Source organism: Oryzias latipes, chromosome 4 (assembly GCF_002234675.1).
Source record: "Oryzias latipes chromosome 4, ASM223467v1".
NCBI classification, from domain to species: domain Eukaryota; kingdom Metazoa; phylum Chordata; class Actinopteri; order Beloniformes; family Adrianichthyidae; genus Oryzias; species Oryzias latipes.
This window is the reverse complement of record NC_019862.2, coordinates 1,743,436-1,887,614: the sequence shown is the minus strand read 5'-3', so window position 1 is coordinate 1,887,614 and position 144,179 is coordinate 1,743,436. Positions and strand designations below refer to the sequence as shown.

Below are 144,179 nucleotides of genomic sequence, written 5' to 3'. Positions count from 1 at the left end.
AACAAAATTGCGTTCCTCCCAGGACCGTGAAGATATCACACAGAAAGCACTGCCTTTTATACCATCACAGGTGAGAAAAACAACTACAGCTTTATACACTTCTTTGTCCCACTCTGTTCCTTACTCTTACTGTTAAAGTACAACTATTTATGTTCTTCATTTGTGTCATTCTTAGGAAAATGATGATGATGCCAGCCAGCCAGAATTTGGAATTGAACCTGTCGTACTGGCACAGGTGACACAAAAACCGCAATAGTTTAGTGTCTTCTCTTTCTCTTATTCTGTATTTAAATGTTTATTTGTATCCTTCTCAGGAAAACACTAATGTTACCAGCCAAGGACAAGAGGAAAGAGCAGAATCTTTCACAATGGTACAACTGAGGCTAACTATGCCATTCACATATGAGGCTGTTTATTGTATTTGTTCATTTTGTTATTTAAAAAACCCTAACAGAACACCCCCATACATTTTTATAGTGTACTGAAATGTACATGCTTTTGTTGCTTCTTTATATGTTATGATAAGTAGAGTTAACAAGAATAAGATTAAAACTTGATGCATTTGGAACATGATATGTTAATGTCTTTTTTATGATCATTTTAGAGTCATGCCTCTCAAGAAGTAGATGCCCACTCCCGCGGACTAACAGCAGAGCAAAGCATCATCTCGATTCTGTCCTTCGCAATGAGACACAATACTACAGGTGTATTGATGGAAGATCTGCTGAAACTGCTCAAGTTACATTCTGCTGGGACTAGTGCAGTTCCAACAAGCAAGTATTTATTGGAGAAACCGTTAGTTTGTCTTGCTGATCAGTTTCAACGTCATCATTACTGCAGAGTTTGTACTAAATACATTGGTCCTTCACAATCTCAAGAGAAAATTCTCAAATGTGTCTCATGTTCCTCATCCACAACAGTTGTGTCAAGTTTGCAGGAAGGACATTTTTTCATTACTATTCCACTAAAGGATCAGCTGAAAGATATTCTTGAGAACCAAGGGATGCATGATCTCTGTTTTTGTGCTGAGGAAAGTGATGGGGATTTGATAAAGGACATAGCTGATGGAACTTTATATCAGACCTTAAAATCAAAAAGTGAAGAGAATTTTCTGTCCCTTACATTTAACTGTGATGGTGTACCAGTCTTTCAGTCTTCTAAATTCAATATTTGGCCAATACTGTGTTGTGTTAATGAGATACCCCCTGAGAGTAGAGATAAACATGTACTTTTATGTGCTTTATGGTTTGGAAACAAAAAGCCAGACATGTTGTGCTTTTTCAATCCTTTTGTTGAGGAGTGTGTCAGTCTTTCTGAAGATGGTTTCGAGTGGCAGCATCCTAGTGATCATTTACTGAGACGCATTAAAGTGCACGCATTGTGCTGTGTGTGTGATGCAGTGGCAAGGCCACTGCTACAGAATTTTAAACAGTTTAATGGTGAATATGGGTGTGGAATCTGTCTTCACCCAGGGGTGCAAACACGGAAAGGAAAAGGAAACACAAGGGTTTACACATGTCCTGCTGAAAAGCCAAGTGACAGAAATCATAAAACCACAGTAAAAATAGGACAAATTGCTGAAAGAGAAGGGAAGTCCATACTGGGAATAAAGGGCCCATCTGCCCTTACCCACTTACCAATGTTTGATTTGATCAATGGGATGGTCCCTGACTACATGCACTGTGTGTTGCTTGGTGTGTGCAGATATATGGCAAGTTTATGGATGGATTCCAAGAGTATTTCTGAACCATGGTGTATTGGTGCACAAACGGCATTGATGGACAGACACCTCTTATCAATAAAGCCTCCGGGCGTTGTTGCTCGAGTTCCAAGATCTCTAACAGAACGCAAATTCTGGAAAGCCCACGAGTGGCAGCACTGGCTTTTGTACTATAGTTTGCCAGTTTTGAAAGGCATACTTCCCCAGAAATATCTTAGTCATTGGGCATTGTTGATAGAGGGTATAAGCATTCTGTTGGGGTCAGGACTAAATGCTGAACAGATAAGTCACGCACATGAAGCATTAGTGTACTTTGTTGGAGGTGTGCAGTCACTGTATGGAGTAGAACACATGACGTTCAATGTTCATTCACTTCTGCATTTGAGCAAAAGTGTATTGCACTGGGGTCCTTTGTGGGCTCACTCAGCTTTTATGTTTGAAAATTTCAATGGGTATCTCCTGAAACAAGTAAAAAGTAGTCAAGCTGTACCACAACAAATATGTAAACAAGTGGTGTTAACCCGTGCATTTCCCCGTTTAGCACAGCAGTTTCTAACTAATGCACCTGCAGAAGTTAAAGATTTCTGCAATGAAATGAGACATGGAAAGCAGCGTGTCAAGATTAAAAAGGTCACTGGGGTGACTGCCCTTGGTCCACCAAATGTAAGCTTGGTAACTCTTGATGATCAAGCTGCTCTCCACTCAGTGAGAGAGGTTCCCACAAATGCTGTGGTGAGTTACTACAAGAGAATAGCTGTAAATGGATTAGTTATTCATGGCCGTTCCTACAGCAAAACAAAACAAAGAAACAATTCTGTTGTACTTTTAGAGGATGGGAGTATTTTTAGAGTCTCACACTTTATCGACGTGGGTGACCAGTCTTTATATGCCATAGGAAACTATGGTAAATGCACAGTGCAGAAATTTGCCAGAGGTTCTCATGTCAGAACTGAACTGAGCTACATGTCAACTGTTCAGTTTCCCACTGGCTTTAACAAAGCCATAAGTGCTACTCAGGTAATTAGACCATGTGTGTATATTCAGTGTTCACAGTCCAGCTCAGTTGTATGTAAGCTACTGAACACATATTACTGTAGATAAATTACTATTAACTAAATGAGAATATTTTCATTTATTCATTTTGAGGGTCCAAAAGGAAAATTTCTGCCTCAACTATTGACAATATAACTAAAATGAAATATCACCTATTAGGGAAAAGATAAAATGCACATGTATTCCTATGTAAAACATTTTGTACTTCATGTTATGTGTTGTTATTATTCTATTATTTAGTCTACAAAAATAAAGAAGTCTTTCTCTAGCATCACATGAAAGAATGCATCCGTCTTTTTCTGTCTTTGCGACATATTAATTACATCCCACATGTATTTTCAATATTTGCTGTGTGGATACAATATCATGTTGCTAATGTCATTAGGAATAGTTGGTCCTTAAATCCATCCATACATCTTCCAACCCGCTCTATCCCTCGCGGGGGTCTTGCTGGAGCCCATCCCAGCTAGTCACAGGCTAGGCTATATTACACATGCCTACTAAAAATATTGTATGTGGAACTACTATCATACACTTTTCTTATATGTTACCAAAACATACAAGTTTCATATTGTCCTATTTTACTAAGGATCTTATAAGGGGTTTGACTGTCTTATGCTTAAATTATAAGTTTCAGATAAAAGAGACAAAAAACGTATAAGATTCATATATATCATTTCCGTATGGGTCCAGGTGGCTCACAACCCCCGCGGTAAGGAAGCGAAGGCGGAGGGACAGGAAGCAAAAGAGAGGTTGCAGGGCTGGAGCACTTGCCAGGCTGAGGAGACAGCCACAGAGACCACCGCTTCCCAGCCTTTTTTTGACGAACGCCAGATCACTCGTCAACAAGATGGATGAACTAAGGCTACGGATTGTGAACAACAAGATCTTGAAGGACATGTGCATCTTGTTGATCACAGAGACCTGGCTCCATCCTCTCATCCCGGACTCTGCTATCCAGCTAGCAGGCTACACCGCTAAGCGCCATGACCGGACGAAGGACTCCGGTAAGAGCAGAGGAGGGGGGTTGTGTGTCTATGTCAACAACAACTGGTGTACAAACACCAAGACTGTAGACAGTCACTGCTCTTCGGACCTGGAGTATGTGACTGTCAGATGCAGGCCCATCTATCTCCCGAGGGAGTTTACTGTGGTCATGGTTACTGCTGTTTACATTCCACCGGACGCTAATGCTAACACAGCTATCGGACATTTACATGACAGCATTGGCAGGCAGCAGAGCAGGTATCCTGACGCTGTGCACATAGCAGGGGATTTCAACCACGTGGACTTAAAGCCAGTGCTTCCTAACCTTCACCAGCATGTTAAGTGCAGCACCAGAGAAGCTAAGACTCTGGATAAGGTTTACACAAACATTAAGCTGGGCTTCAGGGCTAGACCCCTACCTCACCTGGGCCAGTCTGACCACTTGTCACTGCTCCTAATTCCTGCATATACCCCCCTCAGGAAAACTGCTCCCACCATTAAGAAAACAGTAAAAATATGGCCTGATGGGGCCTCTCAGCAGCTGCAGGACTGTTTTGAGAGGACCAACTGGGGGGGGCCGGCAAGATGGCGGCGTGACCGGTTTGTTTTTATCGAGCTCCGAGCACCTAACTTTTTTATTGAGCATTTTTGAAGCAGCAACATTTTGCTTTTTCTTGAAAACGATCGGTGAACGTTGTGGATTGTACTTTTTGGATACTTTTTACAAAATCCCACCATTCAAAATGCCCAAACCTCCTAAAAGAAGCGAATCTTCAAAAGACAAACACAGCTCCGCTAGCTTGTTGTTAGCCGACGAGCACGACTACTCCGGCAGCAGCATGGACATTCCCGTGACTTCGGAGGAGGAATTTCCTTCACTCCCAGTGACCCCAAGTAAGCCTCCTCTTGCTAAAAAGCCTACTATGCCCTGGTCCATGAAGTCAGATGAAGCAGTCAATATGCTCGCCGAACTAATCAACTCAAGAAGCGATGCTCTTGAAAAAATGGTTGAAACTGTCCGTTCCGAAATTAAACTCATAAATGACAAAGTTGAGGTCATGGAAAAACGTGTGGAAAAAAATGAGGAATTTACATCGAGATGCTTGGCCCGGGTTGCAGAAATGGAAGCTTATGGTCGTCGATGGAATCTGAGGCTCTACGGTCTTACTGAGGCTGAGAAGGAAAACGTGCGCGAGGAGGTGATCAACATTTGCCAGCATGTTTTGCCCTCAGAAAAAGAAAAGTTTCCCGATGCTGTTGATGTCGCTCATCGGATGGGAAGAAAACGCCAGGAGGACCCGAGGCCTCGAGGGGTTCTAATCAGATTCATCTCCCGGCGTCTGAAGGAGGAGGTTTGGAGAGCGGCCAAGAAGAACGGGTTTCTCCAAGCCAAAGGCCTGCGCTTCAACGAGGACCTAACAAAGGAGGACAGGGAGAATCGGCAGAAGCTGTGGCCGAAAATCAAGAAAGCACGCGAGGAGGGAAAGGCGGCTTACTTCGTGGGAGGCCGTGGATTTATTAATGGGTCAGAAGTTCACCCATGAAAATAGAAAAGGAAGAAAAAGGAAAAATAAATAAATACGAGACTTTTTTTTTGATTTTTTTTCTTTCTTTTTTTTTCTTTGTTTTCCCAACCATGTGAGGAGTCCAGTGTGTTCTCCTCTGCATTCTCAGGAACTTTCCCCCCTCTCGAATCCCTTTTCAATTCTATATCTGAGTTGGGTTTTTTTGGGGGGGTGCAAAGGGAGGGGGAAAGGGGGCAGAAAGGGAAGGAAAGTAGAGGTTAAAAAAGAAAAAAAAAGAAAAAAGTTCTCTTTTCCGTACTAAAGCTGCTAAGAATTTATTTTGGTGCTGTTCTCGATATTGCACTTTTTGTTAAATAACTTCATAGTTTTTATAAAACAAAATCTTTTTTCTGTGTGTTGTTTATTGTTCTAGTTAATCTGTTTACTCTATCTTTTGTTTCTTTTAATGCCAGGGGGCTACGCAACAATGTTAAACGCAAAGCTTTATTTCTATTTGCTAAGCAGTTTCATTCAGATCTCTGTTTTTTACAGGAGTCTCATTCAATATCTGATGATGCCAAATTCTGGAAGTGTCAGTGGGGTCATTCTTTATGGTTTTCACATGGTACAGAGCGATCGGCCGGGGTAACAACTCTAAAAAATAGGTTTAGTGGGGATATTTTACTTACTGAAAGTGATCCATCAGGTCATTATATTTGCCAAATACTACAATGTGATGATAATATTGTTATTTCAGCCAATATTTATGGATACAACACTGTCAAAGAAAATGAACAACTTCTTTTCTCTATAGAAAACATTGTTGAAATGGTTAGAAAAATTTCCAAATGCTATCATACTGTTGGGGGGTGACTTCAATAATGTCCCAGATAATAATGCAGATAGGTGGCCTCGTGCGCCGGATGGAAGCAACACCAAGCTAAAGAATTTTATGGAGAAATTTGACCTCCATGATATATGGAGAAGGAAAAACCCTGATGTCAAATGCTTTACATGGAGGAACAAAACGGGTACAAGTCAGTCCAGAATTGACTTTTGGTTGATCTCAAAAAGTGTTGCCATAGATCAGATTGATGTAAACATTTGCCCCACCCCTCTTACAGACCACAAAGCCATAGTTATTAAGATAAAGTTTACCACCTCTAAGTCTTATGCTACTCATTCAGCTTATTGGAAACTTAATAGCTCTATTTTACTGGATGACTCTGTTAAAAAACAAATCAAAAGAGAAATAGCACATTTTTGGTCTAAAGCTAATATAGAAAAGAAATATGGTTTACACTGGGAGCTTTTTAAATTTGAAATAAGTAAATATCTCAGAAAAGTAAGTAGTGATAAAGCTAAAAGTAGAAGAGCACATTTAGCAAATGTCATTTCAAAAATAACTCACTTGTGTCAAAATGCAGCTGACACACTATCAGATGAAGATAAACTCCAACTCTCTAACCTTCAAACTGAACTGGATCATTTATATCTTCAAAAAGCCAAGGGAGCTTTTGTGAGATCTCGATCAAGATGGCTTGAAAATGGTGAACAAAATTCACATTACTTTTTTAATCTGGAGAGACACCATTCTAAAGGTAGTAGCATTCACAAAATTAATATAGATGGAACTATTTCAGAAGACCATAAAGTCATTTCTAACTATTGTTGTGATTTTTACCAGAAACTTTATAGCTCTAAATTTTGTCAAGTTTCAACAGATGCCTTCATAGATTCGTTAACAGTCAAAACAATCACTGAAAGTGAAAAGGAGCAATGTGAAAGCATGATAACACTTGAGGAAGTGCAAAAGGCCATAGAACAACTTAAATCCAATAAATCACCAGGGACAGATGGGCTGACTTCAGAGTTTTATAAATGTTTTGCTGAGAATCTGTCTCCCTTTTTACATCAAATGTTTTTAGAAAGTATAGATAAAGAACTTCTTCCTACGACATTGACTCAAGGCTTGATGACATTAATTCCGAAATCTGGAAAAGACCCATTGTTCTTAGATAACTGGCGTCCAATATCGCTACTAAACAATGATTATAAGATCTTCGCAACAATCTTGGCTAAGAGACTAAAATTGACACTGGACTCAATAATTGATGAGACCCAGTCTGGCTTTATGTCAGGAAGACATATAATGAATAATATCAGGCTAGTTTTGGACATTCTTGATCATCCAGACATTATAAATGGTAACGGTTTTATTTTATTTTTGGATTTTTACAAAGCATTTGATACCGTAGAACATAAATTCATTTTGCATTGTCTTCAAAAATTTGGTTTTGGAGAATACTTTTATTCAGCTATTGTTACATTATACAAAAACTGTAACAGCTCTATTAAATTAGCAGGTGGCACCTCTCCCAGATTTAATCTAGAGAGAGGAATTAGGCAAGGTTGTCCAGTTTCTCCGTATCTTTTCCTTTTAGTTTCTCAACTGTTAACAGATCACATTAAATCCAGTGCAGTTGAAGGCATCAATCTCATTGACAAAGAACTAATTATTACTCAACTTGCAGATGACACTACACTTTTTCTAAAAAATGAAAAGCAAATTCCTGTTGCTTTTGACGTTATTGGGACATTTTCAAAGGCGTCCGGTCTTTGTTTGAATGTGAATAAATGCGAATTAATGGCAATTAAAGAAGGTGCTGCTAGTACTTTGTATAATCTTCCAGTTAAATCTGAAGTGAAATATTTAGGTATTTTAATAACAAAAGACCAACATGCAAGAAGCTCCCTAAATTTTAACCCAATAATAGAAAAAACTCAAAGGAAATTGAATCAGTGGCTCTCCAGAGATTTATCTTTGAGAGGAAGGATCTTACTCAGCAAAGCAGAAGGTATTTCCCGCTTAACATACGCAGATTTGGCTTTACATGTTGATGATAAAATTATCAAAGAAATTGACAAAATGCTTTTTAATTTCATCTGGAAAAATAGAACCCATTACTTAAAAAAAAATGTTCTCATGAACTCCTATGACAAAGGTGGCCTCAATTTTCTCGATTTTTATACCTTGAATAACACATTTAAAATTAATTGGCTGAAACAACTTTTTAGAAATCCCAGCTCAATTTGGAACAATATACCTCTTCATATTTTATCTAAAGTTGGTGGTGTTGATTTCTTTCTCATGTGTAATTATGATGTATGTAAAATCCCACTAAAATTATCTGCATTTTACCGCCAAGCCTTCATTTAATGGTCCCTTGTATACAAACACAACTTTTCACCTCACAAATATTCTATCTGGAATAACAGGGACATTTTATATAAACGTAAATCACTCTTCATAGAATACTGGTTTCGAAATAAGATTATTTTTGTGTATCAATTATTTAACAACCAGGGCTTACTTTGAACTTATGAGGAATTTCTATCTAAATGTAACTTCCCTGTTCCCCCTTTAGAATATGCTAGAGTGTTTGGAGCTATCCCTTCTGGTGTCTGCATGCTGTTTAAATTCCAACACAGAGTTAATGTTGAGGAGCCTTTTCTACTCTCTCCCATTAATACTCCTGTGGGGAAAATATGTCTGACCGGTTATCCTAGGAAAAACAACAAAGCAATACGAACATTATTTCAAACGAACATTGTTTCACTACCTCGTAGCATGTCTTATTGGAACATGTTTGTTGAAGACATTGCATGGAAGGAGGTTTGGCAAACACCCAATAAATTTTTAATCACTAATAAGGTTAAAGAAGTTTCTTTTAAGCTTATCCATAGAATTTACCCAGCTAAAATGTTTATTCAAAACAGATTTAAATTAAACATTGAGACACTCTGTAGTTTTGGTTGTAATTCCCCTGAAACAGTTATCCATCTTTTTTGGCATTGTCCCAAAGTGAAGGTATTTTGGCAGAAGATATGTGATTTTATTAATGATAAAATTCATTCTTGTTTTGTCTTATCTTGGAAAGATGTTTTGTTGGGTCTAATATCAAACAATATGCAAAAGGACTCTGCTTTTCTTTTAAATCTTTTACTAATTTTGGCTAAATTCCATGTTCATAAATGTAAATTTTCTGGTAGAAAACCTTGTTTCACTGTATTCCTTTCTGAATTAAATCAGTATATCAACAGTATTCGAAATTCAGAGAAGCAAAAAGCAATCAGAACATTGTCTGTATGTGATAGTTTCAGTATTTTCTCGTAGAGTTTAACCCCCTGGCTTATTTCTCTCTATTCTTGTTCTTCTGTTTGTTACAGTTGTGTATTTGATATTTGCAGTTGTGTTTTTATTGCATACCTAAAAGTACATCTTTGTAAAATGACATAATGTGCAATAAAGTTGATTTAAAAAAAAAAAAAGAGAGGACCAACTGGGACGTCTTTGAACATCCAGACCTGGAGGTGTTCACAGACAGTGTGCTGTGTTACATTAAGAACTGCATAGACACTGTTACGGTGGACAAGCACATTAGGGTGTACCCCAACAGAAAGCCCTGGATGAACCGGGAGGTCCAGCAGCTGCTGAGGGAGAGGAACACTGCCTTCAGATCTGGCGATAGGGTTCTTTACAGCTCAACCCGAGCCAACCTGAAGAGAGGCATCAGGAAGGCCAAAATGGATTACAACAGGAGGATTGAAGGCTGGTTGGACAGCAACAACAGCAGGGAGGTGTGGAAAGGGGTCCAGCATCTTACCAACTACAGGACCACCCTTCGTGCTGCCGAAGCTGACTCCTCGCTGGCAGAGGAGCTGAATCTCTTCTTCACTCGCTTCGAGGTAGAAAACTCTGACACACCCACACACCCTCACCCAGTGGCACACAGCAGCCTCAGCTTCACCATGAAGGAGCAAGAGGTGAGAAGCATACTGAGGACCGTCAACCCCAGGAAAGCTGCTGGACCCGATGGTGTCTCTGGACGCGTTCTGAAGGACTGCGCGGACCAGCTGGCTGGAGTCCTTACCAGGATTTTCAACCAGTCTCTTGCCCAGTCTACTGTCCCACCATGCCTGAAGTCCTCCATTATAGTCCCCCTGCCCAAGAAAACACACATCACCAGTCTCAATGACTACCGGCCAGTTGCACTCACCCCAGTGGTGATGAAGTGCTTCGAAAAACTGGTACGGAGTCACATGACATCACTACTTCCAACATCCCTGGACCCACACCAGTTTGCGTACAGGGCAAAGAGATCCACAGAGGACGCCATAGTCACAGCCCTCCACACTGCATTGTCCCACCTGGAGAAACAGGGAAGCTATGTGCGGATGCTCTTTGTGGATTACAGCTCGGCGTTTAATACCATTCTCCCTCACAAACTGGTAAATAAACTGATGGAACTAGGACTTCCACACTCCACCTGCTCTTGGATCAAGAGCTTTCTTACTGATCGCAGTCAGAGAGTGAGAGTGGGTCCACACACATCCAAGGCCCTCACACTCAGCACTGGCTCCCCACAGGGCTGCGTGCTAAGCCCCCTGCTCTACACCCTGTACACCCATGACTGCATTCCTGCTCACCACAGCAACACCACTGTCAAATTCGCAGACGATACGACAGTGGTGGGACTCATTTCGGGGGGAGATGAGTCTGCTTATAGAGACGAGGTGGATCAGCTGACGATGTGGAGTAGGGAGAACAATCTGCTCCTCAATACCACAAAGACCAAGGAGGTCATTATTGACTTCAGGAGGAAGAAAACTGCTGTTTCTCCACTGTTCATCAGCGGGGTCTGTGTGGAGAGAGTGCCAGACTTCCGCTTCTTGGGGGTCCACATAGAGGAGGATCTAACCTGGGGAGTAAACACCTCTGAGCTGCTAAAAAAGGCCCAGCAGAGACTGCACTTCCTAAGGGTGCTCAGGAAGAACAACATCTCCCAGAGACTGCTGGTGTCCTTTTATCGATGCTCTATTGAGAGCATCCTCACGTACTGTGTCTGTGTGTGGTTCAGCAGATGCACAGTGGCTCAGAGGAAAGCTCTTCAGAGGGTCATTAACACGGCACAGAAGATCACTGGCTGCCCTCTCCCCCCTCTGGAAGAACTCCACAACTCGCGCTGCCTCAAAAAAGCCCAGGACATTCTTAGGGACATTTCACACCCTGGACACTCCCTCTTTGAACTGTTGCCATCAGGGAGAAGGTTCAGGTCAATCAAAACAAGGACTGACAGATTCAAGGAAAGTTTTTATCCCGTAGCAATAACTACATTAAACGCTGTAAAGAACAAGCCATAAATGGAAACATGACAGAATGTTCACGCGTGTGTGGGTTATGTCTGCTGTATTTTATATTGTTTTTATACTATTTATTGTGATTTTATTTTTTACTATTAGACTATTTTTGCACCTTAATCTCGTTGTACAATGTTGCAATGACAATAAAGACTGACTATCTATCTATCTATCTATTGATCTATCTATCTATCAATCTATCGATCTTGTGTTTTAGATTCAGAAAGTGCTTCTTGTTGGGTTGGTGGTGTGTGACATATACCACAAATGTATAGGCACTTTAACATTGGGAGTTGGGTCATCTAGACCAACTAGACAGTGCGTTGAACCTTTTTTCTTCAATGATTTGTGTAAAACAAGTAAAAGACAAATGTTTGGATAAAGATAAACTTTACTTGAGGCATAAAAGGCATCTCTAAATCCAAGTTCAAGTGCATTTAATGAATGAAAAACATTAATAAGACAAACAGAAACAATTAAAAATAAACAAGTGTAATGAACATAAATAGCGGTTAAAGGAGAATTATTGTACAATTACACAGATGTGAGGGCACCTGAAAGGATGATAACAAAACCCTGAAGTCCATTCTTACCAACAAAGTCTCTCAAACTTCTAAAAACAGCTTTATGAAAGCTGTGAACACCAAAGGTTTACATTTGGAAGGGACCCATTTAACTGGAAGTACTTATTTAGTCTAAGCTACTACATATAAAAAGTCATCTAATATATATAGGCCTTTTATGAAAAGAGGGTTAATTAAAAGAGCAACAGAAGACAATTGACTAAATTAAGACAAAATCTACAAGGACTTCAATGTATCAAGATCTTTACCACAAAAACCTCAACTCCACCAAAAATAATTGTGTTGGAGAACAGTGGACTCAGAGCAGACTTCCATCAACTGATCTGACTATCTGCATAAAATGTCAAACTATACCCTTCTTTGTTTCCCCCGCACCTTACCCTCAGCAGTGTCAGAGGCACCTCAGTCTGGCGGTCCCGAACAGAGCACAGTACCATGTTGGTTAGTGCTTGGTGATCTTAAAAGGCCTCCGTCACTGCAGAACTAAAACTACCTCAGGTGCTGCAAGATGACCAACAATTGGTTTACTGTTTTCATCCTATTCTCACTGAACTTCAGGAAAAACAAATGTTTCTGATAATGACAAATATCAGCATCTGCTAGATCTTTGAGTTAATGCGATAAGCATGTTCCTCTGGACAGGTATGTTTATCTGAAGCACCAGCATGGACCAATGAAGGTTGTCCATTTTCTAATGAATGACCTTTTATGACTCACAGTCCTGACAGGTCACACCTCCAGTAACAAAAGGTCAAACTGCTTCAGAACAGGTGGGTGGTCGAACGGCTGAATGTGTGGTACTTCCTCTCAAACATGGAAGGCAGATGGACCATAGATGGCGAGTGATGTGCCTGTCGGAAAAGGGGAAAAAGACAGATCAATGTTTAAGAAAGATTAACTGGAGAAAACAAATCTCATATTTCCTAATATAGAATTAATGTGCAAGATTTTCTAAGATTCAGGAAAGTTGTAAAAACCAATTGTGAAGAAGAAACCCGTCAGTGACTGACAGAAACACGTTAGAACAATATGGACTGTGATGTTGTCTCTGGGCTCTTTGGGTCACTCACATCAATCTCAGACACCTGTAATAATCAGTTTGCAGGTGAGTTCAATCAAAGAAAAAAACACTAAAGAAGGACGTTCCACATTTTAAAGCAGACCGAGATTTTCAAGCAACATGGGAAAGAAAAAGGATCTCTCTCCTGAAAATTCTGAAATAGTTAAACGCCTTGGACAAGGTATGAAAACCTTGGATTTTTCATGAAAACTTTAGGCCAGACAAATACAACAGATTAAGAGAGCAGCAGCTAAAATACCATTACAAGGCAGCAAGCACAGATTCAAAAGCCTCTCATGAGTTCAACGGATGTAAGAATTGCCTTATAAAGCTACTTGTTGCAAGCCCAGCTGTGTGAGGAAATGCCAAGCAAGCATGCTCCAGAAATGTGAGAGGATCTCCAGGACTTGATAAACGCAGACACCATGATGCTGACCACTGGTTTACGCACTTTTTCCACCATGCACTGCAGAAAGTTATTGTAGGCTGTTTTCTATTGTTGTGACTAACCGTATTTTCACGACTATAAGGCGCACTTAAGTCATGAATTTTCTTCCGCCAGCAAGGGTCGTCCTATGAGCCAGTGCGTTTAATGTGTAGCTGTGGGTCGTAGAAGAAGATGGAGTGAGGAAGGGAGAGAGAGATAAAGGCCGAGTGGAACCTGACTGCAGTGTCACTGTCTGCACTTTTCGACTGTACATGCTTCTTCTGCCTCATAACCCTCAACCAATCCAGTAAGAGAGGAGTAAGCGGTGAGGCAGGTTGCTCACAGACGTTGACTAATATTCAGCATAACATGAGTGTCACTTCTCTTCACAGCCACCTAACTCAAGGTGTGGGAATAAACACTTCCTTCAAAAAAAAAGGTTTCCTCTAAAGAACAGAGACTGGATGTTTTATTAACCCACTCTAGAAGCACTGAGGGTCTGAACGGGGCATTAACGTGCCCGCGCCTCAACACCCGGTGTGCCTTTCGTATGTGTCAATGACGGAAAAATCCCCCGTGACTGAGACCGCGCCCTACCATCCGGTGCGCCCTATGGTCGTGAAAATACGGTAGATAAAAATCAGAATTGTACAATATGTCCCATAGTTTCACATCGAGGCCACATGAGAGCAAATAAAACACTCGCCGCTAATTCATAAATGAAAACTCCCGTTTTTACTGTCAGCATGTGAAATAAATTATGTTTGAAAACGATAAGTAAAAACTATTTGAATGTTCTTTATTCCTGTTAATAAAAAGCGAACCAAACCCAAAGCACAGAACCTAAGCTGATTTTGTGTTTGAGAAACCATTCACCAAGGATAACAAAGATTTAAAAACTCACGAAAGTTCTGTCTTAGGTATTATTAAGGAGGGAAGAATAAAGACCTAATTCTAGGTTTTAAACTCTTCCATTTCACTCAATCTTTGTGTATAAACCACCAATAATGGATCCACCCTGTGAAAGGCCCCAGCTTCCACCACCGTAATTTGTCCACAAAACCCACAGGTTAACTATTCCACATCCACTCTTCAAATTTTCTGCCCAACTAATAAAAATATTTCCACATCTTTGGACACAAATCACTAAGTTTAGTTTGATCTTTTGCGGCAGGGTGTTCACTTTAAAGAGCAGATTTTGGATGGAAGCTACACCGGTGCTTTGTGGATGTTGAATGGCAGAACTAAAGAAGTGAGGTTTAGATTGATGTTACAGAGGGTGCAGGAACACCACAATGTCAGAAAAGACGTGTTTCCTCACATGAAACCTCAGGACTGCACTGAGTGTCGGTCTAAAGCAGAGTCTCACTGCGAGGGCCGATGGCCTTGTGTGGGTCCACGTGCTCAGGACGTCTTCGCTCACAAATGGTCACGGTTTGGACATTGCCTTGATGAGAGGCTGCAGCTCTTGCCTGGAGTCGTATTGAGGATGGAGATCTAAACACATGCTGGCCAGACTTTGGCTGGGAATGCACGAATTTAGAGTCATTCTCAACTGTAGAGGTGCAATGCGCTACATATGTGGAAGTGTGGGGAATGGAGAGGGTGGACTGAGGCTGTGCTGCCAGGGTCAGCGATGGAGTAGAACTGGGGGACTGGGATTCTTGGTTGCCAGAGGCAGCAGGATAAGAAGGGCTGCTGCTGCTTGGGCTTGGGGCTGGGGTACAAATACAGACAGGCACCCTGGTTCTGAGGGGTGGGTGGTCAAGAGAGTTAGAGCGCTGAACCACGGCACTGGATTTTGCTGAATCACTCAAAGAAAACGTAGATGTAGAGCGAGACATCTGGAGGAGAGAGACAGATGAACCAAGAATTCAAAAATGAAGACAGAAAAAGGAGGGACATCATCACAAAGTCAAAATCAAACCATATCCCACAGAGCTCTGTCTGCACCTTTCTGAGAGCTGATGGCCGATGCTAAACAGGGGTTTACTTGTAAAATTGCCAACAGCTTGTATTCATTTTCAATTACTGACCACTAGAGGAGGATGGGAGGGGGGGTGCAGTCCACATTTCCTTATATACACTATTTACCAATAGTATTGCCTCACCTCCCTTGACTCACATGAACTGAAGGGTCATCCCATTCCTAACCCGAAGAACAGTTAAAAGCAGCGCAGTAAGAGACGCCGTCACATTAGCCCAATGCATCATGGGAGTTGTAGTGGAGAGCAGTGGTGCTGATGCCGGACAGACTCATGTTTCTGTCCTTTATTAGTTTATTCACCGTTTACACTCTGACACCGGATCCCAGGGGAAGCTACTAGGGATCCGCACGGATCTCTAGTCCCGGTTCTGCACAGAACCTCCCTCACTCAGTGATTTATTTAAATTAATTGTCTTTTTTTTTTATCTGCATCAAAGTGGCTGTTGGACATTTGTCCAAAAGTGTCTTTACAAACCCCACCCTCCTGATGTGCGTGGGCAGAGTTTTTCTCGCCCTCCTTATGAAAGACAGAAAATGCTGAGAGATCCGCTGCATTTATATTGGAGAGGTCCACATAGTCTGCAAACTACTCAGTGTGAAACCTGAGCCAATTGGAATGAACACAGAGCTGATATTCTGCTGATGGTAAATGTTTTTAGATCAGTGAAATATAGCACACTGGTTGAAAAACACTGAGTTGTTTTGTTCTTGCATTTATTTATTAATAGTTTGAGATTGAAAAAATATATTTTAGTTGTGTAAAAGTGAAAGTTGGAAGTCTGTTATAATAAGAAAACTTCATAAAGCCGCTTTTTTAAATTGTATTTTGATTTTTTACTGTGTGTCATGAATTTAAATAAAATTACCTTAAAATGAGGCTTTCCACTGCTATTATTAAATTAGATTACAATAGATTAATTAATTACAGGTCATGATTAATTAATAGCACAAAAAATTAATCACATGACAGCACTAGTTCTACTAATGTTCCGTTTGCATTATTTGGATGTGGGCTAAACTTTATGACACTGATATGTGGATGGATTTGACATTCATTCTTGATTAATTGTACACACTTAATTGACACTTTTAATTATCTTGCAAGAAATACACATTTGATTCTTACATTTGTAATGGCTTTCCATTCCGCTGGTGTCATTTTTTTCCTTTCTTTGTTAAATAGTGTCCGGAACATCTTATCTCAGAGGTCTGTGTTTTTGTCACTTTAACTGCACTTTGTTCACAGTTCTGTGAAAGGCAACAGGCTCAAAAAGGCTTAGGTGGTACCGACAAGGCAGACCACACCCCTGGAATTTTAGTGTCACTTAATTGTCTGCCTGTTGAAACTAGAAACAGAATTTAAATCTCTCTCTCAAATATACAGCTCTGACCGTTTCTCATCAACCCAGCAGTGAACTCGACTTTCAGACTGAAGCAGATTGTGACACACTCATAACATCTGCACTATGGTGCGTTCACATGAAACACGATTCGTGGGTCAAATTCACGGCGGCCGGCTCCATTTGGATGCGTGGCAAATTCCCTGCTCGACCTGTGGGAGGAGCTACTGCCTAATGTTTTAGCCTGATCGCTACATGGAGCAGTGTCTGCGTTTATCTCCTTACAATGCATGCAAGACTCTGACCATGTTAAGAGAAATTAGAGGAACTTATTACTATCTCGACGGGCATAAAAAATATATCATGAAATTCAGGAGAACGATCAGCTTATCCTCATGTTGGTTATGGACTCCCCCTGCTGATCATGTCATTGAACTGTCACATGCATTTCCTTTGGCAAAGTTCAGATTTTTAACCCTGAACATACTGCCCTGCAATGCTCAAATCATGGCAGCACCGGACAGGCGCACCGTGCCAAATGCTCAAATCATGCCGCAAGACCTCAGATAACATCTGTACATTTACTTAACACTCAAACTGGACGCCTCTGCTGCGTGAATCACGTTCGGTGTGAACGCAGCTTTAGACAGCTGGTGAAAAAGCGTAGGTAATGTGCATGGGTCAATGGTTTGTGGGTCCGCTTGCACACTAATGCGGTTGTTGGGTTGGGTGTGTCCTGTGACTACGTCTCCTTCTCTGGACCCACAAAAGCATAATCAAGTCATTCTTCAGGACAGAAAAAAAAACCTTTTCAGAGTCACAAAAAAGTCATTTTGATCCTAGAAGTAAAGTAAATTGATTAAACTTCAACTTCAGCTATAAACTCAAACTGAAATGTTGTTTGCTTTGTCTTAATGTTGAGCAAGCGCTGATTAAAAAAATTATAAATGAATTAGATCCCGTCTTTCCATTGGTTTGTTGGTAAATGTCAAATCAAAAGTGTGTGGTTGAATAAATCCCAACTAGAAGAGACTGTAACAAAGTTTGCAACAAATTCTTGAAAACTAGATAAGTTCCTCTTATCAGAATGAGAAGCAGATGACTCACAGCCAGTGTGGCGCTGCTGCAGACTCTGTTCTCACAACTCAGCCTCTGGGTTTTCTTGTCAGGAGTGGTGTTGGCCATGAAGGCTCTCTGGATGGCACGCTTTGGAGTCTTTGTGAAAGAAAAGGCTCGAGTCACCTGAAGACACAAAGATATTTCACGTTATCCATGGACACCAGTGAAGATCACAAATCATTGAAGAAAAAAGGTTCAGTGCATTGTCTTGTGGGTCTAGATGACCCAACTCCCAATGGTAAAGTAAGTGCCTAGGATAGCACAAGGGTTAAACCTAAGAGCATTCCTTCATTTAATGTGTTTAACATGTTTTGCGGGGAATGAAGTGATAAGAGAATGTGAGACTAGTTCAAAATGTTTCAAACGACTGCACTGCTAAACAACCAAATTAAAGATTGGCATACGTTAAATGTGAACATGTCATGTCTGCCGTCTCCAAGTTAAAGAGCGGGTATATAGTGTTCCCTTAGTGGCATCATGGTTTCCCCCAAATGCTGCCAAGTGAAGCCACCAAAAAACTAAAAGCAGGTAAGGCCAGGACTCTCCGATATACACACGGACAAAATGATTGGTACCCTTCAGTAAATGAAAGAACAGCTCACACTTAGGGCTGTGATGATAACCGCATCACCGCACTTTTTTTTTTTTAAGTTCTGCATATGATGTGTGATTGGAACTATAATAAACACATTAAAAACGTTCATCTTTCCTGATAATTGACTTTTTCTGCTAGTCCTGTGTTCAGACTTTCCTTCTTTCCTTCTCTCCCACCGCGCCTCTCACTCTCTCTCGCCGCGCGCTCTCACTGCCTCTGCGCTGCACGTGACACACTGCTCCCTTTACACACACGGGCGCGCGCTTTCAGAAGCACATCCTCATTCTACAACGGAAGTTTCCGTCTGGCGAGGAAATACGATAAATTCACTGTGTTCTAATTATTCATTTCCATTTGTATTCATCTCCATTGCAAGCTGCGTGCGTTCTTGAGTACACGACACGGCCGCCTGCCGGAGGATTTTGTGTTGGGCGGGGGGTGTTATTACTGTTCTCCTTCACTCTGTAACACCAAAGATGAATTTTGTGCAGCGCAACGTTGCGTGTCTGTATAAACAAAGGCGGAGCCTCCTGCCCCGCGTTCTTCATTGGTTTCCGGCTTCATGGCTACCAGAAAGGTGACAAAGTGTCTGCAGTCTGCTTATTACTGGGCAATACATAATATTTTGAGAAGATGTCTGTACCAGAGAGCACAGCTGAAATTCCCGTGCAGCTAGAGAGCGGTCCACTGCAGAAGAATCAACACGCACCCCCAACACACGTGTGCGCGCTCCCTCCTCCCAGTCCTACACACGATGCAGCGTGCTCACACAGTCAGTCAATCTACAACACCTATATAGGCTATATAGTTAGTTCATTAGTTATATAGGTAGTACTTAGTTGTTACTGTTATTTGTTAATAAAGAACAATAATTTATTTCCGATGCGGCCGCCGGGGGATTTTGTGTTTTGTTTTTTGGGGGCACCAGGGGGCTGGTGGTTCATCACCGCGGTGATCAAAAATCCGACACCGTCACAGCTCTACTCACAATAGTCAGAAATAACTTGAATCTGACAAAAGTAATAATAAACTAAAAAAAAATTATTAAATTAAAGCAATAAAAGAGATATTGCTTTTGAACCACACTTCAACTGAATTATCTACAAAATCATCAAAAATGATGCTAGCCCTAACTAAATATTTTGTTGCAGAAGCTTTAGAGGCCATCACTGCAATGAAGCAGTTCCTGTAACTGTCAATGAGACTCCTCCACCCGTCAGCAATCCTCATCAGCAAACTGCTCCAGCTGTCTCAGGTTTGAAGAGTGCCTTTTTCAGACGGCACGTTTCAGCTCCTTCCAAAGATGCTCAATGGGATTTAGGTTAGGGCTCATATAGGATCACTTTAGAATAGTCCAAAAGAAAATTTTCCGTTTATTTCCCCAGAGGAAAGAGAAGGGGAAAAGTGCGAAAAGAAAAAAGAAGAGAGGAAAAAAAGGGGGACAAAAAGAGAGAGAGGGGGGAAGTGAGTGCCAAGCTGCAGTAATTTCAGAAGGTAATGATTCTAAGCTTCACAACATTTAGATCAGATGGAAAGAAAAATGTTACATCCAGGAATGAACTTCTCACACTAAGATGAGCCTATGGCCATACCAGAAAATCTGATCTGATGCGTCCATCACTACACTGTGGGTTAGGAGCGAGGGATACCGCAGACAGGAAGTGGTGTGAAGTGTGCACGTGGGGTGGAGATTCAAGCACACGGCCGAAGTGTACCATGCACTCATTCAGGGGACCAGATTCTCCAGGATCTGATGCTGCAATGAGGGCAACCATTGCTGAGGAGCATTTGTGGCTGGACTCAGCTGCAAACAGCCGCCGCTCTGGACAGCCTGAGGTGGAGCTCAGCCGGTCCAACCTGGGAGCAGCAAGCTGACACTGAACTCTCACACTAACACTTTTATAAACCCTCTGCAGGTGAGCAGCTGGTGAGCACAGTTGGAATCAGAAAAGTGTATAAAGTGTGTAGGGAAGAGTTTTCCCACCTTAAAGCATCTATAATCTTACTTTGTGGATTTCACCTATTGCAGGTTGGGTTTGGAACCTAACCCCACGATAAACAAGGGAAGACTGCATTCTTGCAGCATTGTCTCGTTTTTAGTTCATTTCTGCAATCATATAGAGCGACTTCCTGCACATTTTGTTCTTTTTGGATAGAGGTACTGAATAATACTTTTGAGTTAACTTCATTACAAGGAGGCAGAGCTTTTCTAACCCCCTCTTAGTGAGTTGACATGGTACCTTTTTCGAGGTCTTCTTAATGGCTCTGGATGCTTTGCTCAGTGTGCTGTCCATGTCCTTTGTGCTGACCTGAAGTGAGTCTGGGTCTGTGATCTGGATAAGATCCTCCTGAAAACAACAACAAAACCCATTGCAGATTAATCACATGGCTAGAAGATGGGAAGTGCGGCAGAATTTATGTTAGGCCTGGAGCTCAAACCTTCTAACCCAGCAGACATCTTTAGCAGTCTGTGTGTATTTCATTAAAATGCATGGAAGACACTGAGGATGTTTAGAGATCGGGTTTACTTATTTTAAAAAGCTCCACAAAAACATCTGTAATCACATCTCCATGTCTGCTAGAAAAAAAGAGCAGAGATGACTTCAGGTAGGAATATTAAACTATTAAAGTCACAAAAACCTAGATGCTCATTCTGGTTTAAACTTCTGCTGACCATTTGTTCACTGGGGCCTTCTGGGAAAATAAGTGCAGGCATACATGACAAGTCAGTCACAATCGAGAAGAACGAGGAGAGAGCTTCAGATGATGATGATAAAGAGAGACGATCAGCAGATGATGAAGAGGGAGAAGAAGAGAGGTGCAGAGGAGAGGGTTGGGGCATTCCTTCCTCAGAAGATCCTTCACCTCACAAAACTGGGGACTTGTTGAGGCAATAATGGTTGAAATGGCTCCAAAATGTTCTATTGTCATATCCAAGATCAGTTAATAATTAGATTTATACATTTAAACAATTAAAGTGTTGTGTGGATGTTTAGATGGGATGGGGCATTTTATTATGTTCAATAGGGGGCATGAGGAGTCACTAAACGGGCATCTACTTTTTACCACTTTTATGCTTTTACTTACTTTTATTTTATTTTTATTGCTCTTATACTTTTATTCTTTTTACTCTGTTTTTAGTGAGTGTGATTATTTTAAGATTTTATGACTATTTATTACTCAACTACTTTTTAAATTTCTATTGAATGTTTGTGTATTTGAGGAACAATGGATGGATATGCAAGTCCCTCGGGATTATTAAAGTACTCTATCTATTTATGTCTGTGTGTGTGTGTGTGGTGGTGGTGGGGGTTATAATGTGACCGCATACCCCTATGACATTGGGTAGTTGCCATTGCCCTCAGAGCCTCTGGAGCGGGTCAATAATAGAACCAATCTCTGTTTTTTGGGAGGAAAACCTTTTTATTTCATTACTGTTCTCCCTAACTGAGAAACACAAACTGAATGCGCACTCACACTCACTTAGATGAGTGTCTGCCCCCTCCTTTTGGAGCACGGCACGCAGGAACTCGGCACACACACATTTCAGCACACACACATAGACACTCATTGTGGAAAAAAGCAGCAGGAGAAACACTGAGTTGGTTCTACTGATGTCTTCTATTACTTCTAGCCGAAGTCCCACAACTACACATTAGCCGCTTAACCTCATAGGGCGCCCCCTACAGGTTGGAGAAAATTTAAGACTTTTAAGTGCGCCTTATAGTCGAGAAATTACGGTAAATACTTTGTTATTCACCCGTTGTTGGAAATGACAGCAGTCAAACCTTTTCTACAAGTCTCCACTAGGTTTTCACAAACTGTTGCTGGTATTTTGCCCCATTCCTCCATGCAGATCTGCTCTAGAGCAGTGATGTTTTGAGGCTGTTGCTGGGCAACACGGACTTTCAACTCCTGCCACTCCAGGACTTTGAAATGCTTCTTACAAACTAAAATAATTTCTTTAAAAATCAGACAATGAGATTTTCTGTTTTTTTTCTAATTTTGTCCCTCAGATTTGAGGCATATCTATGATGAAAATTACAGGCCTCTTTCATCTTTTTAAGTGGGAGAACTTGCACAACTGGTGGCTGACTTAATACTTTTTTGCCCATCTGTACACCATATGACATTACAGTAACAGGTGGGGAGTCCCGACTCCACTTATATGCTTCCATCATTGGAGTCATTACTCAGGTCTTTACCTCGACCAGAACAGCTCACTCGGTCACTATGCTCTTACTAGCTAGCCCTACCAATCTATCCTCAGTAAACCAATGTCAACTTAACTATTCTTGATGGTGCAAGTCACTGTTGCTTTTATGGCTACTGTGTCTGTTTGCAGAGTGCTGACTTTGAGAGGAGTACACTTCACAGACCGAAGCTGTGAGAAAATAGAGGCCTTACCCTCAAATATGGGACTGCTTTGCTTGCAAAGAGGTCAATTGCTGATCTTCTAAAGAAAATACCATCTGCCCACTGTTCTTGTTCTTGATATATCTGAATATATCTGAATATACCTTTGGGATAGAATGGTCTGGTACACCCAGTGGCATCTCCTTCTGTATGCATTTCCCCTAGTGAAAATGATTTAGCAAAAGACATATTGGCTACGCAAACAGAGCCGGTCTCTTCTTTTGTTAGCCCCCAAATGGCTGACAAAGTCTTGGTTTGCTAAAAGAAATCTAGCCTGTGGAGGCTCGGTTTTAGCTCTCAATCCACAGAGATTCTGTCAAGCAGGCAGGGAAATATTTTAAGACGCAATAAATAAATACTTTAAATAAAAATGTGACTAAAACTGGTATTTTATAAATATAAGAAATGTGAATCCATAATTCTAAACAACTTTATTAGCAGGATCTTTGTACATTAGACAACCAGTTGCTGAATATTCTGCATTATTATTATGGTCTGTGTGAAAAACTGTCACAATAAATCCATATTTGGAGTAAGGGCTCCAATTTTTGTCTATGAGATGCAGCTTTCCTCACTGGATCTTCTCAGCAAAAAGAAACTTTCCTAAATGGTTTGTTTTGTGTTAACTTTGGCGGCTTGGGGGTATCAATTTAGCGGTCAGCGCAGCCACTTTAAGAAAAGTAGAGAATGGATTTTAATTTGTCCAGAATGAGTCGGATGTTTTCCAAAATAATTTTCCTTTTAAGATCAGGTTATAAATAAAAATGAAAAAAATGCAGGTCATGTTTTTCCTCTGTGGCCTGATACAAACTGTCCCACGGATTGGTACCGGTCCACGAGACGGCTGGGGACCACTGCCATACTCTATGTGTTGTATCGAGTGAATCAACAGAAAGGGAACAACATGTTATGTCATTTAGTGTGTTCCCACTAAATGAAGAGCAGCTAGCAATCTAAGGGAAAACAGCAATGATAAGATTATAAGTGGGGGCGCGAGCGCCCACCTGTCATCTGCCACTGGGTTTGAATAGATGTGTTTTCAGCCAGACATGCAAGGGTATGATATCACTTATTACTACTACATTTGATGTACTGAGTTCCTGTACTTCAGAAAACTAAAGTCATAGACAGACCATTTAAGTTTTGAGTAAGGCAACATTGCTCTCTGCTGCTAAGATTAATACTGCATGTGACATTAACAGATTTGAACATGTTAGTTTGAAATCATTAGCATCCAGCTACGGTTTCTTATAACTCAAAAATTAAATATTTGGTACAACTGAACAAGAAATATATCAAAGAAAAAAAAAATTATTTGTGTCTATAAACATCCATCATATTTTAAACATCCAAATCTAAAAGTTAACACTTGTTGCTTTGTCATTATTTTGACATGTCAGATTAGCTAAATAAAGTTTATGGACCCGCAACCTGTAGCCATTCTGCTACGGTCTGGAGTCACGTTTGAGTTTTAAACCTTTATCCAGGTCTTAATCATAGACTGTATATGTGAACTGGACTAAGCAACCCCTCCCCTGTCGCGTTTCCAAATATGAAGTCCCTGCTGGTTCCAGAAAGTCAAAATCCATCAGACTCCTACTGAAAAATAAATGGCTATTAGTCAGTTATCATATTTGCTAGAATGGCCATTTTGTTTATTTTTAAAAGGAGGGAAGAAGAGAGAGGGATGTTAGAGAGGGGGGGATAGAAGGGTGATTATAGAAAGGGGGGGGGGGGGGGGGGTAAAACCATGAAGCAGCATAAAGCAACAAGTTGCTGGATGGTTATAATCATTGCAGTGAGGTTCAGATGTAATACACGTCTGCCAGGGGCGGGGCCTGTCCACACACACACTCAGATGTTATAAACACCTGTTTGATCCAAAAACGTTCACATGATAACATGTACACAATACAATTAGTGTTCACACACGCATACTTATGCCTAAAAATGGATGGTGGAATGTGAAAAGAAGAAGGGAGAGTGTCCAGCCATCCCCACACCAAGACCCCCACTGCAGCAGCAGCGGCAGTTATTAAAACAGTTATTGATCTGGATTTGTGTGTCTCGTTTTGTCATTGTGTGAATGTGGGTCTTCTTACCGCATCAGCCCTGCAGATGGTGTTGGCAACATGACGGCAAAGTGTGCGCAGCCAGGCACTTTTAACAGTCTCCTCCCCAACCAGCTGAAAGCTGAACAACAAGTTTTCCTGTTCAGTGGGAGGTCGGACCACCAGCGCAAACGCATTCACACACTCTGAGGAGAAAATAAACAAGGCCATAATGAACATTTAGGAAATTTTATGGTAAAGTACATTGTAAAATGTCTTAATATATTCTCCTAGAGATGTCATTACAAAATCTAAAAGTGTTTTTTATATATTTACCGCACTTAAAGATCAGTCGTGGCAGGCCTTTTTCATTACCTAACTTTTTTTTTAAATTAATAACTGAATGCCTTTTTGTTTTGATATGATAAAGCAATGACATGTCATGGCTTCTAATGGCAAGTCATATATTGAGCTAAAAAACGTAATCTTGTAATTGTGTTGTATTAAAGTGGGTAATTGGGACGGTTGTAAGGTCATTTAAAGGTAAAAAAAAGATATTCCAGGAACCAGGGGCTTAAAAAAATCGTTTGACATTAAACTGATCCACTACAGCGATGTCTCCACAGAGACATCGCTGTAGTGGATCATTCCACAGAGTTTGAGGAGACAGGTGTGTTAAACCCACGTTCAGTGCTGATCTATGAGATATTTTCTGGGTGTCCACAAAAATGATCCCATTTTTAACGTTGAAGTCCCACTATCTGTCACACACCTAGGTGTGCATTTGACCCCTCCCCTGGGGGAGCGATGAGCTGCAGACACAGCCGCGCTCAGGAACCATTTGGTGGCTTAACCCCCCAATCCAACCCCTTAATGCTGAGTGTCAAGCAGGGAGGCATTGGGTCCCATTCATAAAGTCTTTGGTATGACTCGGCCTGGCTTTGAACCCACGACCGTCCAGTTACAGGGCGGCCCTAACCACAAGGCCACTGAGCTGGTAGTGGTGGATGCATCAATCCAAATATTAATAGTGTTGATTCCAAGTCTGTATGGTTATTGGATCGATAGTAGCTTGGTGAGATAAACTGGGGTGCACACGGGGGTTGAACTTTTTACAAAGGTAAGACTTGGGGCAAAAAACACATAAAACCCCCTAAAGACAATAACATTTGTGGCGTGTGAGTTTTATTACCTTCTGTGTCTTGTAGGTCTAGAACTCGTCGAATCTGAGACAGAGGCATCAGTGATATATGTTTCAGTGGAGGTGGGGGTCTCGTCTGTCCCAATGGACTCTTAAAGGTATTGATTACTTTGTGCCTCTTTCTTGCAATCTGCAGAGAATCAAAAACAGAGGTTTAAGACTTGAACCAAGCTTTACAGGCTTTCCCTGTGTGATTGACAATATACCAACAAACTCACAAAGATAAAGAATGCAAATCAATAATTACTCATTCATTAGAAGAGTAGCCTATGCAGGGCTCCAGACTGCGAGCAATTGGTCGCATTTTGCGACCAAAATTTGAGAGTGTGCGACTGAATTTTACATCCAGTCGCACATGCGCGACCAGTAAATTTGCCTCCCCCACCCTTCGTATTTTTTATACATTAAACGTGGAAGGGGCACGTCAATGATCAATGAAATAATCAATGAGACGCGAGCCCACACGCACGCAGGCAGACACACACACTCGCGCACATACTCATGAAACGCGAGCACGCACACTCTCGCGTGATGCCTGTCTGTGAGGCGGCCACTGCGTATGAGAAGAATAGGGAAAGCCTCTGTGAGTGGCTAAAATGCGTGGAGGGGGCGGGGCCTAGAGATAATCGCGTGCGCGTAAACATCTGTGGGAAGGAAACGGAGACAAATGTCACAACCTGATATGTGCGTCTGAACTATGAGTAAGCGAACTATTGATTCGTTCTTCCGACCTGCGGCTAGTGTACCAGTGCCAGAGTGTACAGCAGGGGTCTCAAACTCGCGGCCCGCGGGCTATTTGCGGCCCCCAAGATGATATTTTGCGGTCCCTGCCTTAATATGAAGGTTTAATGTTACTGCAGCCCGCCAGTTTGTATGAATGACACTTTTTCATTGTCGTGCGCGGAGATGACCAACCAATCACAGTGGGGTATATGACTCTTGGGGGCGTGACAATGACAGGGTTTGAAAGCAGGAAACCTGTCAGCCCCCTCCCCGGACCACATTAAGGAGTTCCTTACTTTCCTTTAGAACGTATTCATTCGCTCGTAATTTTCTAAATACATGCAGTCCGTGCTGAACTTTTCTCTGGACCGCACAGAACCGGAGGAAGGTTTAGGTTTAGGTTACGGCGGCGCATCAAACGGGTTACGGCAGCACACCGCTCCCGTCCCGCGGGAGTCGGGTCAGCTGAGGAGAATAAATGTCCCACACCTACATGCGTGACAGCTAACGGGGCTTGAACTTTAAACACGCTCGAGCAAAAACAACATTAGTTTTAGACACACTGAAAATACGTGGGGAAAATGCAACGATAGACGTGTTTGAGATGAACCGGCACCTCGCCTGGATCATTGGGGAAACCAGGCAGGGGGGGCTGTGAGATGAAAGCGAATCTGCAGCGAGACTGAAGGACAACAGGAAATTGGAGTTGTCCTTAACATTCAATTTAGTTTTAATATTCTTCTCCCCCTTAGTATGATCTGTGTTATTATATATTTTATGATTATTTTAATGTTTTGTGATGTATGTAGCCTTTTTTAATGAATTGGTATTTTAAATTATTTTAATTAATCACTCCACTACAAAAACCATCAGGACACATGTCCCATAATGCATTGTTTTGTAGTCTGTAGGGCAGCTTTCAGTCAGTTCAGTTTCCAGCTGTGTCCGGGTAGGTTTGCCCCTTGCTCCCACCCCTTTCTCCTGAAATTTTTGTGATGATTGACAGTTGATGTTTGAGCAAAAACAAAAATACATGTCAGACACCAGGTGATCTGCGCAGCGTTGAGTTCACCTGGGTGATCTCAAACACGCTTATTGTGCATCTTGGCTGCACCTATTTGGTGTCACAAAGATACATTTCCATCCGTTTTCTTTACTTATTTGTACTGTCATGACAGCGATGGTGCTGTCAGTTTACCTTCTTGTTGCATCTTCAAAAGTGCAGAATAAAATGTGACACTGAATTAGAAACAGCACATTGTAATTTCTGCATCTATTATTAAAGTATTTAATAGTAATACAGTGGAAATTAGTAGATTTGGTTAGAATGTTGATTTACGGTATGCGCCCCTAAATTTTCTGGTTGCGCCCCTAAAATTTTCAGTTAGGGGCCACAGTGCTCCTAGTGAAAAAAGTTAGTCTGGAGCCCTGAGCCTATGTGTGTTATTGACTTTGTTTGAACTATTACTGTGATTTGGTATTGTTGCACCCCTTTCATCTCCATTATTTATTTTTTTAAATACATTTCTTGACAGAAAGTTTGGTTAACTTAAGTTCTGAGTAAAGGAGAGTCCCCCACTTGTTAATGCCTCTATTATGCAGGGTCAAGTGTTTACCTCAAGACAGTCATTGAAGAGGAAGAGGGTCACTTGTTCTCCACGGTCACACGGCTGGTCTCCCAAAGCAACCGTTTCCACCTTTTGTACAAGACTGCGGTGCGAAGAAAGCAAGTTTGCCTAAAAAGAAGAAACAGAAATGTTCACAAAAAGAAGAAAGAAATGGCTTCTATGCATGGATCTCAAAGACATATTTCCTGTTAAAATTAAGACCATTGAGCTACTTCCACTTCCAACTAACTACAGACGTTGATTTCCCCTACAACAGAGAACGATTCCGAGCATTGATAGAGTTTAGTTTGTTTTTTGGACTGTATGTTTGTTGTGCGTCTGTACGATGACATTGAAGACACATTTTGACTTCCAAAACTGATGGAACAGCACATAAAGCTGTCATGGATGTGTCCCTGAAAGTCTACCATGCGTTAAATGCAACTTTTTCAGTCACACTTTCCTAAAAATGGCGAGTAACGGAAGAAGTGGGCCATTAATATTCAGCGAAATCGTTTTCATTTTATTCCTGATGACCTTATCAAACCGTCAAATCCTGATGGAACAACTGCTCACTTCCTGCTGTAGGTCCTGATGTCCAAACCCAGCCTGTGATGACTGACCAGAGCAGACAGTCTGTTCTGACCATGACTACTGCTCTACTACTGAGCTGGCTGCCCTAAACGTAGCCTGAGTGAAAATGAAGATCCCTGCTCTGAACTAGCAAGGCTCAGGCGTCAGATGGAGGAGATGGCTATCGGCAAAAAAGTTTACCTCCGGTGATGACATCAGACTTTATTTCAAGACAGTAAGCAATTAAAGTCAATACAATAAAGGCATATCTTATCTTAACAAATGGTAAGCTATCCATTATACAAAAACACAAATGGTTAGTGATTAGCATGAGCACAGTGTGTGCTAAATGCTAAGAGCATCTAATGGCAAAAAAACAACAAAAAACAGTCCTGGAAGTGAGAGAACTACAGTATAACTATGTAGTGTTTTTTTTTTTTTTTAGAGAGATGTTGAGGCCTTCTAGCTTCAAGTTATGAAAAGATATAGGTCTACACGTTCCATGCTAAGTTGCAGTCGGTTGTTGGAGTCTAGACATGCTCGTTTACATGAACCCTGCAACCACACACAGTTTGAAGGTTGTGCCCACCTGGTGTCCTTCTGGAGGCAGATTTCATTTATTGTGAATTTAAGGAGCTCCAGGAGAGATCTAGTAAACTGTAAAGACTCAGCTATTTCCATGTAAACATTGTTCCGCTATGGACTCTCCAAACTGGAAATGACTGAACGGTCTGACATCGAATGTGGAAGGAACGTGTATACTTATACAGTCCCTGTAAAACCCACTTCAGTCCAGACATTTGGATTAACTTTTGTTAGGAAGTTTTCATCACAAACATCTTTTATCACACAAATTGGTAGAGATTGTATTTAACATGAATAACTTTTGCAGAAACCTTCTTCATCTGCTTCTGCCTTCTTCATGAAACTGCTGCAGAGTTAAAACACTGCAGAGTTACTTCTGGCTACTGCTTTCTGACATTTCTTTTGAATATTTTAATTTTCCTCGTTGATTTCTTATTATGGCTCAATTCTCTTGAAGACCCCTTGCAATATTTTTGGAAGTATTTTTGTCTGAAATTTTACAAGTCCTTACACTTTTAAGTAGAAAAAAAAAACATGTTAAAACATACCAACAAAAACTCCCACAAAGATATTCAAACTCAAACTTACTGGACAGCCATCGACTTCATAAACAACATCAAAGATTTGTTTCTGGCCTTCGGTCTTCCTTTTGTCCTCGTTGATGTGACTGTTGGTAGAGTTTATGTCAAGAATAAACAGTCAGAAGCGCAGAAACAACTGGAAACCACCTCCATCCGTCAAACATTGTCATTCTGACAGAACATTTGACCATTTTGTTTCAATGTGCAGCATTAAACAGCAAAAATAGCATAAATAAACGAGTAAATAGATAAATAAGCAACTAAGAGATGAATAAAAAAAATAGATAAATAAAGAGTAGCTATCTCCAAATTAAACCACTATGAGGGAAAGTGACTCAAAATGTAATTTTAAATACAAAAACATAAATGATGGGTAATTTAAGCTTAACATGCACACTACTATTGATTCTACTGATTCTATCATACCTATATATGCATCATTTTCAAACAGTGATAATGATTTTGTTTGCCCCCAGTAGAGTACTCTATGTTTGCCTGGCAACAATAAACACATACATACCAGTGCAAATACTGTAAATAAAGTATTAGTATTCCTCTGTTTCTGTAAAACCTCAGAATAGTCACAGAAATACCTTAACCTGACTAAATAAATATTGAGTCATTCATTTATTCCTCTTCTAAACCTGCTTGGTCCCAGAGTCACGGGCTGCTGGAGCCTATCCCGGCCCCTCATGGGCAAAGGCAGGGGACATCCTGGACAGGTTGCCAGTCTGTCGCAGGGCCCCAAATCACCCATGCACACTCACAATCACACCTAGGGACAATTTAGAGTAACCAATGAACCTATGAAGCATGTTTTTGGGAGGAAGCTGGAGAGAACCCACGCATGCAGGGGAGAACATGCAAATTCCACACAGAAAGGCCCCCCATTGATATTCTGGTTCAGGTCCCCCAGCCGGGACTTGAACTTTTATCAAATTTGACTCAATACTTTGAAAATAGTTTCAGTAATCTCTGTAAGCCCTGTGGGATTTCCTAAATAACAGGGTACCAGCAGTTTCACACCACAAGTATCAACACAGCAGCATCTGTTTTAGCTAAGAAGGTCTGTGGTCTGAACAATCCCAGAGTTTGACATGAGTTAGCCACAATCTGTGGTGTTTTAGAAAATACTCGATCCAAAGGTAACAAGGCAGGCAGCAGTAGAAGCAGTATCTGACCTGATTACAAAGTTTGGAACTACTTTGGCTTTTTCAACATTGGTGTGCATCCCAGCAACATCTGGGTCTGGTTTGTGTTCGAGCCACACTCTCCCAGGGGAAAGTTAAGCCAACTCACGTCATGACTTCTTTAAGCGACTCGATCGCTTTCTCCAACGTGATCTTGTCCGGGTTGTCATCAGACGTATGTTTCCTTATATCTGCAGTAGAGGAAAAAGTACAAGTCTGATAAAACAGAGATGGACAAGAAGAAACAACTACAATGACATTAGAATGGAGAGAGAAAGAGAGGTGCTGAAAAAACAAGTCTGGTGTAAATCATGTCAAGAATAAACGTATAAAGCAAAAGAAAACAAACAATAGCCTCAGTCTAAACATCAGGCTGTGCAATATTCCATTTGTTACCATTAAGCAGAAGCGCTACACTGGGAAGTCTCTGCACTGGTCTGATGAGCAGCTCCACCAGAGTCTGTCTGCCACACTCCGGCTTGGCCTGGTTAATCTGCACAACAATCCCTTTGTGACTGCATGTCGTGTTAACACAAAGACAAAACAACAACCTTTGTACACTCAGCATGCAATGCTACATAATGCCTGTAAGTAGCATACTGGATATTACAAAGTTAGCATGTGGGGCAGCTGTGGTGGAGAGCAGGCGACCTCTGATCGGGACGTTGCAGATTTGGAGCAGTCATCAATGTGTGCAATCAGTGAATGGGACTGACGTGTTTTGGGCATCAAGGTAAAAAAATTTAAAAAAGCACAAACAGCTGTGGACATATAGCCAAATATGACAATGGATAAATGTGCTAACAAATGAATGGAAGATAAAAGCTCAGTTTAGATCTGACTCCCTTTTGTTCTTTTGTGCCTATTGTTCAATACATGTATGAACACATGCCATGTTTGTAATAGTCTTGTTTGTTAAGTGGTTTACAGGTTTTGTTTTGTCAAATTCTTGGTGGCGTTTGTATCATAAAACTTAAAAAAAAACTTTTTTTTTTAAACAAGCACTATTTAAAGAATTACTGCACTAAAATAGGTGTTTTAGTGTTTTTAACATCATCTTGTAGCATTTTTTATTCAAAAAATGGGCTTTGCTAACAAGTTACTTTTGAAGCCGGATGCAGTGCCTTCCAAGGACAGTCTTAGCAGTTAGTTAATCAGCAGCTCGGCTCTCGTTTCCCCACTACGAGTGATAAAGCGGCTGGGTCGTTACAATGCTTATGCGGGAAAAAAAGAAAAAAAAAGGTACCGAAACGGTACAGAAGTGAACCGAACCATTTACCTTGTGTATCATTACACCCCTAGACACCACTAATGTTACTGGGACTGTAAGCTAGCAGTACAGCCTGAAAACAGATGAGAAGGGGAGGGGGCAGGCACAGAGTTAGCCTGCCCACATTTGTAATAAACTCCTGCAGCTCTGCAGAAACTATGCCCTAGAAAACAACACAGGTTTTTGGATTGTGCCTAAAAACTCTATAATGATGATTTAAAGACCCCTGGGAACCCTTTGACAACTGATTAAAGGATGATCAGAGTGAGATTTAACCATACACCACTTGCCCTATAAATGCTTAGAAACAAAAAACATTTAATGATTTTGTTAATCAAAATCTCTTTGATTTAAGTTTCATTATCATCATTTTCATTATAATCTTTAGTCCAATTAAAAATTTTGATAGTCAATATTTAGGAAATAACCTCATGCACAACACTCAAATGACACGCATCTGTGCATTCACATAAAATTGAAATTCAACGCCCCTGCCAGGCAAACCATGTTAGGTGTGAACACCGCTCAATACTGGTGCCAACCTCTAACCACCAGGAGCAAAGTGTGTTGCCCAAGGACACTTCAACACATGGGCGGGCAGGACAAAAACCAAAACTGTGATTTTCCAATCAGAGGTCCACCGCTGTACCTTTGCACCATGGCCGCCCGATGAACTTTCACACAAATACGGCAAACCCAAATGAACAGGAGTGCACTTCTATATGACAGTTAGAAAAAAGATCATACCTTCAGAAATGCATGGAAACGTGGCTTTTGTTTCTCACATCGCACAATCGTCTCCTTGCTCATTTCAAAAAAGTTGACAAAAGGAGGATAGGCTTTCACCAGTTCTTTAGACTAAAAGGAAAGAAAAATCATTTTCCATTCAGATCTATAATACACAGTTTTACACGAAAATACAAGCATTAAACTCACGTATTTGAGAAAGATGTTTCCCACGCTCCTGTTTTCTGACCAGTCAGACAGAAGCTCCTCTAAGTCGTTCTAAAGAACAAAGCAACATTAAAGCCCTTCTCTGGAAGTGGCATCTCACTGCTCCAGAGTGTTCTACCTTTATTTGAGTGTGGACCTCAAAGATGTCGGGGATGTTTCCAAAAATGGTCTTAACTTCTTCTTGGGCAAGGATGGCACCCCCGACCTGCCCCTCTTTTTCCAATGGATGTTTAAAAAGCTAAAAAGGGAAAAGAGGTAGAATAAGAATCACAACAATAAAAGATGATTATATTTATTATTTTATCAGGACGCGTCTTTGTTTGAGACTGGGAGATAAACCCACTCTAAGACGCTGCAAGCTTCAACTTTCAATTGTTTATATGTGCAGTGCCCATCAAGAGTTACAAAACAGGCTGACAACAGTGGATTAAACAGATTGACCTGTTTGCTTCTTGATGTTTGAGTCAAGTCAAGAAAAGAATAGAAGCTCAAAATTATTTTTAGAAGCAAGACAAAGAGGCCCTTTTTTTTTTAACCTGCTGGGATTAACTAAGATTTTTAAGAAAGTGCCCAACCAGACACTGGTGTGAGGAGACGGTCTACCTGACTAATGAGGGAACATCAGGACAACGCAGTGCGAGCGCTGATACCTACCTGTAGGATAGTGCTCAAGATGTCCACATAGTTACTTTCTGTCTGATATAGTTCCCTGGAGACCTGCCACCTTGCCGACTGCTTTGAAAGAACCGGAGTTGAACTCTCTGCACGCAGACACAGAAAGTTAGCACCAAACTAAGCAACCAAGAGCAGCACATGGTATCCACATGATTTTCCTTTGATAAAGTAAACATATAAACATTGTAAGAGTTCACAGTTCTATACAGAATGTTGTACTTAAGACAATAGATGTGTTTGACATTTTTGACATGTTTCAAATTTTGTATTAGCTGATCAAAACACTACATCTGCTGTGGCAGACAGCAGAGGATACAAAGGCACAATCTCTGAGAAGCGTGATGCTCTCTGAACCAAAGTGAACTATTTTTCCTGAACAGTCAGTCCGTCTCAAAAGAAACTGAGTGGAACCAGATGCAGCTGTTAAAACATCAGTATGACAAATTCTAAGTTGGCGTCTATTAGGCCTGCACAATATACCACAAATTTATCATTATCGCGAAATCAAGCTGTACAATATGCATACCACAAAAGACGGCAAAAATCGCAATAAATGATTACCTTAAATGTGCTAAAACAATCTCATGGCAGCTTGAAATATTGAATAAATGAAATAAATCCCTTTATGCATTTAACCAATCAGAAGGACCCGTTTACGTTGTTGATCAATCAGATGAGCCCTTTTATGTTTGATGTTTGCCTCCTACGTCGACAAGGGTCATTTGGAGTATAATTTTTAAACTGTTCCAGTGAAATGGAAATGATGTTTTTGTTTTTTTTGCTATTTGTTTATATACCGCAATTTATATCGTTATCGCAATATTAATTACCAATATCGCGAGTTTTCCTCATATCGTGCAGCCCTAGCGTCTATTAAAAAAAGAGTTTTTTTCCTTTCAGGTGCTCCCTTTCGCACTTGCCAGGGCAAATGATCCACCTCCATCTAACCCTCTTCTCTGCATACTATCCTCCATCCATGAAGCTCCTCTTTGGTCTTCCTCTCTTCCCTGTAGCTCCACCCTCAGCATCCTTTCACCATCATCCTCCCTGTTCCTCCTCTCAAACATCTCCATCTGCTTCTCTGCATTTATCTCCAGAACATCTATCATGATCTGTTCCTCTGATGGATTCATTCCTGATCCATCCTGGACCTAAAGAGAACCTCAACATCTCTGCTACCTCCAGCTCTGCCTATGACACCCAACCGTGTTTGCAATTGGTACATAAAAAAAAATGAGATTTTGACAGACCGTGCACTTCTCAAAATCGCTACCACATCAGTAAGCATGACTGAAATTAATCATATATAAGGCGCTCCATCTTATAGCGCATACTGTCATTTTTTTTGTGGGGGGAAAATGAAGGCTTTTAATGTGTGGAAAATAGAGTCAGTATTGTTTCTATTGTATCCATTACTCTAAAAGTGGGAAGAGGCCATAAAAACGACACTTCCCTCCACAATGTTTTGAATGAGGAGGTTCTGCTTACAAAGTTTGTGTCAAGTCACAAAAAAAAAATCTATTTAATAAAGGAATATCCTCAAAACTGCCTGCTCTAGCACCTACCGCTTCCTCCGACACAGCAGTTACAGGCGGATGTACCAAAACCAAGAAACCCTCCTCAAAAGTTCACTAGAGACTGTCTGCAAAAGCTGTTCAATTAAACTCAACTTTACAAACATAAAACCTGGGTACAAAATAAATCATGATAGGATTGGGTTTAAAAAAGAAGAATACTGAATGCTAGACCATTGACAGGTTATAAAAATGATCAATTAAAAGTATTTTTTATTTCTTAGGCTGCAATTCGATTTAGAAAGAATGGCCACGCCCATGTAGAGGAGATTTTGGAAACAGCGGCTTCAGATAAACATGAAATATGGCTTTAAGACATTTAGGTTGTGGGATTCTGATTAAAAACTTCGTAATCATAATTAAAACACCACTTGGAACGTTAAAAAATGTTATCAGGACTGGGAAATGTAACCTTTTCAACAGGATCATTTGGAAAGTTTGTGTTGTCACTACGATTTTAAAAGAGTTTGTTCACAACAAATGACTCGACCCAACCACTAACCATGAATGAGGTAAAATGTAATACCTCAGAAACTCTGAAAAATGGCAGAGAAATCCTAAAATCTTCCCCCATGAATTTAGACTTATGGACACAACTGTTCCTACAGACTGATCTAATCCAAGCGTCACATGCTCACAATCTCCTCACTGTTTGGAACCAGATCTCCAGTTTAAATTAAATCTGGAGCTCTAATTGGAATACAAATATAAAAAGGAGTTTCAGTTCAACTTTTCTCCTCTAAGCTACTAAGTACAGTTTTATATGTCTGGGGATATGAGGCCTCCCTTTATTTCCAACACATCCACTTAGATTTTAGAACCTAACCTTCACCGGCTCCTTGCTGCTCCTCCTCTGGATGTTGGCAGATATTTGCACTAAGGCGAGACACTTTCCTTTTGTCTTCCGTGTCTGTCCTGATTCTCTTTTCTCTGGTTTTCCTTCTTCTCATTCTATTCCTCTTAACAGAACTTTCTCCTACTCTGCCTTCTGGGTTGACGACAGGTATTATCGATTCTTATGAAGAAAACAGATATGGCTGAAGTATACAGTAAATGACAGAGTGGAAAAGGCTCAAGCAGGTCCAGTTGTACTGTAATCTCTCCTTTGCTCTCACCTGTCAAGCCCTTGCATGTCTCCGGAGTGTTGGAGATGTCAAGCAGGGAGCCAATGGACAGGGAGTTCTCTGCTGAGGCTCTTTTGCGTGGGGGGGGAAAGGGCGACATCTCTGTCTCCTTGCTGAGCTGAGCCAGAGTGTCTTTTAGACGGCGGCGCTTGCGGTTACTGTTAGGCGTGGTGAGTGACAGGAGCGACACGGCTTTCTTCATGGCCGGGCTGTCATTCTACAAAGAGCAGAAAAAGAGCAAGAAAGAAGCGATGAAAAGATGGGCTCCAGGAGAAAAAAAAGACAATTTAGCCAATTTGTGATTAAATGCCAATTGCTAAAATATTTGTCCTAGAAAATGAAGAGGTCTACACATTAGACTTTCAGAAGGCTTGACTTCTTGTTCTCATTTTTAGGAGAAATTACCATTTTCACAAATGCTGGTTTTATTTAGACTTTACTCGTAATTTTCTCTTCTTTTTCCTTTAAACTGGTCAGGATTTTGTTTTTTCATCATTTGTTTTTTTCCTTTTAATCTTGGCTTTTATATGCATGGCCTGAAGAAATGCATCTAGTAATCAAACAATGACAGGAAGCATGTTACCTTTTCATAGAGATACATGGATTCACCTGCACGAGCATCCATCTGAATGCTTCCCCAGAACCACTGCATCATGAAGGAGGAGGAAATGAAGACCAAAAAAGATCAGGAAACATGCTAAAGTATTTGTTAAATCACAACTATAGACATTCCAGCTCAATGGAAACTGCCAGATTCTGATTTTTTTTTTTTTTAATTTGTTGGATCAAATAAAAGCAAGTGTTTGTCAACACGACCCCTGTGTTAGTAAGACTAGCTTACCTCCTGTTTGACCACATACAGCTTCTTGGAAGAAGTTAGCAATTCTCTGACAGAGTTTTCCTCCACAACCAGGTGAGTGCATCTCTCATCCCCAACCTCCAGATATCTGCCACCTTTCAGTTCCAACAACATACAAAAGTAAAAAAAGACCAATAATTTTTATTTACAGAGATTTTGAACGACATAGTTAGAAAACTAAAAAGGTCTAAAGAAATGCCAGCTTTTTCCCTAGAATGCAAATGGGTCATTTTTCAGAAACACTTTAAAACCACAGTGTGAAAGCTGAGTGGTCCAATGCAGAAATACACAAGTAAAAGGCATGAAATGGCATTTATTTTGAGGACCATAGCTTGAACATGTTACAAATGTTCTGTTTTCAAACAGGATTGATCCGAAAAATAATTAGTCAAATCTAAACTTGGCTTTAGGCCTGCACAATATACCACAAATTTATCGTTGTCACGACATCAATCTGTGCAATATGCATACCGCAAAAGACTGCGAAAATCGTAATAAATGATTACCTTAAATGTGCTAAAACAATCTCATGGCAGCTTGAAATATTGAACAAATGAAATAAATCCCTTTATGCATTTGTTCAATATTGATGTTTGCCTCCTACGTCGACAAAGGTCATTTGGAGTGTAATTTTTAAACTGTTGCAGTGAAATGGAAATGATGTTTTTGTTTTTTTTGCTATTTGTTTATATACCGCAATTTATATCGTTATCGCAATATTAATTACCAATATCGCATATCGCGAGTTTTCCTCATATCGTGCAGCCCTACTTGGCTTGCATTTGAATTTCAATATTTTATTTTTAAGTTTGTAAAGAAATAATCTCTACATCCTTTTCTGTATTTTGGTACTGTGATTTCAAGATTTATTACACTGGTTAAAAGGAGTTAAAACAGTTTTAAAAAAAAGGAGCATTCATTAACTCAGTTCCACTAGATTACAGATTATATTGGATGCAAAACAATCATATATATTTTAAAAGAAACACACTTCATATTTGTGTAATGACACGAATCTTGATGTGAACTTTAACATGAAAACTGAGACCAAAATAAAGCCAGTTAGTCTTTTCAATCCCACTTAATCACAAAAACCAAAATCCATTCTAAATGAGAGGCACAAACCATGCTTCAGAGTCCTCTCTTCCATGTTGGCCTTCTCTTCCTCAGAGAAACCCAGAAAACTCAGAACACAGTCTTGGAACGGAGGAACTTTGAATTCCGATCGAAACTCCTCCTGGCCTGCGTGAAAATCTCTTTAGACATGAAGGAAGAACAGAAAAATGTCATGAAATATTACACCAACAGTTAACCCTTCAGGTTATTGAAAAAGGTCTTCATGTATTATGAATCATAAGAGACCAAAAGAAAAGGTCTCAATTTCTGCATTAATCACATTTGAACAGATCAGGGAAACTGTGGCACCTGGAAGGCCGTGATTGGAAGAAACTGTCTGAATCAGAGAGGTGTTCTATGTTAAAACACAAGGGTGTCCCACCAATACACGTGGCAGCAGGACACCCTAGAAAGCAGGACGACGATCGACTTTGAGGTTGTGTTAGGCGACGTTCGGCCTTGTGTCTTGTACACTGGGATAAAGAGAGGCAGAGCTGTCCACCGATCACTACCTGGTGGCAAGTTGGACTCAATACGCTCAATACTCCAGGAGGATCGCTAATCACTTCAGCGACAGCAGAGACACTCAGAGCCTGTGGCGTGGACTTCAGACATCACAGACTACAAACCTCCACCACAGACATGTGACAGCTCCATCTCTCTGCTGAATGACCTGAACTCCTTTGAGGCAGTGAACAGCACAACGGCCCAGAAAACTCCACCCTCTCCTGGAGACCAGGGGCCTCATTTATAAAACTTTGCGTAGGATTTGCGTCAGAAGTGGCGTACGGATGAAACATAGGACGTGCGTACGCACAGAAATATTCAGATTTATAAAACCGTACGCACGCACATCCTACGCATCTTTCCCTTAATAAATCACAACCAATTCTAAATGCAGCGCAGCTTTTGCGGCTACATGAGACGCCCATAGTTGCCCATAAATAGTCCGTGAAACGCCCACAAATGAATATTCATGGCTTGCGAAATCATGGCACACACCGAGGGGAAATGAAAAAAACGTAACTTCACTCAATGTGAAGTAGAATTTATCGTTGGTGAGGTGGAAAAGAGGAGAAAAATGTTGTTTGGAGGGCACAGTGTGGGCATTACTAATGCCAAAAAGGCACGTGAGCGGCAGACGGTGGCAGACGCCGGAAATGCTGTAGCCTCACAACCTCGGACCGTGGTTAAATTAAAAAAGAAATGGTCGGACATCAAAGTCGAGGCGAAAAAACTTCTAGCGCTCCATCGGGGGGGGGGGGGGGGGCACCGGTGCGCCAGATGGCCAGATGCACCGGGTGACCAGCGTAGTTCCTCCGAGTGCTCCTCTGTAACGTCGAGCCCAAAAGCCCGCAGAGGTCCAACAGGATGGCTTGAGGAAGTCGGAACCGGCTCATAAGCCACTCGTCCTCGTTTGCCAGCAAGTTTTCTTGCTGTCTAAAGATGCGTTCACTCCGAATTCTTCCATTTGCTACATCTTCTAAGAGCGCAAGATCAGCCATTGTGCGTCATTACGCATTGTGATGGGGCATTTTATTTCCCTCCATTTAGTTACATCTGACAAGCTACAGATGTCGGTAATAATCCACGTGGAAATGGGAAACTGATCAGCAAATGTAATTTCTTGTTGCTTTCTGAATGGTGAGACATACACAATACATTGTTTTATCAAAAATAAAACAAACTAAAGGCATATGCATGAATACCATAATTCTGTAGCTTATGAAGAAATGTTTTAATATGAAAACAACTTTCCCCAGTGGACAATTAATATGTCTGTCCGTCCGTCCGCACGCCCGCACATATATCTGCTCCGCCAGACGGACACATTAACGAGAATATCAGTTTTGTACATTATTTCGTTCTGTTAACTATATTATTTATGAGGATGAATAGCACACCACGGCAATATTGCAGAATATATTTCATTTTTCTTTTTGCAAATATGTGTTCATTTGAATTTCTGTTGTAATTTTCGTTTGATTGTTTTTGTTTGTTTCACTGCTGATCGATCAAACGGGTGTTGGTGTAGCTGTTAATTGTAAGACTTGCTTTGTGAAGTCTTCATGTTATTTCTGAGAGGCAGTATTGTCATTTTCACGTGTTTCTTGCATCTGCCGACGGCGTCGCCGTTTCTCATTTCACCCGTTTTTGTGCGTACGCCTGGGTCAGAGCTTGCGTGAAGGACCGCACATTTTCCCCTCAAGTTTGCTTTTTATAAATCTCAAGTATTGCGTGGAGAGTGGCGTACGCCTTCTTTTGTGCGTACGCAACGTTTATAAATGAGGCCCCAGGTGTTGTCGCTGTCTTCAGACAGCGTGATCAGATCCCTCAATAGGATCAATGCCCGAAAAGCCCCAGAACCAGACAACATCCCTGGTCGGGTGCTGAGAGACTGTGCGGGGGAGCTGGCCGACGTCTTCGCAGGCATTTTCAACATCTCTCTGAGTCAGGCTGTCAGCCCCACATGTTTCAAAGCGACCACCATCATACCCGTCCCTAAAAAGCCCTCTCCCTCCTGCTTTAATGACTCCTGTCCGGTTGCTCTGACTCCCATCATCATGAAGTGCTTCGAACCGCTAGTCATGCGGCACATAAAGTATGTCCTGCCCCCCTCCCTGGACCCATTTCAGTTTGCCTATCGGTCCAACTGTTCAACAGAGGACGCAATCTCAACTGCTCTCCCCTCTGCACTCACTCACCTGGAGAATAAGGACTCATATGTCAGGATGCTGTTCATTGACTTCAGTTCAGCATTCAACACCCCCCCCCCCCCAATGCTCCTCTGTGTAACTGGCTGCTGGACTTCCTGACGGGGAGACCACAAGCTGTGCGAGTCGGCAGCAACACATCCAGCACCATCATGAAAAACACGGGGGCTCCCCAGGGATTTGTGCTGAGCCCCCTCCTATTTACCCTTCTGACCCACGACTGTGCACCGACACACAGCTCCAACGTCTACGTCAAGTTTGCTGACGGTTGGTGCAGAGACCATAATCTCCTCCTGAACGTGGAGAAGACAAAGGAGATGGTTGTGGATTTCAGGAGAGGCCACACTCAGCCTGCTCCTCTGACCATCAACAACACAAAGAGTGAGCAGCACCAAGTTCCTGTGTGTGCACATCACAGACAACCTCTCCTGGTCTGAGAACATCACATCGCTGGATGGATAATCACAGCAGCGTCTCCCCTTCCTCCGAAAACTAAAGAAAGCAAAAGCCCCTCCCCCCATCATGCACACCTTCTACAGAGGCGCCGTGGAGAGCATCCTCACCAGCTGCATCACGGTGTGGTATGGCGCCTGCAACGCGTCCCGCCGGAATTCCCTCTAACGCATCGTGAGGGCAGCAGAGAGGATCATCGGTGACCCCCTCCCCTCCCTCCAGGACATCTACAACACCCGCCTCACCCGGAAAGCCCTCTGCATTGCAGATGACCCCACCCATCCATCCCACAGCTCCTTCAGTCTGCTGCCATCTGGGAGGAGACTACGCAGTCTTAAGGCCAGGACCAGCAGACTGAGAGACAGTTTTCTCCTCCAGGCTCTCAGGAAGCTGAACTCTCTCCCAGCCCTGCCCCCACTCCCCTCTTTTTGCCCCGTTGCCCTCCTGCTCTGCTGATCCCTGAAATACACACGTCACCTACCTCATCAGCACTAACTGCACCTTCCGCCAGTCCTCCAGTGCCGTAAAATATTTAAGTTAAACAAGGAACTATATTCACTTTATTTTCTCCTCTCACTTTTACATTGTTATTTTTTCTACTATTTATTGCCTCAACTATTTATTGTTTGTTTTATAGTACACTTTGAAGTTGTCTCCCCGTTTAAAACTGAAGCTGAAGAGAAACGGAATTTCAATTTCTATTTATGTGTCAACATTGCAGATTTTGACGATAAAGTTACTTTGACTTTGACTGGCTGGCGGCGAAGCACACCAGAAAGACTTGGCAGACCTAAACTTAACCAGTCCATATGTGGTTTGTGGGTTGTGAAAAGAAGCTTGACCATGGCCCGGTTCCAAGTGACCCATGAATCAGTGCTGGACCATGGCCCAGGGGTTGGGGACCACTGTGCTTGAGCATCCCATCCGTGTATTGCAGAAATACATACAATTTATATCAAAACTTTTAAAAGTAACATGGGTGTAAAAACACAGATTTCAAACTTACACATCATCTCTTCTTTCCCATGATTTTTGAATCCACAGTGGAGTGAGGATGGGAGTACCCATGCACACCGCCAGCTGAGATGAGAGAAAACCTCATTAAAACTAGGCGTGAGTATTGGCAAGAATCTAGCGATACAATACATATCGAGATACATCTAAAGACTTTACCAGAACAAATTTTCTCTTTTTTTTGTTAAATTGTCTGATATTAGACAACTACCTGAATATTAACATGCCTTTATCGTCATACAATGTTTTTATTTATAGTGCAAATTTATGGTGCTTTTTTTAATGATATATTGAGATATATTCGTTTTTAAAAAGGAACAGTCAGCATAGTCAAATTTACACAAAATAACTTTCAGTATAAGAAATAAAAAACAGAATGAATCCAGAATTGATTCAATTTCAATTCACTTGTTTGTGATTTAATTAAATACTGCTCTTAGATAATATTGATATAAACTGAAAAAAAACCTAATATTAAGGGCTTGGATATTGTCTTGAAGTTAAGTCATAGCAACTGGACCTTCACCAGAATTGACATTGCATGTTCTTAGAAGAGACAAGAATGAATTGTGATGTACAAACCCTGTACTTCTCTCCATGGGTGGAGTATGCAACAAGATGAGTAACCTTGGTGCTGAAGTCTTTCCGGATTGTTCCACCCATGTGATGGACCAGATTCACCAAGTTCTTCTACATCCAGAATAGACAGCAAAAACTCAGCATCACACTCAACATCAACGACCATGTCTTAGATTAATGACTTCTACATTCTTGGTTTGGATCCATATGATGGATGTGTGGCTGATGTTACATCTAAACCTGAATATTTGTATAAAAATGAGAATGCTGAATGAACCCACCATCTCCTCTTTGTTCCTGAAGCCTGTTAAACACAGCGACAGGTTGAGCATAGCAGTGCAGTAAAGAGGACGGCATGAGAAGAGCATTGGCTGCCGGGAGACAGAAAAGAGCAATGAGAAGCTGAACTTCACTGCAGAAATACGCTTTTTAATCACCATGTTTTTGTCCTAAGGCAGGGGTCTGAAACCTTCAACACCAAGAGAGCCATTTGGAGCAATTTCTTACTGACAAAAACCCAGTAGGAGTTTTAAAGCCATTAAAAAAAATAATCAACTACATAGCTTTGCATTTATGTGGTTACTTTATGCCACCAGTATGTATACTGGTGTTTTTTTGTCATTAATAAAAACATAAATGCATAAAGAACATTTATATATTTTTTCCAGGGGTGTAGTCAAACAGGAAAATTCACAGTCTGGTTAATTTAGTCCGAACCAAGTCCTGAACCTTACATTTGATCTGTATTCAGAATGCCATTCAGTTACAGTGTTGGTTAATGTAATCAATTTTCTGATACATTATAGGGTAAGATAAAGTATTTTCATTTGACCGTAGCAGTATTTGATTTACATGGCAATACTTTGTGTAACCAGATGCTTCAATATTTAGTAAAATGTTTGTTTTTAAAATTTAAAGAGTTTTTTTTAAATGTCCATCATAAGAGGCAGTTGATATTATATGTATAGAAGAAATATAGATGTAAGTACTGACATCTGAGTAGGTTTCGTTGCTGTTGAATATTGGTATCGAAGGACAACCAAGAATTGGGGAGGACAACCAAATATTACTTGCCAGATTTTCCCCCCCTTATTTCTAACGCTGAAGAACCAATTGTTGACACACCCCTTTCCCTCAGCGTACCCCAGGCTGCCGACCCCTGGTAAAGGCCCCTTCACAAAACGTGTACAAATACGCATGTTCAGACTTCCAGCTAAACATTATTTAGAAGTATAACTCGGCTTACAGAAGTAAAATCATGTTACAAACGTTTTGTTCAATCTGTGCATTCAATGATTGTTTGCACAAAGGCTTTTGATTGAGTGGAAATCTTAGCAGTGGTGTACAAAACTTCCACAGTTTATCTTTCTGTTATAGAAGGACCTTAGCCATAATTTCATATAAATGACTACTTCAAATTCAATCATGCAGAATAAGTAGCCCTTTTTTTCTTAGAATTATCACCATCTTATTCTTTCTTTAGCCAGAGAGCCAAAACAAAGTGTTAAGAGACACATGTGGCTCTGGATCCTCAGGTTGCAGACCCCTGCCCTAAGGCAATAAACAGCCAAGATAAGATTAGTTAAAGTGAAAGTATTAAAGGCTTACTTCTTCTTTCGCAGCACAGTGAAAGACAACAGGAGGCCCTACAATTCGGTTGTCCCGCCTGTGAAGAAAGCTGTAGTCTGAGGTGTCAAAGTCTGTAAGGACAAACACCGTCTCAAACTCTGCACCGTCGCCTTCTGCAAACTCCTGAACATTATCCGTCACCAAGAACGGAGTGTTTATGTCCTGAAAAAGAAGAATCACAACGAAAGCAAACCAATGAGTGGTTGAAGATGAGTCTTACTGTATTATGACAATCATCTTGTCTTGTTAAAAGCCTTCCCTGGTACTGAAGAGAGAATTGAACGTCCAGACAGCAACAAGACAGACCAGCATAACAACAGAGGATATCTCTGTACCTGCCAGGTTCCGTCTGCAGTTTTGTTAGGTTAAAGGGTGTAAAAGCAGAATTTGATGTAAACAATTTTAAACATGTAGCTTCCTTGAATTTTCTACTAAAATGACTGCAGCACTGACAGGTTCAGAAAAATCCAACCCCACCGCAGACTCATGAATAAAGAAAGATCTCAAAACATTAAATACATTTCACAAAAGTCAAATCAGTTTAGATAATGCAGTGAAAAGCCAGAATGGTATTCTTTCACTCAAATAAATAGATAACAAGCTCAAACTTGCTATTTCCAAAAGTCAACTCAACAAGAGAAGCTTGTGAAGGACTTTGTTCATGTTTGGCCTACAAGCATGCACCAACATTCCAGAAACAAATATCACCCAGAAACCCGTTCAGCTGTGAGTCAAGTCTTAGAGGGTGATTGATGAAGAAGTCAGTGAGAATCAGGGCCAGAAGTGGTGCTTTCCCAAAGATCCCATCCATGTAAAACAGTCAAACAGAGAAACAGACTCTGTACTGACCATGCTGACTATAGATTTTATCATCATTTTCTCCTTGGCACTCGCATCACCTTCTCTTATCTTTACCACAGGTACCTCCATCATTCTGATGGCCTAAAAAACCAAAGACAAGCATTTAATGAACACATGATATAAAAACAGATTTAAAAAGGGCTAGAGGAGGCGAGGGGGGGGTAAACCACAACGCACACATGCGCATCCACACCAGGAGTGTGCCTGTAGCTGGTGGGAAGAAGATTGCGCCTGCTCTGTGGCCTTGCAAAATCCAAAGCCAGTGACTTCAAACAGAAGCAACACTCTAGATGGTCTTAGCTGCAGAACCAAAGAACTTGGTGTTTTGATATAAATGTTTTAGATTTAAGGTCTATAGTGGGGATCTGGAAAGAGGATTACCAAAGATTACCAAAGAAAAGATGGGCTTCTGCTACCTGTTGATGAGGTTTGGGGCTTTTGGTTAAGCAGGGTGTACTTGAAGAGGTTGCAGGCTGACCCGTCCCTCTGTGCCTCAGGTGACCAACAATGGTTTCTTTAAGTTTAGAAATTAACCTACAGCCCTTACTGTTCAACTGAAAACTCAGAGACATAAAGGACAAATCATGTCATATTTTGGTCCTTGTGTGGCCAAAGTTGTCAAAATTCATCCGACTTCAACAGGATGACATGGAAAAGTTCACACATGTGGTCACAACGTAGCAAGATGAAAGCAAATGAGTCAGCAGCAGCATTTATCAACTTCATCTAATTGAAGACCCACTCCAATGAAAATCGTATGTGGGGGGGGGGGGGGGGGGGGGGTCTGACGAAGGACATGTATATATAATGAAAACGCTTCTGAATATTTCTGCTCTGCTCCATTCTGATGGATCCAGCGTGAGACCAGCAGATCCATGAACGTCTTTGTTTTCCTGGTCTGAGCCGGAATCTGGATCAGAACTGGTCAGACGGCTGCATAGCTCCAATTTAGCTCATCATTTTGCACCACTAATGTTTGGTTGGGGGAGTGAAGGGCTGTAAATTAGTTGAAAAGAGTGTAAACAGAGAGCTCTCAGCAGCGGAGAGGAGAAGGGTGCTGGGGCTGCTTTATGCCAACAGTCTGTCCCATAATTTGGAGGTTGATTTCTACTGGGGTAAGACAACTGTCAATAAGAAACGTAAGCACAGAAACAAAACTGCGCACAAATTAATACTTTGTACACAATTTTTGAAATAATGAATACATTTAGTTTTGCGTTCGACATGTCTTCGTTCTGAATACGACTCTTGCTTGTCTTGAACTTGAAATTTCCCTTGCCAGCGTCAGAAATAGGTCACGGGGGCATTTACATCGAGTAAGTGCATCGATTCAACTGAGTCAGCATGCGGGTTGAGTCTTGTTTCTTAAACTCAAACTGTTTGGAATGTTATTGATGCCCTGGAAGGGAAATACTTTGATTCCATAGCTCTGTTGAATAAAAAAAACAGCTGATGACAGCAGCTGATTAAGTAAACCAGTTGTTGGTTTTTAAAGCTTTTTTGAGCAAAGGTCATTTTTTTCCTAGACAGAAATCCTGTGGCACACCAGCAACCACAAAAAAAGAGAAACTCTATAGTCTGTATTGATCTATTGATCTACAGTCTCTCCACAATCTCACCTGCATGATTTGGAATAATTGAGGCAGAAATATTTGAAGTTGCGGCTGTTTTTCCTAAAAGTTGTGACAATATGTTGTTTTCCCTCCAGTTGATTAAAGTAAAATTTTATGTAAACTTCACAAAAACCAAATAAAAGGAGATTCATTCTAAATGGTTATTTACTTTTATGTTTCTGCCAGAGAAACTGTAAATTTTTACAAATATATAAATTTGATAAATTGATTAATTTCAGACAAAAAAGACCAACATTTTATCCATGTTTATAAGTTTCACTGTAACGTCACAAACAGTGAACAGGCTGAACTTTTATTCCTTTCTCTCTTGTTTAAATCAGGGGTTCTCAAATTGCGGCCCGGGGGCCAATGGCGGCATGCGGGAAGATTTCTTTGTGGCCCTCAATAAAAGAGCCAGAGCAGGTTCCTTTGTGGAAAAACGTGTTTGCGTGAAGAAAAGACACTTTCAAGCCAAGTGGACTAACTTTGTCATACCACATGGGCTGAATAAAGTCATGTGCCTTATTTGCAAGCAGGTAAATGCAACACTCAAAGTATTCAATATAAATCCTCACTTTGTTACAAATCATAAAAACTATGATAAATTTACTCCTCTGATTAGGTGTAAAAAAAAAGTCAAAAAAATAAAAGAGAGATAGTAATAAGAGAATGATGAAGCAAAATAAGAAAACCCCCAGCAGGTGGCGGAGGGATCCCCGCTTTCCTGCTGCCACCCCTGTCCCGTCTGCCCGCCAGCCGACGGCGGCGTGCAGCGACAAGGAACCGGTGGCGGAGATCCCCGCTTCAGCGGCCAGTTCATTATTGGGACAGGCGGGGTGGGCGCGCTCACACGAAGTATTGTGAATTGGTTTCTTACTGACAGACTCCTTACCGCATACTCCTGCTGCACTGCAGAAACTAGGTTATTGTTTGTAATCATAATTGAAAGACCTCTGGGAACACTTTAACGACGAATCAAAAGATGATCGCAGTGGGACGTTGAACACACCATTTGACCAACTATGATTGGTGTATCTTTAGGGGTTATATTCATGAGGTACCTGCAGTGTTTTAACAAGAACTTGATTTCTCCCAGCTTCTCCCACCAGGACAACCCGCGTCTCCACCTTTGGCAGCATTTCTAAGTAAAATGAAAAAGCAGAGTGTTAACATGGCAGTGGCCATAGGAGCTGTCCAAATGAACCCACTAAAAGAAACAGATTGATGCGGCAGGTTCTAGCAGACTATGGCTGCATGTCAAATGAGGATATGCAGTCTCAACACACATTCAGGGTTCTCACTTAAAAAAGGCCCCACAAAAATGTTAAATAACAAATAGATTTTCTCAGTGATTGACTCTGTAACACGACTTAGCAGCAAAATGTCCTACGATGCTGAAACCACAAACTGAAGGAAGAAAAGTTCCATATAAAGAATAACTGGCATTTTTTCATCCAATGATAAATTGGAAATTAAATATAGACCAAAGCAAACAATTAATGTTGCAAAAGTGTTTTGTCCTAAAGCTACAATGTAGTTACTTTTATTGACAATATATGGAACATTTACGTCAGGATTTAGGCTTTTCATATACCAACTCTACTTTCTAATAATCTGACAGAAAAATACATTGATTTGGCCCTGAAACTCTGACATGTGAGGGCAGGTGGGACGAAATAATCCTAACCCCTTCTTCCCACCACATCACTAATGACTGCAGGAAAATAACATCATTATTTAGTAGCCTATGCTGGAGTTTTCCCCCAAAAAACCAGAGAGAGAGAGAGCTGATGATGTTCCATGAATGTAGCTTCATCAGTGGCTCTGTATTCGTCCAGCAGACAGTCTGATCTGCAGTGGGGAAGATCACTGAGACATCCCACCTGAGGGCCAGCAAAGAAGGCAGAGGGGGTTTCCCACTGATGATGCAGATCTTCCAGACTAAACCGCACACATCCTGACAGTGTCTAACGCAAAAACTAGTCATGGCTAAAGTCGACATACTTGTTTACTCTGTTACTTATGTTTGCCCCACTGTTCATGCTGTAATGTCTGTGAATATTTACATTCTGTCCGCTCTTTCTTCATCTTTTCTCTTGATGAACTTCGGTTGATGTTCGTTTCAAGAAGTTGGAAGACAAACTCCAAAAAGGAGGAGAAACTACAACTTCTCACCTTCTTCATCTTCACATGCTGCTGCCAGAAAAGTGTGGTCACTGGTGACTTCAGCAATCCTGGAGTCACACACCGAGGAGTCCACCAACAGACTCCGAGCTGCCCCCAGAGACAGCATGCTGCTGTCCGCCATGGCGCGAGCACAACACCAGCAAACTCTTCAAGCTAGCAGGAGAAACATGGATGGAGTCACGATGACAACTGTTGGTTAGACACGAACTCCGTCTCTGTTTACAGGCTGTCAATGGACTCAACTTTAACCTAAAAATGGAAACGCAGACAAACGCACACAAACAGTTGCTGTAGATGACAGGCTAATCGTTAGCGACAGCCACTGGCCCTTTCAGGGGGCGCTTGCCTTGACATGATCATGATGATGCGGGGATAAAAAGTGGAACTTAACTTACGATGTTTTGTTGTCCGAATTTCTGATACTAACGGGTGTCAACCAAAGGAAAGGGCTTGATAGATGCAACTGGCTGCTAAAGTAAATTAACTTCGATTAGCTAATTAGCTAACTTTGGCGACAAAGCTAATGAGTCAGCTGTTAATTCGTAAACGTCTATCTGTGGTCTGCGCGAAAAGAGTCACAATAAACCAGTAAATAAAAACAAATGGCACAAAGTTCAAATACCGTATCAAAGCATTACGTCCTCCATAAGTGAAGGTAGTCCAAACAAGCGTCTCGGTTTGTTGACAGCTTCGTGGATCCGGGGCTTCTGTGAAGCTCAATTCAAAAAGCAAAGCACACAACGGCGAGCTCTCCAATTGGACAAGAGCGCCGTGACAAAAACAGCGTCATTCAGGCGAGCAAGCTAATTGGTCCGTTCATTCAAATCGGGACGCACTCATCACTTTCGACACGCCCATGTTGCATTTAGGAAGTGTCGGAAAAAAGCTGACACACACCATGTGTTTGTTAATAAAGTCATTGTTTCATATCCATTTATTAATACTTTTATAATTATTTACCCAATGGAGTTTCGGTCCACTTTCCAGACTTTTCGGCGCGTAGATGTTCCTCCCTGCAGAGTTTGCAGCTGGCATCACCACGACCACTTTTGAAAAACGTCATGAAACTGATTTTTCAGCTAAGCTTTTAACACAGCACAAGACTCGGCTCTGCTAATGTATTTTTCTAATGCTTTTTATCTGTAAACTTTTAATTACCATGTTAAATATTTTTTTATATTTTACTTTCTTCATAATTTTAATCTTTTATTGCCGATTTGATGTTTAGAGTTTTCAGGCTCCTTGTTTGACAGTCATGTTAAGGTGCCAAATGAATAAAAAATAGTTGATTCGACTTCATACTCTCATCAATTTGGACATCAAAATGTTCTACTCGCTGTCGAGATTGCTGCTTGTGCTTTTTATAGAATTTTTTTTTTGTTTTTCAATTATTATGCAAAATGTTCAGTCCCATAGGAAGGAATGGTTGTGTTCAAATCTCTAACTCTTTTAAAAACTTTTTTCCTTTTAATAGTTTTAAACTTCTGCTTAATTTCAGCTAAAGAAGCCATTTGAGATCTGTTGTATAGGACTAGGTCAGGGGTGCTCATTACGTCGATCGCGATCGACCGGTCGATCTTTAAGGACATGAGGGTAGATCGCAGGCCAGCAAAGATAAATAACAAAAAAAATGTACTTCTAGAAAGTCCGTCAGCAAATCGAAATCCTCACCAAGAAGTAACGGGACTTGATTGACATGCAGAATGGCCAATCAAACATCCTCTGATACATAGTTCACAGCACATGTGTGTTTAAATTCATTGAGCCCAAATTCTGTCTGTCATCAGAAAGTCGCTTTCTGCCCCGCGGCACGTCAAGTCCCCGGCAGAAGACCACTCCGGCCCACTGGAGTGTTTATAGAGGCCCGGACCGCCCGCATGTCTGCTCCTGCTGCTGGTTCTGTAGTTCCCGCCCGATGGATCCGAGCTCACCAAGGCAGCAGTGTATTCCGTGGCGCGTGCTTCTCACAGAGCCAGCTGGCTTTAGAAATGCCACGCTCCCCCCACAGCACGGTTTACAGCAGAGCATGACATACGATAGTCACTGCTTTCTGATTTTGTAATAAAACGCCTTAAATGTTAATACAGAAGTATCTTTGTGTAATCCTACTGTGTAGTTTTTCATTATCAGTACATAGAAAATGTTATGTGCTAATTTTATATATATAAATATGTATATGTATATATAGACACACATACACACTCACACAGGTAGATCTTCAAGACATTGTCGTCTCAAAAGTAGCTCACATGCCAAAAAAGTCTGAGCACCCCTGGACTAGGTGTTATTATCCCTCAGTAGATACTATGGCAAAGGTCAGACATGGTGGCAGGCAAATGAATGGTGTTGGGTGCCGATGAGATGATGAACGAGGAAGGGCGTTCATGCTTTTTCTCTGTCTTTCTAGCACTGTTGCAAGACACCTCAGCACCAGGTTGTGTCGACAGGTGTAATGGCCTTGACTCAGGCTGGTCTTGCATCCCACTAAGATGTGCTTCAATGTTGCTGGGCTTTGACATAGAGAGCATGTGGGGTTTTCGCCACACCATTGGCTAAGGTTTGCATGAGAAGGTAAGACGTCATAGGTAGCCTTAATTGTAAAGCTTGCCCTGAATGCCTCCATCTCATCTTTCTACTCCACACCATCCACTGCCCTTGCTTTGCCAATGGACATAAATTACTGGACAAAGCATCTCTGACGTCACCCATTGATTTCTACAATCTTCTACTTGAAGCCTACATTTTCAATAAGCCCCTGGCTGCAGTGTGCAGAGCCAGGCGTGCCTCAACAAGGGTGGAGTTAAACACGTTTAGGCACCCACTGTATGTGATATTCACAGTGGTGGGCCGTCAGGTCCTTCAAGGCCTTCTCTGAAGGCCTAAAAAAGATCTGAATCCTGTGTTAATCATATTTTGTCCATGCACACTCATGAAATCATTCCAAATGGTCTGTCCATTCCATTTGGTTGTGTTTATGATGGTTATGCTGCAGACATGTGTTTTCTCATTGGAGCATTTAACGAATAGCATTTCAGTTGTGCTCTGTTGCCAGGCAGGATCAGAGCTAAAGAGACCTTCACTATCTGTTCTGAATGCCCCCTAATGCAACAACAATGTTGGTCATTTATTTCCTTCAACTAATCAGATTTTGAGTTGATGTCAGCAGGGCCTTCTACCAGGCTTAGACAACGTCACAGCATTCAGAACTTCTGATTGGACAGAAGTTTCAGGAAGTCACATGCAGCCTCGTCCAGTTTAACACTTCCGTCATCAGAAAAATCTGAGCGAATCATGAAGCAGCCGTAAGGATTTGTGTGTTTGGCACTGACCGTCCCCGTGTCCACTGTGTCTGTTCAGCGGACATTTTCGGCTCTAAAGCGAATTCATACCTACAGAAACACAACTGGATAGACTGAGCTCTCAGCACTGGCCTTGATGGAGTAGAAAAGGACTTCTTGATGGAACTGAAGACCATAATCTACACGACAGGGGGATGAACTGTTTTTGAAGAAAGAGAGGAGGACGGATTTAGTCTTCAAATAATCAGATTTTTTGATGAGTAAAATGATAAATATAGAGTAAATCCTTGTTTTTTGCGGGGTTACGTTCCAAAAACAACCCGTGTTCTACTTCACGGATTTTGCCGTGAAGTAGAACCCTTTTTTTTTAACAATTATTATACAATTAAATACTGTATTATATATTGAAAAGAAAGAACAGACCGTTTTACAGGTTCAAGCATTTATTTCACAAATCAAAGTACTTTAGAAACATTTTTTTTCAACAAATAACTTCTGTACTGTCAAATAATAATTTGAATCATCAATGTGAACAGAAGGTTTCAAATCGCGGAGATTAGCCCCGCCCACCATGACCCGAGTAATTGGATTAAACGGGAGAAAATTTTAAATGATTATGAAAAAAATACAAAGTACAGTGGGACAAATAGTGACTCAGGTGTATTTCACTGCTCTTCAGACTGAGCTGCTGCGTCCTGACTCCGCTCTGCAGTGTTTTCTTCTTGAAGCCCGCAGTGCAGCTGTGTTTGTTCAGGAGAAGAACATAGTGGTAGGCAGTTGTTGTCGCTCTTTTTTCTTCTTCGCAAAAAGATCCTTCTACACCAAAAGGCCACCATCGATTATATTGGAGTTGTTGAATTTGCACGCACTTAATGTAAATTTGGCAAGTTGTTTTACGTGCGTGTACATATAAAACTGCAACGCTATTGACGCACAAGTAGAGAAGAAGCGGAGTGACTTTTTAGCCAATCAGAATGCAGAACACAATGCACGATGCAAATCCGTGAAGTAGCGAAACCGTGAAAAATAAACCGCGTTATAGCGAGGGATCACTGTAATAATAAATAATGTTCCAAATTTATGTGGTTATTTTCAATGTTTTTTCCTGGCTGTGGTTCCATTAGGAGATTTGTTTACTGTTTATTTAGAGGCATTTATTGTGGCTACAGGAATTTTCAATATGAAATGCAAAGCTGGTTTCTGCATCATAAAATGGTTATTGAGGGGTCAAGTGATTCAGAAGTAGCACGTCACAGTAAAGGTGGACATCCAAAAATACTAGTGTCTTAGCTTTTTAAAGCGGATCTGGTTTCTTCAGTCAGTAATGATCTGCTCTGTTTAGCAGATTCTCAGCTGCAGCTTTGTTGTGGAGCCACTTCTAGATATATTTGTCTTCTTGCAGACTCTTAATTCTCTTCTCACATTATTAATTAAAGTGAAGTTGTTCCAGATTTTGCTTATTTCTTATTGTCACTCATTTCTGTACGTTTTTGTGTTAATGTTGTCTCTTTTAGTGTTTGTTGCATCTGGCGCTCTCTGGCATTCACGCGCTGCTGCACGCGTGACGAGCTTTGGCTACCCCTCCCCTGCTCAGCACAAACATGTATTGAATAATAATGAGCGGCTCGAAAAGAAAAAGAAGTAAGACAGAGTGAAGGACAGTAAAAAAAAAGACTCTCCGGAAGAAGCTGGGTCTTGTCGCTTTCAAGAGCCAAGCAATCGATCATCATCGCATCAGTTTATCCACAATCTAGCCTAAGTCATACTTATGTTGTTTGGATTTGCCTGCAATTGATTTGCGATGAACTTCTGAGCGGCGTCAATTATTTTCAAACAACGCAATCGTCTCCGAGTTTTATTAAAAACATGAATGACATCCTGTTCATTCACTTGCTGCAAATGCACGAAGGAAGAGGAGGGTGGTGTGTTTGTCCACTGAGCAGAAGCAGGGAATACAGAGACGTAAAAAAGGAACGAATTGCATCCGCTAGTCTAGTGCAAAATATGAGACATATTTATGTGAGATAGGAGCCACTTTGTTCATGACTGACATGACACATCACATTTTGTTCAGTCTGCCTTTCCTGTTCCTGTAGCCATAAATAAAAAGGGCTGTTCTGTAAAAAAAATAAAAGCAGGAGTGTAGGCTACATATTCTAAAAGTCTGTTGGGCATCAGAAAGTGAACCAGCACTGTGACTTTGGTTCATCAGAGATCCACATCTTCTGGTTTGTCTGAGGCGCAGTGGCGGTTTTTGATATGGGCGACACGGACAATCACCCAGGGCGACATTTTTCAGGGGCGACACAGACAGCGGGGAAAAAATCATTAAGTATTTTCTCTCTGTAACGTGAATAGCGGCGCATCTCCATTCTTTATATCTGAAGATTTCATTTTAAATGTTAAATGGCGCCCTCAGCTTTGTTCCGTTTCAGAAATATACTTACCCAGATGGGAGCCAAAAAGGGAAAGGCAGGCTATGATGCAATACTTCTTCCAACAATAATAATGCCATTTACAGTAAAGAACAAAAGTTTTGACACACCTTCTCATTCAAAGAATTTTCTTTATTTTCATGACTATGAAAATTGTAGATTCACACTGAAGGCATCAAAACTATGAATTAACACATGTGGAATTAAATACATAACAAAAAAGTGTGAAAAAACTGAAAATATGTCATATTGTAGGTTCTTCAAAGTAGTCACCTTTTGCTTTGATTACTGCTTTGCACACTCTTGGCATTCTCTTGATGAGCTTCTAGAGGTAGTCACCTGAAATGGTCTTCCAACAGTCTTGAAGGAGTTCCCAGAGATGCTTAGCACTTGTTGGCCCTTTTGCCTTCACTCTGCGGTCCAGCTCACCCCAAACCATCTGGATTGGGTTCAGGTCCGGTGACTGTGGAGGCCAGGTCATCTGGTGCAGCCCCCCATCACGCTCCTTCTTGGTCAAATAGCCCTTAAACAGCCTGGAGGTGTGTTTGGGGTCATTGTCCTGTTGAAAAATAAATGATGGTCCAACTAAACGCAAACCGGATGGAATAGCGTGCTGCTGCAAGATGCTGTGGTAGCCATGCTGGTGCAGTATGCCTTCAGTTTGGAATAAATCCCCAACAGTGTCACCAGCAAAGCACCCCCACACCATCACACCTCCTCCCCCATGCTTCACAGTGAGAACCAGGCATGTAGAGTCCATCCATTCACCTTTTCTGCGTCGCACAAAGACACGGTGGTTGGAACCAAATATCTCCAATTTGGACTCATCAGACCAAAGCACAGATTTCCATGGTCTAATGTCCATTCCTTGTGTTCTTTAGCTCAAACAAGTCTCTTCTGCTTGTTGCCTTTCTTTAGCAGTGGTTTCCTTGCAGATATTCTACCATGAAGGCCTGATTCACACAGTCTCCTTAGAACAGTTGTTGTAGAGATGTGTCTGCTGCTAGAACTCTGTGTGCCATTGACCTGCTCTCTAATCTGAGCTGCTGTTAACCTGCCATTTCTGAGGCTGCTGACTCGGATGAACTTATCCTCTGCAGCAGAGGTGACTCTGCAAAAGGTGGCTACTTTGAAGAACCTACAATATGACATATTTTCAGTTGTTTCACACTTTTTTGTTATGTCTATAATTCCACATGTGTTAATTCATAGTTTTGATGCCTTCAGTGTGAATCTACAATTTTCATAGTCATGAAAATAAAGAAAATTATTTGAATGACAAGGTGTGTCCAAACTTTTGGTCTGTACTGTATGTCACATAAAACCTACAGTGTACTGTTTGCACAAACATCATGCATGACCAGGGCAATCATTTTGCAATCATTTCTAAACAAAATATCCCTTCTCAATCCCTTCCCTCCTCCCTCCTCAATCCCTTCTGACTCCCAGGTGTGTGATGTCATTGTGTAAACCAGCTCTATCGTTGCTTTGTTCCTGTAATGTGAAATAGCATGGAGCTCAGAGGGTCGAACAGCGCTCTGAAAACCTCTACACTTCGTTTCCAGCTGTTCCAGCTGCCTGCATGCCTCTTCCAATACAGATGGCTCGAGCCACAATCAAGCTGGCATGGCTTCACGGCCTGCCACATTTACCAGATTTGCAGGGTTGAAGGCTGGAGCTCTGGACTGCTGATGTGTGCACAAACACCTACCACACCCACCAAAATGACATTCAATTAACATAAGGGAAACGTGGGAAACAAAGCCTTCGTTAACCGGTCTTGTAATAATGCAAACTAAATATGAAAAACATTAGCAATGCTAGCAGACATAATGCCTGAAATGGGATATGAAACCCTAACGATGCTGAGGCAATGCTGTAGACATTTTTCACTTGAGTTGCAAAAATATTATTGTCACATATTACAACTTTTATTTATATACAAGCAGAATGATAGAATTGTCAAACAAAAAAGCGAAATTGAATTGTTTGTATTATAAAAACCATATAACATATTATAAATATTTACACAACAGTGACAAATACAATAAACAGACATAATATTCCATAATTTGGAGAAACGGCCATCAAGACAGCATCACGGTGCAGTACAACTGCAATATAGATTCATTAAAAAAGTTACACCATTTTTCATTAAAGATAAATCCAATATGGTCAGGAGGAGTGGACTGTCAAACCTGAAATGTGGAGGTTATTTATGTTTTATTGTTTTTCCGTGGTCACAGTCAAGATTGTTTAGGAGTCATTGGACTTTTTAAAACATTTTGTTCCAATTTTGTGATAATTTAACACAGAAAAGACCCCCCTCCCCCCTCCATGTCGACATGCAGAACACAGTCAAAGCCTGAAGAAGAGAAAAGGAGTAAAAACAATACAGCAGTTTGGCAGAAATATCTTAGATCAGCAATGTTATTTCTTTTTAAACAAAGTGCTTGTCAATGGAGGGATTTTTGTGCCAGTATCTCAAACACAACACTCACAGTTTTGATCTTAAAGCATTAAAAAACTATTTTGCACTTGAAACGTAGAAATATGTGCAAAACAGTTTCTTGAAACAGAGCAGGGCACCATGTTTCAAATGTGCCACAAAAGCCAGCCAATCACAGACATCAATCTTTATGTCCATGTCTGTGATTGGCTGGATTTTGTGGCACATTTGTAATGTAGAGCCCTGCTCTGCTTGGAGCACAGAAGAGAGAATTTCTCTATAGAGCAAAAATTGTTTGATTTTACGCTTCTTTTTCTTTTATTTTATTATTTTTTAAGTTAAAAGTAATGTTTGAGCACACAAAATGTTTTAGGTTCTACACTCAAAACAATGAATGTTGCACTTGGAAAAATGGCACAAAATTCACTTCATACCCATCAGCCCCCCCACCCCATCATGCATCATGCTAAGATCTGTCAGGATCTGATAATACGAAAACCTGCAACCAATGCAACGAAGGAAATGAAACATGTTTGTAACAAAAGGTCCGTTTCTTGTTTGGTCCCAGGGAATATTTGTTACAAACTGTTTGACTGAAAGTGACAGCATTAAAAATTCAGCAGTTTAAAAAAAGAACATAACCATTTTTGACAGCTCCTAACTTCCTGGGATTTTTAATGTTCTAATACAGCCAGCCTCATTTCAGAATGAGCGAACCACAATGCTTTGTCATGAAGGTAAAGGATCGGGATCATTGGACACTGATTGGTTTACCCCTTTGGCGGTTAAGTTCTGTTCTTTTTTCCTGAGAACGCTGAGGCCGTCCTGCATCGTGCTACATGGTTGCATGAAAAGCTGGAGTGCTTAAGGGATCCTAGTATGAAGACGTTATCAGGACATGCCACATTTTATTACTAAATATGACCGCAAGAACAAAATGACATAATAAGCATTATGTTTGCAAAAAGTGGAGAAACACAAAGAAAAATGCCAACTGGAATAAATACTTAAGATTGGGTGAAGAAAATGATCTGACTGTTTCCGTCTGATGTTTGTTCTGTATCCAATTGTCAAAGTTCTGAATAGAACAGACATCCGCTGCTGTTTGCATGTTTGAAAAGTGCTGCTGCTCTTCAGGCATGTTGAGGTTCCAGCAGAAAGCCAGGCATGAAAAACTCCAACTAGAGAGCAGAAGTAGACCAAACAAATGCTTGGAAACTCCAATTCCACAAGTAGGATCGGGTCCCACTCCAGGTTTGAGTTCAAAGTTTGCTGTCAAATGAACACAAAGTGTGGCGCATTCATCTGCTGTCCTGAGATAGATCTTCAGTCAACCAGGGGGGGCTGCTGCACCTGCATCACTGAGGACATCTGGAATAAAAACAAGAAGAAATCAAAAAACAGAAATAAAAACAGAACAAGAGATCCGGTCCTGGTTATAGGGCTGCATGGCGGTGTAGTGGTTAGCGCTCTCGCCTCACAGTGAGAAGACTCGGGTTCAAATCCTTCTGTGTGGAGTTTGCATGTCCTCCCCTGGCATGTGAGGGTTTCCTCCGGGCACTCCGGCTTCCTCCATAGTCCACAATTCAGTTTGTCCGTGTATGTATGTATGTATGTATGTATGTATGTATGTATATATGTATATATGTATATATATATATATATATATATATATATATATATATATATATATATATATATATATATATATATATATATATATATATTTATATATATATGTGTGTGTGTGTGTACATGGCCCTGCAACAGACTGGTGACCTGTCCATGGTAAACTTCGCCTTTGCCCAGTGTTAGCTGGGATAGGCTCCAGCAACCCTGTGATCCCAAACGGGATTCAGAAAATAGTTGCATTTAAACACAGTGATCTGTGTTACTTCTCAGAATCAAAGCTCCTTCTTTGATTATAATATATTATGACAATCATAATTATTTATTAAGCTCAGTGCGTCCAGCTTCATTGGAGAGTCTGATGATTTCTGTAAATCCACATTTCTTAAAAACAACAACAGGTAAATGTGAGAACCTCTCTCTGATTAATAAAAAACAACATTCACTCTACTGGATTTCCATTTGTCACATTTCCACCACATATCCAAACAAGTTCAGGATTCACAGTCTTAAAAAAACACAGATGTAACTGAGAATACATTGTATAGTGCAGCTATGTAGTGCCCTGGATGCTCCACTATGCTCACTACTTTTTTTATAACGGCAGTATGACGTCATCGATTTCACTAAGTTAAATCGATGACGTTAAATGGATCAAAGTAAAATCTCATGGATACATTTTGTGACGATTATTTATGAATCCACTGTGTTCTGACAATGAAAACGTTGATGGTTAATCAAAAAAATACATTTACATTTACAAAAATTGTTCTGACGCATTGCATTGTGGTCTATATTTACTGATCTAGTGAGCATCGATGCACACTGGTTTTGCACAGAGACTTCTGGGAAATTTCTAGGGCACTGGATTTTGGAATTGCAGATTCAGACGGCACTAAGAACTGGCGAACACACTATATAGTGTACTATGTAGTGCAGGGGTCGGGAACCTATGGCTCGCGAGCCATATATGGCTCTTTTGATGGTCACATGTGGCTCGCAGACAAATCTTTAATTATCCTTTTTTTCTTTTTTTCATTAGACCAGTCCTTCTCGGGCGCGATGCGATGCCAGAGGCGCGCAGTAGTAGCGGTGCTTGGAGAGAGAAATCTGCGCCAGCACTATAAGTTTACAATTGTCTATTATTTCACAGAGTTTGTACCAGCCGGAAACCTGTGAATTGCCGTGCCTAAAACTGCGCGCTCCCGTCTCTGAGAAAGAGCGCGCAGTAGCGGGGACGGGAAGTGTGAGGAAGAAAGCAGAGGGTGGGGGGTGAGGGGACAATCAGCAGGTGAATCGCGCAGGGATTGTAAAAACGTAAAACCCACTGCCCGTCACTCACTGCAGTGTGTGAGTGTGTGTTTGGCTCCAGGTCTGCATGTGATCAGTCTGTCTCACATCCTTACAATACTTATTCCCTGTGCCATTTCACTTTATTACACATAACTTCATTTATGGACATAAATGTTTGGATTTCTTTCTATGTGTGCATTACTTGGGTTGATGCCGACATCTGGTGAAAATTTCATGTCAATAGCTCGATTAGAAATCTGTTTTTTGAGAAAAATGTAGACGTGTTCAAAACTTATTTTCCCCGCTGTACATTGTCATCAGTCAGAGTATAGCACAGGGGTGCTCATTACGTCGACCGCAATCAACCGGTCGATCTTCAAAGACATGAGGGTAGATCGCAGGCCAGCAAAGATAAATAACCAAAAAAATAAAATTATATATTTTTTTAGAAAAATTATATATATTTTTAGAAAAATTATATATTTCTAAAAAATCCGTCAGCAAATCAAAATCCTCAGCAAGAAGTACAGCACTTGATTGACATGCAGAACGGCCAAGCAAACATCCTCTGATACCTACGTCACTTCACGTGTGTTTAAATTCACACCCACCCACACCCACCCCCACCCACCCACACACACACACACACACACACACACACACACACACACACACACACACACACACACACACACACACACACACACACACACACACACACACACACACACACACACACACACACACACCCACACACACACACACCCACACACACCCACACACACCCACACACACCCACACACACCCACACACACACACACACACACACACACACACACACAGGTAGATCTTCAGAACAATGTCGTCTCACAAGTGGCTCACATGCCAAAAAAGTCCTAGCACCCCTGGTTTGCATGTGTCTGCTGGCAAAGCAAAGCCCAAATGTTCATCATCATTTCAGGTTACACATCTAAAATTCATGGTAGGATTCTCTTTACTGCTATGCAGACATTACAACCAGACCTGACACAAAGGTCTCTCCGTCTTATGAATTAACTGTCAGTCCAAATTAGTAAAGAGGAAAAGATAAATAAAAAATAATTAATAATTTAAAAACCCTAAAAACAATGCATTAAATCAATTTTAAAACCAGGATTATTTTAGAGTCCCGTTATTTGATGAGAATTTTGTTAGGAAGCCGTGCTTCTCTCTGCACGTTTTATTAACATTGTAGAGTTTTTAAGAATTTTCTGTTTTAATCCTTTTATATCTGTGATGTGACCACATTTAGACATTTCTCCTCTTCACCGTTTCGCTCTGCAACTGCTATCAATGACACAGACCTGGGAAGTCACAGATCTAATCCACGTGTGATCATGAAGTTCAGACACCAACCAAGGATTCCCACTTCTTTAAGGAACAGTAGGACAGTATGGAAATGCTCCCAGGCTTCCTGCAGGTGAATTCAAAGCTGCTGGACTGTTCAACAAGCGAACAGCATGACTTAGATATGAACTTACCAGTTTCCATTCTCAGTTTCTTCTCGAAATGGAACCAGGTCACTGCCTCCCAATGAAAGGTCTCTTGCTTCACAGGATGTATAGGTCAGCTGCACCCGGTACTGGCTGCTGTTACGCTGCAGAGAGAATAGATTTGAAACTCTGTGATCATGGACAGATGGACATGTTTGCTTCTTACATATTTTTCAAAAAAAGGAGCTTCAACTTACTGGCACCATTTCTATGAAGCACAACCAAATGCAGCTACACAAAGCTGAATCCCTTAATCAAAGCTAGAGACACTCCGCATCAGGCAGAATGAGATTTAAAAGATCAATGTTTTATTTGGTTGCTTCAATTTTTTCATGCTGCCTCATTTCTCTATAGTTTCTGTAAAAGTCCAGCTTTCAGTACCAACTGTTGATAAAATATAAGTCTAGGGTAGGGACATAAACTGCAGACAGACACGCCTTCTTCAAAGGTTTAAAGACACTTGGCTGATGCAGTTGTCCCCAAGTGACCTGCACTTGTATTGGTAAAGTATAAACTAACTAATCAGGAATTCAGAAGCGGAAAATGATCATTTATGCAAAGGAAATAAAAGTAAAAAGTAAATTAAATTATAAGGGGGTGGAATTATATAAATTCTGTTCGTCCCGTTCCCTTTCAAGCACTGAATGAAACTCCTTCTAAAGCACATTTTGTGGACATTATCTCTTACTTGACAAACTTAATATTTAATTCTTTCAATGTCTCGTGTTCTGTATGCATAAGAGCTAATAGGTCTAAATATGAGTCGTTATAATTGAATTATTTACATTTATACCATAGTCCGAGTGAATACTGGTTTCTGATTGGCTGCTGAATGTGGATTAAAAAGTGATAATGTACGCCTAAAAAAGTAGTTCCGGTCAGCTATCTTAAATCTTATGAATCACTGCCCCGACTTCTTTAAAACAACCTTTAACTTCATCATGTGGACAAAAACAAGCGGTAAGAGGTGAACTTTCTCTCTGAATTGATGCTTTATTAACCCATCGTGACAACCAGCATGTAGATCGCTTTCCTTTGCCGCTGCAGTCGAGGTAATGGCTGGCTCAGCTAATGACAACGCACCGCACCACCTATCAAATAGTCCGCTTTTTGTGAAGCGGATTGCTATAGCACATTACAGCTTGCCACATTTCAAAGAGCCAGGAGTGAAGGTAATGCCACATACACCTACATTTTTACTGATGCTGTCCTCTTCTGAAGAGTTGGAGGACTCCTCTGCGCTAGAGGGAATTGTCTCAAAGTCCTCCGTGTCCATGGAAAGAAGACGCTGCTGCACACAGCCTGAGGGCACAAAAGACTGAGCTCAAAACGGAGTCATGAACAAAGACAGCAACACTTGAGCTTGATGGCGGAGAGTAAAATGGCAAAATGGAGCCCTTTTATTGAGCCTGGAAATTAGACCTCAATGTAACTTCAAAGAATGACATTTCAGCCCACATATGGAATGTGAGGATGAGCAGGACAGCATTAACCTGTCTGAGCGAGCAGCCTTATTGTCCACATGCTGGGACTACCAGAGTACTTTCAGTTCCCCAGCAGGAACCTTACGGAGCCCTAAAAGGCTTTCAAGTGGATCTGACATCCATGGTATCTGTGACAGAGACGCATGGCTGAGCTCTGCTCTTTTATTCTTAGCCTCAAGAGGAACGAGTTACACTGTAACACTGTCATCGCTCACACAAAAGTAAACAATAGTTACTAATCATTTCTTGGGATTACTCATCTGTTAAAATAGATTGCAGTGAGACATGTGTGATTTATGTCATTCTTAAGGGCGTCGCAGATGACCGTCAAGGGTTTCAGTAGACAGGTCTTTACATGAATTCAGTCTTGCTGTTCAGAATCTTTGGTTGGTTAGGAATTACACAGTTTACCTAGATTATATTCAATTCTTTTGTAAATCGTACACAATTGTGCGTAATTTTTGCAATATACATATGCAAATTTGTGTCTTTTCACGACCGTTCCACGAGTGTCATTTTGCGCATGTACTACTGATGCAGAACTTTTACATCGCAAATACGGCCCACCTATACCGTTAATAATACGTAATTGTTGGAGGAATCACTAAAACACTAGGGCTTTTACGCTGATTTACGTGTTCTGTGTGAATTATTCGTACTTCTTCTGTGGTTTTAACATGGTTCATTCGTGACACATCTGTGGAAATTTCAGGTAAAGACCAAAACTTCTCACTTTTTCCACGCATAATCACAAATGACCCATTTTTATGTGTGCCAAATGAACGTAGTGGCTGTGTGACGCGGCATTGACCCCCACCTTTACACCTTCTAAATCCTAACCATGTCAGTCTTGTTACTTTGTCTTTTGTACTGAGTGAGTCAGAAATGATCTGCATTCACTAATAAATGTGTTACATTACAGTTATTGTTGAGACAGTTTCTGTAAAAGTAAAGTTTTGGTGAAATCTAGAGAATCAAGGAAATTAAGATATAAAAAAGGAAAACTTCATATATTCTTTTACAATTCTTGAACGGAACTTTGATATTTATAACTTACAGCAAAACAGGAAGCTTCAAGTATGAGTCAGTGATTATTTCTTCAGCATTGACACACAGATGAGTCCCAGACAGCTGAGCTGAAACCTAATCTGTCCTGAGAATATGCTGTTTTGTTTAAGCAGCTCGGTCTGAAAAGATGCTGGACTTGATTCATGAATCTAAAACCGAAGAGACTGCAGTCTGAAGTGAAGCCAGCACAGATCCGGCTGAACACCCACTTCATTTCCACTGAGTCTGCTCCAAAATGGAACCATCAAAGTCAGTTGGAGGTGTGCTGTATCATGCAGTGTGTGATCGATGAGCAGCTTCACGCCATTTTCACAAACAGATGCAAATGCTGCATGTTTGTAAACATTTATGGCTGATAATGAAAAATGTCCAAACTCCCCTCCAAAAGGAAATGGAAAGGATCCTCCTGCACGGTTACCTGGTTGGGAGGTAGATCTAGGCACAGATGGAGTGCCACCGGCACCAGAACCAGTGCTGCCAGTCATACTCTGGCGTTTCCTCGCTGCTGCGATAGCACCATTCAAAGTATCTGGAGGGAAGGCAAGGGCTTTACACAATTCCAGTCAAAAACTGTTCTACACAGCTACACACACCGACCAACACCAAGTAAACCAGGAGACCAGAACCTGAGCAGTTTGGCTCCGGTTGAGTAAAACCTCATGCACAAATACAACAAACACACCAGAACTCCAGAGGTGCACATGCAACAGACATGAAATGCATTTCATGACATGCACTATCAAACGCAGAAACACAACAGTCAAGCACTGAAGAAGAGTGGGGGGGGGGGGGTTCTGACTGTACCTTCATAACCAAGTGGAGTCGGATCACTCTTTATTTCATGTCTCTTGCTTTTTATGCTAGCAGAAAGGGAACCTGGTCAGGGAGAATAAATGCACCCACGCATTTAAAGACAGCAGGTCAGCCAGGAAATATCCACACAGAAGCTTTATCACAATAAGTTAAAACTCAAAAAAACAACAACAAAAAATACATTTTATTGAGGAGGTGCTGAGCATTGTTTACAGAGATGCTGCAGACAGGAGTTGGTGTTTTTGCCTGGTGCACATTTGAAACCAGCGCAAAAAAAAAACAAGACAGAAGCTAATAAGTGTTGTGAATGAAGGACTAAGCGATAACTCCAGAGCGTGTGCTCATGGGAGGAAAAAAGGCACAGTGGGGGAAATAGTTTTGTTTATTATTCCACAAATCTAAAAGGGAAAGTCAATAATTGTATGACAGATCTTAGTGTGGTGTCAGCTTCCTCTGATAACATGTGAGCCACCAGAACCAGAACCAGAACAGGAAAGCTAGCTGGATACCTTTTGTTCTGCGAGCGCTGATGGAAGAGGAGGAGGCCAGAGAGGACGTGAGGGAGAAGCGGCGTGGAACCTCTGCTTCCTTAGCAGCAGGCTCTACGGTCGGCCGAGGCGCAAAACCAGAGGAAGACAGATGGAGAAAAGGACATTCTGAATGAAAGTAGTGCAGGAGAGCAGTTGACAGCATGAAAGCAGACAGAAAAGAAGAAAGGACTACATTTATGACAGCGCTAACACACTGTTGACCTAAACAGCACTTAAGAAAGTCTGCAGGAAATCCAGAAACAACATCAAAGACATTCAAAAGACCGACAGAAAAATGAGAGAAAGTAATCTGAGCGGAGTAATGATTTTAAATCGTCATGCTGGAACAATGAAGCATGAAGGACAGATTGGGACCGGCAACAGAGAATTTGGGAAAACTTTAGAGAAGTTCCTCATATTTAACAGACTGCATGCAGCTGAGGGCCGCAGGGGCCAAAGGCCGACTGTGTCTTTCAGCCTTAAGGTCAGCACAAAATGGAGTGGACAGACATAACAGGACAGCAAATGAAATGCAGAACACAGACTTTTTTCGTCTGCTGGCTCTATAAAAGCGTCTTCATAAAAACCATGTGACCCACTTTGATCAATAACCACCGACAGATGGTGCTACAGTGTTTTGCCAAAAGTAGACACTGGTTTGAGCCTTTCCGAGAGTGATTTCAAGTCCATCTTCACACATCATTTCTATCATCAGACCTAAAACATGAACAAACTAAGGAAGTGTCAGACGAGTCCGACAGAAACTGTCAGGAAAGGACAGATGGAGCCAGACCCTCAACTGGACTGGAGTTCACAATTTAAATAAGGAAACCCGAAAGCAGGCAGTGGACAAAGACCTCATGATGACGATGATGATGATGATGGTTAAAAAAAAAGAATAAAGCAGCACTTGATGTGTTACCTGCTGGAAGAGACCTTCGGTTTGAAAGTGCTTGCAAGGAGAAGTGCTTCCTGGCATTACCAGCCGAGTGGGCCAAGCGGCCGGCCGAAGTGTCGGCTAAACACGCAGCAGAAGCACAGCAGGGAAGAACAAAGGCACGGTTTACAAAAGCATGAGCATAAGAATTCCCCTATGTCATCAACAAATGTCCTCCCCCTAAAGCTGGACTCTGGATGGGAAGGGATTGACTGTCCCAGTTCACCTCCACCATGGACATCATCCACCACTCTGCACTTGGCCTTCACACAAAGACGCAGCACGGAGACTGCTGTCCACGACACACGGAGGACATGTTGGACCCTCCTGCAACACACTTGACTGGTATCAAGTGTGAACTAACAGGATGAGATGAAGTGGGAGTCATATCACTGATTCATAACTGGATGCACTTTAGAATAGACTGAAAAACGTGTTTGATTTAAACGTGTGTGTTCTCTTTCTATTAGCTGCATGTCCAGTCAACTTCTTTGGACAGAGATACAGCCACTTTTCGTTAAGAAATACATCTAAAATAGAGCAAACTTTAGTTTCAATAAACAAGGAGTCCCAACAGAAGAGGATAAAATCCAGTTGAAACGAGCAAAACAGTTACTAATAGAACAAGTAAGGATTTGCCATTTCAAACTAAAGAAAACTAAATTACATCTAAAAGTCTAAAAACAAGTTGCTCAGTGTTAAATGTGTGTATCAGGTGCAATTGTGACCTAATATTGGGCAAATCCTGGGTAAGATTTGGAGTTTGGAGTGGACCGGTCACCTTTCCCAACAAAGATAAGAAAGACTTTCTTCCTTCATCCAACGCAACCATAGAACAGGAAGACTCCCATCTCAGGATAGGAACACTGACACTACACCATAAAAACCTACAGAGTGGGTCCAAACTATAAGCATCACTGGAAAGAGACCTTTACTGACTGAAACACAAATGATGTTCTGATGTTCTCTTTTGGTGAATCAGCTTCATGTGCATTTTCTTTATTCCTGTGTTCAGCCCATATAGACGGAGCCTCTCTGACCTCACTTTATTGAACCACACTTGGTTTTGAACAACAGGTAAAAGAAAACACTACAAGTACAGTGCAACCGCACGGCACACAAAATTAACAAACCAGAGGGTTACATTATTTCCATAAACACAAAACACTCCTTTAAAGTATGAAATGTTCTTTGATATGTTTTATTGATTTGTAATAGGATTTAAAGTCCAGGTAAAATAAATTAAAAAAAGGTTGTGAATTTGAGCATTTACACTTGTGAATGTGGAATGACCACAAAATAATAAACAATTGAATAACAAATATGAAATTCTTGGACAAACCATACCAGTATTATATTACCATCATATTGTAACTACTAATTTAAAATTGCTGACTTGGGATTCATTTACCTTTTTTTCGTTTGCTAACAACGTCCTTTTTAAAAAGTCATGTTATGAATTTCAAATGTACTCGACCTTTTAAAATAGCTACACCTGCTGATCGATTACTTCCATTAGAAAACCGCCTTTCACTGGTTTTTCCAAAAAGATTCATCTGCTGCACATGCAGGAGTTTCTTGAGGAGGAAGAGTGTCCAGTCATCCCCACACCAAGACCCCCGCTGCCGCAGCAGCGGCAGCCACAACCCCCCAACACCTGCAACAGGCAAATAGAGATCAACCGCCCCCCGGGTGATTGCATCCGCCACCCAGGCCAGGGCCAGCAGGTCCACCGCGGGGCCACCAAAGCCAGAGAGCAGGGGGGCATGGGGGGACAGAGTGCAAGCTCCAGCCCAACCAGGAGAGCACCCCCCTCACTGCCCCAGGAGGGCCCAACGTGGTGCCCCGTCCCAGAAGAACGCCCACAGCCCCAGACGAGCAACCCACCGCTGCCCAGGAATTCTGGGCATCCCCCGACCCCAGGCACGAGTCAGGACCCCCCAAGGGAGACCCACCCCACACTCCTGGCAGCCATCAACCCGGCCCACGGTTGGTCTAGGAGAGACCAAGGCAGGGGCCAGCCACCCCCGTCCAGGAGGAGGACACCCAGAAGAGGACACCCCCCGGCTCAGGTGTGATGTGATCCCCGGCTTTTGGTCTTGCCAGAGAACTCAGGGATCCGTCTCCCTGCGTGGAGAGAGAGGGCTGTCGGGCCCAGGATGCCGGAACCCAAGGAACATCAGAATCAGAAATACTTTATTGATCCCACACGTGGGAAATTTGTTCGTTACCATAGCAACTGACAGGGAAAAAAGACTAAGAATAATATAAAATAATAATAAAAAACAAGAACAAGGAAAATGTGGTATGATTTAAAAAGCTATTTACAAAACAGTGCAGGTAAAGAGATGTGCAAAATAAAGAAAAAGAGGGAAAAAAAGTGTCATGGCCGCCATCGCCGAGGGCCCAGGTCCCCCCTACCAGGGATGGGGTAGGGGACAGATGGTCCAAGGTCCCACCTTCCTTGTATAATGTATGTGTGTGTGTTTGTGAGGGTGTGTGTCTGTGTGTGTGTGCGTGTGAGTTGGAGTGTATATTTTGGAGGGTGTGTGTACTAAGGGGGTGCAGTTACAATTGGCAGGTTGGGCACTGAAAGGACATCTCCTGCTTGCTGGCAGTGATGTCCAAGCACCCCCCCCCCCCCCCCATCAAGGGTCCTACATGTCCAAGATGCAATTAAAACCAAGAGGGGAGGGCGTGTTTCCATATGGCAACCATGGGAGGGGGACCACTGCTAAGTAGCTCCTCCCCCCAAGGTGCATCGCAGGCTGAACCCTCCCCCATCACCCAAATATGAGATTAGGGTAAGTCGGGGACAGCTGGTAGACTGTCCCCCGTTGGTCAAACAGCCATGCACATTTCATATGATCTTGCGGTGCAATTATAATTACGCTGGGACAACATCATCCTGAAGTTTGCTGATGACACCGCCATGATAGGACGCATCACTGGGGGGTTGAAGCAGCCTACAGGAGGGAGGGGCCTCTCTGGTGACATGGTGTGAGGACAACAACCTCATCCTCAACACAGACAAGACAAAGGAGATTATATGAGGAAAGAGAGGAACCCTCATCAACCGCTGCTTATCAGGGTCTGGAAGTAGGGAGGGAGAGCAGCTTCAAATATCTGGGGGTCCAGCTCAGCCAGGACCTCACCTGGACACTCAACACCACACAGCTGGTGAGGAAAGCTCATCAGCGGCTGTACTTCCTCAGGAGGCTGAGGAGGTTCGGCCTGTGCCCAGACATCCTCAGCAGCTTCTACGGCTGCATGGTTGAGTCCATCTTGACCATTTGCATCACAGTGTGGTACAGCAGCTGCATCTAAGATCACCAGGAATCCTTTGCCCTTGCTGCAGAGCAGGGTCTACATCATCAATGACCCCGCCTACCCCCAACCAGGTCTGTTCACTCTCCTCCCCTCAGGACAGACGTACAGGAGTGTGAAATGCAGAATTAGGAACTCTCTTTCCTTCTGCCAGCAGGGTCCTTAACAGCTGACAGAAGTCTGGAACTACAAACAGCACCTTTGCACAAACTCATTGTCTATTATTCCTGCTCTATACACCTTAATATTCAACATCCGTGTGTTTCACATTGTTTAGCTCATGAAGTCTCTTTTGCACAGTTGCTCTTCGCTGAACTTGCTTAAAAGCTGATTTGTATAGGTTTAGTTATTTACTGATGCACAGTTACATTTTATATTTGGTGTGAATGTTTCAGATATCCTGTAAATATCTTACCCTGTCTTTTATTTAACCTTTAACATTATGGCATTCAGAGCGAACAGCAAAGGAAGCATCTCATTGTACAGGGAAACCGTTTCCATACTGCACATACGACAATAAGCCCCTTTGAAACCTTTGAATGTGTAAAACGTCTTTTGTTCCTCTTATGTTAATAAAACTATTGGCATATGATCATATATAATGTTGTGATTACAAAGTAAGGAGTTTTCTTCTTCTCGCCTTAGTTGAGTTGAACATGTTGTCATTGGGTCATTGTCACTATGAAGTGCTCTTGGTGTCCTCATGAGTATCATGAGTAACAAAATGGAGAAGAATCATTCAACTCTGACTTCTTATCATAAGTGACCAAAGACTTGCACACATATCAGTAAAATAATTTATTTCATTAAATAATTTGTTTCTTAAATTGTGATTCCTTTAGTTTATGTAACTTTTTTCTTTGGATGTATGCGATTTTGGTATTTCCCACATGATGTTTTGCTGACTTCAGGGTGTGTAATAAATGGTTAACTTATGCCAAATCAATTTTCATCAACAATCATTTTTGTCACAGCACACTCCTTGATAAAACAAGTAATTTTGATCAAGCATATTCTATTTTCATAGCACCATTGAACATTGGCTCACGTCCCTGAAATTGCTGTCCACCCTGTCATTTTGAGATAAATAAATAAAAAAAACTGCTAATGTTTTAAGTGACATCACAACCAGCATTTTGTCCTTCTGCACTGGAGACTGAAACAGTGACTGGTTGCAGAGTAAATATTTACACTTTTGTTTAGTAATTTTAATCATATTAGGTATCAGATGTCCAGATTCCAGCCTGTCAGCAAACCTATGACAGGCTGGACATGGTTCATGACAGGAAGAACATTATGACAGTTTGTGACAAGCTGATGATGTTACATAATACATCTCCTACAGCTCCTATTGACATTTTATAACAATAAATAACAGTTTATAACAGTTATGGTAGATGGCGTATACTTGTAAAGCGCTTTCTACCTTCCTCGAAGGCCCAAAGCGCTTCACGGTCACAGACCCATTAACCCATTCACACATTGGTGGCGGCTCCGCTGCCAAACACCGGCGCTAACCTTCCACCAAAGGCCAGGTGGGGTTCATTGTCTTGCCCAAGGACACTTCGACACATGACCAGGCAAACTGGGAATCGAACCTGCAATCGTTCGATCAGAGGTGGACTGCCCTACCGCTGCATCACAGCCGCACGCTGATACATATGTTACATATGCATATCAGCAAGCCTGATTTGATCAGGCCAGGTTAGGTTTACTGGGAACCATGTTTAATCTTTCTCAAGATATGAGATCAAAAGGAGCTGATACAGCAAGGAGATATCAGGAACGTTATCTCAGGATTTCAATGTTAACCTCTTTAGACCCGAGCTAATATTTGAGTTCACCCTTTACACCCTCTACACAGGGGGAGTACAAATATATGCTCAGCAGTATAACAAAGGCGTGTGTGTGTGATGAAATCATCACAATGCAATGGACTACACAGCCTTGCCTGAATGTGCTGCAGTGCTCAGTACTGTTTTCAGAGCTTCAGAAAAACAAAAGGCTGCTGAGGCTGAAGGAAACCTAACATATATGATCTGTGCACATGGATAAACCAAGACTAAAGTCAATTTGCATTAAAAAAAGAATAACGATTGCTATTATTCAGACTTTATTGAAAGCAGCGTCTTACCTTTCTTCTGTCTTGTGTTAGGACCAGGGTTTGTCCTCCTAAAGCCCAACTCTGGACTCGATGAATCCGATTGTCTGAGAGCCATTTTGCGGACATTCCTATCAGGTCAAAAGATAGTGCTATGGCTTAAATTTGATTAAATTACTTTTTTTCCCAAGTCATTAGAATGTTGCAGCAACTGAATGCTTCAATTATTTCAGCATTTATGGTGTTGCTTCATGAGTTGTGTTCTTGTGTTAACACTAACCTGATGGGAGCACTGTAGATGTTGAGCTGACTGGCTTCTGTGAAGAAAAGAAAAACGTTTATAATTCATTGACATGGTCATCTGCCTGAAACAAATAAAAAAACAAAAACCAGAGTCTAAGAAAATGATTTACTAAAATCCCTTAAGTACAGGATGCACAGAATAGAGCCTTTTTGAAAATAAAACAGTTTTTTCTGGATTTTAAGAAGAAAATGAAGTGGATCTATTTTTATAATAAACACACATGTTTTCTACATGTGCTAATATTTGTGTGTTTTTAGATCAAAGTGGGAGACACAAACAACCCCACCAAAAAGTATTTCTATATACTGTACATTTAGTATTTAATATAGAAGAAAAGAATAAAAACACAAACAAGGAATGATAGCTTTTTTTACACCTGTGCAAAGGAAATGAATGAAATGAAATGATTCTTTAGTGAAAAGAGTTGATTCAGAGACAGTGGTGTCATTACACACTGATGCTACCATGCTAAATGCTACCAACCAATCTTTGTGTTATCCGTCTTGGTTTACTCAAAACATCCTTCTGGTTAATCAGCTGTTTGACTCACATCTTTGATGTCACATGAAGAACTCTGTCTCAAATATAGCATCAAAATACCTAAAACGGGGTTTAACATTGTTTTAAAAGATAATTCCTAAGTATTTAAAAGTTCCTCATTGCAGAGTCCAACTTTATTACCAAAAATGCACATTAGAAATGCACTAGGTGAGGTCCGCAGTACCCATGCCTTAAGGCAGAGGGCGCTGGTGATTCCAGAGAATCTGACACTGCTGCTAAAGAATAATAGAATTAGTGGTAGGGAGTCATGTGCAGCCATTTAGTCTTAAATTTTGTTTGGCATAATTTTCTAACTGGAGGATCGCGTGTCTAAAGTCAGGAATTTGTGGAGACACGTCAGTGCTCTCAAGTGAAGAAAGAAAAGAAACACTTCCACTCACAGGTCATTTATGTGTTTCTTTAGAAGGAGCTTCATTTGTAGGTAAAATTAAGTCAATAATTACAATTTTGGTGATTCTTTTCTATGCTACTGTTTGGAAAAGGAGGAAAAATGTTGAAATGAGATTTTCAACAAAACACTAACTGTTGCCAATCAAATGGTGACTAAGCTTCTCAGTAGGGTTCATCTGTTTGTACATCTGACTGACGTCAGTGCCTCACCAGCCGCGGACCTCACCCCACATCACTGGATCATTCATAACCAAAACAATGTCTACTTTCAGTTTGATGTGAGTGCTTTAGAGATTTACTGCCCAGTCTTGCCAGTTTCTTAGATGCACTCAATAAATGTTCAGATTAGAACTTTGGCAGTCATTGACTGAAGGGATTATGTTTGATCCTAAGAACCTGCCCTGTAATGTTGGAGCAGCTTGCCATACTGGCCTCCTAACTTTAACCCTTTATCACCAGAGTTTTAGCTCCAGTATTTACCTTCTTTCCACAACCGTTGGCGTCATTTCTCCACGTCTGAATCAGCTGATTCATGTTGATCATGTAAGCAGTCAGCAGCGTAAGCAGCAGGTGTTATTTAGGTATCCCCGATGACATCTCCAGTGCTACAGGGCTAATGAACCAGTTAAGGAGTTTATCATCTGATAAACAGACTATTGACTTTGTCGTAAGGACAGGTTTTCTCCAATTTCACCTTCAAGCCACAGTTTTGTCCTTATCGAGTCAAATGGATCATAAAAAAGCCAACTGATGCTAATACTTTAATGGGTAACAGCTTCTGTGCTACAGAAGGGGGCGGCGGTGGTTGAGCAGGTCGGCCAATGATCGGAGGATCGGCGGCTCGATCCCCGCTCCCCCCAGCCAACCATTGTTGTGTCCTTGGGCAAGACACTTTACCCGCAACCTCACATCCTCTTATTTTTTATCAACTTTTCACTAAGCAACTATAGGAATCTGCATTCTACTGATCCAGATCTGTCAGTGATTTGACGGTCCAGGTCTAGACTGGTCTGGACTGGTGTGCAGACCATCATAACGGCATAAGAACATTTGGGGTCTTATGGCATTTTGCTCTCAATGGAACAGTGTAAACGTTTTAGTGTTGCTTAAATTGATTTTGCTTTTTGGTGTTTCCTTCATGTTCATCTGTTTGTTCGCACGCTGGTTAGCCGATAGTAAAGATCAAAATGTTACTTCATTCTGCATAATTTTGTTCTTTCTGTATTTTCACCATGCACAAATTTGATAGAAAGTACAGACTTCTTAAAAAGTTTTCTTTCTGCTGCTCACCAACCATGAGGACAATTTCCTGCTTTAGTTTTTTTGCTGGATCAGTTAGGAGTTACTGGTGCTGCTACTAAAAGCTTCACACGAAGACAAGACACAGAATAGTCCTAACCTCTGCATGCCTCCAGCTGGCCTGTCAGAACTTTTCGGATCTCCGACACCCAAATGTTTTTTACCTCCATGGAGGGAGCCTGAAAACAAAAACACATGCAGACTGTCTGGGCTTTTTGGTAAGGAGACTATTAGCTAAACTGGCCTGTGGAGGTCAACCAAAAAGAGGCATTTGAAATTAAAATTCAGCCAACTAAACCTTCTAAAGCTGATAGGAAATAATACAAAGCAAACTTATCAGGTTAAGTACAAAAGTATCATATTAATAATAATTCTTATCATTATTTAACACAAACAGAGAGAATGAAATGCAGTTTCTTAGAAAGGACTGTAATATTTTAATATTATATATTATAGCCAGTACTTTGTTTCCAGTACAACCAGGAAAGCTGAATATAACAACTCACTGTTGTTTATGTTATCTACATTTTCTAGCTTGAGAAACTAACGACTTTCTGTGCTTCTAATATCACAGAAGAGGAAGTAAAAAGATGTGCATCTTTTTAATCTGTTGGAGGCAGACAGAAGATTTGATGTTTGCTGTGTCTGAATTCCTTCACTTCTCACTACTTAGTGCTCTGTGAAGCTGATTTGCTGGGGCGACCCCTGGAGGGATTTGCTAAAAGAATAACGACAACAGTGCTTTTGCATTTTGTAGAGCTGTCCTAATCTGAAATTCCAAAATCTATTACGCCAATAATTTCCCAGAAGTCTGCGAAAAAACAGTGTGCTTTCACGTTACTAGATCGGCAAATTTAGACCACAATGCATTGTGATTTTTAGTATGACAAAAATTGAATTTTAATTTATATTTATTAACCATCCAAGTTTTCATCATCAGAACACAGTGGATTCATAGTCTTTGTCAAATGTTTTTACTTCTGCCAATCGGGGATGCCATGTTTACCATTTACAAAGCAAGTAGTGAGCGGGTTGCCTGAATGGCTTTTAAAAACAGGAAACTAGACAGTCCTGCACTATACAGTTTTTAGTAGTTAGTGAGCAGAGAGGGAATCCTGACAGGCATCGTAGGCAATGAGGGAGCTGGTAAAGCATGGCATTCTAACAATCTCTCGCACCACAATAAACCTGATTAACTATCTGAAGAACAAATGTTTACAGCACCAAAAAGACAATACGACATAGACATATCACTGTTTTGAAAGCATCCCTAATAATTAACATCATCATACCTGAATAATGTAAACCTCCTCTCTTCCATTGTACCACACCTCAAACTTCTTGCTGTCCCCCTTCACGTTCTCCGTTATCCCGACGGCGCTCATCTGGACGCAGCAGAAAGGAGACACTCAGACAGACTGACAGCAGAGTCCAAACGGGACTGTTAGAGAACCTCCATGACGTCCACTATTCTGCCTTCACAAACTGCAAAACCATCTGGTATCCGTGTTTGCTGTTATGGAACGAACAAGCTTTTCTGGCTGAAGTGCAGCCTGACCTTCAGCGAGTGTTTGAAGCTGTAGGACGGCGTCTTCTCGTAGCCCTCTGTGGCATCCTCTCGCTTCTTACAGAACAGGAGCATCTTGTTGTATAGGAAGAGGTGCCTCTGCATGGGCTTGAACCTGGCCAAGTCCTTCACCTGGAAGCAGCGCATCCATCAGGTTCACATCACAGTCATTTCATTCAGTGAAAACTTCACACCATGAAAGAAAATATAAAATCAACATCAACCATTTTTATGTATTTGTTTCTCCTCTAAATTTTAAACTTCAAGCTCACTTTTTAGAGGATTTGTTGTGTGACCAAACATTTCAGGAAACTCCTGATGAATGAATAAGGATGCATGTTTACAAATCAGTTTTTTAGGTTTAAAGGGCCAATATCCTGCTCTTCTTAAGCCTTTTATAGTGAATAATGTCCATGTATATGATAATATAATACTTTTGGCACACTAAAGAACGAATTGTGACGTCACAGTGAGCCCCGCCTCCAGGCTAATAGACACGCCCATTTTCTCCATGGAGCTAGCAGTGATTTGCTAAACTCTTATTTTCTATGCACAATATGCACATCCATCTTTGCAGAGCTTTGGATGTCGTTTGTTTTTGTGTGAGAAACAGACACACTGCTGAGGCCGGCTCTAGGATGATGATCCTAGAGGTCATGAAATGGGCGGCACACACAAGGAGAGAAAGGAGGAGCATCAGTGATCGAGTCGTGTTACTTCTGGGTTGGAAAAGAACTCAGGAAAACAACTGATATTTCATTAAGAATGTCAGAACCCACTCATTTTCCTGGATTGGGAGGGTCGGGTTTTCAGAGAAATACCCAGAAATGCTTGAATGGATCAAAATACCATTTTGGGTATTTTTTCTTAAACAATTAACATTATGACACTTAAAAGCTCAAAAAGTTGATTTTGCATGATGTAGGCCCTTTAAAAGTTTAAGAACAGTTTCACATTATAACTGACTGTAACTGCTTGCTAAAATCATGGAGCGCCCTGTGCATCTCTAATGAATATGTAAAACATTGTGTGTAAACAGCGGTAGGTGTGATTTCATTGATACAATTTTCAATACTCAATAAGATTCAAGAGAGTCTAAAGTGTAAACTTATAAGAAAACTGTTTTTATTATCATAGACCTTTCTTGTTACTTTGCTTTGTGGGACTTTTTGAAAAAGCGAGTCTCAGAAAAAGGCAAAATGTTGAAAGCATCTTTTCTTTAATGTTGAAAGATAAATGTTTGCTGCAAGTATATCCATAATTCTTTTGGTTTGCAATGATGGATACCTGTCCACTTCTGATGTTGAAATAAACAATGTCGACACTGATTTGATCATAGATTAGATATTATAAAGGTATAAAGTTTAACTGTGGATGATGGCCCACGACCAAGCTAAATTGATGGGATTGGTTGAACCTGCTCACCCTCTTTGAAACGTGTTTTCTGTAAGCATTTCTGTACCTTGCTGTGGACTTTCTTGTGGTCGGTCCACACGTTGAAGGAGCCCTGCATCAGCAGCTTCCCCAGCTCACTCAGGTTTCCCTGAAACCAAGAACCCAACAGATTATGAACACCCAGTCCAGGGATTTATCCTAAATGTTTCAAATCTGTGGCTCATGGAAAAAAACATTAACTAAATGTACACAAAATGAACTCTGTGGTGTCTACAATTGACAGTCATTAAGAATTGATGTCACCTGTAAAGTGATGACAGGGATTTTCAGATGAGAACTGAGCTGGAGACTGTAAGTGAATTCCTTTGGTCTGTCTGTATACTCACATCAAAACCAGTAATTGCTATCTGGTGCATGGAGTCATTGACAGACTTGATAATATCGATGACGGTGGCCAAAGCCTCCTCCAGCTCCACCATTCCCTCATCCTTACTGCATTTGAGCATCTCCTGTTGGACAGGAGGAGAGTAATGTCATTCTAAAGACAGGAGATGCCAGAGACAAACACAAGACTACACAATTACACAGGAGTTGAGGAAAAGAAGAGAAAAAAGATCACAATACAGTTAGATGTCAACAGAACAAACACTAGTCCACCTAACTGTCATGGTTTGGGTTTTTTCCCTTACTTTTTGCTTCCATTTTGTTCCTGTCATGTTTAAGTTCTACTTCCTGTTTTATTTTGAAGTTTTCCTGTATGTATTAGTTTTGAGTTTTACTTCCCTGGTCCCAATATCTCGTGATGGTTTTCAGCTGTGTCTGGTTCCTCTTGTGCTGGTCCATACCGTCATTTCCCTGACCGTCTTCTTCCCTGTTTACCACAAGAGTTGGTTTTGTTTGTCTTCCCCGCTCGGCAGCGCTTTTGTTTATGGAATTAAAACCACGTGACTTGGAACCGTGTGCCTCCCATCTCTGCATTTTGGGTCCTACATCAACTCTCGTACCTGACACCAACAGGTTATTGGTAACCAAGTCATTTAGCATTTCCACCACAGCTTCCTTTCTGGGTTTAGTTATTCCAAATGCAAAGAAAAAACCTTCCAAACAGTTGTTACGGGCTGCACGGTGGGGCAGTGGTTACTGCTCTTGCCCCAAAGCAAAAAGGCCCCTGGTTCAAGTCCCGGCTGGGGGACCTGGACCAAAACACCAATGGGGGACCTTTTTGTGTGGAGTTTGCATGTTCTCCCTGTGCATGCGGGGGGTTTCTCCTGGGACTCTGGCTTCCTCCCACCGTCCAAAGACATGCTTCATAGCTTAGTTGGTTAATCTAAGTTGTCCATAGGTGTGAATGGGTTTGTGATTGTGACCCTGTGACAGACTGGTGACCTGTCCAGGATGCCCCCTGCCTTCGCCCATGATTGGCCGGGATAGGCTCCAGCAGCCCTGTGACCCCGAAAGGGAACGGATTAGATGATGAAAAGTGTTTCTTTTTTTTTAAACTTCTAACTAAATATATATTCATTGCAGTAGTTAGGGTTATTTAAAAAACAAAAGGTAGAAAAACTATTTTTCTTGTCAACAGTTTTTTTATGTAGACGACAAATGTTAGTGGAAAAAAATAAAGCAGTCAAAATGTATTCAAAAAGAAATCAAACTAAAGAAATGTTCAAAATTTTAATGAGTTCCCCTGAGATTTGTGGCCCCAAATTGAAATCATTGTTTGAATTTTTAAAATGGAAACCAAAGCAACAAAAGTGTAATTCATGGGATGGACTTTGTGAAGGCAAATGCATTCATAATGTAGTGTGCAGCTGCCTGTACTGTCAGGTATTATGCCTTTCTGCCCACCTTTAGCATCAGCTGATATTTAGTGATCCTCTGAACGGGCTTCAACAGGTAAGCATCCAGAGACAGTTTGTGGTCCAGTTTCTTCTGGCATTCCTGCTCCCACACAGGCAAAAGTTTCTTTACAAACCGTATCATCTTAAATCTGCCAAGCAGGATATGTAAGATCATGTAGGACAAGCTGGATATTACAGTATGTGGAGCTCACCATAAAAATGACCTCTATTCCAGTCAAAGATGAAGATTGTGCTCAAAAATGTCTTCAGAATTCATTACCTGAAAAAAGAGGCTGTCCCCACACTGTCTCCACAAGACTTCAGAGCGAGGCTTATTCTGGCAGTACTTCTCATACACCTGAAGCTCTTCCTTCTGGTGACACACACAGGGCCAGATCCAAGAGCTTTTACCTGTAATTTTGCTGTCTGTCACATTGCACAACATTAAACTGAAGGTCCTTTGATATAAAAGAAGACATTAAACTTCAATGTTGCAAGGCATAGCACATTGTTGCAACATAGAAACAAGAGGACGTTTAAAGACCCTATCACGACATCTTGTTGGCATACAAACACCTAGAGAATGAAGAAACCATATCTTTACCACTTTAAAGATTTCTTTTCCAAAAGTTCCAAACCCTTCATTCAGCCCCTCAGTGGTGCCAAATGTCTTACAGAGAGATCTGGACTGAGGGTCAGAAACTATCAAAAGGTTAGACTGCAGCTCAGCACATCTGAGGGGTATGTGTGTGACCACAACCATGGGACTTCCCTCGAACCATGGCAGCCCACTCAACCTCATGTCAGGCTAAGAGCTAAACATTTCAAAAGGATTTTTACAAAAAACCAACTCAGAGATGGTGATGTTTCCGCCGCCACTGGAACATGCCAGGAAGCACAAGGACTATGCTTATGTTTTTGGCTGTGACCAGCTGCAGAAACCAGGCACAATGCAGGAAAGAAACCAGGTCAAACTGGTGTTAACCCTCTACAGCAGGGCTGCTCATTCCTGGTCCTGGAGATCTACCACCCTGCCTGTTTTCCAGATCTCCAAGTCCTGCTAGCTGCTGATTAGCTCAATCAGATGTCTCCACATTCTGACTGAAGGAACACACCTGGTCCAGGTAATCAGCAGCAAGCAGTGCAGGGTAGAGCTGGAAAACAGGCAGGGTGGTAGATCTCCAGGACCAGGAATGAGCAGCCCTGATCTACACCTTCACCCTTAGACACACCTGTCCAGCTGCTCGTTAATCAGCCAATCACATGGCAGCACCTCAATGCATTTATGTAGAGATGGTCCAGACAATCTGCTGCTGTTCAAACCAGCATCAGAATGAGAAAGAAAGGTGATTGAAGTGTCTTTGAACACGGCATGGTTGTTGGTTCCAGATGGGCTGGTCTGAGGATTTAATAAACTGCTGATCTACTGGGATTTTCACCCACAACCATCTCTAAGGTTTACAGAGAATGGTCAGAAAAAGAGAAAATATCCAGTGAGAAGCAGATCTGTGCACAGAAATGCCTTGTTGACGTCAGAGGTCAGAATGGTTCCAGCTGATAGAAAGACAACAGGAACTCAAAGAACCACTGGATCCAACCGAGGTCTGCAGGAGAGCATCTCCGAATGCACAACACGTCCAACCTTCATGCAGATGGACTACAGTAGCAGCAGACCTCTACACCTGAAGTGATTATGTTTGCTTTTCCATCGAGACAATAATAAAAAGATCCTCTAACTTTATTCTTTTCTCTATTTTGCTTGGATTAATCCGGGACAGCAAGCGTCCGTCATTCAGACGAAGCTCCTGCAGACAGAGACTCTCTGTACTGGGAGAGTCTCTGATGTGGAGACGTGGTTACCGATGCTTTTGTAGACCTCTAATAACCTAAATAAACCTGATCTCTACACATCATCTGTGTTTGACATGCATTGACTATAATGAGAAACAGTCAATGCCTCAACGTGGAAACCAGGCTAAAAACCTTGGACGGTGGCTCCTCCCACATGTCTGGAGCGTCAAGTTTATGAACATTTCTGGACAAGCATTCAGCAGCAACTTTGTCCCACAGGGGGCATGCGATGCGAACTTGGGGTGTGATTCACATACGGTGTGAACGCAGCTTTACACACCACCAACAAACTGAGAGCTCTCCCCTCAGTCAAACATTTATTTAAAATGCATTTTTATGGTTTATGTCACAAACAAATAACAGATTTGTTTGAATTTGAGATTTTCAGACTAGTTTTCACTTCACTTACCCTGTTCAGAAAACAGCTTCCCACCAACTCTGGTTTCTCAACGCAGTTTTCCAGCTCCATGAGAAACGTCCTGCAAATGAATTTGACTCAGTCAAGAGGAAACAGCAGACTCTCAGCAGCTGGAATGTTGTTGTTACAGCTGCTGTGTCTGCTCCTTTATGATGTACAGTCTATCTTCAGAATATTTCTCGCTGGCTGTTTTGTAGATTTTGCGGCTATTTGACGATTTTATGATTTTATTTAACATTATTTAGAATATTTCTTAGCATTTTTATATAAATATAAGTATCTTTAGTCTGTCTTTGTTTTTCAAATATTTTTTATTCATTCTAGTCAGAGCTGACTTTGTTGGATGTTCTCTGTGTGTCTTTCTGTGCAGGAAGAATAAATTAAGATATCTTACTGCCCCTGAGTCATAGTCCGAAATCCAGAATCATTCCCAGTCCCTCTGGCTCCTCACTATTGCTCCAATTGAAGGGGCATTTGGAGATGTAGCGGTGTCCAAAAGTGTTTTTTTAAGTGGGGAGCCATAGTGACTTAAGGTTGGCAATCCCTCCACCGGTAGGGTGATCCCTGCCGCGTCAGAGAAATGTATTTCTGCACGTGGGTGTGCTCTGAAGCACAGACGTTTACGTTGTAATGTAAGTCATGACTTTTCAAAATTTATAAAACCGATGTTTTGGGTACTTTCCGAGCATTGGCTGCTACGCGCCAACGCAGATGACCGGTGACTGGATGATGTCATCGAGTGGTGGAAACGACTGGATTTAAATGCATAACCCTCCTCTTGGAGGGCTAAATGTAGGGATAGGGAGAAGCGGTAGGGGTTGCGAATGAATTCAGTCAGCCAAACTGCTCAATTTTTAGCATTTCTGGACAGGCATCCATCTTTTAAATCACTTGTTTGAAGATTTGAGGCTTTTTTACAAACCTTTTGTCACCAGTAGTTAGTCTTTGCATTTGTTATGTTTTCTCTGCAGATGACCGGTGACTCATAGTAGTTTTAGAAATAAGACTACTGTCTTCAATCAGACTACTGTCTTTAATCAGACTACTGTCTTTAATCAGACTACTGTCTTTTGCCTGTGTTTTTACGGATGCACCAATCCCTCAATGATGATATGTCTAAATGTCATTATTTTCTGATAGTGTAAACCAGGCATGTCCAAAGTCCGGCCTGTGGGCCTGTGTGAATGCAGCCTGCACTCAAATTTCCCCCGGTTTGCAGGGTCCCGTCATAACATCAAAATGGGACCCACTTTTTCAAAAATGTGGGTATGATTTCTTGATCGTGATTGGCTAAATTCTGCATTTAGCCTTTGTAAACCTGTGGCAACTGTAGCCGCAGTTCCATGTGAAAAATAACTTTGAACGGATCAAATATTGGATTAGAATTGAACCGTGTACATGGACACAGAAAAACTATTTCAGATTATAACAAACGTTGACCAATGCCACACTGCGCAGAACTCTCTAAATTACTGGAGTTACGTAGTAAACAATAAAGCTATAGCATAGAGCTAAATGATCTTCTAAACGTGATTTTATTATTGTTTTGATTATTATTAAGGGCATGTTCACTCATAATGTTATAATTATGTGCGGCCAGTGCTTTATTATCGGCCGAACAGACCCAGAAGAGGGGTTAGGATTAGGCTAACACGTGCTAACAACCTTAAGCCTTGGATGAACTTAAATAATCTTTGTGTTCAGAGCTGCAAATGGCATCCAGGCTAACCGTTAACATATGGGAATAACATCAGCCTTTATTGTGTGTGGACATGGTTGGAAACATGAAAAACACATGATTGTTTACACGGTTTCTCAGGACTGGTCTGCACTTCAGCATTTAAAAGCTGCCTCCGTTAGCTTACACAATGTCCCAGAGCTGCTCTTCTGCTCAGAGTCACAGGAGACCCGGTTCTACCGGGAGACCCGGTTCTACCGAGTCCAGCAGTTCACTCACGCAGAGCAGGCAGCCATTCCTGCTTGCGCTCCAAAGCTTTCTCTGAAGCACCAATCCATCCATGCATGCCGTAAATACAGAGCATTAGTGTCCCACAATCAGAGTAAACTGTTTACATAGACCACAGTCGGATCAACAATCGGTATAACCCACCTATCTCAATTGGAAAGACATTTTGATCCGAAGGAGTCTGATCGGGTCAGAGTATTCCAAATGGCGTGTTTACGTGACGCATTTTTGTTCTGATCAGGCGTTTATTCCGATTACTTTTGTTCATGTAAACACAACTACTGCTGCTGGACCCTTCTGTGATGCTTTCTAGGTCATTTCTATAATGTCAACTGTTAATAATAATATCATTATTATTTTTCAGATAGACTCTTTTACCGTTTATTTCTGGTCTTTAAATGTGTAATTCACAGTAATTTTGGTAAAAATTTATTTAGATGTATTTTGTTTTATATGAAGAAATGAAAAGCATTTAATTGTAGTAGATTTTTCGTGAAATAGTTTATTTGCATTTAATGTTATGAGAATACTGCATTTTTTTACTGCATTTTTTAAACATTTTCATCTCACCAAAACCACAGCTAGATTTGTTCAGAAAATAGAAAAACCACCAAGTTGGAAAAAATGCACAAATTCCTTTTTTTGACTGTCAATTACTGCAAACATTTCTGCTCAGACTTCCTTTCTTAGACTGAGATAATGTTGACATTAGGATGCTGATCACATCCTCTGCCACACACACAAAGCAAAAACACAACAAAATGAAGAAAAAGCTTTTCACCTACTTGTTGTGAAAGTCGTAGATCTCTGGCAGGTTCCCAAACAGCACGTCTCTTTTGTTCTCTAGGGATGGGGGGATAAGGTGGCTAAACTCAGAGTTATTCAGCTCAACATAGTAGCCCTGGGGAGGGAGAAGGAGATTAGGATTAGGAAATAACAGGTATTGGGAAAACATGAAGACAAAACAGAAGTGAACAAAATATTATTTAGGCACAAAATCCAAACTGCGGCTCGATCCGGCTTTGGATCTAAACCCCTATACTTTGCAATCAAGTGAAATAGTATTAATCATAAAGGAAAAAGTAAAAAAGAAGAAAAACTTGTCCACTCAAATTTGGTCATTTGAATAAATTCAGGTTGTTTATCATCCAGATGAAATTTGAGTGGCCAACATGAAATGCTCGACACACAAAGGCTGTTAAAGCTGGTTCTGTCATGTTTTTTCTCACAGGCAGGTGGGGTCATACGTGTTTGGACGCATGCTTTCGCACACATATGACCCGGCTGCTCAGTGGACACAATTCTCCTCAAACACATCTAACCTAAAACCCTTTAGTCAAACAGTTTTGCATGAACGACAAAACTCTAAAATGCATGATTAAAGGATGACATTTCATTCACCCCCCCCACACACACACACCACCCTTTCATTAAGGCGTATATTGATATCGCATAATAAATCAAATGAGGTTAAAAAAATGCTGCATACTAGGTTTAGAACATTTTCTATGCATTTTCTTCTGCTGTAAAGGTGGAGCAAATGGGCTAATGTTAGTCAGGACTGCCCTGCTGGGGCAACTAGCCTCCTGGTGGTGGCATGCCCTCACTCCCTCTGATTCCCACGATTTAAAAAGTACAAGTCGTACAAAGGAAGGTTCTTGGTCTTCATGTTGAATCAGATAGGTTCTTGTTTCTGAATTGCTTTTATGAACTTTGAGACATAGAGTGAACATTTTGTCTGTCTTTTGGTACTTTGAGCTAGAATTACTTCTTTTTTGCAATTAAACGTTTATTTATTTATTTCATTTTAAACGCATGGTAGTCATTAACTTCAAGAAACAAGACTGGTGTGAAAGGTTCCATTGTTTAAGAAAGGTTTAAGCAAAGCTTTTGATTTGGGACGTTTAAATGACATGAGACTTTTGTTAGAAAGAGAGTCTTAATCCAGCGATGGGAACACTAAGCCTGTTAGGAAACGTATGTTTGGAAGTCTTCGGTTCACACCGAACGTGATTCCCGCATCAATGGCGTCCAGTTTCAATGTCAAGTCTCTTTATCTGAAGTCCTGCGGCGCTTTGCGGCAGAACCAGAGTTCAAATATTTCAACTTTGGGGAAGAAGACGACGGTACTCAGGATCTCAGCTTTGGCCTGTGTTGTGTTGAGGATGTGATCAATGGATGGAAACCAAAACCAACATGGAGGAGAATCTGATCGTTCTCCTCCTGAACCTTTAGTAAGTGATCATGCCAAACGACAAAGTTTCTATTTTCAAAAACAGGCAGACGACACAGAAGCCTGAACCGTCCAAAACAAAATGATATAAACATTCAATGTGACTGAAAGCTCTACCTAGTGACTTCTTTCTCTGACTGCTCTTTAACTTTCTACAAGTCCGCTTCAATTCTCTGCCTGAACGAAAAGCACATCATAGTTGGAGTGCCGGTACCTCCAAGATGCTCTGCAGTTCCTCCACGTAAATCCTCTCGGTTTCAATTAACTCCGTCATGATGTGTCTAAGAAGGAACAACAAAAATGCCTCAATACTTGAGTCAAAAGCACAACCACATCTAAATGAAGGTGTCAGTAAGAACAAGTATGGCTATAACTTGGATCATTTGACAGCATGAATGTTCATTTATTCATATTCACGTTTCAGTTTATTTAGATCTTTGAAAAAAGTTGAACCAAAGTCTGACTGACTTTGATCATCAATTTCTTCAGCATGCTGTGCTTAGCTTTATGTCAAATACCTGCCTTGTTATTTTTACATTTGTGAACTACAATTTGAAAAGGAAAACCTCAGCTTGTTATAAATAATCCAAAAAGAAACAACAGGGGGTCTGATTTGAAATAATCTACAGGTCTCTGAGTCGCTGTGGTGCTTTCAAGGCCATGGTCAGTTGGGTGCAGCATCAATGCCGTCTCCCCATTTGGACCCACGATGGCCGGGATCGGCACATTGACGTCCAGGTCAGCGCTGGCCCCCGGCCCCGTCGAGTGCCCGCACTGCTACCGAACGATTTCTCACAATCGGACGGTGGCAGTGGGACGGCAGCACAAGGGTTGCAGGAGGGTGACAGTCTGAAATCGGTTGATCATCAGACGATTATGGGGACCTTGGAGACCCTCCAAGTGCTGCTGCCTTCCTGCCACTCGCCTGTCCTGGACTGCCACTCCACCACCTCCAAATGTGCCCAGACGGCCACTGACCAATGTCCAAAAATTGTCTGGTCCTTGTTTAACCTCTGCGGCCACCGTGTGGTGTGTAAAAATACAACTGCCCCCTCCTGATTAGAAATGCCTTTGCATGGCCACTCACTCAATTTGCTGAAAAACTTGCATTTAAGTTGCAGGAGTTATTTTGGGATATGTGACCGCAGTCTAAGACACAAGATTAGGAACTCCAACATCTACTCAAACAAAGAACCCGATGCTGTGAAAGGCAGGCTACAGGATTGATCCTGGCATTAGACTTTTCTTCCCAGAAAGTCTGCTGTATGATCGTTCTTTCCTTTGGTACATTGAGGTTTTCAGCCAAAGCCCAGGTCAAGCCTTCAGGGAAAACATTTTAACCATAGCAAACTAAAGTAATACAATCTTTTATTGTACCTCTGCTGCATTAGTTTCTCTCAGATGAACTCCTTAAACATTAGATTTATTGTGGGATTCAGGGAAAAAAAAGTAAAATTCAGTCTACAGAACAATGCATGGCATGCTTTAGCAGCAAGTACAGCATCTTAAATGTCTCTTTTTAAACTGCCGCTCCTCCTGCATGGTCTGCAGAGAGGCAGCCATGTGTCTGGTGTGTCTGTGCGGCGTGTTTGTGTGATGACCTGCGTCTGCTGGACAGACTCTCCTCAGATTCAGCGGGAGCAACAACATGTGCGGAGCCTCCCTGGCTTTCCTCGTGCATCACCTCGATCTGTAGCAGAAACATTGACAGTCTGATGTTCCGGTTTGATGTTTCATGTGCTTCACTTTTCCTTCTGACATGCAAACAAACCTTTAGAAGCACAAAACCTTGGCACAAAGATGTGAACCATGTCATAAGACCAACAGGTGTCACCGCAGGAGTTGAAGTTTAAAGGAGGACAAACTCCAGGTCAGACATCTAGTTGCTTGAGTGATTGCTGACTTTTTATTATTTTAGAAGGAACAGCCTCCTGTTTGAATGTATTTTTGACAGTACGCTGCCAGTTCCCACAGCTCTGTGTTGACTTGTTTCTGTTTTGTTTTTCTCTTATTAATAACTTTTTTGTGTTACACGTCACGTGACTGCAGCGGCGTTAGCATTAGCATTAGCAACAACAAAATGCCACAGAAGAAGCAACCAGAGATCCCAGGAGAGGCTGAGAAGACTGGATCCTTCAGGATTTGCAGGTTGAAGACTTTTCCTGATGGCGTTGTTGCATCTGCCCTCTTCTGCAGAGTGAGCTGCTGGGGGGTGGGGGGTGGGGGTGGACGCACTGACAGGAACCAGAACAGGAAAACAAACTGGTGTGAGATGTGGCTCTGTTCTGGGATGTCCCCTAAAGTCTGTGACTGTGGTGGATGAGAGGAGGAGGATGCAGCAGAAACTGGAATCCATCAGGGACAATCCTCTTCATCATCATCATCATCATGGGACCATGGATGCTCTGAGCAGTTCCTTCAGTCAGAGACTGAAACCCCCTCGCTGCAGGAAAGGGGCGCTTTTGCCACTTTATCCTCCTGTCAGCTATTTGACTTTACACTGGACGATAATGTTTGTTGATCATTTTTTAGCTGTTATTTAATCTATTTACAGTTTTTCGTAGAGCTATGGTAGCAAGGTAATTTCCCCTTTGTGGGATCAATACCGTTTGATTCTGTTCTATTCTAGAGAGTCTCTGCACCGAACGTCCCTTTAGTGACTTCAGCACTGGACAGCCTTTCATTGGTGGCGGCACATTTGACCTTTTTTCTCTCCAGGGACGCTCACTGTACCTTGATGCCTGCCTTGGTCTTGCGAGTGTTTTTCTTCTTGTTGGGATCAACTTCTGCTGCCTGTCTACCACTGTGTGAGTTATCAGCTGCTCTGCGAGCAAAAGCTGAAACAGAAAAAGAAAACATGAAAAATGTAATGAAAAGGCTTTTATGTTTGAAAGTCGATGCAGAAGAGCTGACAAGCTTCACACCAAGAAGCTTCCACTCAGGTTTTCAGTCATTCTAGAACAAAGTTCTGCAGACAGATTGTGCAACACACAGGTAGAGTTACAGTGGTTCCATCATCAGAATAAATCAGCTGAAGACACAACAGGCCGCTCACATTGCGGACTCCCTGTAGCTCTCGGGGGGTTTCTGAGTGAAGGACGTTTGGGTGAGGAATCAGGCCTTGGAGCAACGGGCTGAATGGGCCTCGTCTGTTTGGCCGACAGTCTTTTAAGGCTAACATGCCGCTTCTCAAACATCTCCTGAACATCCTCCAGTCGCTTCAGCACCATCTGGACGCTGCCCTACGCACAAACACACAGCCTACAGTAATCCTTATCCTCGTGAACATTCAGTGTGGAGCCCCCCGCTGCAGGTTTCCTCTGCACCATACCTTCAGGTCCTCAGACAGAACCATCTCAAACTGGTTGTGGAGGTTCTTCAGTTCTGTTAGCTGGTTCTTCTCTGCTGATTCCAAAAAGTTTTCAATGTCTGTCAGTGCTGACTCTGCCCCTTCCTGTGATTGACACTTGTCCACAGCTTGAGAGGCCAGAAGATAGATGCCAGAGTCACACCACTGGTTGACCTGAAGATAAAAAGAAAAAACGCACATGGATCATGAGTGTGCAGCAGAACATTTTCCCACACGTCCTTCATAAAACCACCATGACATTATTAATATGATGGTCACAGTTGAAATTTACTTCTGTACATGTTACATCCCCATCCTCCTACGTAAAAAAGTTCAAATATTCTGAAGATATCAAAAGTGGAATAGGTGTACAAGAGGCCCCTGCTGATCTGATCCAGTCATGGTGTTCCATGGCTGCCTTCAGCAGAGGTTCATTCATTCCAAACCTACTTTGCACCTTACAGGGTCACGAGGTGAATACCCAGCTATTGTGCAGTTCTCCAGTGCATTACAGGTTCACACAAAGACTGACAACCACACACACCCATACCCACAGACGATTTAGAATCATCAATGAATCTATGAAGCGTGTCTTTGGACTGTGGGAGGAAGCCAGAATTCCTGGAGAAAACCCACAGCTCTATTCAGATCACATTTAGTGTTTGTTCATCATGTCTAAAAAATGTCCACATGCCATTTTAGAGCTAGTTGGGTTGAGGTGTCCGGATCCGATTTAAATTGGTTCTCCTCTTATCTGAGTGGTAGATCAGTCTCCATTGTATTTTCCAAGTTTACTTCCTCCTCTGCATCCCTCACTTCTGGTGTGCCACAAGGCTCAGTTTTGGGACATTTATCGTTCATTTTATATCTGCTGCCTTTGCAGCAGATTCTAACTTCTTTTAATGATATTTCCTATCATTTTATGCTGATGATGGTCAGCTTTATGTGTCTTTTAAACCCCAGGATGTTTTTAAAATATAGATTTTACGCAGGTGTCTGGATTAAGGTAATAGTTGGATGAATAATAACTTTCTCCAACTAAATGAAGCCAGAACTGAGGTCCTAGTCTGTGCTGCTGACAGTTGCCTCCCCCAGATTGTCCAGTGGCTCGGTCCACTTGCTTCCTTTATCAAGCCTTCTGTCAGGAACCTTGGGGTGACTCTAAACCCCGTTTTAACCCTTGACTCTCATGTTGGGTCACTTATTTATTGTAGTTTATATCATCTAAAAAACATTGTAAAATGGAGTCTAATTGTGTCACATTATGATATGAAGATGCTCATCCACGTTTTTATATCTTTTAGTTTCTGATCTTGTTTACTTCAACTCCATCTTCACTTTTAAGCAAAAAATCTTTAGAACGGCTCCAGGTTGTCTAGACACTGCAGCAAGGCTTTAAAACAGTCATCCAAGTTTTCACAGGTCGCCCCGTTATTAATGCAGCTGAACTGGCTCCCCATCCGTGTCCAAGTGCATTTTAAAATCTCTTAACAGCCAAGCACCGGTCTATAGAAAAGGCCTTGTGCAGAAGTACCCTCCCAGCAGGTCCCTGAGGTCATGTGACCAGGGTCTGGTTGTTAGAGAACCTGGTTAAAATGTAAAGGTGACAGTCTTTGCAGCAGTGGCTCCATCCCTCTGGAACTCCCTTCCTCTCAGCCTCAAATCTGCAGACTCTGTGTTTTCTTTTAAAAAGCACTTTGTGATTTTTATCTCGAAAGGTGCTTTACAAATAAAGTATTATTATTATAGTTTGTACACCAAAAAGCATTGTTAAATAAACCACAGTGTAGTGGAACCAGCAGCCCCTTCACTTAAAATATTTCATTTCCACCTCAAAAAATCTACCAAAGTTCTGACTGCTCACTTGTTACTTCTATAAGAACAAATCATGTTTGAGGGCAGAAGTCAGGAGAGGAACGCCACGACCTTGTATCGTTAGGGCAGACTTAATCCTGATGAGCTCAAATGTAGAATTTTATGTTTATGTCTGTGGTCTGTCAGTCGTCTGGCATTAGACTCTTACCTTGTCGATGCCTCTATGTATCTGCAAGGATTTGGACAAGACATCATGCTTTTTCTGGACTTCGTTGCTGAAGTCATCGCAGACCCGCCGCAACTCCACACATTTGGGGCGAATGGAGTCCACGGCGTAGTGGCTACTCTGGATGAGCTGGTCGCCATGCAGCGCCTGCAGCTGTGCCTTCTCCAGCGAGGGCTGTGGACAACAACAGCTGATCAGGACGACATCAGTTAGGTAAACAAATGAACTCAGTTGCTTTGAAATGTATGATGACCGCTCTCACATTTATGTTCATCAGTGTACTTGTGCTTATTGCCATTACTAACCTGCCTCTCTTTAGCTTTACAACAGATGTTCCAGTGTTTTTGTGGTTCTACATGGATCTCTAAGGTTCTTGAAGGTGACTGGTACTCTAAACTAATACTCCTGCTCGATTCTTTTCTTCTCTGTGATGACTTTGTGTTTGACACCCAAAGCATTTCCTTAAAACAACTAGATTTAAAAATCATCTGTTGATGATCACCAACAGACTGTTACAGCCAAGTAGGAGCGTCCATGCCACAAATGGATGCTATCCTACAGGAAATGTCTGCTCCAGGCTTTGATGCCCAGTGTTCTGCTTTTTTTAACTAGTCTGCTATTGTGGGTTCCTACTGATGGAACGCAGATGATCCAGGTAATCAGCAGCATATGTGGTATTGAGATCTCAGAAAAAGCAGGACAACGTACCACAAAGCCTGGAGTTTACACTCCTGCAGCCATGAGGGAGCTGACCTCAATTCAGATGCTACTAATGAATACCAAAAGGAGTGCCAAGACGATCTCAGACCATCTTTTCCCAGATTCAAAAGCTAAACAGAAGCAGGATAAAGAAGCAGCCATGATATGGAGCAGAGTTGAAATGTCAGTGTGTGCATGTGTGTGTTGACTGACCCGTGCTTTGTCCTCCAGTGCTTTCAGGTCCTTTAAAAGAAGCTCAACTCTGGCTGCACAGTCCGCTGTGTCTGCCAGTGTGTTTACAGAATTCATCAAACCATCCAGAGTCACTTTGACCTGGAAGAAAAGTTAAAGAAAAAGAAATGTTTGTCCAGATTTTTTCCAAAAAGTTTAGCTTGATTTGAACTTTTTTACTGTGTAAACATTACAAAGTCAAATGCTAAGAACAATCCTGCTGTGACTGTTGGTCAGCAGTACCGTTAGTTCCAGATCAAAATCTTTGCTGAGCATTCCATGCCCCAAAATAATACCTTCCTCTTCTTAATTTCTTAATATGTTAACTTACTGTAATAAACAGAACAGACGTGCAGTGTTTTACTCCCATTTCTGTTTCTTTCAAAAGCCTAACAAGATTCAGCGTGGCACCAGAGATTCTTCCTGATGAACTGTCTGGTTTGAAGCTACTTATCCTAAGTTTAATACGCCTTTGTATGAATGTAGAACTGCTGATTGTATTGTTTGGTGTATTATTCTTGCTTTGATTGCTTAAAATAAACCATTTCAAACGTCCAAAAAGCTGCGTCTACAGAGAAGTGTGTTGTTCCACAGGCAGCTCTACCTCTCTGAAGTCCTTCTCAAAGTGGCGCAGCTGCAGGCACTGCTCCAGCTTGAGGTGATGTTTACTCCAGAACTGCTCAAAGGCGTTGTCCGTCTCATCCAACTGGGCCATCAGCCTGTGAACGCACGGCAGCATCTTCAGCATTGCATGGTGTTTATGGTGCAGAGCGTGTCAGAGGCCCAACGTGCAGCACCTTTCCACGGTGGTTTGGTTCTCCGTCTCATCAGGGTTGAGTTCATGGTTCTCTGACTTGGCCGCTTGCTCCTTTATACATCCAGACAGGGTGGAGCCCTGCCGCAGAGCCAGCTTCAGTTCGTCCTGATGCCAATACACAGAACGTTTCATGTTTAGCATCACTTTTAATCTGTGTGCAACGACACATTTCTGCTCAAACGCATGGGACATTTTCAAAGATTGAATCGTTCTTCTTTTGGTGTTCATGTCTACTGAGAGCCAACATGTAGAATCAATTACCGGTACGAAGCCCACTGAGACGACTGTTTTTGTGAATTTGGGCTATACAAACAAAATTGAAATGATTATTGAATGTTTCCTTTTTCTATTGGAGTCTTTTTAAAGATTTTTGGGATAACTGTATTTCAAAAGAACTCATCCTTCTCCACTCTCCCTACAGAGTTAAACTTCCTCCACACTTGGTAAGTCTTACCAATGGAGTATTTCAAATTTGACCAGCAGTGTTTCACCAACTGGTGTGTCTGCTTTACTTTGAGGTGGTTGTGTCTGTCAGTGTGTGCAGCCAGCAGGTCTTTGGTGCTCTGGACATCTTGGGGGAGATCCGTCTCAGCCAGCTCATTTCCAAACCGTTGCAGCATCTGGGCAGTGGATTTCACCGTCATGGCAAAGTTTTCTATGGCCTACAAAAAAAAAAGATGACACGTGATTCAAACATTTCCAGACTCTGCCCAGCTGTTACAACCTAGGTTCAGAGAGATCAGTGTAATGCAGCTGTAAATATGAGCCCTATGAATTCTAGCAGTTAACTCAGACACAGCTTCCTCTGTAGCTGCGTCGATAACGCTCTTCTGTCGAGAACACACCGAGTCTTTTTGCACTGAACCATCCCTCGCCTTTGTACCGCCTTGTGGGAGTGGGAGTGGGAGTTCTCACTTACAGTTCTTCACTCTCATCTGGGATGCAGGATGGACCTGCATCTGCTCTTTTAATTTAGGATGACGCTGTGAAGAAGTGCCAGCAAGTCTTAGCATGCCTGCACAACCTTTTCACTGATTGTTTGAGAAAGTACGGGACCTGTGACATAACAAAAATACTTTCCTTTTTTTCTTTTGAGGGATGATTGCAGTATTCAGGACAAAGTTATTCTGTAATCTGCAATCTGAATGCAGGGCTGATGCACAACAACATTGTTTAAAGGTTTTGTGCCTCTACAATTTACATCCCTTAAGTTTTAGAGTCAAATCAGGGAGTTGGGTCCCACAACAGTTTCCTCTTCTTTCAGCCTCATGCATGTGCAGTCCACCTGATGCTGAGTCAGCTGCCAAACAGCTGCAGTGACGTGACAGAATAATCATTTGGAACAAAACCAATATATTTCCCTCAGAAGCTGTAAGTTTAGAATTATGAAATAATCCTGCATCTCTCCTAAAGATGTTCCAACAAGTTCATGTACAAGATTGTTTTGGACCATTTTCCCAGGAAGGGCCAAATGGAGGTGAGAGTACAGTCTGACTGTAAATCTGATGGAGTTCAGGATGTTGGCTTACAGTTCGATGATGCATCCACTGACTGTGGTTGTAATCCAGGCTTCCCCCAAGTTCCCGGGTCAGTTGGCTTTTGTCCACATAACCATGAAGGTCTGACAGTGAGTTCAGCATCACTATCTGAAAACACAGATAGTCTGTTGACTGCAGTCACAGTCAGTCAAGCTTTGATTACGTTTCAATTTCACTGCTGATACTGTTCCCTCCTAACTACTGTATGAAACCAGTGCCATCTGTTCACTGCAGCGACAACTGGGATTACATTGGGAACACAAACTCTGAGGGTTCAAGTTTCACTATAAAAGTCACTCCTGAAAATAAGATTTTCTGAAAGGTTGCCTTTCTAAGCATCTAGCTACATATTGCTTACATAATTCCATCTCAGTGTTTGCTTGATTCAGTTTGCGTCTCCTGTTTGTAACAATAGGGAATTAACTCATACCTTCATTTTGAAGTCATCCTTGTGCATCTTTATCCCAATATCTGTGACAGTTCTGTGGAAAAACCTGGACGGCCTGAGCACCAACACCAGCTGAAGATGTCCTGGGAAAGCCCCCTGAAAAAAGACATCTCCGATGATGTCAGCAGTTCACGGTGTGGCTTTGTGGAAGCTACCGAAATCAGCTTGAACAGGACTCACTACACAGGACAACGGATGTTCCACATGGTCTCAGAGAATCAGACACTAGTGAGTTTTGGAACAGCAACACACCGGATGATTATCTGCATGCACTGTGGCTCTGCATGTCAGCCTCATGGTTTTGGCAGGTGTGTGTAGATCTGTCAACCCGATATGACACTTTCACTTGGTGAAATGAGCACCATCAGTATAGAGGAAAGATTGAAACCCGTCATCTTTACTGCTCTTTGCATAGATGAAAAAAACTGTTTTAGTTAACTGGGTGAGTAAAAACAGCAGCAGTTATAATAAATACCAGAAACTACTTTTGGATCACATCAGCTAGTAAATGGTATTTGACATAATACTTATAAAGTGCTTTTCTACCTTCTCCAAAGGCCTAAAGCACTTTACAGTCACACAATCACACACTGGTGGCAGCTCCGCTGGGGGGGGGGGGGCTAAACATTTAAAAAATATATATATATATATATATTTATACGTATGTTTGTCAAATGTCAATGGGGAGGGGGGCACACAACTATCAATTGTGGAAATATACAAATAAATTACAAATAAAGGACCCCCCCCCCATATCAGGCTTTATTTGCTGTAGACGTGTAGGGATCATTGGGGAAAGTAACCACCAAATGTATTTGCACCCCCCCTTAGTACATTCACTACCTACACAAATACACTCACTGGGGTCCTGCGGGGGACACGTTTGGGCGGTCAGACTCCGCTGTTGAAGAATGGAGGAGTCTGCATCACCCATGTCCACCAATAATAACACACACACACATACACACACTGCGACAGAGGAATGGTCACGTTCTCTGTTTTACACCTCCCAGACTGGGTGGGCGGGCCGGCGGCCGCTGCTGGGGCATTGGTGGTGTCTCAGGGGTTCTTGCGCTCCTGACCATGCAGCTAGTTTTTCACATGGCAAGAGTCCACAACATCTGAACTGGTTAGACTGTGTCCCCAGAGGAGCAGGTAGGGCCCCTTTTCTGGGGCACCCCAATTTTTCCATCATTGCTCAAAGTAACCGGAGTCTGGTCCTCTGGCTCACCGTCCCCTGGCCCCAGACGGGGCCTCTGCTGGTTGATGGTGCCCGCCTTCATAGTTTGACAGTCGGTTTCTGCCACTTCCCCTGGTTTGTCATCAGTGGGGCTGGCGGGCAGGTGTGCAGTGTGGGCTGGGCATGGGTGGTCCCGGCCTGTTTCTGGAGGTGTGGGTGTGTGGGGGCTCAGGTTTAGGTCTGCTGAGTAAAAATGGCTCCACGTGAAAGCATGTTTTGCTGTCATGTGAGCGGTGTGACCACTAAATGAGCGCAGAGCGTTTAGCATTGTAGTATCAGAATGAGAAAGCGAGCTAAGCCAGCACAGGGACAGGTGATGGACATTCAGCAGTCTCTGAGGACTTACAGCAATCCTGGACAAACATCCCCTGACCGAGCTCCATTTGTCCTTCCGCCGGTCCATGATGATGATGAAGCCAATACTGGCAGCATCCAGGCTGGGGGCAGGAAAACAGGGGGCATTTGACAGCATTAGACAAATGTTTTCAACATTAAAAGATACACTATAGGTCAAGTTGACTGCTTTTTTTTTACCAACATCATCACTTGTTCTACCGTGAAGATGTAACTTTTCATCATCCATGTAATATAAATTTTGATGGAGGAGAGTGACATAAGAATAGGATTCAATTAAATCTGTGGGGGGGGGTGAGACAGCTCTTAAGAGGTTGATATTACAATTCCGGTGAACATTCATTATCTTCCTGAAGCATCCTGATGCTGCATAAAAGAGAAGTCTAGCATGACTTCCCATCAAAAGGTGTGGCCTTTTGAACTTTAGAAAACATAGGAGTGTGATCATGTCAGGATGACGGGACAGTGTTGGTGCATCATGTAGGGAACGTACCTGGGGATGCTGGTCAAGTAAGTTACAACATTGAGAAAATCCTCCTCTGGCACTTCACTGAAGCCAGAGTACTCAGGAAAAATGATGATGGGCGCTCCATCCTTCCCCCGTCCACCTGCAGAAAAACACAAAATCATTGAATATTTCCAGGCAGCGGCTTTTCCAAGGCTGTTGGTTATATTAACCATGTGCATGAATATTGTCTGCAATGCAGTAACAGCATTTTGAAAATCCATAAACCAAATACAATTCTAAAAATACATGCAAAATATTTGTCCAAAAGCATGAAAATGCAGAAGTTCTGGAGGAAATTTCAGAAATATCAATGGTTCGCTAAAAGTAGACTTCCCCTGTTTGAACACTAATGTGAAACGGTCTTTGCTAAAACTGTGACATGAGTCACCTTGTAATAAGTCATCTGGGTTACTTTGACCCAAGCGGTGATCAGGAAAGAGACTCTGCACACAAAGAAGAGAAGTTCTAAGGAGGCTGAAGCCTCCATACTTATTTAAAACCAGGCAGCCTGAAGCTGTTTGGAAGTCAGGATGGCAGCCGTCACCCACCGGAGGAAACTGCTGCTTTGCATCAACAGAAACACGTGTTTCAGTTAAAACACTATTCTGGCTTTGGCAAAGGTTGAAAGGATTCACGCACAGATCTGTCTTTGAAGAGGATAGAAGAGAAATATTTGTATGAACTTAGATGTGTACTAATAGTTCATCCAGAAGGTTGAAGAGCTGGGATAAATGCAGAGTTAGGATATCATGCAGAATCAGAAAGGTAAGAACGTTCCACAGAAATAAAAAGAAATGTTTGAGTTTTAGACTTTTTACACGAGTCAGTGCATGCCTCATTATCCGTTATCACACTTGTTACATGCATATCTGCACAGCAGTCTGGGCTAAATTCAACTGAGATAACTTAATGATCACAATGCAGGAACACAATGCATCTCTATGTGAACTATTGGGTTTAAGTGATCTGGCTGTTGTAGAAACTAGTCATTGACAAATTCAGCTGAGAAACGTGAAAAAGTCCCAGTTCAAGGATCGATTCCCCTGTAGGAGGAGAAGCTGAATCCCCAAACAACTTCAACAATGCTGCATAACCTTTAGTGCTTTATTTATTGAAATGTTGATGTAGGCCAGGTACTGTGGCCATATTTAGAGCTAATGGTTAAATGATTGCATTAGCTCTGATTAGTTAAACACTATATGGATCTTTTGGTGTTTAACATGTTCTTTTGGTACTGTTCTGATGATGGAGGACATATTGATGAAAATTAAGATTAAAAGGCCATTTCTGAGTATTTCTTTTATCAAATTGTTGTGAATCAGGAGTAGAAGAAAAAAAGTTATGTAAAATCTACAATCAGCAGGCCACCAGCTCCCAGCTCTGCTCTATTCTGATGCATCCATAGATCCATGAACGTCTTTGTTTTCCTGGTCTGAGCTGGAATCTGGATCAGAACTGGACAGATGGACAGATCTGATATTGATCACCAGTTTTGTTGCACTGTTAAGGTTAGTTTGGCTGTCATCACTTTGCTCCTTCTGCTCACCCATGGAGCAAAGTGGACTTTTACTGAGTTATTTTTTACCCAGAACTTTCTGGTAAACCGAGTCTGCAGGGCTTCATTTTACTAATCTATTAGGATTTTTATGTATTTTTGGTGTCTTCTGTTGTAATTGTTCTTATTTGGACGTTTTGCTTTAAAATAGTGACTCCAAAGAGACATGTTTTATAATAGTACAAATGTTGAGGAGTGAAGGTTATTTAACACCTGCAAAGGGGCAGGAAAGTTCCAACTTACCTGACAGCAAGGCAAACTGCAGATGAAGCTGCTCTATGATATCCACTGCTAGCAGGGGCCTGATGTCCTGCTGCATGATCTCATCTAGAGGAAGAGACACACAGCACATGCACAGATGAAGGAAACAAGCAGCATAGAGAGGATGATAGTCAGTCTGCTCAAGATTTTCAAAGCTTCAGTGCAAACAGCAGATGTGATTCCAAAATTATTTTGTACCTTTTTTTTTACAGTACTTAACATTAAATCCAGCGACTCCATAAACATGGTACAGTGCCAACTTATAACTCAGGTTAGTGGTTCCCAACCCATGGAACACTGCCCTCAAAGGTAAATAATGTTGCTAACCCCCCCCCCCAATGGAAATATCTGAGAGCTCACATAAAGCATCATTGAAATGATTGAACTGTAAATTTCCCAGCTCACACATGACAGCAGCTTCAGCCTGACAGCTACAAATCTGAATTCTGCTGCAAACACCAATCAGAATGCTTCTCCTTGCTTTCCATCTTCACGCTGCACTAGCTGTGCATCAGGGCGGCACAGGCTCTTCTATTCTTGGTTGAGACAGAAGCTTTAGAGTCCCACTCCAATCATGTTTTAGTCTATTTTCAAATTATGATGATGCCGTTTTCAGCAAAAATAAAAAAATAAAAACCTGTGTTGTTTTCTAGAACATAGTTTCTGCAGAGTGGCAGGAGTTTGTCAGAAATTCACCTCTGTGTTGTGGGCGGTACAGTTGGCAAGGAGTTTGCCTGCGCTCATTTCCCATAATCCCTTTGCTGACTCTCTCTCTTGCTAGCTTACAGCCCCCACAACCCCAACCAGTCATTCCAGGTGGAACGTCTGGTTGAGGAATGTTCTGTGGATTACACTGAGGATGGAGAAACCATCCAACAAAAACATGCAAAAAAAACACCCAAAAAACATTTTCATTGGAGAAGGTCTTTAAATTCTTGTGCTCCAATCCGACACACAAAACAAACACTTGATAATTATATCGGAAGCCAAAGTTTGGAGATACTCTGAATTTGTATCTGAAAACATGTCACCAAAATTACTGGATGGATATTTCCTGTTACATTTTTTCTGCATCTTTAGAGAGTTAGTTCATCTAGAAAACAGCTTTCTACTATTGCACTTTAGGAGTTAACAATTTGTAAAAACTGGAACCAAAGATTCTCAACCAAAGTTGGTGGAGGCACAGATATGTGCACAGCCCAACACACATCCATTCAAGCATATTGTTTCATGTCTGCACTGGTTTACCCAACTGCCTGAAGCTGAAAGTGCAGCATATGTGGCACAGAACACTCTCTGTGGTTGAGAAGAAAGACGCGCATTGAGCCTGCCCGCACTTTATCTGAAACAGAACGGGGTAGGTTCTGAGCTGATGGGGGAGGAGACGGTCATGAGGAGATGAAGAACACAGCAGCTGATTGTGGCTTTTAAAGATCAATGTACCTCTGTTCTGGTTCCAGTCTGCTGACATCCCAAGTCCATTCAGAACACACTCAATCACAGCCAGATCATTTTGGAAAGCTTCCCTTTTGCTGATACATTTACACTCTGCTCTGTCCTTTAACCGCAGAAACATCTTACAGACAAGGCTTAATTACAAAAATATTGGCTGTAAGTTTGTATTGGGTGTTTCCAAACCATGGTGACGGTTGTTGCGGATGAAAAGCTGCTGGTTGATTTTTGGTCCCGTGGCCCTGTTCTTGGAGATCATTTGAAAAGTTTTTTTAAACGCTTGACATGGCGACGATGAACAAAAACCTGTCATGGATCGGCCCCTAGTGATGTTTTTTAGCTTCTGTTTCGTGCAGGTCAAGCCTCCCCTGAATCAGTCACAGCTGCCTGCAATGATCTAATCTAGCTTCATTCTGTGTTTGGTGTTGGAGCGTCTTCTCTGCCGTCTCTCATGGTTGGCCTTTTGATGAAATCTTTGAAACTTTCTGGATGTGTTTGAGTCTTCCTGCTCCTGGGTTTATCCTCCCTGACTAACTGTAACCAAACTTGGCAAATATGGCATAAAATTCTTTCAAGTTTATCCATCCTCTCCAAGTCTTCTTTCAAACCTGTCTTTCTCCTTCATTTGTGTCCTTCAAAAGCAAAAGAGAAGCTGGACCTCTGTGTAATAACTGTTGGAAGTTGGACATTTAAGGGAAGCCAGTTCTGGCAGCATTTTTGATTTCTTATTTGTAATAAGGGGATGTGTAGTGGTAATTAATATTGCAGGCAAGAGATTTTTCTAATAGTTTGCTGATTCCTTGAGATGTGATACTAACCCTTACTAACAGTGGATGAACACTTTAAAGAAAAGCATGTCAGAAATGTTCAAATTTCTAACTGAAAACATTTTAAAAGGAAAGTGCCAAAGGAAACATAGTGGCAACACTTTGGGCCTTAGAGGCAGCTCAGGTCTTTGCCGTGCATCACTGTTTGGGACTTCTTCATCACAACTGTCACACATTATTGGGACCAAAATCCCAGAATCTTCTTACATCTGAACAAGTTTGTTACTGGGGTCATTTGAACTTCCTGTTCATCATCCTAACATCAAGTATCCTCTCTGTTTGAAATGAAGTGAGCCTGTTTTGCAGAACAACAGTTTCAAACATTTTGAAAAACATTCTGGGACAGAAACAAAGACCCAGACGGGGAATTACATAAAGAAGCAGAAGAGAAAACAGTTTTATCTGGGTTATCTCCACAAAAGCTACTGTCAAACTGATGCCATTTTATTATTTAACACAGATTTTGTTGAACCGCTCCACTCTCATCCTCAATGTAGAAATCAGAGTTGTTTTGCCATCAGTAGGTCTACCAAGTCATGGTACTAAATCCTAACCCATTATTTCTAAAGAAACATTTTACTTTGAGAAATAGAACAGGTTCTGTATATTTTTTTGGATTTGATGACACTCTGATAGACCCTCCATGTCACAGTTCTCAGAGTTTGTGTGAGTGTTACCTATAACATGTTTGACACTCTTCATGTTTACGCCGTCCAGCAGCACAAATCCCCCTAGAAGACCAATAATCCCATCAGACTGTTCACCGGATCAAGACAAAATCCAAAAGTCCAATTGGGTCTTTTTCACCAAGGTGTTGATGTGTCCTGATGCATTCTGGCATCCTCTTGTTCAAATTCATTTCCCTCTCTTTGCTTTCTTTGGTAAAGCTGAAAAATCTAGTCAAAAGCACTCAAGCTAACGTCAGTCTGCTTTCCAGTTGTTTCATGCGTCTGCGGTCAGTTTTTGCAGCTCCAGCTGCAAAACAACTTTGCTGTGAGCAGCGAACAGCCTATCAACAGCCAGAGGATGGCAGGAGTGGGAGTTCATGGAAAAGAAGGAGGGGAAGGGAGGGCAGTGAGCGCTGGAAAAAAGGAGACAATCCGCTGTGTTTGCAGTCATAAGTGTTTTGTTGGTGTGTGTGAGTTTTATGGTTTCTGACTCACGTCACGTTCCCCAGAACCAGACAGTAAACTTCATGACTCACATTCCTTTGAACTGTGTTTCTGTTTCAAGATTTCATCCATTATAATGAAATTATAATGGAAACACTTTTAAACCCTTGTGCTATCCAAGACATGGGTTAAATATCTAACCCTTCCACTCCACCATCACCACCCATGGGGGACCCTATAAAAGCCACCCAGACCTAAGTTACAAGGACTGTTGCAAAAAAGGGGCACAGCAGAACGGATATCGCAAGCCCCAGTCCAGCCTGAAGGCCCGCACACACCGGGACGAATTTCGCGCGCGATTTTGGCCGACGTTTAACGCCTCATGACTAAACAAAGGGCACCAATGAGAGTGTGCACACCAACGCGAAAAAACGCCACGCGTCAAAGTGTCAAAAAAAAAACGCCTCGGGTTCGTTTTTTTTTTTTGACGCGTCGCGTCGAAATCTATTCCACCAATGAGAATGGCACTTTTGCACACGTGTCTGGAGCTTCTGAAGTTACAGTAAAACACCACTTGGGGGCGCTCAAACACAAAACTGCCTTGCTGAGCACACATACCAGCGAAGAAGATAGACGCCAAGTAGCGTCTACAATGCCGCGAAGAAATAATGACGGACATTTTAAAATATCCCCGAACCAAGTTCGATGTTGAAATATTCATGTTTTCTTTGTTTGATTCTGACAAGCACGTAAATACTTGCTCTCTTCTTCTGAGGGAAAAGCGACTTTACCAAGCTCCAGAGAAGGGGCCCACCACTATCCAGGAGTATTGAACACCCCCTTACCCACCAGCCCCACACAAGAACAAGGGCCCTCCAACAAACACCCATCATGCTCCATGCAACATCATCATGAAACTTAAAGGGTCATTGATGTGCAGTAATGGGGGGCTGTGCCTCACCTGCAATATATAGCTTAAAAAATACATTAAAATGTAAATAAATATACTTTTTATTAGTAAAAATCAAATACAAATTTTAGAATCGTCTACTCTATGTTTTTTTTTTCAGTGCTGCTTTTCAACTTTCTAATTCACATACACGAGAAAGAGGCAGATGAGACAGCCCTCATCGTTTTTCAATCCAGTAAAACGAGTGGGTTCTCACATTGTGATGTAGACCAATGAGAACAGCCCCTTCCAGGAAGAGTCTGCACATCCAGCACCGCCCCCAGGCTAACAGACACGCCCACTTTCTCCACGGAGCTAGCAGTGTTAGGCAAAAACTCTCTCTTTTTATATGCACAATATGAACATCCATCTTTGCTAAAGTTCAGATGTTTATTTTCGTGGGTGAAACACAGACACGCTGCTGCGGGGCGACACCCACATGGAGCCAAAGGCGGGGCCTCAGAAATCGAGCCATCTTACTTCCAGGTATTTCATATAAGTCGTCTTCCATTAAATATCTTTCTTTATGGTTCCAAGAGTAAAATTATGATCATTTACAGTGATATAAGGCCTTCAAGCCAACATGTTTTACCCCTTTGCTCAGGGGTCAAAGTGGTATTTTACTTCACCTTATGTAAAGTGGGGAGAAAAATGATTCACTTAGCCACCAATTGTTTAAGTTCTCCCACTTAAAAAGATGAAATCCTGTAATTTTCATCATAGGTATACCTCAACTATGATATATATTTATCATATTTATATATTTATATATTTATCATAGTTGAGTTATACATTTAAAGAATATATTTGTAAATTAGGATAGAAAATAAGTTTTTGGTTTAAACAATCAAGATTTCTGTCTCTCCCAGACCTGTAGCTTCTTCTGTAGAGGATCCTCTGTCCTCCACTGGTTACCTGTATTAATGTTTTCTGTTTGAACTGGTTTCTATATAAAGACACCTGTCCACGACCTCAAACAGTCACATTCCAAACTGTACTATGACCAAGACCAAAGAGCTGTCTAAGGACACCAGAAACCAAATAGTTGACCTGCACCAGGCTAGAAGACTGAATCTGCAACAGGAAAGCAGCTTGGTGTGAAGAAATCACCTGTGGGAGCAATTATTAGAAAATGGAAGACAAGACCACTGAGAATCTCCCTCCATCTGGGGCTCCCCCCAAGACCTCACCCTGTGGGGTCAGAATGATCACAAGAACAGTGAGTAAAAATCCCAGAACCACATGGAGGACCTAGAGAATGACCTGCAGAGAGCTGGGACCAAAGTAACAAACCATCAGTAACACACTACACCACCAGGGACTCAAACCCTGCAGGGCCAGACGTGTCCCCCTGCTAAAGCCAGTACATGTGCAGGCCCGTCTAAAGTCTGCTAGAGAGCATTTGGATGATCCAGAAGAGGATTGGGAGAATGTCCTATGGTCAGATGAAACCAAAATATTACTTTTATTAAGAACTCTACTCATTTTGGGCTATTGGAATTAATCCCATCTGTTTAAGCTAACAGAAAGCCAGAGTATCAACCTAAACTGTTAAAGAGGACAGAGAAGTTCAGATGCTGAGGCGGATTTGAATCATTAAATGTAAGAATTTTTTCAATTCTTACATTGAAAATTGGCTAATGTGACAAATAAATATTTATTTTTTAAAAGATTGTACTTTATTCAATTTAGGACTGCATGTTGAATGGACCTAATGTTGAAGAGTAACTTTCCAATCAAGTCACGTTTTGCTGTTTCCACAGTGGCTTTGATGTAGGAGGTTCATTGCTTCTCTTGTGACGCACCACCCAAGTTATTTTTGGGTGGTTGCTCCTCAAGGTCAGGGGAAAGGAAGGAGCAGGGGTTGTTGTCCGGAAGAAGACGTCAATACTTGAAAACAATCAGAGGATGTCTAATGACAGGATCTGCACACAAGGGGCCATTTATTTTCACACAGAATCGCACAGATGCTGCTGCTTACTAACATTATGTCCTCATAAAGACACTAACAACCATCATTCTTACCAATTCCAAACTCAAGTTGGGACACGACCCAGCAAAGCTGGATCTTTTATGTAACACATGACCTGAGGTTTCTCATTTTTACACAGATTAAAACATAAATATGATGTAATTTTAGCTCTCAGCACCTTGATTTCTGTCATTAGTCCGTTTCTTAATGTCTGCATGTTTTTGTTTGGGCTTTTGCAAACATTTTTCTTTTAATACTTTTGTATCCTTTTTTTATGCATGTTGCAGGAATATTTTCATTTAGTCTTTTTGACCATAGCTTTGTATACTCCTGGGGAATCTGGACATAGATTCCTGCACAGCTCCCTGCAGATTTCCTTTAGAAAACTACGTCAGTTAATTGAACGAGTTGAGAAAGATTTAAAGAGATCGTCCACGCCTCTCGTCTCTTTGTACTGTCATGCAAATACGTTTTACTTCCAAACTCCATATTTTTCTGGCTAAGATAATCAGAAAACTTTCAAGTTCACATGGTCGTGTTCTCTATTTTGGTGCCACGATTTTTTGGATTGCAGGTAACACGTGTGATGGAAATGGTGGCTGAGGAAAAAGATTAAGTGGATTCATTGATCATACCTACAGCGCCCCCTTTTGGTGAAAATAAGAATTCAGCCAAATACTTGGAAATTGTGTAGAAAAATGATGAATTCCTGTGAACACAGAAGCCTTTTGCAGATGTTTGTGCGGTTTCGGAAGATTAGGTTGCGGCCGTGAAGCTGTGACTTGGATGTTGAATTACTGAATGTGACGTTTCAACGCTTCCTTTGTGCGAAGCGGGTGGTTGCGGTGACGCAAAACGGCTCGAGCGGAACGTTGCTCGAGGGGCGGTCGCACGTGGTCGGGCCCGCTAAATGCTACTTGTAGCTTTTTTTTATGTATATTTTGGCGTCTTTGACTTTGACTTTTGCTTTAGAGCGACTTATGGTCCGAAAAATCGTGCAATATTGTCAGGCACGTAGACATCCCAGATTTCCCATCTTTAGGCCTATGAGGGCTTTTGTCAGAGACAGACAACAACTCCCAGGAAAAAGGGGCTTCGCTTTATGACACTGGCTACGACTTCTGCAAAAGGACCTCAGAAACGCCACCATCATGACCCAACACCTTTCCTACACAGAATTTCCTTCCAGAAACCAAGGGTCCTTATAAACTACTTTTTAAAGTTGCATCTTGTCTGATCAATTTAAAGTAAAAAATAGATAGTTATTTACTATGTTTGAATCAAAGGTTGCATCACTCTATGCCTCTTTGCACAACAAGTACAAGTCTTTTATATATATATTTTTGCATTCATGGGCATAAACATATATAACAGGTGAAAATGACATCTTTAGTTTATTTTTATGGTGAGTTTCACAAAAGCACTAAACATACCAAACTGTTGCAGAACTGTTACAGTGGAAACAAGGACGGGAGGACCAACTTCTCAGTGTGAGGGGCTGGGTCGTCTGAGACGCCCCAACCAGGCGACAATATGACTCCATCTCAGACAAGGAGATCCGTACAACAGAGTAGGATTTCTGAAGAACACAAGATTCTGCCATGCTTGAATGCTCCTTTCTAGAAGCTTTTACTCCTTCCAGTATGTTTGGCTCTACAGCAATAGAGTGGTGTATTTATCCACTGTCAAACAAGACTGCTTTGCTGTACAGGAGTACTGCAGGTACTCTGACTATGTGCTTTCCCTGCAAAGCTTAAGGTGTGCGAGACAGTCTGACTGTTGCAGTCATAATCTGTGCTTACCAGGAAAGCCTATTAAAGTGCTTTTACATGTGCACAGTGTGGAGACCTTCACTGCAACTACTTTCCTGTCAAACTGAGACAAGCTGGTGGGAAAGAAAGCACAGAAAGATTCAATATTACAAGATAATTCATTTTCCGTGAGATCATCCAGTATTTAACACCAGACCTGAACCTCGGAAATGACTCACCTAGATGGAATGAGACTTTTCACTTGTTCCTTTCTGTGCCTGCCTTGGGGTGACATAACAGCCGGTTGCATCCCAACATGAACACACAAAAACTACTAAAGGATTTTGTGTTTTAATTTTTTTAGGACTTGAACAAAGAAACTCTGCAGACCTGGTTACATTGTTTAAGAAGTATCGGCAGTCTGCGCAACAGCTTACTTTGTCAGTTTGAACTGAGCCTAGAATAAAACGATCTTCATTTAAGTAGTCATTCCACTGCTGACAGCTGGAAATGCTTCTAAATGCAACACATCTAGATACTAGGGATTAACCCCAGTCAGTCGAGGCATCCTGGAATAATAAGGTAATACTTTTTTCCTTTGGGCTAACATGGTGATGTTAGCAATGACCAAAAGCTGAACTCCAGCATCTCGACAACACCAGTAAAAAACTGATTGAGTAATTGTTGATAGCGCATGTAAAACTTAGGTCACATATCCCAAAATGCAAATGCAAATTTGGCAGGCGGCTGCAAGGCAGCAATTGTATTTTTACACCAGTGCAGCGGTGTATGAGGTTTTAAGAACAAGGTCAAATTAAACCATGAACGGACAAGTTTTTGACACCGGTCAGTGGCCGTCCGGGCACATTTGGAGGTAGCAGGGTGGCAGTCCACTGACAGGCGGGTGGCAGGAACGCAGCAGCATGATGATTGGAGGGTCTCCGAGGTCCCTAAATCGTTTGATGATCAACCTATTTCACACTGCCAGCCACCCCCCCGTCCACGTGCTGGCATCCCACTGCCACCGTCCGATTGTAAGAAATCGTACGGTAGCCCCGCGGGGGATGTTCACATGGGCCAGAGGCCCAGCGATGACCGGACGTCAATCTGGCCACCATTGGTCCTGCATATGAATCCTGCTGTGGTTGCACCGCTTGGACCTTCTGGGCGTTGGGGTTTCTTGGGAGGCATGTTGTGTAAAAATCATAATGTATGTCGCTTTTTATATACCCCTGGACTACTGGGCGGCCGGTGGCACTTGATATGGAAATCTGGAGACATTTACACATCGTCCAGTCAGACCTGCATCCAGCTACCACTACTGCACTAGAAATACAGGTTCAGATGGAAAGACAGGACGAAAGATTTTAAAAAAGGTTTCTGTAAGGCTAAAACTGCACATGCAGAGATGTGTCTAAATTTCTGTAATATATCAAAGTATAGAAACAAAGGAATTACAACAAAATACGCAGTTGCCCTGGTCTTAGCTTTAGATCCTGACAGGAACCTAATACTCAGTGGAGCTGCAAGACTTTGCTTCATATCAGCCCCGAATCAAACTTTTCTCCACTTTATACTTGAATGGCAAATCATTAAAAGTTCTCAATCCAGTGTAGAGCTGTACTCTAGTCATTCTGCATTTTTACTGTAACTGAACAGACTTCATAGCTTGCAAATATAACAAACTGTAGCACAACACAACATTCCTCCTTCCAATCTAGAAGACCATGAGAGTGCAGCACGGCTTGCTGTGCCTTTCATTGGAATAAATACTCAGACATTGACTGAGTATTCATTCCAATGCATAGATGGTAAAGATCAGTGTCGTCATGCTGCTACCACTCTTGGAGAAGATTTGTGATCAGGAAGACATACCAGCAGATGGAAGGAGACATCATTAATCTATCAAAGAAACTGCGAGAACTATGGAGGTATCACTCTTTAGTCAGTGCCAAGAAAAATGTTCAACAGGATCCAACTGAAAAAAGATGACGGACGCAGTTGACGTCAGACCAGGTGGACTTCAGACGGAAGACATCCTGCACTGACTAAATGACCATGCCTTGGATGATTGTCGAGTGGAACTCCCCTCTGTACGTGACCTTTGTGGATCTCCTCCAGGCGTTTGACAGCCTCCATCACGACACGCTGTTGAGACTCCTCCAGCACAAGGGATCCCGGCTAAACTGAGCGGACTCTTCCAGAATTCCTTTGAGGGACTGTCCTGCCAGGTCGTCCATGGAGATCAGAGACCAGAAGCTCTCCTATAAAACTGGTGTGTGTCAAAAATGCCTCTAATCGCTGTTTTTGTTCCTCCCCGCCATCAACTGGGCCACAAGACTAACAAACAAGTAGGTAGTAACTAGTTACATTTACTTAAGTGACCTTTTGTAAAAAACAACAACAATCCTGTTAAAGTATTTTTCCTGCACTATTTATCTTTTTAGTTAAGTAGATTTATAACTAAAACAAATATAACCCAAACACAATGGACTGCAATTATCTTATTTATTTGATTTTGTTCTTTTATGTGTTGTTTATGATGTTTGTCTCATTTATGGATGCAAGATAATCTGGAAGTGTTCCACTTTAAGTAATTCCAGTTTTATTTTCAAAATCTTAAAATATTAGATTTCCCTTATTCCTTATGCATGTTTGTTTACCTTGATTTCCTTAGTTTTAGTCAATTAATAAAACTTTTACTGCAGTCCTTATTTGTTTGTCTTTTCCAAGCTACTTTCTTAGTTTTCCTTAAATTAATATTAATTTTCCTTTTACTTAAGTGATTTAATTTGCAATAATGCAAATCTTATTTGAAACCATTTTTATACATCAAGTTAACTACTTTCTGAATTTTGAAAAATAAAAATTTGAAGAGGAAGTCAGACTGTTGTAACAAATCTAAAAGTTTTGAAGTCAGAAATCTAAGAAAAAAAAGCCTGAATTCCCAAAAAGTCAAAATTTCTCAAGGTGTTTTTTCCCTCCATGGCTCTATAAGTCTCATCTGTACTTTACTAACAGATTTCAGGTACTGATTACTTTTTTTGTAAAGTTGAGCTGTTAGCAGAAACTTTATCTTTAAATTAGTTCATTGACCTTCCTGTTTTATATTATATCGGTTATTTTTGCTTTATTATTTGCAGGAATAAAATGAAGAAAATAATATTTTTGGATTTATAGGGTGTATTAAAAGAATTTAAAAAAACTTGGTATATTTGAAAAAAAATCTAAATTCCTTTGTGCATCGTTGGGTTTATGTTTTTGTACCAACGAAATAAAAAATAAGACTTTTGTCCGTTTTCTTTTTGGAATAAATAGTTTTAACAATCAAAATCTCTGTATAAAGGGAAGACTCAAAATTTAAGTCCCAAATTTGGCCCTTACTTTAAATTTTCTCCATTTTTCTAGTTTCGCAGACAAAAGACCATCAAGTGATTTCCAAAACAATGAGCTTGTCCCACCCATGTAAACATCTATTCTATTCTCTTGGTAACTAACAATAACAGATGTTGAAGAGAGACAGACGGAAAGGAGCAAAGAAAACAGTTTTAACACTAGAAAGGAATGAGTTGATAAAAAGAAGAGAAACAAAAAGGAGATCTATTTTCAATCCCATTCTTTGTGCTATTCCACCACTGATATTGAATTAAAGGTCTGCTTTCAGCTGAATGTTGATCTGTGCTGAATTCGATGTCATTCTACAGCCCCCCCCCCCCGTGTCCCTGTCAGAGGGACCCAACAGGTCCGTTTGAAGCATTGATCATTGTTGCCGGTCTGCCCATCACTTACATATCACAGATCCCATAATTGATGCTGCTGTTCTTGAAGCCGAGCAATAGAATCAGGTGGAACAGGGTCCAGTCCAAGACAGTCCAGCAGGAAAACATAAACCAGACCACAAAGGATCTGTCTTCTGGATCGTGTGGTTTCCCTTGATTCCTCTGGACTAGCCCAGCACAGACCCTCCCCTTTGGTCAGTCTGTGTGTGGGTGGGCGTTTCCATCAGAGCAGGGCTTTGAGTCGCTCCTTGCTGGTTGGTGACTTGCCTGAGCAGCTCATTTCTTACCACAGCTGACCAACAATATAGAAACACTCTGAAGTGACTTCCCCTTCCATGTTTACCCCAGAGCGCCTTTGCTTTTGTCTTTCCTTCTCTGAGGTGTGCACAATGACAAAGACAGTTTGTTTCTGTCTTGCACCTCCCAACTGTATAGACTAATGTCAATACATAAGTGACCTTTGACGTCATATGCTATGACAGACTTTGTTTTTTCTTTCCATCTGTGAACCACAGTATGCATGCCATTTCAGTCCTACCTTATCTCACTGTCCAGCAGTTTAAAGTCAGCATGGCCTGTCAGCTTTGGATCCGTTTCTGTCCCTCATTGGGATTCAGTCTACTGTTTCCACCTCTCACTGTGCTCTATCTTCCTGCTTTAAGTTTTGCCTCTGGATGCAGGATTTGGATTTATATGCCTCTGCATTCTGCTTTCCCTGACTCTGGATTCTCATCGCTGCTCTTACTTCTGCTTCACTGCGGAAGTTTGGGTTTCCTCCCCATCTGATGACGTCATTTCTCCTATTTCTTTAAGGACTTTAGTCTCCTAAAGAGGTACTTAGTGTGTTGGGTATGTGTTTGTCTTTAAGACATACAAATTGTGTTTGGGTGTTTTTAATATGTTCTTGTTGTATTTTCCTGATGATAAAGGACATGTTTAAAAGGAAATTACAATTTGGAGTTTAGCTAATATTTTTGGCATTATGGAAACTGTTTTGGCTAATTTAGACATTTGTTCGGGTTTTTTGTTTGTTTGTTTTTGCTTATCAGAACTAGCATCTTCAGCAGCCAGATTCAGCTTACAGCATTTACACTATAGCTTTATCTCAGCTAATGCTATATATCTAGTTCAAATCGTTGTGAATCAGGAGTAGACGAAAATTTGCAGTTTGAAAAAGCGTCAGGTTTTTACATACAAACTACAATCCACAAGCTCCCTGCTCTGCTCGGCTTTAAAGCATCCACCTGCAGAAAAAATAGATCCATGAACGTCTTTGTTGAGCTGGAATCTGGATCTAAACTCTACGGCTAGATAGCTCTGATATTGTTCACCATTTTTGTTACACCGCTAATATTAGCTTGGGTTTGAGAGGAGCTGTAAGCCAGCGGGAGAGAGTGTGTGCAAAGTGATAACGGTCACCATTAACTCCGTGGAGAAAGTGGGTGTGCGTTAGCCTGGGGGGCGGAGCTGGCAGCGCAGACTTTTCCTGGAAGGGGCTGTTCCTCAATTTGAGACAGCACAACTTGAGATTTTCCTGGATTGGGAGGGGCTGCTGCTCAGAGCGCAGGAATGGATCACTTTAATATAATACACTAAAAAGTTCAAAAAAGTTGATTTGTATTAAATAATTTAATCCGCACCAATGGACCTGCCCACAACTCAGAGGTGAATTTCTAAAGAACTGCTGCCACTCTGCAACAACTATGTCCTAGAAAACAACTTTTTTTTTTATTTTGAATAAAAATGGCATAACCAATACCATATATAAGATTTGTTCATTCCTCCATTTTTAGAACCGACAGAATCCATTTGGAGCCAACCCAGCTACTGTTTGGAGAAGGCAGGTCCCCAGTCTGTTAGACGGCCACAAAAATCAGCACAAACACAATTTAGAATAATAAATTAACCCTATGAAACATGTCTTTTGGAGGGAGATAGAGCGCCAGGAGGAACATGCAAACTCCACACAGAAAGGGATTTGAACCAGAGTCTTCTCCCTGCAAGGCAAGAACACCAACTACTGCGCCACCGTGCAGCCCATGATGAAGTCAGAAGGGTTACCAGAACCTAAAACAAATAGTTTGGTGTACAATTTCAGATTTTGAATTTGATCAGCGGTGACTGGTAGACAACAAACATTTTAATATTTGCTCAGTTCCCTCATGTTATTGGGTTTAGACGCAGAGACTAGCTATTACTGCACTGACACAAACTACTGAAGTGAGTACATTTATAGAGTACTACTTTATTTATTGTTCTGACCATTGTGTCATTTTTTAATTTTGCTTACTGTTGTTCATTTTTTCTATAAGTGTTTTATGTTGCACACTAACACCGAAGCAAATTCCAATTCTGTGAAACTGCTCTGTTCACTGAAAATGGGAATAAACACTCCTTGAATCTTTGAACTGTTGCTGAACAACTCAGCCAAAACCAGATCCTGCTCCATTAAAACAGTGGACTTGTTCAGTGCTTCTGCTTTGACGAAAGTAATACCATCATCACCTATCAATACTATTGTCATTTGGTGTTGATTTTTTTAAACTTATTTGCTAAACTGCCTTTGCTTTCTGCTGTGGCCCATGCTGTTCAATGACCTAGAAACTACCAACCATATCTTTCTTTTGTTAGCTCTGCATTGGTCACCAGTCTACTTAACCCAGTCTGCTTGATCTGCTCAGTGCTGAGCCTCTTACATTTAATTCAGTGAGTAAATTGGGCCAGAATGTGGAATGAGTGCCCTGCTGGATCTGAGAATTTCACCCCTTGTTCACCTCTGCTGCTGTGAGCCAACCTGATCTGCTGGTCTCTCTGTCCAGCAGACAGAAACCAAGAAAAATACTCAAAAGGATATGCCAGCACACCAGTGATAATCCATAGAAAAGCAAGTGAAGAGACTAGTGCTCTGACTTAAAACAAAGACTGGAAGCTGTTGGAGGATCTGGCAGCCAATACTGGGGAAACTCTGAACAATACCGCAAACCGGAAACACTTGTCAGGAGATAACACTTCAGATCACAATGGCTGTTTACAGCATGAACCACTAAAAAGGCATGGAAACATTTTTACTTGAAATGTTTACTAGGTACTTCAGATTGAAGCAAAGACAACACTGGTATTATTTTGGAATTATTTAGCATTGCAAAACATACAGAATGGGATTTTTACCCAAGCGACAGCTCCCTCTGCTGTCTAACAGAAGAAGTGTACCAGCAGAGAGAACCCCAAACAAGGAAATTAATTCATTTCAGTACTTTTTTTTTTTTTTTTTTTAGAAAAGACCCATTTTACATACCAGTAAGCTTAAATTCACAAGAAAGACAGTTATAGAAAAATAAAGATGCCAACCATAAAGATGCTTGTATGTCAGTCTATGAGACAGTTTCATAACTTCTGGGAATTTCAGTATAGTTATACTGTGATCCGGGTGAATACTCAATTCTGATTGGGTGCTGGGTGTGCATTACAAAGTGAAAGTGTACACCTAAAAAAAAAAGTTCCGGTCACATAGCAGTAGAGGTCGGTTCCAGCTCAGCCGTTACCATGACAATGCACTGCGCCACCCATCAAATAGTCTGATTTTTTGTGAAAATGCAATTTACCCCCAAAAAATAAGAATAAAGTTCTAAAAATTAATTAAATATTTATTTCTTTTGTAAGTGACCATGGTATACGTGGGATAATGGCCTTCGAGGTATCCATAGTTAGCAACTGTCCGATGCTAAGCCTTCTGGGTCGTCCGTTGTCCGTTATTTTTTATAATGAACACGTTGTTGGCCACTTAACCCTTACATATTTAGTCTATGACATTTACACCAAAAGTGGAATAAAAAGTAAAAAAAAGCACTGCATGAAACACGTCCTTTATCATTTAATCTGAAAAGTGTAGCAGACATAGCCTATCTAAAGCTGCGTTCACAACAAACTGTCAACAAAAACGTCTCTGTAAGCGCGCGTGTTTCCTCGTTTCAGACTTCCGTGTTCGAAACTCTTGCTTTGGAAGTTTCTATGACCATTTTTGGGCTCTACAAAGTCAAACCAGGTTGAGTTTGACCAATTAGGGACTTGGATTCGGTAGTGACGATGACATCCCCTTTAAGTTACAGAAGTGGCAACCGTTTGAAAATTGATTACGGAGGTGAAATTAAAAACTGTGTTTTGTTCCCAGCTAGACTTATATGACACCAAGACTTTCATATATCGGAACAGAGCTGTAAAAGAAAAACCCTGGAGCAAGATTCACTAGATTTTCACTGCTTCGACATTTTGCACTAAGCCTCCTCCAGTTGTAGGTGGTAGACATGTGTTAGTAAACAGTAGAAGAAGAAGCCCCTCCTTCCTTGTCCAGACCAATGGGCTAAACGTGCATTGTTGAATGTGCATCACATGCGCGATGTGAACGTAGCATAAGATGTTATTTAGGACACTGTGGAAGCAGATGGTTTGAAGTCTTCATGCCTCAAGATTCAATAATAATGTGCCCTTTGAGATCATAATCCCCCATACCCATAATTAGTTGTCATCGGGAAGAACAAGTGTAGATGCCATGCTACGGATAATCCAAGCGTCCTCTCTCTATGTTGGCCTCACTCAATACATTGGAATTTCAATAACTGTGCATGCAGGAATGGGCCAGAAGAATATTTATTTTGTCAGTACTCATTTATGTTAATATAACCTTTTATTTATCTTTTTCCAACATGCAAATAACAAAGGTGAAGATAAAAAAACAAAGCAACAAATACAATAACAATAATAGAAATAATTATAATGTCTAACAAAACAGTTTAGCATTTATTGCAGGAAAACTACTAAGTGAGCCTGGCTCAGTTGTCATAGCAACATCCTCCACAAGTCCTTCCCTGCTTCACTGCCACATCACACCCCCACCCCAGCCTGACTATTGTGCAGCACAGGCTGAGCAGCAATGGAGGATGTGACCGTCTCCAGCATGGTACAGTAACCTACTTCCTTTGAGCCAGAAAATTCCCCGGATGAAGACGAAGAAGAGGAGAGGCTAATAAAAGTAAAAGCATCGGACAGACCAGACTTTGAGGAAAAAAAAGGAGCAGGAGTTGAAAAAAAAACCAATAAGACGAAGGTCAATGAATGTAGAAAAGAATTCTATAGGGCTATGGTGACTTTAAATGAAAATGGAAATATTGTCTAGCCTTTGGTTACCGCAGAGGTCAGCTGCAATGTAAAGTCTTCATTTGAGTTTGCTCTTATAAAACTAAAACGTAAAAGCTGTGATTTATGCAACACCACAGCAAAATGATGTCCCGTTTGCACCTTTCTGCTCATCCCTCTGCATGGCTCCTCCCCTCAGGCTCCTGAGAGCTTTCCTGTCATCTGTCATGCTTTACAACCTCATAGCACATCCTCCACTCAGGAGCAGCAGGCAGAAATAACCCATTTTCAGCATTTTATTTAGGAAACAAATCAGAGAAAATGGGTCTGTGGTGTGGTGAATAAGGAAAAGACTTACCGACGTGTGTGATAACACACTGCACCCGCTGCAGCAGCTCCTGAACCGACATCTCGTCCTCCTTCAGCCAACACAGCATCTCAGAGTGTGGGAGGCATCCAGTCTCCTCTCCCTGCTGCCACGCCTCCTATCCTCCACCCCTCACTGTCCTCTGCTTTGCTCACTAATTCAATTCTCTCTTTGTCTATCCTGGGTCACAGATTTTTGCTTATAGCTTTCGTCATTCAGTCATGTCTTTTCCAGTTCATACAAACATGGAAAAATAGTGATTATTACAAACAACAAATATTAGACCCAAACTATTTGACAACAGCACCAAGAAGCACAACCGATGTAAACGAAATCACTAATGTCCTACCAGTCATCAGATATGGGTATATTTGAAAAGAAAAGCCTTACTCCAACTTGAGGATAAAAATGAAAAAATGAGATAATGATCTGCACTTCTCTTTAGGCTGATCCATGGGCTCCGGGTAAAAAATCCCAGACAGAAAGGAGAAAATGGGAAGGCAAAACGTTCTCTCATTTAGGCTGAAATTGTGGAGGAAATGTGGATCCTGCTTCTTGATGCTGCCCTCTCTGTGAAAGAAAAAGCTGAGTCACAAAAGGAGACCTCATCAGACAGCTGCTGTACCTGCCTGCAGGGGGAGGGAAAGCTCTGTGGATGGGGTGGGGTCCAAAAGAGAAACCCTGGTGACTGGAGGCAGGCGGCACATGGACCGGTCTTCATGAAAGGGCTTTTCTTTCTTTCCATGTCATGCTGACCATGAGTCTCTTTATGGTGATGCTTAAGATAATCGCATAGTTCAGTGTCTTTGTGGTCCTGCTTCAGCTTTTCCTGCTTGTTTTATGCAAAGTGGATGGATTTCACCTGGAGGACTCTCTGATTGAGAGATCCAGATCCAGGTTTTGTTGGATGCAAACGATGTTCTAGCTGACGGCTGAAGCCTCTCTGGGGACTGATGTCATTGCAGCACTGACAGCAATTAGCTCTAGACATCTGCTCTGCCTCTTCCTTTCCTCTCAATCAGTGTCCGTCACTATGGTGAAAAACTGAGAACACATGGGGGGAAATTTACAATTTTAGAAATAGCATTTCAATTTAGATTTAGGTATTTTGGCACCCATTTGGTTAGAAATTATCCTAAATATTATCATTATTGTTTGATGTTTTTACATTTGTTTCGACCCATGTGGAGAAAAGGCCGCTTCGATTTGGAGCCGGCTGTTTTTATTTTTTCTCATTTTATTTTCATTTACTTTTCTTAAACTGATTTTTTAAATCAACTTTCAATCAAGAAAAAATGGATGGAAATGTGACAAAGGGGAGTGAAAAAAGGAAGAAAACATGAGTAATGGGGAGAAGAAGAGAACAAAAGGAAAGCAGGGAAAAGAGAGAAGAGAAAGATAAAAATAAAAAAGACACAGAATGACAAAAAATTAAAAAAAAATGGGGAGAGGAAAAGAAAAAAACAGAATTAATTAAAAAGAAAAAAACTGTTTTTTGAAAAGTGCTGGAAGAAACTGAGAGGAAGGTGAGAAATTAAGAAAAAAAACAAAGGAATCAAAAAACAGGAATTAAAAGACGAGAAAATCTGAGAAATGGAAAAATGATAAGATGAGGTAATATAAAAAAGAAAACAGTCAAAGATAGAGGAATAAAAGAGGAGAGAATATAAGTCAGAACATTATTTATTACAATTGAAGAAAAGTAAACAAAAAAGGATGACGAGGGGAGAAAAGACGAATAACAAACGAAGAAAAACCCTGGAAGAAAAGGAGACAGAAGAGAAAAGTAAACACGCACAGCAGAGAAAGAATGGAAAAGAAGAAAACGAGAATGTGTATTTGTCAAAAAGACAAAGAGAAAACAGCCTTCAAACAGGAAATGACGAATCTTTTGGGAATTTGATTGGAAGATCGTCAGCGGAAGTGACGTTCTACGGCGGAAGTGACGTTCTACGGCGGAGCGGGAAACAGCGGCGCTTTGGGGCTGTGGAGCGGTTTTGGAAAGGGGTGTTTATAAAGGCAGAGTTGTCATTGAACGTTGGTGTTTGGTCCTTTCTCTGGACTTTCTGGTAAGATACTGTACGTGCAGCTGTATGAAGAAAAAAGTAGTCTTTTTTGTCAGCTAAAACAGCTCGCGCGCGCGGTTCGTGCTGCTTGCTAGCTTCGACCACAACAACAACAACTTGTGCAAAACGTGTTCAATCGGACGAGTGTAGCAGAGGCTGGGGGAGCATCATCGTTTGGAAAGCTAACGTTTCAGGAAGTCATCATTAAAACTGATACTGGAATTAAATGTATCTGTTTCAATCGTATTAGAAAATAGAGATCTTCACTGCTCGTAACATTATTTTGTTTATAAAGTTTTAATGCAAAATAGCCCTAAATAAGTTGACAATGAATTTGTCATTTTTTAAGTTGTATTTTAGTAGATTAAAAAAAAATATATTACTTGTAAACTAAATTAAGTAGTACTATTTATTTCATTAGAATCTTTCACCGACAGCTGTCACAAAGTGCCTTACAAAAGGAAAATCAGACATAATTTTTAAGCCTCCACTGAAAATGCTATTGTGTCCCTACTAGGGCTGCACGAAATGAGGAAAAACTTGCGATATGAGGGATTAATATTGCGATAACGATATAATTTGCGGTATATAAACAAATAGCGAAACAACCAAAAACATCATTCCCATTTTATTGCAACAGTTTAAGAATTGTACTCCAAATGACCCTCGTTGACATAGGAGGGAACATCTAACATAAAAGGGCTCCATCTGATTGGTCAACAACGCTAAAGGCTCTATCCGATTGGTCAAATGCATAAAGGGATTTATTTGATTCGTTAAATAATTTAAGCTGCCATAAGATTGTTTTAGCACATTTAAGGTAACCATTTATTGCATTTTTTGCTGTGTTTTGCGATATGCAGATTGCACAGCTTGATCTTGCGATAACGATAAATTTGCGGTATATTGTGCAGGCCTAGTCCCTACTGACCAAAAGGTTGCCTTGCCTTGTGCCCCTTTCTACTGTAAGCTCCTCATAGTCGTACGGCTCTGTCGTTGGTGTTTCTCTGGGTTCCTGGCTCATCCGTCCTTCTCTTGATCCAGAAGGAGCCATGCAGGCATTTCTCAAAGGAGCGGGTGTCGGTAAACCTCTGAAGGATAAAGGGCCGGCTGGGCCCAGCGCAGACAAGAAACCAAAGACTGTTCCTTGGGTTGAGAAATAGTAAGTCTTTGTTCTATAAATGAACCTAAAAGCTTCCGTACACTCACGCCGGGACTGACTGCAGTATCACTACACAAACATTAGTGTTGTGTTAACTCTGTAGTTTGTGTCATGTAACATGGAAAAACAGTTGTAGTCTGTTAGTGAATCCTCTTCATGATGGTTTGATGGACAGACTTTCAGCTCATTCTTTGTTTGTTTGATTATTTGGCAAAACAAAAACAAAAAGCAGCCATGTTAGGTTGGGTAATGTTTGGTTTCTTCCATCGTTTTTTCAAACAGTGGCTCAGTCTGATAGCAGTTCCTGTTGCACTTTTATTGATGACTGGATCTAGGATCATTTCAGCCACTGGCACAATGCATATGAATGTGGAAATCCGTGGGATAGATCAGGTTTTCTGACTGACAATAGCAAGTGAAATAAAAAAAACTGACAACTGCATGTTTTGGTTTTCTCAGGTTTCATTTCATACACTAAAGTGTTGTTGTAGAGATGTGTAACCGGCTGCATGTTCACTTGTGAAATAGCTGAAGCTACAATGGGTTCAATACTAAACTCTGAGTTGCTTTACTTCTTTGATTTTCTGTTTTCCAGCAGACCAAAATGCGTGGATGAGGTGGCCTTCCAGGAGGAGGTGGTGGCGGTGCTGAAGAAGTCCCTGGAAGGAGCAGATGTTAGTATCAGAGCTTGATTTCCACTGCAGAGATCAGAGTTTGGGATGGAAGTCTCACCTGCAGAGACCTGAACTTTGTGTCTTTTCTTTAAATCAACATCCTTTTTTCAGATGCAGCTAGTAAGACCTGGTATCTCGTGTTGTCAGATTATTGCAGCAAAGCAAGCATGAGTTTACTCCTCTTCAGTTAGATGAGAACTAACTTTTCAGGCGTTGGAAAAGCCGAGTATCTCACATGTGTGTCATTGTGATTGCAGCTTCCAAACCTGCTGTTCTACGGCCCGCCTGGAACAGGAAAGACTTCTACCATCTTAGCAGCTGCTAGAGAACTTTATGGGTGAGGAAACCACTTCTGACTTTTTAGAAGCTTCCTTTCTTGTCCTTCATTTCTTCCTCACATTCTCCTTCTAACATCCCACTTTCTCTTTTTATATCCCGCTTTAGGCCGGAGCTGTACCGGCAGAGGGTGCTGGAGCTGAACGCCTCGGATGAGCGAGGCATCCAGGTCGTCAGAGAGAAAGTGAAAACCTTTGCTCAGCTTACCGTGGCAGGAACCCGTCCAGAGTGAGCTCATTTCAAATCTAAAGCATTTGGACAGACCCCCACATGCACACACCCACACTGTTTTGATGAATCCAACAGATTAAATCAGTGACTTTGGTGGAAATCCGGGGTGCACATGTGTGCGCCGAACCGTGGCTAGTGATTCGTTGCACCCCTAGAATGAATGGCCATCAAATGTCATGATGGAACACACGTGTGCTACGGTTGGTTGTTGCACCAGGATAACCTCCAAATGTAAGCATCTCATTTTAACGATTTCTGTTGGATGAGTGCTGATGAATCACGGCGGTCAGACGGTAAGACCGTCTACAGATGCCTTTGTGTCAGGGAGGCCTTTGGTCCACATTTCAGTTGTCTTGATGGGAAGCGTCTGGGTTTTATCAGGTGCCAGTCCGTTACTTTTAAAAGGGTTCTGGTATTTAAGCGATGCTTTAACCAGTGGCAAATGTTGAGCCAGAAACCCTAACAACCCATAAAACGTTGGTTTTGATCAGTAACAGACCTGCAGCCCTTTATTTTGACAACATGGAGGGAGTGAATCGTAGACAGTCACGCAAATGGACACGACAGAAAATCCACATAGATCTGCGGCAGCGATGCTTTGTTTGACTCCCACAGTTATTACTTCCAAAAAGGCGGAGGGGGCGTTCAAAGTCGGCGCCGGGAGAGGACGCAGCTCCGGGCAAGTCCTCCTGACTTGGAGGCAGCTTGTGTCTTCCCCATGAAGCTCGAGACACTCGTCAATGTAACCTTCGTCATCTTCCAGTTCCTCAGGCTTAATTATTTTTAATGTCGGTACGAATATTTTTCTAAGAATTGGGGGTTACTGAGGCACAAGAAAAGCTAGTTTTACCTGAGTGACACCAATGTGGTGGTACAGCGGTCTTACAGCACTTGTTCGTACTCACGTGACATCCGGCATTCCCCTCACCAATAAGTTTATAACTCTTTACTAGCAGAGCTTTAGGTCTAGTCTTTCAATTCTGACAACTACTGTAACCCTTCGACTGTTTTCAATGAACACAATTCCTGCTGAAATTTGTTCTTGTTTTGGTAAAAACAGAAGAAGTGCAGAGATTCACCCTCCATCTTCCTGCATTTGCAGTGGAAAGCTGTGTCCTCCCTTTAAGATCATCATTCTGGACGAGGCGGACTCCATGACGGCGCCGGCTCAGGCGGCTCTAAGGCGGACCATGGAGAAGGAGTCCCGTACCACCCGTTTCTGTCTCATCTGTAACTACATCAGCAGGTTGCCTGACTCCGCCCCCCCAAAGGCTCAGAGGTGACCTTTGACCTGGATCCTGACCCTGCTGTCTGTCTGTGTTCCGTAGGATTATTGAGCCCCTAACATCCAGATGCTCCAAGTTTCGATTTAAACCTTTGGCCAATCGAATCCAAGAAGAGCGACTGCTGGAGATCTGTGAGAAGGAGAACCTCAAATACACCAGAGAGGTAGAGCAGGAGTCACTCTGGAGATGCAGAACTAGGCCCAATCCCAGTCCTCCCCCGTCCCCCACGGCTTCTCCATACCCCTACATTTAGCCCTCCAAGCAGAGAGTTATGGAGAAATCTTTGAATTTGGTCGTTACCCCCACTCGCTGGCGTCATCCATAGTCGCCGGTCATCCGCGTGAGCGAGCAGCTGCCAAAATGCATAGCATCCGTTTTAGAACTTCAAAAAGTAGTTTGATACAAAAAGTCATGACTTACATTGAAATGTAAACTTCAGAGCAAACCAACATGAAGAAACGGGATTCTCCTCCGCAGCACCAGGATGACCCTCGTGGGCGGCAGAGGCGTAAACAGCCCTCCACCACGAGGGGCAGGGCTCTGGATCAGCTAGTTCAGGATAAAATGCTTATGAATTACAACCAATGAAATCCAGTAGTGTTTCGAATGAATAAAAACACAAAGAAAGATGTTAAAGAGTCTAAGTAACTCTTCTATTTCAGGATTTAATAAATCTATTTTTTTAGCCATTACGGTTCATGGATCCTTTTTCTATGAGCTTCCTATTTCATTTAAACCGTGCTTAAACATAGGTCCTTCTTTAAATTGACAGTTGACCGTCCTTCATCTGCACCATTGACCGTAGACCGGGAAGGAGCCAGACTAAGGCAATGCTACGTTTACACTCAACACAAATGCTTGTCCAAGAGTTTGTTCATAAACCTGCCGCCCGTAGGAAGAGCTACGGTTAAAGATGTTAGCCTTATCGCTACATTACACGACAAAGCATGGGTAACCACGTCTCCATGCGTTCATGACATCACTCAGAGACTCTCCGTACGGTGAGCTCCAGCATCTCCTGCAGGAGCTTTCAGCGGTTCTGTCTGTGACCCAGTTTGATGAGCTGCTGCCTTAGCCTGAGGAGGAAAAAAGAAAAACTTGAATACATTTCAAGGACCTCCTTTTTATCATCTCCATAGGAATAACAAACATATCTCAAAGAAACATCGGCTTCTCCTCAATGTTAGTTAGAACTGTAAGTGGTGTTCAGATCATCTACACGTCACTACTGAATACGTTCCTGATTGTTGATGCAACAATGCCAACAACTTTGCTAAAGTTCAGATACTTGAGAATCTCACCCTATCTGACACTCTTTTGTGCAACTGACCTCGTATTGCGTCTGTACATTAACTTAGCATAGAAACTGGACGCCCCTGATGTGCGTTTGTTGTGAACGTAGCTTCAGAGGACGAGGCAAGAAGAGTTTGTTTCTCTTCCCATTGCACAGACTCATGCAGTGGCTGTTGAAGTTGGGTGTTTGTCTTTGCACAGCTGCTGCAGGTAACTGTAGCATTTTATTCTAGAGTATTGAGGCACTGGTGCAGGTGTCAGAGGGGGACCTGCGGAAAGCCATCACATTCCTGCAGTGTGCTGCTCGACTCAACATGGACAAGGAGATCACTGACAGAGCTATTGTTGAAATAGCCGGGGTGAGTCATTCCTCTGCCTGACACATGGATGCTTTGTGTTGTCTCCTCCAGATTTCAGGGATTGCATTAGGGATGCCACAATCCATTCCTGGTTTAGAACCAAACCATGTTACATCATTGAACCGAATTACTTTGCTACGTACGTTTGATGCATTGAAAGTGTCGGTCACACCTGTTGTGCTAATTTTATTATATTAAATATTGGTTCATTGCATCACACCAGGCTCAGTATAAACCAACTGAATGTTTTTCTTCATTATTTGCTTATTAGAAAATGAAAAAAAAATCTGAGTTTGTAGTTTTTTGTTGTTTTTTAATATGCAAGTCATAAATCAAACCGTATCAAAACTGTGACTCAAAAATGAAGGTTTGAACTGCATTATGGGTAAAGTGAATTCATGCCGCCAGTGGAATAGTGACCAGGATCCTCTTTTAAGCTAGTAAAGTTATAAATGGGAATCCAGAGATGGTGCCATAAGCCACACACCACCAGACGGACTGAGGATAGATCTTTAAAGAAAATCCCCCTCCAGGGACTCCTTTTGTCCAGTCACCTGACGGTGAATCTTCTCTTTCCAGGTGGTTCCTTCCAAAATGATAGAGGGCTTGCTGCAGACATGTTTTAAGGGGACATTTGAGAGACTGGAGGTAACAGTCAGGGTAGGTGTCCTAAGGTTACTTCCATTGTTGTGTCCCAGCTAACAGCCAGTAAGTGAAGACTAATGGTCATGTGGAAGCCACCGCCATTGTCTGTGCTTCATGTCCTCATGAGCTGAACGTGTCTTCATCAGAACCTGGTGAATGACGGTTATGCAGCCACACAGATCCTCAGTCAGCTGCATGAGTCCATCATAGAGAGTGACCTGAAGGACAAGGACAAGTCCATCATTACAGAGAAGATGGCGGTAAGACTTTGCTTTTATCTGATTTGAATAACATCGATTATGAATTAATGCAGCACTTAGATTGATGGAGCGGCCATGTGTAGAAGTGTCCTTGGGCTCTGAGCTTCACCTTGTTCCTGGTGGTTATAGGTTGGCGCCAGTGTTTGACAGTAGAGCCATCAGTGTGTGAATGTGTGTGGACTGGTGAATGGGACTGTACAGCGCTTTGGGCCTTCGAGGAAGCGCTATACAAGTATACGCCTTTTATCATTGTTTCCAAACCAGGGACAGGGAAGTACCAGCTGCTATGTGAGACAGTGAAGAGCAGCACCACATTACCTCTGGGAACTGTTCTGGTCTGCGCTCTGATAGCTTTCTACCACGGGGCTTTGCTGATGATGGCCAAGAACACAGGCAGTCTGTTAACAGAAGAGTCGAACAGGTTGAGTTTCCAGAGGAGACTCTGGTTTTCAGCATCTGTAACTGCATCCTGTAGCTTTTATACCAGCGTCTGCTGGATATTGCTCTATTGTTTGCTGTAGTTTGTTTGTTGTTGCTGGACCTAACTGCAGCATTTGACACCGTAGACCATAGCACTTTAATTTCTAGGCTCCAGAACCTGGTGGGGATTCAAGGTACTGCACTGGACTGGTTCAAATCCTACCTGGCGGAAAGAACCATGTGTGTCAGTTTAGGTGGTTATGAATCCACCACAGCTCGGGTTCCCTCTGGGGTCCCACAAGGGTCGGTTTTGGGACCTCTTCTGTTTTCTTTATATCTGTTACCTTTAGGGTCCATTCTAAGAAAACACGGCATTTCCTTTCATTTATACGCTGACGATAGTCAGATCTATCTGCCGCTAAAAAAGGATAATCTCTCTGTGACGCAGCTCCTGTCATGTCTCCATGACATTAAGGACTGGTTGGCCCTAAGTTTCTTGAGTTTGAATGAAAAGAAAACAGAAGTTGTAATTTTTGGACTGAATGATTTTAGTGGACCGTCCCCGATTGATCTGGGCTCTCTGACTGGTTTCTTAATATCAACTGTTTCTAACTTGGGTGTTAAATTGGACAGTAATTTTAGGATGGACCAACAGATAAGCTCTGTAGTGAAGTTAAGCCCTTTAAGCCTTCGCCAACTTGCTAAGGTAAAACCTTTTTTAACACCTGCACACTTTGAAACAGTAATCCATGCTTTCATCACGTCCCGGCTGGATTACTGCAACTCTCTTTATCTTGGACTCAGCCAGTCGTCTCTCTTGCGTCTCCAACGTGTTCAAAATGCAGCTGCTCGTCTTATGGTTGGAGCACGCAAAAGAGACCACATCACGCCGATCTTAGCATCGCTTCACTGGCTGCCTGTGCATTTTAGAATTCATTTTAAGATTCTTCTGCTTGTTTTTAAATCTTTACACGGTCTTGCCCCGCTGTACCTCTCTGAGCTTCTCTCTCCCTATTCGCCGGCACGGTGCCTCAGATCAGCTGATCAGATGCTTCTAGAGGTACCGAGGTCCAGACGGAAGCTCAGAGGGGACAGAGCTTTTGCTGTAGCCGCTCCAAAGCTGTGGAATACTTTGCCGCTGGCCATTAGAGAAGCCCCTTCACTGTCCATTTTTAAAACCCGTTTAAAAACCCATTTTTATGCTCTGGCTTTTAACCCAATATGAGACCACTGTTTTTCTAACTGTTTACTGTTTTCTATAGTTTTATCTCCGTCTGTGTTTTCCCCCCCTTAACATGTTTTAATGTTTTTTACTGTTGTGTTCAGCACTTTGTCTCAACTACTGTTGTATGAAAGTGCTATATAAATAAGCACCTCACTAATGACTGGAGCGCTACATAAGGCAACTATAAGACACACACGCCTCTATACGCGCTTCCTGGAAGTTCCTGCGTTACCACTCGACACTCGGCTTGAAGTCTTGATACAAAACGTCACATCACTACCAGTAAGGTGCAGCCGCTCTTCTCCATGACCCTCCATGGACCGAACAACCCAAAAGCCCACAGCACCTGAACGGATCAACCCCTGTACAGGTGCATGTGACTAAGGCCAAAACCCAACCCTTCCCCACGGCATGTGGAAGGACAGGGTTGTCCCGTTTCTTCATGTGGGTGTACTTTGAAGCACAGGAGTTTACATTTCAATGGAAGTCATGACCTACTGTGTCAGCATGACTTTTTAAAGTTCTAAAACTGATAGGAGCTAATTATTTACCTTTTTTATTAACTTGTTTTTATAAATAAAGTTTATTGTTGGTGTTTGTATTATTCTAAATTTTGATGCCAATATTTTCACTTTTACTGCAAACAAATATCAGCTCCAAATGTCGGTTATCTTAACTACTAATATCTGTATCGGCCCTGAAAAAACCATATCTGTTGCTGTCTAGTGATGAAGGATCTCTCTCTCTATTTTGGTGGGATTAGGTTTGTTGCCTGCAGTAAATGGAAAAGATAAGAACATCAGCCGCAGGTGCAGCCGCTCCTAACAGTTTCCTAACAGTTCAACTAAAGTCTTACAGAAAATCCAAGTTCCTGCTTTAATGTTTCTGATGTGGATTTAAGAGGCAGTCAAACATAGAACTGCAGCTACAGGATGTTTGGAAGGATCCATGATGCTTTGTGTTTGTGCATGACAGCAGTCCTCTGAGGAAATGACATGATGGTGAAGTGTTCCAGTGAGTGCAGTCTGTCTGTCTGTCTCTGCTTTCAGGTTGTGAGTAAGTGCCTCTCGGACGGAGCAGATGAATACCTGCAGATGTTGAGTCTGTGTTCTGTCATCATGCAGCGGGCCGCCCAAAGCTGAGACTCTGCAGGACCAGCTTCATGCAGACACTGTCATTGGTTGTTTTCACATATATAAATAGATTTTTGTACCTGTCATGTTGTCTCTGTAAAGTGAATGTTGTTATTTCAGAATCACTTCATTCAATCTGAGATCTAAAAAAAGATGCAGTGATTCCTTTGAAGAGAATAAAAACTTATAATAAATAAATCGAGGTGATATTTGAATCTGCTAACAACCGTAGAGTGCATCTAGTCACACCCATCTGCCAGTATGACAGTAAACGGCTGTTGATGAAAGCAGAAGTAACTGAGTCAGTGGCCTTATGAAGTATGTTTTTTCTTTTTTGGATGCTGGAAAGAAGTCAGGTTGCCAGGAGAAGACATTATACCCAGGCTTGTACAGAAAATGCAAAGTCCACTGAAAAGTCTGTGTGAGATGAGAGTGCTGACCACTGCGCCCCCCTGCAGCCTGAAGAAGAATTGATCACTTTAACTCAGGGCTGTCAAACATGCGGCCTGCGGTCCGTGTCCGGCCCGCCAGGTGGTTTACTCCGGCCCACACATGAAGAGTAAAAATCAGAAGGATGATTAATAAAGAAAGCAAGTTTCTAGTCCATTCCTGTGGCGATTTTTTAAAAGAAATATCCGAAATGCCAATTCCGCCACTAGGGGGAGTAAAGGAAAAGCAAAACAGGTGAAACAGCATATCTATGCACGTGCCAAAATTGAAACACAGTGGCGGTTCTACCCTGAATTACTCCCCGGGCGAGACCCTCCCCAGGCGCCCCCCCCCCCCCCCCATAGTCACAACAGAACTTTGTTTGTCTTTGTCAACTGACATGTTATATTGTCATTGAAATTAAGAAGTGGATACAAAAGATGTCAGAATTCTGAACAGCATTATAATAGTTATCAGAACACAAAAAATAAAAGACCATAAGCATGGCAAAAATACAGTTAGCTAAGAAATATTAAATCAATATTAAATAAATAATATAAAATAAATATTTTAAAAACATTTATGAATTGGAAATTTAAATTGTCATGTTCTATATCGATCTATACTTCAGAGAAGAAAAATTAGCTCATGTTTTCCGTCTTCAATCCTTTGATTGGAAAATTTTCAGTTATGACCTGTTGAATTATGTTTTGTCCCCATAGATTTGCAGTAAATGGTAAATATTCATTTTTAAAACTACCTACAGATTTATAGAAATTCTATTGGCTAAAAATATAATCCCACATTTGTAAAACAAATAAAAAATAAACTTCATATGCAGGCTCAAAATTAACCCCTAAATCCCCAGTTAAATGTCAAAAAAACATTGGGAAAACGTTTAGGCTGCCACAAACGATTATTAAATTTAAGACCAATCTCAAATTATTTGCCCCATTAGCATCTTATGGCAGCAGCAGCATGCTGTGTAACCATCACAGCTTTTTTAACATTATGAACTAGTATACAACAGCAAAACCCAACAAAACCTTTGTGTTACAGCAGAGCAGACAGACACATGAATCATAACTAATGTTACAAGTTAAGGCAGAGCAAATTTTTAAGAATAAAATCTAAAAAAAAAAAAAAAAAAAATGACGCTATTTGCAACATTTGGGCCTACTTCAGTGTTGGTCATCGACCAAAATAAAGTTTTCATCGGTAACGTTGTTGTAGGGCAGGTAGCATTAGAATTTAGAAAAGACATGCATCAAGCTGTGAGGACTTACCGTTTTCTTTATCTCTTTTCTCCTCTTCTTCTTTTCTTTTCTTTCTAAATTGGGCACCAGATGGCTTTGACCTTTTTTTCTCCATATTTTAGATGTTTTTGGCGTTTGTTTGGCATAAATGTCCTCACGTCACGAAGAAGACATCAAGTCCGTCGACTGAACCAACTGTCACCTTAGTGACAGCATTGTTTTGTGTTGCCATTTTTTCATTTGGGCATTTAACACAAAATTAACCCCAAAAAAGCAGAATATATTTTCTATACCTTTATTAAAGTGTAGGTTATAGAATGTCACCTTATGACTGACTTATAAAAAGGTTTTATGAAGTAGATTCAAACCCCCGCCCTTGTCCCCACCTAGCCACTTAATTTGGAAGCGTCCCACAATTGAACTGATTCCCCGCAGCCCCCCCCCCCCCCCCCCCCCCTTTCTTCACACATTTCCAGCAGGAGCGCGTGCAGCTATAGCCAGGGGCGCTGATTCGCTACATGACGGCGCAGTCGCAGTTTTTACTTTTATTTTTTTCATCAAGCCCGCGACCGTCGCCTCCCCTGAAAGATGAGCCCGTCAGGTTTTGCGCATGCGCAAACGCGGTGGTGCTCCGTGCTCCCCCCGCGCCCCCTCCCTTCTTCTTCACACACATTTGTGTCTACTTCTCAAAGACAGGAGAGCGCACAGCTGCGGGGCGAGGGCGGCGGCGCGGCCAGGTTCAGGCTGTTACAAACTCACAAACTGTGACATAAGTAAACCAATAGTGGTGCATATAATATTTTACAAGGGCTGAGCCGCCGGTGCCGCCCCCCTTCAGTTTTCCGCCCCAGGCCACCGCCCGGACGGCCCGTGCCTAGAACCGCTACTGTTGAAACATAACAGCTCTGTGTCTGGTTAAGATTCACTTTGGTTCCCTATGAGCCTCACCGCTGTTATCTTGCTATAAGGATGATCAGTAGCGACACCCTAATGACGAAAATGTTGTCAAAAAGTGAAGTGGAGTGAAGAGATTTCCAGGAAAAATGGACAGTTTTTTTTTCTTTCACTAAGCTGAATGCAAAACCCAGATGCTTTGTATGTCACCAACATCGCAGTGTTCAAAGAATATAACATTCAGCACCACTGAGAGACTCACCATAAAGAAAAGTTTCTGGATTGCTTCAGTGTCACATGTAAAAGATTCAGTCTGTATAAAATTGAATAGACCAACTTTTCTTTAATTGAAATTACTTCTATTTGGGATCCATTAGCCCTAAGTGATTAGGCTACTATGTTGATTGATGCATTTTTTCCAACTGAGTAAAAAAAACTAAAACAAAGCTGTTATTTTGCTTTTATGTTATGGTCCGGCCCACTTGAGATCAGACGGGCTGAATGTGGCCCCCGAACCAAAATGAGTTTGACACCCCTGCTTTAACTGATTGGTTGTTAAATTTACTGTTGACATTGTGATTTGCAAATGCATTTAGAATTGAACCAGCAAATAGTTCAAGTGTGAACATTCATCCACAAATGGATTTGCAGTTACATTTCCTAAAAGAACTAAATCCCAGAAATGTGATCAGATACGTCTTCATTTCATAGAGCAAACCAGGCTGTTTCCACTCCGTCTGTCTGTCCTGCTGCAATTCTATCCACTTTCAGTTCAATCTGCCAAACTACCCCCCCAAAGCCATGCGCGTGTCCAACACTGTCACGGCTGTCACGGGACCAGACCAGAGATCTGGTTCTTTAACCGGTAGAGGTTGCAGACCCTGACCCAGACCGTCACGTATCCTGGCTCTGAACACGCAGGAAGCTTCTCTTCTGCTTTAGCTTGGAGTCTGGGAGGAATTAATAAACCTGCAGCACAGCATCTTCAGTCCAAATAATAGGAGGTGAAGCTAAACTGGACAGACTTCAAAATAGAGCATAGATCTGTTAAACATTTCACAACCGGTATCTCCATTTTTACTCCGGTCAAATAGTTTCCCTCCAAACAATAGAAAATCTCAAGAATTGTCAAAGTACAATAGATTAATCAGATTCTTAATAATTGTGTTCCCTCATTAGGTTTATTAAAGATTACCCATCCAAAGCCCATCGAGACGACTGTTGTTGTGGATTTGGGCTATACAAATAAAATTGAATTGAATTGAAAATTTTGAAGCTTCTTTTATTTTTTAAAAGTTTTTTTCTTTTGCAGGTTACCACTTTATGTAGAAAATCAGGGAAAACAGTTCAGTTTGCTGCTTTTACAAATGTTGCTTTTAACTACTGCAACTGCACAGCGTCACCTGTAGATGGCAGAAGAACCCCTTGATTTTACACATAGTTGATTTGGCCTAAAAACTTCACAATCATGGTTAAAGGAACACAGAAAATGCTTTTATTACTGACAGATCCACAGTTGGGTTTAAAGTTTAAAAGGTGAAATGTGATGTTTGCATGTCCCTACGACCAGAGGAAGCCGCCCTCCGCCCTAAACAAACCACCGTTATGTTTAATGTGACGGAAGGATTTCCAGTCATTGGTTCAGAAACGCCTTTTGGTTTTGGGGAGGTTCCATAGAACTGCATTTTAATTAACTGGAGGGAAAAGCAACTTCCTGGGCAAATTTTCAACTAATTTAGTTAAAAATTATTATTAAACACCATCACAACTTTTAGGAAAAACAGGTGCAACTACAAAATCTGCCTCAATGATTACAAAGAATGCCTGTGAGATGATGGAGGGACTGTATATCAAGACAGACTACAGACTTTCTCTTTTTTACATTTTTTGGGTAAGGGTGTGGCGCTGGATTTTGTCAAAGAAAAAGCAAACATTGTCTCAAAAAAGGTTGAAAAACACCGTTTTAGAGAATAATAGTGAGTAGTGTGGGAGTGATGGAGTGAAACTGCTCATTTGGTGACATCATGGGTGGATGTGAGGACCCTCTGGACCCTCGGGTCAAACACAGATGTGACGTCTCTAAGAAGCAAAACTAAAGAAATATTCCAGAGTGAAGCATAATGTGTACAGATGATGCCGGCTGCTGCTGCTGGGCTGAACATGAACACATTAGGTCTTGGTTGATCAAATCAATAATCCATCCATAAAGGTAGACATCAATCTTTTTCATCCCTTTCCTTTTCCGGTGATCTAATGCTTAAAGCCAAAGTCCACTAGCTTGATACTAATGTATAATGGAATTTCCCATAGGACGGCTAATGCTAACGCTCGGTGGCCCTAAACATACATTTCTGACTAGATGAAAAGCTTAAAATACTCACAGGCAGGAAAGTAAGTAAGCAGCATTTTTTCCTTAAATCTTCTGAAATAAAGTGTGATGCTGCAGCGCTAGCTCCACCTAGTGGCCAAACTGAAACAGGTTTCTTAACAATCTGCACATTTCTGTTGGAGCTTCTCCTTTTGAGAAATTATGTAACACTGTATGGTGTTAACAATCTCACTGGTTTATTATTTTACTGATAATATTTACAGTATGTGAATTGTATCAGATTTATGTGAATATCTTCAAAGCATTTATAGATAATTATATGTTTCTATACAAATATGTCTAAATGCGTAAACCGAGTAAATTCAGAATCAAATCGATTCTTGAAATTATAAATGACACCCAGCTCTAAAATAGATACCAGATTTCCAGTCTGCCAGATGCTGGTGGTGTCTCCTCCTACTGCTTTAATTAGGGCTGAGCTCAGCGGGATCTTTAAGGGGAATATCAGAATTGCCAAAAGGTTGCATTTAGATAGGGATAATTAAAACAGATTTGCTAATATGTAACGTTCAAGGACTGGTACACCCATGCACATGATTTCTTGCAGATCTGCTGGCACCTGCTTGGACAATTACAGACATTACTACTGTGAAAAGCTGCCCATGGCAAAGCCTGACGTAAAACACAAACCAGGACTGCCATGAAACTGGTAGACTAAAACAATAATACACCCTGGAAGGCACCGCTAAGAACACGGCATTCTGAAAACAGAATCACGCTAACAAATAATAGTGTTGAGTCCAGAGCAATTAGGGAGGTAAAAAGGGAAAAAACACTGTTATCGTATTCGATAACCCTTGTTACCCTTGTGCTGTCCTAGGCACTTTGACATGGGGAGTTGGGTCATCTAGACCCACTAGACAGTGCTCTGAACCTTTTTTCTTCAATGATTTGTGATCTTCACTGGTGTCCATGGATTACATGAAATCTTTCCACCTTTATCCACCTTTGTCATGGTAGGGGGAACACGTCAATGGAAGGGTGGGGTCATCTAAGATAGCACAAAGGTTAAACCTTATTTTTCCTGTCTCATGTCTGTAGAGGTGAACCAACAAAGAATACTGGGTTCTGATCCGGTATCTGCTGTTCTCTGGAGCTGATACTTCAAAGAAGGATGCTTGTGAGGCTTTTGATATTACTCTAATGAATAAAACGCCCCTTTTTTGAGACAGTTGGGTTGGGCAGACATCCCTGTTTAAAGACAAGAGAAGGAAAAGAACCACAGCCGTATCGTTTTCACACTTTCCTATGGTTCCTCCTGTAGCATCTGTTACAGCAGATGTTGTTTTATCTCCAGCTGCTTCCTGTTTTTCAATGGCTGCTGTTACTAACATATCCTTTTTCACTTTAGCACACATGTTCTAATGTTTTTCCATATTTGTCCGTCTCATCCTGTCCTCTCAGACCCCAACCAACCAGTCGTGGCACATGGTCACCCTTCCAGAGTCTGCTTCTGGTTTCTTCCTGTTCTTCCTTCAACCCTTAAACTACCCAACGAAAACAAACTACAGTCAGGACCATAAATATTTGGACAGAGACACATTTTTTCTAATTTGGTTTCTGTACATTACCACAGTGAATTTTAAATAAAACAACTCAGATGCCATTGAAGTGCAGACTTTCAGCTTTTATTCCATGGGTTGAACAAAAAGATTGCAGAAAAATGTGAAAAACTAAAGCATTTTTTAAACACAATCCCTTCAAGGAGCCATCATTAAGCTGAGAAAACAGAAAAAAACATGCCAGAAATTGCTACAGTATTAGAAGAGGCAACATCAACAGTGTGGGATTGTGTTTAAAAAAATTTCAAAACGTGGAAAATGTGTAAAATGTGTAAAATGTACATATTGTGTGTGACACGGCCTTTATGGCCTAATGTGTCAAATATGATCCTCTTGCTGTGGCAGATTTACTTGAATTAAAAAGGCAATACAGTCGTGGAATTTCTGTTATAACTTTGGTTATATGTAAGCCTTCATCCTTTGTCTCCATTTACATAAACATGACAGCATTGGTGAAGAATTGAATTCCACAGAAAAATCTGTAAATCCGTTTCTATACTTTAAAAACTGCAACTAGACCGTGTTGTTCAGCAGATCAGAATATGAGCTCCACGTTTCTGAAAATAAACCACCACAAAACTTGAGAAATCAACCTACAAAGCCATTGTTAAGTCGAATTCTTTCCATTTTTCTTCAAAGATAAATAATTCAATTCTTAACTGAAAATTCAATTTGCAATTTGAAAATGCAATTTTTGGTCGTCAACACCTCAGTCTTCCAATAAAAACAAAATCAAATGCATTTGAAATGGCCATTTTACCCTAATTCCAATGAAAAGGCATTGTGCAATTTACAATTTAGGGGTGAATTTGTGCATATCTAAATTCTTCAAAGTGGATGTTTCAATTTTCTTAGTGATTTTTTTATCTCTCACTGTTAAAATAAACCGACTTTTAAGATGACAGACTGACCTTTTTAGGTGTCAAACATATGAAATCAGCAGGGATCAAATACTTATTTCCTCTGCTGTATCTGTTTTATATTATGCCTTTCTGAACAAGTGGGGACTTTTTTTTCATCGTAGCGCATGAATGCTGTTCCACTGTTCTTACAGTATTTCCTTGTACTCCCCGTCTACAAAACTGCATTTCTGTCGTAGTTGTACATGTTATTGTTGCAATGGCAACATAGGCAATGCAGTCATCATTCATCCACTCTGTTGCTCACAAACCACGGATGAGGAAAAGCCTCTTCACCGCAGAAGAAACGCGTCAGTATACCTGTGGGGTCTCAGCTGCTGCCACCAGAACGGACAAACGAACGGTTTACTCTGAACTGCAAACCGCTGTAGAAATGAGTCTGTGTGAGATCGGAGGTGCTGTTTGATCAGGAAATGCTAAATGAAGTTAAGATAGTACATTTGACAAGAGCACCTAAAATAGATAGATTTTACGTTTGTCGCAGATCTACAACAAGCAGCATCTACTGAATAAAAAAGGGAAACAGCTGTTTCCATCCCCTGCATGAAGAGGTTTTTATTCACGCATCACAGTTATTCCAAGTATTTTCCCTCCAATAATTGATGGTACTGTTAGCAGGTTTAGTTCCTCAGTGTAGGCTTACACCTTTTGCCTACCTGCAGCGGAATAATTATGAAGAAATTACGACGGGCAGCCACGTCTCTCTTTAGCCATTCACCGGCTTGACTTTATTAACAGGACCGAACAGAAAGCTTGCTCCAACATCCAGAGTAAAACAGCGCCTCCTTCAGGTCACTAATAACAGATACAGTTACAAAACAGTCATACCTGTCCAAGTGGTATCTCCTGAGTCATACCATTTGTCAACACTCCCACTTATGAATGACTTGTAGACTGTACATTAACATTGTCAAATAAAACAAAAATAAACAAATCAAATCACTTAAATGTCAAAACACTTATTCACCAAACATGATCTGTGAAAACCTCATCAACTTCAGTTTAGTGACAGGTTTAGTCATAACATCTGCGACCATGTCTTCTGTGGGGCAGTAGACAAGTGATATCTTCCCATCTCTTATGGTGGACCTGATAAAGTGATATTTTATGTCCACGTGTTTGCATCTTTGTCTGTTCACTGGGTTTCTGACAAGTGCAATGGTCCCCTGGTTGTCTTCATAAACCACAGATTTCAAATACTCATGTGTATCCATGCCTTTCAGCAGCTGTTCCAAATAGATACACTCCTGAATTGTTAGGGCGAGAGCCATGTACTCGGCTTCACAAGTAGATAGGGCTACTGTTGGTTGCTTTTTGGTTTTCCACGAGATCAATGAGCTGTCTTTGCTCATAGTTACGCAGTAACCGGTCGTACTCCGCCTATCACTGGTGTCTGCCCCCCAGTCTGCGTCGCTATATGCCTGAAGACCCAGGCCCTCACTGCTTTTTCGGAAACAAAGTTGTTTGTTAGCAGTCCCTCTGAGGTAACGCAAAACGTGTTTGACTGTAACCCAATGCTCATCTGTGGGATCAGCAAAATGTTGTGAGAGTTTGCTTACCACAAAACATAAATCAGGTCTTGTGCAGGTGGCCAGATAGATAAGGCTGCCAACAGCCTCTCTGTATGTTTTAACATCTGCCATTTTAGGTGCGTCCTCCGAATAATTTAGCTTTTGGTCACATGGAGTCTCCCTTGTTCTACACTCCTGCATGTCAAAGCGCTTCAGGATCTTTTCAACATACCTCTCTTGAGACATTTTTACACAGCCATCAGATTGGCTGAAGTCTATGCCTAGAAAGTGTTTTAATTGACCAAGATCCTTCATCTTAAACCTGGTGGAAAGTAACGCCTTCACCTGGTTTAGACTTTTGATGTTAGTGGCTGCAAGGATAAGATCATCCACCCAGATGACGATTATTACCTTTTCTCCCTGTTTCGACTCTTTTGTATAGACACAGTGGTCTGCTGGGTTCTGAGTAAAATTGTTATCTGTCAGACATGTGTGAAGCATCTCATTCCAATTGCGCCCCGACTGTTTCAGACCATAGATGGATTTTTTTAGCTTACACACCAGGTTTCCTTCCCCTTTTTCGTAACCTTCAGGTTGCTCCATGTAAATGTCTCGATCGATGGGTGCATGCAGATAAGCTGTTTTGACATCCATCTGGTGTAATGTTAGGTTGTCTTGGGCTGCCTTCTGCATCACAACACGTACACTGGTCAGATTAGCTGTAGGTGAGAATGTCTCGCCAAAATCAATCCCGGCCCTCTGACTATATCCTTTAGCCACAAATCTGGCCTTGTATTGTTCATGTCCATCATTGTTCTCCTTAATGGAGTACACCCACCTACCTCCCACTGTCTTTCTGCCTTCTGGCAATGTAGTCAGGGTAAAAGTCTGATTATCCTCTAAGGATTTGATCTCTTCATCCATAGCTCTCTTCCACTTTCCTGATTCTGTCGATGACATAGCTTCTTTAAAGGTTAGTGGCACACCACAAACTGTTCGGTAGCAGTAGTCTATGCTAGTGAGCATACTGTCTTCCTCCTTGGCATCTCCCTGAATATAATCTTTCAGATACCCCGGGGGTTTACGTTCTCTGGTGGGGTATTTCCTACTGCTCGAAACCTGTGTCATCACTCTAGGGTGTTCTTCTGCGTCATTTTCTGGTGACTGTAGATCATCTGTCTGTTCATCTGTGATGGGGCAACTGGGCTGCAGTGCCTCTCTCTCCTCACAGTCTCCTAAGGAGTCAACATCTAGCTCCTGAGTCTGGGTCTCGTTCTCACAGGTTGTCTTTGTGATGAATTTCACCAGTCTGTGCTTTTGTACTTTCCCTGTACTGGGATAATAGACCAGAAAAGCTGGACTGCCTTTATCATGTCCTACGAAGAGCCCTTTTTCACACTTGGAGTCTAGTTTACCCCTATCTTGTTGGTAGGCATAACACACTGATCCAAACTTATGCATCTTTGCCAGATCACACCTTTTACCTGTCAGAGCTGTATAGGGGGTAGTACCCGTGTGCTTATTAAAGCATCGATTCCTGGTGTAAGCTGCCTCCTGAATGGCATAATGCCAAAGGCTCTTAGGCAGATTACTGTCAATAAGCTTACACCGAGCCATCTCAAAAAGGGTGCGCCCTTCCCTCTCTGCCACCCCATTCTGGTGTGGGGAATATGGGCAGGACATCTCATGTCTGATTTTGTTCTTCCTCAGTAGCGTCTGGAACTCTTTACTGGTGAACTCAGTCCCATTGTCTGACCGAATGCATTTCACAGTACCATAAGGTGCTACATCAGCCAGAAACTTCTCAGTGGCTTGAGTTGCATCACTTTTTGCTTTCAGGAAGTAAACAAAAACAGCCCCTGTATACACATCTGTAAAAGACTGCATATACTTGAAACCATCTATTGATTCATTGTTTACTGGACCGGCTAGATCTGTGTTCACAAGTTCAAGTTGTGTCTTAACTTTGTCAGTTGATTTCTGTTTCTCGTTCGGGTGAACTTTCCTTTTATGCATACATCACATTCTTTATCAGGCTTACGTTTTGCACCTTTAATGTGCATGCCGACTGTTACATCCTGCAATCGCAGTATGTCTTCTTAGTTGCAGTGACCCATGATCTCGTGCCAGGTTTGGATATCATAACTGACATTACAAACATCATTTTCACCAAAATCTGTCTGTAAGTAGTACATCCTTTTAAACACATGAATGGTAAATTTGGTGCCATCAGGCACCTCAAGAACATCTTTACCTTCATCAAAGTGTACCTTGGCACCATTAGCAGTTGCACACTTCACCGAGAAGAGTTCTTGTGGGAATGAGGGGATGTAGAGGGCGTTCTTCAACGTCACTGTACAGCGGCGCCCTTTACTGTCCAGGAGACATACCTGTGCATCCCCTCTGCCTTGTGCCAACCCAAAAGTACGCTTTCCGTCTGCAAGCTCCATGCTGTGTCTCTCTGGCTTGAAGGTGCTGTCGAAACTCTTGAACCGGCTCCTGTCGTTAATAATGTGGGACGATGCACCTGTGTCCACGACCAGGCCTTTTATCTGGATCTGCTGTGCAGCTCTGCTGGCATCTTTCGTCTCCGTCTTAAACGTGAAGTCTTCCTTTTCTGCAGCTCCCCTGGTGTCGTCCCGCCTGCAATCCACTTTATGGCTTCTGCTGTCGCAGCAGTCATCTTGAGCACGAGCGCACCGAGAGCCACGTCCACGTTCTTTCTTTCTGCACGCTTTATCTGTGTGACTTGTGCTCTTGCATGAACTACACCAAGCTTTCTTTGAGCAATCATCTTTTCTGTGCCCCTTTTCTCCACATCTCCAGCAAACCAGGTCCGTTGAAGGTCCGCTCTTTTTCTTTGGAGCCGCTCGGGCTTTCAGCACTCTCTCTCCCGTCTCATCTGCTACGGGGTCTATGTCTTCAGAGGCCTCAAAGTTCCTTAATTTGGCTTTGAACTCTCCCAGCTTCATGTCTGCAGAGCTATGTGTAACCATCAGCGTGAATGGCTTGTATTTTTCTGGAAGTCCCCTCATCATTGCCATCATCAGTCCCTCACTCGGTGCTTCACCTGCACTCTTGAGCGCTGTAATGATTTGCTCTGCTCTGATGACATACTCTGTAACAGTCTCTGTGTCTGCTTTCTTCAGTGAGGTCAATGTTATGTACAGGGAGACAATCCGGGGCCTACCTTTGCCGATGTAGTGTTCTCTTAACACTTTGAGACTCTCTCTGCCTTTGTCTTTAGTGTCTCTGAATATCAGTCCCAAGCTGGTGTTATCCAGTAATGGCGCCAGCGCGCAATATGCATCAGCGTTCAGCTTGTTGTCACGTGCTTGTTCTTCCACTGACAGAGGACCGGCAGGCTCATTCAGGATTGTCTGCTTCAGTCCTGCACTGTGCATGCAGCATAACATCCTTTCTACCCAGAGCTCATACTCCTCTGCTCTCCCGTCGAATGTGGGCCACTTAATCTTGGTTCTGTTCGTCATTTTATGTCCGTAGCTAAGCTAGCGATAGCTTCCAGCTAATTCCTGCTTTACGTTGGCAAACAGACGTCTTGCGATAGCACGTGTCCGTCGTCAGACTCTCAGAATGCTCCTTGCGGTCTCTGGGCCCATAACCTGTTAGCAGGTTTAGTTCCTCAGTGTAGGCTTACACCTTTTGCCTACCTGCAGCGGAATAATTATGAAGAAATTACGACGGGCAGCCACGTCTCTCTTTAGCCATTCACCGGCTTGACTTTATTAACAGGACCGAACAGAAAGCTTGCTCCAACATCCAGAGTAAAACAGCGCCTCCTTCAGGTCACTAATAACAGATACAGTTACAAAACAGTCATACCTGTCCAAGTGGTATCTCCTGAGTCATACCATTTGTCAACAGGTACTAATAAACCAGGAACTAAAAAAAACATTATGAACACAAAGCTCAGTGGAATAGTCCTCTCGATGCAGAAAGCCTGCGTTGCTTCAGTCTAATTGTGAGGTTTTGTGTGAGCACAGATGAATGTTGGATTCTCCACAGTTGAGTCTGGCTCTTTTATTGTGAAAATTTACCACCACAGGTCACTGTCCCTGAGCATCTGTGTGGACTTCCTGTGCAGGATTTCATCATAAGTACTCCACTGCTTTGTGGAGGTGAGTATTTACATATTTGTATCTTTGCACAGCTGAGCATCTTGTCCGAACAGATGCTCCGGCATCAGTTGGCCTTTGCTAAACAAGCAGGGGATGGTGCGCCGCCTCGGACCCATCCTTCAGGAAACGAATGCTTGAAAAAGTTTTCTAGGTACTAATTTACACTGAACGTAAATGGACTAAGAGTGGGGGGGGCACACATGGGACTTTGCTGCATTTTGAGCGAAAGAGGTTTGAGGCGAGTACGCCTCTGCTGGCATCAAAGGGTCTTTGTCAATGTGGACTCAAAAATGGGAGGGAGGGGCTTGCTACCCTGTAGCTCCGCCCCTGGAATTTGGGCTCCCAAACCGCTGGATTACACTTCAAAACAGCAGCCAATAAACCTCAGAACCAGAGAGAAGTGGCTTGGTCCTATTTTTTGCTTATTGATGTTTTTTCAGTCATAATTCACAGTGACATGCAAGTCTCAATTGACAATTAAATTTGGAAATCAGGTTTGGAATATAAAAATACGTTTTGTAATTTAGAATTCAGTATTTAAAATGACAATTAGAAGAATAAAAAAAAACTCAGTTGCATTTTAAATAGTGATGGATTTTTGATGTCTTCATTCAAATGATATTCATAGAATTATAAATGCAACAGATATGAAGTTACTTTAAATGAATTTAAAGCAAATCATGGATTGAAATGTAAATTACAAAATGCCTTAAAAAAAGATAAAAATGGTCAAATTGCATGTTAAATTGTAAATTGTGGAATGCGTTGGCATTTGAATGAGCTGATTTTTTAAATTTAATATTTCATTTTTAAAATTGTCATATTTAATGGTACATTTTATTATTGAATTTTAAATTGCAAATTGAATTTTTAATCAAAAATTGCATTTTACTCTGAATTATGACTCAAACAAACTTCCATAGTTGCTCAGTAAAAATCTGAGCACACGCATCAGTAATGATGTTTTAGTCGACATATTTAATGATGTTTGGAGTGAGAAGCTGTCACATAAGAGCAGAAGAGACCCGTTAAAGTGAAAACCTTCTTTTATTGACCCCACTTTGGAACAGAAAAGGTTTGGAAATGCTTTGACGTGGTCGGGGTCCACGCTAAAACAAATAACCTCCAGAACATCTTCACACATCCGTGTGTTTGTCCTAAAACATTTCATTTGCTCTGGCTTTCACTGCAGAACCTTGTCCTTGAGCCGCTCCTTGGCGTCTCTCCTGAATGCATTTTCAGATCAAGCTTGTCTCTCTGGTTGTTTTTCATGATTTCATTAGGACTGTCCAGATCGTCCATTTACCTATCAGACGTGGTGCCGGCTGGCTGAGGGGGGAACGTGCAGGTTGAATGATTCATGTGTTGCTACCAGAACAGACCGAGAGCGCTGTGACAAAATGCTTGAGCCTTCACACACACCAACCTGCACCACTCTGTCCTCCACATTAAGGTGAGATTGATGTGCCGTCTGGCATGCTGGCTCCAGTCAGACCCGGCCTGAGACACTTCCTGGATAGCTAAGGGAAGAAATGCTGTTCCAGCAAAGCGGAGGAAGTTTGCAGCTCTGTTGTTCTTCAGGATAAAGCAGGAGAACAAACAGTGACAGGTTAGGATTGATGTAGTCAATCAGCGGTTATTTCTAGAAGAACATTCAATTCAAACACATAGACACTTTTAAGATTCTAACCATGTTTTTGTGACAGAACAGCACCCCTACATAACCTAAAACTGCACTGTTCCATCAGAAGAGAAGCAGCAGGGATTAGGGTTGTAAACAGCCCAGACCTTCCAGTGGCTCGCCTGACTCAACCGTGACCTGTGACCTGTGACCTGTGACCTGTGACCTGTGAACCGCGGCCCGCTCACCAAAGCTAACGTGTCCTGTCCAACAGCTGAGCCGGCTGGTCAGAGCTGAATACCTCTTTTGTTGGACACATTTTACTGTTCCAGTAGGGGTTTATGGATCTTTAGACAAACAGAGTATATTTGTATAAACCCCTTTTGTATTTGAGGATAAGCTTTATTTATGATTATTATATTTGTATGCATTCCTTGTTGGACCAGAAGGATCAAAAGAAGAGAGACATAGAGTGGGATGTTAGAGATGGGGGATAAGAGGTTAGAATGAGGGAGGTGGGGGGGGGGGGGGGGGCAGTCAATAATACAAAGTCAAAACACAAGAGTGTCATAAGTAAATTGCATGACTAAGTTCACACATTAACAAATAGTTTGCACAAAGCTATTTACATGTTGGAAGTATATTTATAGATTCATGATGGAAGATTTACCTTACCAGACCTCTGCACACAGACAGACACATTATTATTTGTGCAAAAGAAAAGCAGGTTGGTTGAAGAAATGTGTGCTTCTTAGAGCGTACCTTGATCACTCTGAATGCTCCAGCAAAGGCAGGGGACCCGACCCCCCCCCATACACACACACACACCCCAGAGCCAGGGGGAGGCAGCGCAGCAGCCCGGTTGATCCAGGCATCCGAGAGCCCCACTCGAGTAAAGACGTCAAAACAACCACCCTGACACACACCCGACCCCCACCATGGAGACGGGGCCCCCGCCAGGTCAGGGACCTGTCCCACCCCAAGGTGCTTCAGGCTCATACCCAATGCCCCGACCGCTTGAGCCCTACGCCGGCGCCCAGACGAGAGGCATGCCACCGCCCGGGGGTCCTGAGCCCCCATGCCTAGAGGCAGGCAGTGACCACCCACATCAACGATTAGCAGAGGGCCCAGACAGGGGA

The 144,179-nt window shown here is 41.7% G+C and overlaps 4 protein-coding genes across 18 annotated transcripts; 1 reads left to right on the top strand and 3 right to left on the bottom strand.

Moving 5' to 3' along the window:
* Window positions 1-11,839: 11,839 nt before the first annotated feature.
* Window positions 11,840-50,878, bottom strand: ect2 (epithelial cell transforming 2). Of its 7 annotated transcripts, XM_023953928.1 has the most exons (28): window positions 50,750-50,878; window positions 50,523-50,597; window positions 50,116-50,280; window positions 49,002-49,081; window positions 46,316-46,408; window positions 45,446-45,628; window positions 44,119-44,208; window positions 43,841-43,948; window positions 43,251-43,324; window positions 39,087-39,217; window positions 37,944-38,056; window positions 37,686-37,748; window positions 37,094-37,319; window positions 36,805-36,993; window positions 34,384-34,490; window positions 33,848-33,967; window positions 33,712-33,780; window positions 33,523-33,633; window positions 31,902-31,998; window positions 31,615-31,696; window positions 30,323-30,401; window positions 28,586-28,705; window positions 26,238-26,376; window positions 25,097-25,251; window positions 20,819-20,926; window positions 17,972-18,106; window positions 14,859-15,381; window positions 12,799-12,901 (listed from the first exon to the last, which is right to left on the bottom strand). In XM_023953928.1, the coding sequence occupies exons 3-27, from the start codon at window positions 50,246-50,248 to the stop codon at window positions 14,890-14,892; spliced, it is 3,297 nt and encodes a 1,098-aa protein (XP_023809696.1). In that variant the 5' UTR covers window positions 50,249-50,280; window positions 50,523-50,597; window positions 50,750-50,878; the 3' UTR covers window positions 12,799-12,901; window positions 14,859-14,889. The 7 variants fall into 7 exon arrangements, with proteins under 7 accessions (XP_004067623.1, XP_011492812.1, XP_023809696.1 ...); XM_011494490.3 differs by lacking the exon at window positions 50,523-50,597; XM_020702843.2 differs by lacking the exon at window positions 50,523-50,597 and having other exon boundaries at window positions 36,805-36,966.
* Window positions 50,879-57,768: 6,890 nt separating this feature from the next.
* On the bottom strand, window positions 57,769-117,874 carry LOC101158007 (guanine nucleotide exchange factor DBS). 6 transcript variants are annotated; one of them, XM_011494523.3, is made up of 34 exons: window positions 117,221-117,874; window positions 99,873-99,956; window positions 98,060-98,174; window positions 97,559-97,649; window positions 95,955-96,068; window positions 95,516-95,632; window positions 94,499-94,648; window positions 93,967-94,091; window positions 93,774-93,888; window positions 93,152-93,271; window positions 92,222-92,413; window positions 90,181-90,372; window positions 89,905-90,091; window positions 89,583-89,686; window positions 88,451-88,539; window positions 87,064-87,130; window positions 85,402-85,517; window positions 82,642-82,711; window positions 80,662-80,754; window positions 80,389-80,481; window positions 78,927-79,049; window positions 78,608-78,688; window positions 77,137-77,277; window positions 76,871-76,963; window positions 75,679-75,757; window positions 73,305-73,341; window positions 73,058-73,155; window positions 67,582-67,677; window positions 66,639-66,731; window positions 66,121-66,192; window positions 65,735-65,845; window positions 63,957-64,066; window positions 62,753-62,868; window positions 57,769-59,681 (listed from the first exon to the last, which is right to left on the bottom strand). In XM_011494523.3, coding segments are annotated over exons 1-34 (3,564 nt in total). In that variant the 5' UTR covers window positions 117,300-117,874; the 3' UTR covers window positions 57,769-59,680. The 6 variants fall into 6 exon arrangements, with proteins under 6 accessions (XP_011492825.1, XP_020558503.1, XP_011492830.2 ...); XM_020702844.2 differs by lacking the exon at window positions 117,221-117,874 and adding an exon at window positions 112,271-112,503; XM_011494528.3 differs by lacking the exon at window positions 117,221-117,874 and adding an exon at window positions 111,743-111,909.
* A 1,288-nt stretch (window positions 117,875-119,162) lies between these two features.
* rfc4 (replication factor C subunit 4) lies at window positions 119,163-128,517 on the top strand. Of its 4 annotated transcripts, none has more exons than XM_004067549.4 (11): window positions 119,163-119,298; window positions 120,343-120,457; window positions 121,053-121,131; window positions 121,389-121,468; window positions 121,576-121,695; window positions 122,801-122,944; window positions 123,027-123,147; window positions 124,511-124,636; window positions 125,216-125,296; window positions 125,428-125,541; window positions 128,236-128,517. In XM_004067549.4, the coding sequence occupies exons 2-11, from the start codon at window positions 120,348-120,350 to the stop codon at window positions 128,326-128,328; spliced, it is 1,068 nt and encodes a 355-aa protein (XP_004067597.1). In that variant the 5' UTR covers window positions 119,163-119,298; window positions 120,343-120,347; the 3' UTR covers window positions 128,329-128,517. The 4 variants fall into 4 exon arrangements, with proteins under 4 accessions (XP_004067597.1, XP_011492855.1, XP_011492865.1 ...); XM_011494553.3 differs by having other exon boundaries at window positions 120,340-120,457; XM_011494563.3 differs by having other exon boundaries at window positions 119,163-119,308; window positions 120,340-120,457.
* Window positions 128,518-136,468: 7,951 nt separating this feature from the next.
* LOC111947330 lies at window positions 136,469-141,163 on the bottom strand. The gene is made up of 2 exons (XM_023953927.1): window positions 139,535-141,163; window positions 136,469-136,564 (listed from the first exon to the last, which is right to left on the bottom strand). Exons 1-2 carry the CDS (start codon window positions 140,769-140,771, stop codon window positions 136,557-136,559), a joined length of 1,245 nt encoding a protein of 414 aa, XP_023809695.1. The 5' UTR covers window positions 140,772-141,163; the 3' UTR covers window positions 136,469-136,556.
* Between the last annotated feature and the right edge of the window lie 3,016 nt (window positions 141,164-144,179).

Coding starts and splice junctions, on each gene's coding strand:
- LOC111947330 (XM_023953927.1), bottom strand. CDS start 140,771: ATGACGAACAGAACCAAGATTAAGTGGCCCACATTCGACGGGAGAGCA.
- ect2 (XM_023953928.1), bottom strand. CDS start 50,248: ATGGCGGACAGCAGCATGCTGTCTCTGGGGGCAGCTCGGAGTCTGTTG. Junction 46,409..49,001: donor TTCTTGTTAAAACACTGCAG/GTACCTCATGAA, acceptor TTGGTTTTTTAG/GCCATCAGAATGATGGAGGT. Junction 20,927..25,096: donor CCATCTGCAGGGCTGATGCG/GTAAGAAGACCC, acceptor TGTTGTTTTCAG/GAGGATCTTATCCAGATCAC.
- LOC101158007 (XM_011494523.3), bottom strand. CDS start 117,299: ATGCTGTGTTGGCTGAAGGAGGACGAGATGTCGGTTCAGGAGCTGCTG. Junction 99,957..117,220: donor GTGTGTTATCACACACGTCG/GTAAGTCTTTTC, acceptor CTCTTCCTCTAG/ATGAGATCATGCAGCAGGAC. Junction 95,633..95,954: donor AGGATGACTTCAAAATGAAG/GTATGAGTTAAT, acceptor CTGTGTTTTCAG/ATAGTGATGCTGAACTCACT.
- rfc4 (XM_004067549.4), top strand. CDS start 120,348: ATGCAGGCATTTCTCAAAGGAGCGGGTGTCGGTAAACCTCTGAAGGAT. Junction 121,132..121,388: donor AGTCCCTGGAAGGAGCAGAT/GTTAGTATCAGA, acceptor TTGTGATTGCAG/CTTCCAAACCTGCTGTTCTA. Junction 121,696..122,800: donor GTGGCAGGAACCCGTCCAGA/GTGAGCTCATTT, acceptor CTGCATTTGCAG/TGGAAAGCTGTGTCCTCCCT.